The sequence below is a fragment of the Euprymna scolopes genome, chromosome 30 (genome assembly GCF_053919585.1).
Source record: "Euprymna scolopes isolate OS-2025 chromosome 30, ASM5391958v1, whole genome shotgun sequence".
NCBI lineage: Eukaryota > Metazoa > Mollusca > Cephalopoda > Sepiida > Sepiolidae > Euprymna > Euprymna scolopes.
The window spans coordinates 72,098,333-72,242,511 of NC_136511.1; positions in this window are offsets into that span (position 1 = coordinate 72,098,333).

Genomic DNA, 144,179 nt, shown 5'->3' on the forward strand with positions numbered 1-144,179 from the left:
ATAAAAGAAAAAGATTTTGTAAAATTTGAATTTAACAGGAAAATACTATTTTTAAAAATTGCGCGATAACATAAGTGCATAAGTTCCACTTTATGTACTCCTTGGGTGTTGAGTTCCATGGCGACCAGCATAATTATTTAATGGTCGCTCCCTTAGACCCCCCTAGTCAATGCGCACGTAACATTTTTTTTATTTATTGACGTTGGCTTAGTAACTAAACGATTTATTGATAATTTCGCAACCCTTAAACGCATGCCGAAAGATTTAAATTGGTTCATTATTGTTGTAAGAAAAAAAAAAAGTTTCATTCAACACAAAACCAAAAACACATATTAATGATAAAGGATTTATTATTTTATTCATTGAAATTTACTAATTTTTAAATAAAAAAAGTAAAAAAAAGTTAATAAAAAATAGTTGCTTATGTGCGCATGTAAAAATGTTTGTAATAGTGAGAAATTATTTTAATCATTTAAAAAACTTGTTTATTTTTTTTGTTTTATTTTTAGATTAGGTCCACCTTATAATCATCCCAGCCTCTTACTCTTAAGAACAGCCTCTGGAATAAACACCACTTTTAGAAAATTTGCAAAATTTAACTGATATTTGTTGTCAGCATACTCACTCGAAAATACTATTTAAAAAAAAGGGAAGGGTTCAGTATCCGTTGCAGAGAAGTAGATTTATTTATCAATAAAAGTTGCGAAGAAGTAAATTTATTTATCAATAAAAGTCGTCATTTAAAAAAGAAAATTGTGGAGGTGGACCTAAATGTAAATATTTACACAAAAAACTATCCCGAAGTTTATTACAAAAACGTTTTGTTTTCGCACTATTCAACAATTTGTTCATCCGCGCATGTAAATTAAAACATATTTGTAAAAGTGAGAAGTTATCAGTAAATGATTTAGTTTTTTTTTTAAATTTATTTATTTATCTATTATTTTTACATTAGGTCCACCTCGACAAATGTTAAGAACGGCTTTCAGAATAAACACCCTCAACCTCTCCATGTTAACAACGGATTTCGGAATAAACACCATTTGGGGGAGGGGGATTTGTTGTCAACATACCCATCCGCAAATACTATTAAAAAAAAGGCGATAAAAGTCGTCATTTAAAAAGAAATTTAAAATCAAATGTTTGTAAAAGTGAGAAATTATTAATAAATGTTTAGTAACATTTTTCGGTGCTAATACAGAGAGTGATCCGCGATATTTTTTAAATCGTATTTCCACGTTTAATTAAAGTTTTATGTTTTTTTTTATTCAATTGCCAGATTAAAGTACAGAATAGGTACAAAACATCCTCCCCTCCCCATGTTAAGAATGGCTTTTTAAATAATAACGTTATTATTTCAGCACGGATCACTCTCTGCATGAGTAACATTTTTTTTTTTTACTTATCTTGTAATTCGAGAGTAGTTGAAACGGAAGCTACCAGAAATATTATTGGGCAGTCTCGCAGAAACGACTTCGAAAAATATTTATATTTTAATTAATATTTTTATAATTCGCAATGTAAAAGTATTTTAATAACATGCAAACATTCATTGACTTTACAGATAGATTTTTTGAAAATTTCAATTAAATTGGTAATGTAGAAATATGGTTGTATAAACTTTGAACAAACCAAGAATTACATTTTTTATATATATATATATATATATATATATATATACACACACACACATATATATATATATGTGTATGTGTGTACGTGTGTGTGTGTGTGAAGAGAAAGAATAGACTGGTAATGAAATGTATGTCAATAGTCACCCAAAAGAGCCAGGATATCGCAAACGGATGACAGAGTTATGGGACATGGCAAGTGACTACCATACATCCGAACAAAGAATCGCAGACCAAGCTAAACTTATCTTTAGAAAGTTCCTTACGCCTGAAAGTATCCTGTACCTCTATAAGGCCAGCATTTGCCCATGTACGGTGTATTGTTGTCACATTTGGGTTAATGCATCATTTACTGGTGTCTCACTCCTACACAGGTTCAAAGAGAGTCACCAACTTGATAACTGTCATATAGATGTCAACCTTTGTCCCACCGACGATATGTTGCATCCCTCTTCCTTTTTTTACAAATATTTTAATGGTGGATTCCCCGACGAGCTACAAGCCCGTGCACCTCCTCGACGTAAATACCCCCGTCAAACCCAGCAAGCAGCAAAGCCCCATCCCTACACAGCACCGATCCCTAGATATAAAAAGACTTCTACTTTAATAGTTTCTTCCCCAGAATAGCTAGATTCTGGAATTCTCTTTCGGGGTCCTGCTTCCTCAACTGTACTGGCATGCAGAAGTTCAAGTGTAATGTTAACAGACATATTGCTGCTCAACTACCTTTAATAGTATCCCTGCAACTTATGTCCCTAATAGCAGCTCTCTACATAGTGCCACGGTGCCTTGTTTGGGGCGGAAATGTAATAAAAGTCATTATTAATGCATAGGTAACAGTATAAGTTTGGCCTTAGACATGTGAATACAAACCCACTATTAATAATAGAAGAAATAATATATTATAATAATATAATGTGAAAAGTCCACGTATGCTTCTAGGATAGTGATTTAAAGATTATGAGGGTTTTTGAAGCATGAAAATGATGTTACTTTTTGTATTTAATATTTTATTGTTATTTTTTTTATATTTCAAGCGGACCTCCGCTCTTGGTCACGTTTCGATACTTTTTTGTGACCAAGAGCGGAGGTCCGCTTGAACTATAAAAAAATTACAATACAATATTAAATACAAAAAGTAACATTGTTTTCATGCTTCAAAAACCCCTCATAACCTTTAAATAACAATAACATAATATTTGCTAAAAACATGCAAATACTAATTCACCATTAATACTCAATTAATACTATAATTTTTTCTTTAGGCATACAAACTCAGTATTAATACGACAGGGTTAATATTATTTCGTCTTTATACAGACAGATACCAACTCACAATTAATAATAGAAGTAACAGTGTAGTTTTGGGCCGTGGACAAATACCAAATCATTATTATTAACATAAATAATAGTATAGTTTCCGCTTCACAGAGGCAACTATAAAATCTGCATTTGTAATACAGTAATTGTTTGCGCTTTAGACGAACAGATAACCAAATCCTTGTAATATGTGACTTAAGCTTCCGTAAATGATAGCACATTTCAACGATGCCTAAGAAGCCATTGCATCTGTTAAATAATATCTACAAGTCCTTTAAATATATGTAATATTTAACGAAAGGGTGGATTATATTACAAGTTGTTCCAGCCTATATATCCGTAGCTTGGGTAACAAGTGCTACCTGTTTCCCGCTTGTTAGTGAACAGTAGCTATAGGCGGAGTTGATATTGGAGAAATAATAACAATAATAATAATAATAATAATAATAATAATAATAATAATAATAATAATAATAATAATAATAATAATAATACAGGCTCGCCTGGCGACAATGCAGTGAAACCGAAATGTTATCTACGCTGTAATCTGAGGTGTGTTAAGAGGTTCCTTGCTGTTGACGATCAAGTTGTTGCTACTCCCCATTTAAGTGGCTCTCTTCCGAACGGACACGATTCGTCTTGAATAACTTCAAGTATAAATGGGTGTGCACAGCTACCAATTCGGTAGCTTTAGTAAATTCTGGCACAAGGTCAGATTTAAGGGAGATCTTTACAATTATTTCGTTCTATAATCATATGCATTCTCTTGTTGATTTTCGCTAGTGATCATATAAAATATATAAAAAAAATGTGTACCGAAAGATCTTTCCTTGCTGTTAATATGATATTGTTGTGGATACGGTAAACGTTCTATTATATTTTGGGGTCTATTTTCAATTTTCTATAATATTTGAGGTCAACTGTCAAGTTTTATTATGTTCTATGTTTTAGTGTCAATTCTCCATAGCATTCTAAGGTCTATTATAATATGTGCTCTAATATAATTTTTTTTTTGTCTATTTTTCATTATATTATCTATTCTGAAGTTAAGTCTCTATTATATTCTAAGGTTTTCTGTCAACTTATCATTGCATTGTGTGCCTTGATATCCATTTCTATAATATTATCGAATCTAGTGTTAATTTTCAATTTTATATTCTAGTGTCTAATATCAATTTTGATTATAATCTTGGCTTCTACATTCCATTTAGTATTATAATGAGTATCCAAACGTCATTGTTTTTGTTATTTTATTTTTTAGTGTATTGTTAATTTCCCATTATTTTATGTGTTATTCTGCCATACTGTTTTATGATAATATTGTGTGTGTGTGTGTGTGTGTGTGTGTGTTTACGCAGCAAGTCATTATTCAAGCACGTCTGATTGAACCCGGCTTAGTTCTTCTTTTTGTTATTTTGTTGGATAGCATTTCAATTCGCTGAGTGTTTTTTTTTTATTTCGGCTGGCATGTTGTATATTTTGTAGGACAAAAAAAAAAAAACATTTTGCACACCATAGACGCAGTATTTACTTTTTAATCTGACGTCTATTTTTCGCAGCGTGTTTTCAAATATCTACTTATAAGAATTTATTACAATTAGTTATTTTTAAAAAGTCTTAAAAAAAAGAACGATACGTTGATGCATATGCAAACACATTTCGGTTTTCCTTTTTTCAGTTTCGATGTATATAATATATAAATAAAGACACATTAGTGTTGGGACGAACCTGAACTGGGGGATCGAAAAATCGAACTCTTTGGTTGTATTAAAATTGATATAGGAATCAGAAAATATGTGTGGCTCTTTCCGGTGCCCATAACGAGGCTTTTACTTGTTTCATAGTGTCTGTAGATATTTAATACTTATCATAGTATATATATATATATATATATATATATATATATATATATAGATAGATAGATAGATAGATAGATAGATAGATAGATAATTATTATAATTGACTATAATAGTTAAATACCTACACAAATAGCTACTTAAATTTATTATATATCATAGTATATATAGAAATACACTCGTGAGGCAAAAAAAAAAAATAATGGCCAAACAAACTTTATACATTTTATTGCACTAAAAAGCTATATTAAACAAAGAACAATTGAACATGGAACCTTTAACGAGACTAATAACACAGAACAAGATATTTACTTCAATAAATGCTTAGGATAGAATTGTATTCCCTTTTGATGTTTTAAAAGATCAACCCTTTTAGACATGCTCTCAACCAAAGTGGAACACTATGAAGAAAAGATGCTATTCCGTTCGCTTTGCACAGTTTCCACAGTTTGTCATTGTTTGAAGAAGTTCTTCCAGCCAATGCACAAGATGTTATGGACCAAATATTATCGGCTGGGTTTAAATCGGGGATTAATAAAAATTGTTTTTTTTATAGTCTTAATTTTGACTTCCTTTTTCATAAAAAACTAAAAAAAATCAAGAAGGAAAAGAAATTTAATTTTATTCTTTTTTCATTAATTTCTTTCTGTGAAAAGCAATTCTTTTAAACTTAATCTGTTTCCAAAATGTTTTTATTTTATTCCCCTCCCCCTTCATTCATTTTCCTCCGCATCCTGGCAAGTATTAAAATAAACCATTTATAATATTTATTTATGGATTTATTTACTCATCATTTCTTTTGTATCGGTAAATGAATTCCATGCACCCACCATGTTTAAGTTTGGAAGTAAAAAATGTACGATGAACAGAAGGATAGGGAAAATAATGTATATAAATACGCAATCATAGGTCATTATAAACATCATATATATTTTTACAGACAGCGTTACAAAACTTCCAAATTGGATTGAAATAAAGAACACGATGATTTATACTGAAACTCATCTAATAGTAATAATAAAAAATAATAAAAAAAACACAAGTTGTTTGTTTAAGTATTATAAGCAATTGAATATTTCGTTGTATTATAGATTTTAAAGATTAGAATGCGTTCTTTAATTACTTATAAATTACATTTTAAAAAGTGAAGGAACACGATTTGATTTGTAGTAAACTTGAAGTTTATTTAATATAATTAAATGAAAATTATGCACGTAAGAATATGAATATTTGAAGCAGAACACAAGCAAAACATTTTATATGAGTTAAGACAATAAACAAATATTAAAATTAAACAATTTTTTTAATCAAAATGATTTTTTTAAAATCAAAATTAATGTTTTTTAATCGAAATGAACAATATTTTTTTAAAATCAAAATGAATATTTTTCTAATCAAAATCAATATGTTTTAATCAAAATGAACCACAATATTTTTAAATGCAAATGAACCACAATATTTTTTCAAAATCAAAAACAATATTTTTAATGGGTTTGCATTACTGTACACATAGATTCGAAAAAGTGGCCAAAAACAAATATATAACAAATAAATGTTATCAAAGGCAAGATAAGTTACTTTTCTACCAAACTGGATATATTTTTCGTATTTTTATTCAATGTTACATGCTTATTCAGCTCGAAAACCATACAGTGTTTACCGATGTATTGGAAAATTCAAGATGGTGTCTGAGCCCCTCTTTAACACGGTAAGTTTGGGAAAAGGTGCTATAAATAAAAAACTGAATAAAATACTGTTAAAAACTCGCTCCATATATGTTACCGTGACATATATTCGGCGGGTTTTTAATAGTATTTTTCTAGTTTTTTTTATTTATAACACCTTTTCCCATACTTACCGTGTTAAAGAGGGAGTGGGGCGCCATCTTGAATTTTCCAATACATCGGTAAACACCGTATGGTTTTCGAGCTGAATAAACATGTTACATTGAATAAAAATACGAAAAATATATCCAGTTTGGTAGAAAAGTAACTTATCTTGCCTTTGATAACATTTATTTGTTATATATTTGTTTTTGGCAACTTTTTTGAATCTATGTGTACATTTATACAAACCCGTTTTTCGAGCTGAATAAATATGTTACATTGAATAAAAACACGAAAAATATATCCAGTTTGGTAGAAAAGTAACTTATCTTGCCTTTGATAACATTTATTTGTTACATATTTGTTTTTTGCCAACTTATTCGAATCTATGTGTACAGTAATACAAACCCGAAATGAATTTAAGACCACGAGTGAAATGAGAAAATGAAGAAAATCACATTTACTGTGTGTGTTTACTGTTTATGTAAGTCAGCGGGTTTGGTTGCCATAAAAACGTGACGGTAGTGAACGTGTGTGTGTGCGTGTGTGCGCGTGTGCTGGCTAGTACCTATTTACTATGCCTCCCCACGGGACAGAGTTAGACACCAGGGTCGTTTTTTAACGTGGAGAAAAGGTACAAAAATAAAAAATTGTCTCAGTCGTGAAGGACTGCCTCTCCACTGAAAGAGAACAAGAAATGGAAGTGCAGCAGTACTAATAAGTTTGTAGGAGCGTTTGATTTCGTTTAGTTTAGTTTCGTATATAAGTTTCGTATTTTTTTAATTTGTAAATAACAAGTTATGAAAAAATTAAACCCTTCCAAGATGGACAATAAATAAAGCCATAATATTTTATGGTAAAGTTAGGAGCCTACGAACCATAGATTTTAAGGAGATGTGATTATTGGATTAACCAATCAGAAATCGTCTGTGGCACACACATCTCTGTTTTTATACATATATATATATATATATATATATATATATATATGTGTATGTGTGTGGGTGTGTGTGTGTATGTGTGTGTGTGTGTGAAAAGAATAATGGAAGTAGTATACCGACGAAACACAGAGATAAAAAAAGGAATAAACCAAGTTATTTGTTCATCAACGTTTCGTTTTTATTGCGAGACTGGTTGAATGAAATTAAGAAAACAAATCACCTGTTATTTTCAAACATTTCTACTGGTGTTTTGTTTGCCTTATTTCATTCGTTGATGAACACATACCTTGTTTTTTTTATCTCTCTCCCTCTCTGTCTCTCTTATGCACACACACACACACACACACACACACACACACACACACATATATATATATATATATATATATATATATATATATATATATATATATATATATATATATATATAGTCCAAAGAAGTTTTGACTAAAAAAACATGCAACAATAAAAATAAAGAATGCAGTTTAAATTCCCGGATGGAAAAAATATATTAACTTTAACCTATCGCAGACTTAGCACCTACATAATCCGACTTTTAAAATGTTTATAATGATTAAAGAGAACCTATTTATGTAAGAAAAAAAAGAAGAAAAAAAAGAAGTCTTTACTAAAATTGTTAAATAGAAATAGACTTATAGCATTTGCATAAGCCGATTTCGCAAAAGTCTTCAATTTTAAAACAGAATCTAATAACATGAAGATAAAAATAGAAAACCTTAACTAAAATTTTGTAAATAGAAAACGGGGATCATCATTTAATCACATAAATTAATATACTAAAATATAATCTTATGCGTAAATTTTCACTATTTACTTCAACAGTGCTCAATTGCTCAATGCATAGTTAGAGCTAGGTAGTAAGTTATTAAAATATATATGACAATTAAGCTAAACAGAATACTCCGCGTTTCATTCTCGTGAGAATACGTCAGGCTTAAAAATATATAGGGCAATTAAGCTTAATAGAACATTCCGCGTTCTATTCTCATGAGAATTCGTCAGGTTTATCCATAAGTCTGACGAATCCTCACGACAATAAAACACGGAATATTTTGTGTTGCTCAATTGCCATATATAGCTTTTATAACTTACTATATATATATATATATATATATATATATATATATATATATATATACATATACACACACACACACACACACACATATATATATATATATATATATAATTTAAAGGAGATTAGAATAATAGTCTAAAGAGCTAAGTGTATTTTAATGTAATAGTGAAATTACTAGTTTAATTAAAATACAGGAAATGCTCGTTGTAATTTAGATATATAATAATAAGCTCGATAGTTAAATGTCCTAGAGCTAATTCAATATTAAGTAAAACTTTTAAATTATAAATCACATTACTTAATATATATATATATATATAGTAAGTTATAAAGCTATGTATGGCAATATATATATATATATATATATATATATATATATATATATATATATATATATATACTTAGTTATATTTTGAGGAAGAAAGAATACCAGCAGAGTAATCTATTATAAATATTTTCTTTTTCAAAACAACAGGGACATATAAGATAGATCGGCTGAAGAGAGCTTGATGTTGAGACCTAAATTGTTTCCTTTTTTCAGGTTTGGAACCAACGGTACCGGTGGTATAGCTTATCGGAAATTTATGAAACAAAATAGAGAGAGAGAAAGAGAGAGAGCGAGAGGTGGAGAGAGATAGAGAGAGAGAAAGAGAGAGAGAGGGAAAGAGAGAGAGAGATAGAGAGAGAGAGAAAAAGGGAGAGGGAAAGAGAGAGATAGAGAGAGAGAGAGAGAAAAAGGGAGAGAGATCGTGTAAGAGAGAGAATGAGACCAGAGAGTAGGGGAGAAATATAAGCTTCGATGTATAAGTCTATCTTTTATTTCCTTCGCCTCCATGAAATCAGTAGAGGGTTTAGACTGATGCGGTGAAACACACTCTGCCCGCGCCTTGTTATGTAAATATTTATCCAGATCAGCTTCAACACAAATCTAAATATATCAGGTGTATTTTCTTATTTATCTTGGTGAATATATTTTTATTAATATCTCTAGTTATTTATCTTCATATCTATATCTAAAACACATGTTTCTGTGTGTCTGTCTTGTATGATGTTCTCTTTGACAAAGCCTATCTGCATTTCTCTCTCAGCCATTTTGATATACATGTACCTACCTACACACACACACACACACACACGCACACACATACAATCTCACACACACACACATATATATATATATATAATGAATATTCAATTCTCTTTATATCATATATTCATTCAGTACATGAATAAGCTGTTTATTTTGTTTTAAAATTGACCAGAACAAAACGCGATATCACTTAACTTATATGTGGTTTTTAAATTGTTCTATTTATCGTTGATCTTTCGTTTGGTAAAGTATCTGCAGGAGTTTCATATGCGTTTTATCTATTATCCTTGATATCCAGCTTGCAGCACATATCATATAGACGAGTACATATACTAGTATATACAATGATTAGTTGCGATCAATATAAATATTAGATCAATATGAATATAAGATCAATATAAATAAATATCAGCCCATGTTACCTTGATGAACCAAGGTTAAGATTTCTTAACTGTAGGAATACATACAAATTAACATGTGACTTGGCTTCAAGAGAAAGTTTGAGTGAGAAGAGACGATACGTTAGTGAGCACACTGAAAGTGGACGTGTAAAATGATATTGGATGACAAAATCATATTAAACAATGATTTTCTTACTTTATCTCTCCCTTCCTCTCTTACTATATATATATATATATATATATATATATATATATATATATATATATATATATACACATATGATCTATATATAATATATATAAGCATATGATATATATATGTAATTCGTTAGTTTCCTGCATATACACACACACACACACACACACACACACACACACATATATATATATATATATATATATATATGTATATATACAGGAAACCACCGAATTATATATATATATATATATATATATATATATAATTCGGTGGTTTCCAGTATATATATATATATATATATATATATATATATATATATATATATATATATATATATATATATATATATATATATATATATACAGGAAACCACCGAATTATATATATATATATATTTATATATATATATATATATATATATATATATATATATATATATATATAATTCGTTGGTTTCCTTTTTGAAAGCTTCGGTAAAAAAAAGAAATCAAATAGAACACGTACATAAAATACGTTTTGAAACCATCTAACGCAAAAAAAAAATCAACAAGTCAAAAATAATATTTATCGATATATTTCGGCGACGAAACCCGTCATTGTACGGGATTTGTTTTCTTGTCATGCCTTCTATATTCCTGTTTTATTTGATTATATATATATATATATATATATATATATATATATATATATATAAGTGAAAGTGTTTGTCTGTGTGTGCGTGTCTGTCTGTCTGTGTACATTTCTCGACACAATCACTCTGTTCTAAGTCTACAGACGCGAAATTTGATATACAGGATATGGAGATTTGGGAAAATCTGTTTACTCCGCTGTCTGGCCAGACCTTTGAGAACTTTAGGTACAAACAATTAAAATTTAGATATAGGTTCCTTGGACCTTGATCTAACTTAGTAACCTGATAATAGCCCAAAACAATAAATGTTAAGGGGCCATAATAGAGGGCAAAGTTAAAATAAATTTGACCTGTGCGGTCTCTACCAAATTACTCAGACAAGTTCTGGTCTAAACATTTGAAATTTTACATAAAGGGTATTCAGAGGGAGGGCAAGCTTTTTAATCGGTTTGGGTCGTAAATTTGAGCTACCAATATATAAATGTATGTAATCTGCTTTCATGTCTGCTTAAAACTTTGGACAGAGGCGAGGGATTTTCACAAGATCATTATCCTTTTGAAGCTCGGCGCTTCAGACGACAAATACCGAAAAAACATTAATTTCTTCATTTTCAACTAGGCACATTTCTACAGGGACGGCTCGCTTTTATCACTGATATTTTCCAAAGTCATCCCTCCTTTCGATTGTTTAGCCTTTATCTTTGGCGGTGGTTGTAACAGCAAAGACGTTACATTTTTCCCCGTTCTTTTCCTCCTTCGCGGTACCGGTTCGAACCTGACTTTCTGCTACCATTTTTTTTCTTTTTACTCAACACACACCCCCAAACACCCCGGCAACGCCGGGCACTCATGCTAGTATATATATATATATATATATATATATATATATATATATATATATATATATATATATATATATATATATATATATATATATATCCCTCCTTCATCCGGAAGATCAAGTCGCATAAACCTCCTCTGTTTACTATGAGTTTTTTCTTGAGAAGATCATTTTTAAGTGTAAATGAATAACTTTGATTTTAGGAGAGAAAGCTGTCAGCCTGGAAGTACCATACAGCAGTACAAAGAGCAGATATGCACCTAGCAAACTATAAAACAATTTATGTACTTTAGATTTTACGTAAAATTACGCATGGGAAATTTCTTGCATATATAACACGAGATTGAAACGTAACATACACATACACATGCTAGCTCTACGAAGGTACTATTTTTCTTTTATAATTACAGTTGTTTTTTATCCAAAATATAATTTTCGATGAGATAATCGCAAGGAAATGTTATTCTGATAAAATTTGAACAAATTTGGTATCTATCTTTTTTGGATTCCTCGGACTACTGTTCTCATCTTGAGTGTCATTTTCACAACGTTTCAATCAATGTAACCTTCGACCGTCTTCAGACACGGGAACGTTTCCGTCGAGTTACGGAATGTGAACCCGTTCCCTAGTGGTTAGAGTACTTGAGAAAATCAATTGTAGAAGTGATATTCTGCTGAAGATTGAAGGTTCAATTCTCTGTGTGTAAAATACAATTGCGAATTATTTCGAATCTCTATCCAGTCATAGCTGAGGGAACGAGAACATGCTACCCTCGTGAAGTAAATGAAGGTTTCCGTTCGAAATTCTCTCCAGATTTAAGAGTTTGACAGAAGCATTCTCGAGTTCGACAAGTTACACCTGAAGAAGGATGGAAATTACATCGACCGAAATGTTTTGAAAATGGCACTCAAGGTGAGAACAGTAGTCCGAAGAACCTAAATAATATGAATAAGCAATCCTCATCTAAAAAATTATGAGGTTTAACTGTTTGATAAAATTACTTCCTGTTTAACATGCGTGTACGACAGATTCGAGATGTATTATTTCGTACAGAATTAAACCGGTTGCTTTTTATTCAATTTTTTTTTCAAGCTAAAAAAGTTTGTTTTTTCAAGCTTAACATTTTTTTTCAAGCTTAAAACAGTTTTTTTTTCAAGCTTAAAAAAGTTTTTTTTCAAGCTTAAAACAGTTTTTTTTCAAGCTTAAAAAAGTTTTTTGTTTCAAGCTGAAAACAGTTTTTTTTTTTCAAGCTTAAAAAAGTTTATTTTCAAGTTTAAAAAAGTTTAGAGTTTAATATTGGACAACAATATTGGAGGATTTATTGGCTGATTATTGTGACTACTTTTGTTTTGTTGTTAACCTGCCGATACGGTTCGAATATACACGCAGCGGTTGTCCAGCTACACAGGTGTCTCGAATGAAATATGTTTGTTACAAAGAATTTAATAAAGAACAAAATTGCTCTACATAAATTTGTGAGTTATATTGAGAAATACACGTTCAAAAAATTTCTGCATGTTGATGAGCGCCATTATATATCTTTTAATAAATAATTTTATCAAGAATCCTTCATAAGTTTTGGTTTCGGTTTCGATTATAGCTGATGGCACTTAAGTCATCTATTTTTTTATAAATAATTTTATCAAGAATTCTTTTCGGTTTTGATTATGGCTGAAGTATCTCAAGATCTCTCTCTCTCTCTCTCTCTCTCTCTCTCTCTATCTATATATATATATATATATATATATATATATATATATGATGTATATATATAAATATATATATGTATATATATATTTATATATATAAATATAGATATAAATATATATATATATATATATATATATATATAACTTGAGTTCCTTCAGCTATAATCAAAACCGAAACCAAAACTTATGAAGAATTCTTGATAAAATTATTTATAAAAAAAATGATTACTGGAGTGCCAACGTATATATATATATATATATATATATATATATATATATATAATTCACACATAAAATATCTTCATATATTAATTAAATGCAATTTAAAAACATTATCTTTCATCTAACAATTAATAATATAGATATAAAATTTTCAATGATTTTTTTAAAGTGCAACAGAATGTACATTACATAAAATAAATCCAAGGTTATTTTTTGATTCAATTAAAATTAAATTTTTATACCTTACTTTGTAAAATTTATAAAAGTGCACTTTGAAGATAAATAAATTTTAAATGTAATCTTGTACCTTTTTTTTAAAGCCTATAGTAAAAACATTTTGTTTAACATATTTCATGCCTTGGATGAAATTCTTTTCTAACTTGTATATATATATATATATATATATATATATATATATATATATATATATATATATATATATATATATATATAGATGGATAGAGAGAGAGACAGATAGATATATTATATATATATCGTATATATATGTATCTTATTTATATGTGCATCTTATATATATGTATCTTATATATATATATATATATATATATATATATGTATCTTATATATATATATATATGTATCTTATATATATATATATATATATATATATATATGTATGTATCTTATATGTATATATGTATAAATATATGTATGTATCTTATACAGTCCTGGTCCAAATCATAAGACCACTTAGGAAAATAAGCGTTTACGCATAATATCAAATTTTTAATCAAACAAATGGTTGAAACCATTGCCAAAAGGGAAAATATGATGCAAAAGAATGAAATCTGCTTCATTCGAAAACTTAACCCTGATCTAATAATCATTTTTTAAAAAAACAAACATTTTCACCTGGTCAAAATAATAAGACCACTTTAATAAAATCGGCTAATTTTGAAAATATGAATACAAAAAGCTTTCTATGTTACTAAAAGCAACTTGTTAGTGGATAAAAATATCTTACTAAATTATGAATGGCAAAAGGGAAACCATTATCAGAGTTTGAGAGAGGAAGGGTCTTTAAGCTTAATAGGGGTGTACTCTCCCATAGATCCATTGCAAACAAAGCGAATTGTAGCAAAACGGTCATCACAATTTTTTAAAGAAATCCAGATCAATATGAGCACAAAAAGAGTCGAGCTCAATAAAAAAAATATAATAACCCCATCACTGGATCGCCGTATCAGAAGTTTAAAAAACACTCCAGTATGAGCTCAAGTCGATTAAAAAGCCAAACAGCAGCAGAATGTAGTTCTAAAACCATCAGAAGGCATCTGAAAATGAAGGTTTTCAATAATTTAAAGCGACTGCAGAAACCACGTCTTCTTGAACAGCACAAAACTAATATATTTAAATATGCCGTCAAATACCAGACTTAGGATGAAGGGAAGTGAGAAAATGTAATTTTCTCCGATGAGAAAAAGTTTAATCTAGATGATCCAGATGGAGTTCAACACTATTGGCATGATAAAAATTTGCCCAATACTAAATACTGAGACTTTTTCAACTCGGCATAGTGGAGGAGGGTCTTAAATGATCTGGGGTGCTTTCTCCTCAGCTGGGACCCTAAAGTTGCAAGTAGTGATAGGCCGGCAAACATCATTGAAGTACATTTCAATGCGTGAAAATGCTTCTATCAAGACTAAAGGTCCACGTCTGTGTGGAAGAAATCGGATTTTCCAGCAAGAAAACGCTTCGATACACACTTCTCGACAAGCTTGAGAATACTTTTCTTCAAATAATATAGAATTGTTAGATCATCCAGCATGTCTCCTGACCTTAATCCCATTGAAAATCTTTGTGGATGGATGGCAAAAGAAGTGTCCGAGGATGGAACCCAGTATGATTCGATAAAAGAAACTTTCTGATTCAGTTTTCAGTACATGGGATAAAATTCCTTCGCAACTGATTAAAAACTTAGTCGCAAGCATGGCGAAGAGAATTCTGGAAGTAATTAGTAATAATGGAGGCTATTCTAAATACTGAGACCCTTTTTAGCAATTTATAATTGCCTTTTATTAGATAAATTACCAGTGGTCTTATCATTTTGACCAGGTGAAAATGTTTGCTTTTTAAAAAATAATTATTAGATCAGGGTTAAGGTTACGAATAAAGCAGATTTCATTTTTTTCCATCATATTTTCCTTTTTGCAATGGTGTCAACCATTTGTTTGATTAAAAATTCGATAATATGCATAAACGCTTACTTTCTTAAGTGGTCTTATGATTTGGACCAGGACTGTATATATATACATACATACATATATATATATATATATATATGTATATGTGTGTGTATATATATGTGTGTGTGTATATATATATGAGTGTGCGTGTATATATATGTATGTGTGTATATATATGCATATATGTGTGTATATATATATGTATATATACATATATATATATATATATATATATATATATATATATATATATATATATGAATGTTAAGTGTCTGATGTCGCTTAAGGGAGAAATTCAAAGTGGTTCGTAGTCAAATGAGGAAGTTCGCTCTCTACTCGTAATACATGTGTGCCCACTTTTATGACACATTTTAAACTGAAGGAGTCATTTTTTTTTTATTTTAGTAAATGAAGTTTGGGTGCGTTGTTATTTTTTATTGTAACGTACGAGTGAATATGATTTCGAAGATAAAAATCGAATAAATAATCGATAGCTCTATTACACTCACATGATTGCAAATAAAGAGAAAACACAGTCGTTTCTGACGGAACAATTGTTATAAATGTTAAATTAAATATACATTGGACTTTCTGTGAATATCAGTACGACGATCTAGCACATATGAATTAGTATTGAAGTAGATCGTAGAGATTGAAGAGTTCGACATTATGATTCCGACAAGATACAACTTGAGAAGGTTACAATTCAAAACATTGTCAGAAAATTATGTAAGAATAGAAATATAATGATACAAGTAAACAATCCAAAAAACTATATGATCCCCGATCGATGCGTTGAATTTTAGGAGAAAAATAAAAATTAGACCACAAAAAGAATTTTCTCATGGTCAAATGTTAGGTTACACGATTTATATCAATATTATATTGCTTTCGAGTAATTAGCAGCAAAATTTAACTGTTGGAAAATATTCTTTGTCCAGGAAAATGCTATTTGTGGCCATTTTGACCGCTTTTGACCCCTTGTGACACAATCAGAATTTTTATCAAAAATCCAAGAACTTTATATTTTCTTTCTTCGGTAGGTGTAACTTCATGCAAAATTTCAGTAAAATGTGATTAGTACTTATTAAATTTGGGAACGAACAGACGACGGACGAACGGACGAACGGACGTGGGTAAATTCTAAGGTCCAAATCCGACTAAATCGATATATATATATATATTGTAATTCCCTATAGCAAAACGAACCATAAAGGTTTACAGAGTACGACATGAGCAAAACAAAATAATTACAATAAACATGCACTGTAATGTGAACTCTGCCTTTGAAAATATATATAATTCATGAAAAAACGGAATGCGATGAATCCGTTAGCTTCTTCCGTACCGCCCTCCCCCTATTGGCAGACCCTGGCCATCGAAGCTTTATTCTAGACAGATATGAAGTGCCGAAAAGGCGCGAGTTGTCAACAAAACTACCACCTTTGGTGATCATTTACTCAGCTCACGAAGAAGGCAGGGTTAAACACATGGCTCGGTTCTGTGTGTGGAAAAAAATCAGCTCTCTCAAAATAGAAATTTTGTATCAAGATAAAAAAAAAATGGTAAAAGTTCTTAAAGGTATTCTGCAGTCGAAATGATGGAGTTCGAATATTCTATCATTTATTTAATTGCTGCTAATGTGTACGCAGACTTCCACTACACACCTTAGAAGCGATAGGAGTTGTAATACAGTGCATATGAGCGCGTGGGGAAATAGCAGCAGCAGTGAAAGATGGCTGGCTTACGAAGAGATTAGCAGCAGCAGCAGCAGCAGCACAGTAGCCGAAAAATGCAAATTAGAAGTATGCATGAGATGGCGCGACAAGCAAAAGAGAAAAAGCACACCACGTGCTCGGGAGAGAAGCAAAGTACGACGTCGAAGAAAATGAACGTGTAAAGTCGAGGACGAGTATGAGTGAGCTGTGGCCTGCATTTGTTAAGAGAAATGAGAATGCGGCTAAGCTAAATGGACATGTGGCAGCGTGAGACTTTTTAAGTGGTGTCGAGACGAGAGATTTACGGTAATAAAAACTTTTGTTTAGAAAAAAGATGCCGACCCGGATTTTTATTTATTTATTTATTTATTTCCTTTGTTTTTTTGTTTTTTTTTGTAACTGCAACATTACAGGGTTACCTTACCTTCCACCTGCATACAGCGCGGTGGAAGCCCCAAATGGTCACCCGTCTTTAAATATTTATGATGATGATAGAAGCTTAATCAATGTCCGACCGCGCGTTACTAAACAGACCGTTGAAAAGTTGAACGAATTGGGCTACGAAACTTCGCCTCATCCACCATACGCTACAGACCTCTCACCTGAGGAATATTGTTGGCAGGTGATATTTGGTCTTGACTCTGAATGCTCTGAAAAAGTCACGAATATCTGAACAGCGCACATATTAACCAGGGGACCTAAATAAGCTTAGTGTTGCTTAACTTCAGTGAACCGGTGTTTCCGTGGAATTATGTCGCGGGACTGCTTCTCGGATGACTACAACAAGTATAACATAAACAATTTCTTGTTGAACTGCCTCTTAAATAATCGGGAATCTACCAATCAACACTTACCAAACATTTTTTCATCGTCAATCTATCATGCATTCACCATTATCCTCGAATAAAGTTTGGGCCTTGATAATGGTTTCTTTTTAGTATTTTTTCTTTTAGAAATATTGTAATTAAGACAAAACTCGAACTAGAATCAATAAACTAGGTATGTATATACTACATCACGCAACTCAAACGCTATTTACTGACCCGTAGATATAGTGTGTATTTTAACGGCAAATAAATTTAAATTCTAATAAATTAAAGAAAAGTTGTTTTATTATAAAAGTATATGGTTTATTAGAAAAAAATAACTTCGACATTTATAATTGAAATACAATAGTGTGCATATGGCCGGCGCCGCTCGCGCGTATATAGAGTAATCTAGATATCCAATTTTCATAAACTCTACGCCAATTGGCAGATCCATTTTGTAAAATTATTCGTTGATCAAATGTTTTCTGCAGGAAATTGAGCGCATCGCGTGGTGGGTGGCATGTGGCTCGGTCTTGCTGAAACCACTTGATGAATTGCCAAACCAAGCAGAATTCTAAATAATCGATAGTTGACAAATCTCCAATGATAATAATTTCTTTTAACATGGTGATAAGTTGTCCTTTAATCACAATTGCCAGTTCAAATAAGTGCTTAACCTCTGACATCACATGACCCCAGAAAGATGTAACGCAACTTTACTTACAAAAAGAAAGGGAAGCAGACCATCGATTTGACAGGAAAGTTCTTGCGGTATTTAACTTTTAAATTCAGATGAACATAACTCGGCTCAAAACAAAAAAAATATTAATCGAAATCAGAATCAACATAGTTTTGTAAACGCGAAACAAGAATAGTTATGCCAATAACGTAAAAATCTTACGTTTAGTGGCGATGAAATCATGTTTTTGTTTTTTTTTTAATTTCTATCGCTTAGGTTTTTTAAGCATTTCTCAGGCAGAAAGTTTTCGAGATGTTCGAAAAAGTGGTATTCGACAGGTGATAGGCCTGGAGAGTATGGCGGATTAGGCAAAGTTTCGTAGCCAGATTAGTTCAACTTCTGAACGACCTGTTTAGCAACGTGGGTCGGACATTGATGGAGCATTTTCTGTTGACTAATGCCGGGTGTTGTTGTTTAAGTTATTGATGCATTTTATTCATTTGTTGATGATACTTCTCCGCCTTAATTATTTCACCTGCATAAAAATAAAAAAAAAAACTGTAATCGACATGACCGATCGCAGACCACCAAACAGTCAGCATGGCCTTCTTTTGCTGCAACTCTGGCTTGTCATGGAGCTTTGTCGGTGTGTGACCACTGAGCTGCGCCTCGCCGGTTGTCGTAAAGAGCCCAATTTTCGTCACAAGTCACAACCCGGTCGGGAAACGGGTTCTTCTTCTTGCGTAAAAGAGGAGAAGATGGCACTTTATAACGGTGTTTATTTTGGTTGTCTTTCACTTCGTGAGGCACCCATTTATCAAGTTCTTTTTGTCTTTCCAATGTGTTTTAAGTTTTGTAAATCATCGTATACGTTACGCCGAATTCAGAAACACAGTCCGGAACAGATGTGTGTGGATTTGCTTCCACTAACGCTTTTAATTGATCATTGTTAACATCCGATGGCCAACCACCCCACTCATCTTCAAGACTTTCGTCGGTGCCACTTAATTACTTAAACCATCACTGTGTTGTGCGTTCAGTAATGGTTTCTGTGTCAAACGCTACGTTGATATCGCAAACCGCTTCAGCAGCTTTTCGGCCTAGCTTGAATCGAAAAAAGCAAATACTGCGAATTTGCTTTTTTCCATCTTGATTTAAACGTTCTGAAAATAAGACATACTTAAAACGATTGTAACTTAAACGATTTGATAACGCGAGAAACGCTCTTTAAAATTATATATAAAGTAAATGTATTATAACAAAACCTTATTTGAAAATACATAATTTGAAACCAAAATTTAAAGTTCCGCAAGAATCTCCTTGTCAATTTGATACATTCTCAATATGTCGGGCTTTTTTTTCTTTTCTTTTTGTTTTTTTCGATTAGCAGATCCTCATTAAAATAAAAAAATTCAACAATAAAATTTACTACGGAAATATCTGTTTTAAATATGCTTTCTAAATATGTGTTTGAATTACATTTAGTTAGCATTGTCAAAGTCTTCCTGCCCAGAAAAATATAAAGTAATACTTTTCGACATATAAAACCAGGTATATTTGACATAATGGAAAAGGTGAAGAAAGAGAGGCAAGCGCAGAAGAGTCAATGCACTCTGACACAATGGGCATTTTTAAGTTCTCCTTCGTTATTCTGGTGAAATTAAAAAATTGAAGTATCAAATTTTAAGGAAAATCAATGGATCAGTTATGAAACAGCCAAAAATTACGAAAAACGATAAGGTAATGGTTTCTGTGTCCTTAATAGTTTTCGAAAAAAAAAAAATCAATTTCTTACTTGATATAATGCATATAATAGAGCATGGAGGATCTTGGTCAGTGTAAATTGTTTCTATTATTAATTACTAGCTGGGAGCCCGGCGTTGCCCGGTCGTACAATACGCTTAAACATGATATTTTAATTTAAGCGGATTGCGTATGAATTATTATAGAAATAATTCTTCAAAGATTATTACATAATACGAATAATAATTTTCCCAAGGACTAATTCGAAAAAAAAAAAATAAAATAAAATAAAATAATAATAATGGTGATAATAATAATAATAATAATAATAATAATAATAATAATAATAATAATAATAATAACAACAACAATAATAATAATAATAATAATAATAATAATAATAAAAATGATAATAATAATAATAATAATAATAATAATAATAATAATAATAATATTGGTTTTCTTTCCGCCTGTAAAAGCACAGACACCCCGGCAAACGTGCTCGATAAATGGAAACCTTCAACGCGTTGGATACGTGTCAGATAAGTAGAAAAATGTTTAATGCCTTTTAAACGACAAATTATATTAACATATCCCTGTTTTACTGTATTTTTGTTTTATTTTCTCAATGACAAGGAAGCCAAACCAAACGCCGCTTCTGTAAGGTTTCTCGTCTTTTGAGTTGACATGTTTGGGGAAAATATCCTCCCAAGTGATTATTTTCCCACCGGTATTTTTTTGGTGCTAAATTGTCGTTTTATTAAAATTCTTTATTTTGACTCAATCTCTGCCAAATACAATATTAATTCCAGCCAGTGGTTAAATGCAAATGTATCTAAAATATCGCTCCCCTCAAGGGGGAAAGGGAAAAAATCGGTAGTTATATCTGACGGTATTACGATGACTCCACAATACAAATACACTTGTAAATATGGGAGGGGAATCTATCTTCAAATATCTCTAATTTCGAATTACAATTACAAACTTATACTAAGTAAATATTAATAAGTCCTTTGAACCTCTTTCTTAAATTAAAAAAAAATCATTTCTCATATGTATGTGTGATAGTGCACGATACCTCCTCTACACATGGGAGCGTTACACTATCCCTGCAGCAGAACCACAGGTAAAACAACTCTGGGCCCGGTGTTGCCACACAAACCAAAATATGAAAAATGTCAATTACAAATAATCCAAACCGTTGGACCCAGAAGAAAGATCTGGGTGTTATGATCGGCAGGTGTTCCTTCGGTAGCCAGCATGGCGGACCCGGTCGTCATCCTGCGAATGTTGGCTAACTTTCTAATTTCAGAAACTCAAATAACATGGATGCTGAACAGGTAAGTATAACCTCTAATTTCAGGGAACAAAATGGTACAGAACAAAGACAGCACAGCCATGATAACCATCAAAAGGAAAAAAACTGAAGAAAGAAATGGACAACAAAACAGAATAGACTCGTAATGGAATGCTACCATAGAAGTCATCCTAAATATAGATATGGAGGTTATCGGAAACGAATGAAAGGACTATGGGACATATCCAGTGACTTCGATACGATAGAACAAAGAATTTCGGACTAAGCAAGACTGATACTCAAGAAGGTTTGGCTCTCTAATCTAGAACTAACAGAAATTCATCGAATAATAAATGATGAAACTGAACAAGAAGCATTCCCCAACGGAACTGCACGTAGAGCAACCCCACAAGTTGAAGCTTCACAATTAAAAACACCAAAGGCTGAGGACCAACAAAGAACGAAGTCCACAAATGTGGAAACCGAGACCAATGAAACAGTACTAATACAGAATGAAGCAAATGAAGTAAATAAAATAATACAGCTGATGAACGAGGAAAAAACAAAGCTCCCATCGTTAAGGAACCAAGAGCAGAAGAAACTAAAAACAGAAACATAGAACGTTAACAAGCTCCTCCCACATATCCCAACAAGTACAATAATAGACTTAAACAAACTAATTTACGCAGGCGCCAAAATGGTAAGTATGAATCTCAAATCAGAAAAACAACCGGGGACAAGCGGAATGACAAAACCTGGATGGAAAACAAGACTAGAAACCCAACTACACAAACATAAAAAAGAAGCCAAAATGATCCACAGGAAGAAAGCATGTAAAATTTTAACAGAACAACCAAATCCGACAAAAACAAAACTCAACTGGAGTAAAATATGGGAAGAGGGACGAGATCACAATAGAAATGCCGAATGGCTGAAAGACATGAAGGAAGAGCTACAACAAAGAGAAGAAGGAACAGTGAATCAAATCAACAAAGAAACTCCAAAGAAAACCAAAGGAAAAAGGGCAAACTAGAGAGAACCAGGGCACGATAGGATACATGCATACTGGTTAAAAAAATTCACAACCTTACACGAAAGGCTAGCCCAAAACCTGAGAAGATCTATACAGGAAGCAAACGTACCAGACTGGACGACAAAAAGGTAGAACAACACTGCTACACAAGGACACGGAGAAAGGTACCGTCCCTAGCAACTATAGGCTAATCACGGGCTAACCAACTATGTGGAAGATACTGGCAGCGCAACTGACGGAATAAATCTGCCACTCCTTGAATAACCGTGGACTCATCCCCGAGAAGCAGAAAGGATGCCTAAAAGGAAAAAGAGGAATACATGACCTGTTATATATAGATCAAAAAATCTTAAAGGAGGTAAAATGGAGGAGAAATAATTTAGCCCTGGCATGGATCGACTACAAAAAAGTGTACGACAGGATCCTCCTAGCATGGATAATAGAATGCCTAAAAATGTATAAAATACCAGGGGGGAATCACCACCGTAATAGAAAATGCAATGAAAACATGGAGATTGGAATTGACAGCCGATGGACAACACATAACAGAAATTAACATTCAAAGAGGCATCTTTCAAGGAGACTCACTATCACCACTACTGTCCATCAGAGCCTTGAACAGTATTCTGAGAAAGTGCCAAGCCGGATACAAGTTCTCCAATACAGAGGAATAAATGAACCACCTGATGTACATGGACGATCTGAAACTTTTTGCAAGGACCGAAAAGGAGCTAGAGACACTAACCAACACTACCAGAATCTTCAGCCAAGATACCCAAATGGAATTTGGAATGGAAAAGTGCGCACAACTAGTTATAAGAAAGGGAAAACTGGGAACGGCAGAAGGCATGGAACTACCCAACCAAACAGAAATGAGGGCACTAGGGGACCAAGACGACTATAAATACTTGGGAATTCTGGAAGCGGACACCATCAGAAAAACAGAAATGAAAGAGAAAAATGGAAAGGGATACCTCAGGAGAACAAGAAAACTCCTGGAAACGAAATTATATAGCAGAAACCTAATAAAAGGTATTAATACATGGGCAGTATCACTAGTAAGATACTCTGGACCGTTTATAGGGTGGACAAAAGAAGTACCGAGACAACTCGACCAGAAAACCAGGAAACTCATGACCATGCATAATGCACTAAACCCAAAGGACGATACTGACAGACTCTAGGTGAAAATGAAAGGCGGCGGGAGAGGACTGATCTGCATAAAAGACTGTGCGAAGGATTCGAAAAAAGAACTAGAAAATGCATAATGCAAAACACTGAAAGGATAATTATGGCAGCGAGAGACACAGGAAAAAAACAACAAAACAGAAAACAGAGAGACACATGACAAAACGAGAAAAAAGAAATGGGAAGAGAAACAACTCCAGGGAAGATTCATAAGAATGACAAAAGATGAGAATAACGAAAACCCATGGACATGGATGCAAAAGGGACATATAAACTGAGAAACTAATCTCTAATAACTGCAGCACAACATAACTCGATAAGAACTAACCTTATCAAAGCAAGGATCGATAAAACACAAGAAAACAGCAAATGCAGACTATGTGGACAGAGAGAGGAAACGATAAACCATATTGTAAGTGAATGCAGCAAACTGGTCCCCAAAAGGAATACAAATACAGGCATAACCAAGTGGGGAGGGCGGTGCACTGGGAATTATTCAAAAGACTGCATTTTGAGCGTACAGACAAATGGTACAAGCATAAACCCGCAACAGCACTCGAAAATGAGAACCACAAAATCCTATGGGACAGGGGCATACAGACGGACAAACCCATCTAAGCAAGAAGACCAAGAAGAATAATTAACAAGAAAGAAAAATCCTGTCAAATCGTAGACTTTGCTGTCCCTGCTGCCTACAGGGTGAGTATGAAACAAAAAGAGAAACGAAGCAAATATACAGAGCTAGCCAGAGAGCTCATTTGGATGATGAAGAAAATCAAAATAGTACGAATAATAGTAGGAGCACTAGGATAAATTCCGAAAAATTTCGAAAAAAGAATGTCAGAAGTTGGAATCAAAGGGATAACTGCAAAAATACATCGCCTAACGGTAAAGAAAACGGCTGGAATATTAAGGAAACCCCTAGAATGTGGGGAATAACACAAGACAATATAACAAAGAAGCATTACAGGGAATGAAGAACGCCGAAGCTGCATATCTACAAGTTCTATACCACCATCATGCATCCCCCCATTGTCTCATCACCATTCCTCCACCCCAATAGAAAAGTGACACCAAAGAGCCAGGAAGGGTCAAGGAGGATGGAAAGATCGAGAAAAGAGCGCTGGGAAGACCTCCGCTGGACAAGAGCGAAGAGAACTGGGATCGTGGGGAAGCTTAGTGCCACTCAAATTCCATTAAAACCAATGACCACTACCAGCGGGAACTCAATGGTATGGGGCGGTTGCGATGACGCAAATTTATTTGCAAATGCTATCGAAGGAGGTCGAGAGAGCTGGACGTCTGGTGAGACTTGTTGTCACTCAGCTACCAGAGAACACCACAGGTCTCAAAACCGATCGTTTGTGGACTTGTATGGAAGCTCCATGTGAGCCAATAATAATAATAATAATAATAATAATAATAATAATAATAATAATAATAATAACAATAATAATAATAAGAAGAAGAAGAACAAGAATAATGATAATGATAATCACGATAACAACAATAATAATAATGATGATAATAATTACAATAATAATGATAATAATAATAAATATAATAATAATGATAATAATAATGATAATAATAATAGTAATAATAATAATGATGATGATGATGATGATGATGATAATAATGATAAAAATAGTAATAATTATAATAATAATAATGATAATAATAATAAAAATAATAATAATGATAATGATAATGATAATAGTGGCAATAATAATTATTATGATAATATTAATAATGATGATAATAATATCATTGATAATAATAATAAGATAATAATAATTATAATAATAATGATAAGATCAATAATGATAATAATGATAATGATAACAATAATAATGATAATAATAATAAAAATAATAATAATGATAATAATTATAATGATAATAATAATGATTATAATAATAATGATTGTAATAATGGTGATAATAATAATGATAATAATAATGATAATAATAATAATAGCAATACTAATGATAATAATAATGCCGATAATAATAATTATATTAGTTATAATAATAATGATAATGATAATACTGATGATGATAATAATAATAATTATAATAATAATAATAACAGCAGTAATAATAATAACAACAGCATTAATAATAACAATAATAATAATAATAATAGTACCAATAATGATAATAACAACAACAGCAATAATAATAATAATAATGATATTAATAATAATAACAACAACAACAGCAATAGTAATAATAATAATAATAATAACAACAGTAATAATAATAATAATAATAATAATAATAATAATAACAACAGCAATAATAATAACAACAACAATAATAATTATAAAACAATTTCCCTCATCCAATTCCGTTTGTTTTTGTTTCCAACATCTCGTCAGTTGATATTTGGGCTTGACGATGATTGCCCTGAAAACATCACTAATAACTTAAGAGCGCGCATATATAGCTGTGTGTGCAACTCATTCTTGATAACTGTTATAAACTTATGTCAATGTAAACTATGAATTATTTCCCTTATGTTTGCGTCACACGTGATAAAACAAATATGGCGAAATAATTATTTTTGTTGAATCATAGAAATACCTATTTTTATGTAATATTTTCAAACTATTTAACTAAGTGTGGCACGAAAAATAGGTAGTAACATTGTTTATTGTTGAAATTGAATTTTAAAACAGTATGTAGTTATCATTGTTTTTAATGAAAGCTCATTTCTTCGGCAGTCGGCTTAGAAATAAGTTTTCTTCGTTATTGCAATGAATTGCGATAACGAAGAAGAACATATTGTTTTCCAAAGAAATTCTTGGCCTGACGATATAATCTCCCCAATAACAGGTGATTACAGAAACTGGTATGCACACATGTAGCCAACAATATTTGTATAAATAAATTTAATATACCAGCTCTGTTTACTAATTGAGCACTTTTTGGTAGACACATGTTTCATTGGATATACTTCTTGGAAGCTAAACTCTACTGCCATAATATATATGTATATATATATATATATATAATTCAAACACTGTAGTGTTTTAATACATGGTGTTTGTTTTACTCATTCAGAACTGCTTTAAAGATTCACCGCTCACTCATTTGCGACCAAATTGCAAACAATTTTTACAATTCGTAGGTCAGTTTCTCAGCTCTATTTTGAAAAAAACAAAAACAATTTTCGTTCAGTTATAACCCTTTACTTATGAAGCTGGCGAGGACCCCTGTTTAGCTGAAAATCTCCGCTCGTCTCTTCTAGTCCTTCTCTGAGGGTTGTTACATTGAATCGTGTATGCTGAAAGCGAAAATCAAAGCCGCAGGAAGGGCAGGAAGAAAAAAAACTCGTTAAACTCTAGTCTAATTAATTTCACAAACATATGTACAAATGTTTTTACAAATATCGTTCAGTTCTTAGTAAGTTTTTCAAAGTCTCATATCTCCTCACAGACAGCGTCAGGCGGGTGGATGAGGAGGTAGAGGAGTCACGTCTCTATAAGATCTGTTCTTCCCGAAATCAACAAGCAATCGCTCGAAACTCTTCTCTGCTTCTCTAACTGATTGTCGCATGACAATCGTATACATAGTGAGTTATGTGAATGGGGTGGAACTTTCCCCAGCCAATAAGATTTTGCCACGAAATCGAAACGCTCTAGAGTTTTCCGTGTTTGCAATTCCCGAATATGGGATCTGAATTCTACGGACATACTAATTCTAACGACCCGCTAAGGTCAGATGTCAGTTCTGACATCCGACTTTGAGTTCACCAAGGCCAGACAATGTTATGCTTCAAGTTTCCTGTTATCAACTTTAGCTGCAAAATAAATTTCTCTGGTTTCAAACAATATCTATTCTGACATGAAATAATATATATTATATATTCTCTATTTTAAATCCTTGGGTTATCTGTTGTCACCCGGGAACGATTAGCTATCTCAGCGTTGTTCTAAAGCTCCCCAATGAGGGATTACGTCACACAGTAAAATAACTAGTGTTCAAAAGATCTCACAATCTGTAAAGAAAGGAGAGACGATTTTTCTGATTGGCTGTTCATTACCATAGCAACCAAAACTGTCGCCCCGATTACGGCGATTAAACTACTGCCACCGCTAATAATTCACCGCTGTCCCAATCCATTTCTAAACTGTACTGTCGCTGATAATTCACCGTCGCTGTGCTCAATTGCTCATCGCCTAAAGGTGCCTGCTGATTATTGCATCTTTTATTTGATTTCTTTTTTATTTAGTCAATTTAAGAAGTTGGTAATAATTTCTTTTGGTGATTGTTGACACAGCAAGGCATGGAAAAATTTTGAATTATATATAAACATGTGAGCATGAGAAGTAGTATGGTTAAGATAAAACTTAGAAAAGTAAAAAAAAAACTAGTTGTTAAAACTGGAATAGAAAAAGACAAGATATTCTCGTAAAAATATAATTAATTTATAACTTAAAATAATGCAGTATTAAGAATTGATTATATAATGTTTAATTGAATTTTTAAAAAATCCGTAATGTTGCAGTATTTTAAGGTATAAATTTAAAGATATTTTTATTAGAATATCTTGTCTTTTTCTCTTCGAGTTTTACCAACTAGTCCTTTAACTTTTCTAAGTTTTATCTTAACCTAATTACTTTTCATGCTCACATTTCTATACATCGTACAAATTATTGACTTTTTTGTTATTCCTTCTCATGAAACAGATCTTAATTTTTAATTCTAATTTTAATTTTAAATCATCAATCACATTACTAAATATTAAAGTAGCTCTAGGATATTTGCCTATCGAGCTGATTATATATCTGAATTACAATGAGCACTGTTCTTTTCTTGTATTTTAATTAAATTAGTAATTTTACTATCACATTAAATTACACTCTGCTCTTTAGACTACTGTTGTAACCGCCTTTAAATATATATATATATATATATATATATATATATATATATAAACTACTTCATCTACTCAAATAAAATTAATATACGAAAGTATAAATTTATGCGTAAACTTTATTTTTTTATTTATTTTATTTTTTTTACATTTTCACCCCAAACAAATAACATTGCACCTTAGGTGTAGGGGGCTACTATCAGGGGCAACAACTACTGGGGCACTATGAAGGGACTTGGCCATCAAGATGTCTGTTCACGTTGCACTTGAACTCCTGCACGTCAGTACAGTTGGGGAAGCAGGGACCTGGAATGGAATTCAAAATCCTAGCGGTTCTGGGGTAGAAACTACTGGAGTAGACAGATCTTTTACATCTAGGGATCTCTACAGTGTGGGGGGATTTTGCAGCCTGTCGGGTCCGTCGAGGGTGTTCACGTCGTGGGGGCACAAGTGCTTGCAGTTCGTTAGAGCATTCACCATTAAAATACTTATAAAACAGGCAGAGGGATGCAACGTTTCGTCGATGGGACAGAGGCTGAAGCTTAGATGCCAGTTCAGGGCCTATCAGATTAGCGACTCTCTTTTGAACCTTGTCAAGGAGCGAGAGACAAGTAGCCGATGCACCAGCCCAAATATGACAGCAATACTCCATACATGGGCGAATGGTTGCCTTACTGAGGTACAGGATACTTTCGGGTGTTAGTAGTTTTCTAGCACGGTAGAGAGTCCACCTTTCTTGCAGCGGCCCTGGCAATGCCCTCGATGTAATTGTTCCAACTCATGTTTCCTGTGAACGTTAGGCCAAGGAGTTTCAAAGGCGTACTCTCAGATAAAGAGTCGTTGGCCATTGCTATAGGTAGTAGAGAAGGTTTCTTGAAATTATTGAATGAAACTAGTTTAGTTTTGGCGGCATTGAACGTGACCATCCATTTTTGTCTCCATTCCACTACAGATTGGAGGTCACCCGCTAGTGTTTCTGCCATTTCTTTAGATATGTGTTCATTTGTTTTCCTGTCGTGCCTGTTATAGAGTGTGGTGTCATCAGCATGTATACCCATCTCAGAGGCAATTTTGTCGGGGAGGTCATTTATGAATATCAGGAACAGTAGAGGTTCAAGGATAGACCCCTGGGGAACTCCCGCATTTATATCATATTGTTTAGATGTACGACCGTCGAGGATAGCCTGGATTTTTCTCTTATATAAGAAGGATCTAATTATGTTAAATATTCTATTTAAGTATTTACTTCAACAGTGCTCAATACGTAGGCAGAGCTAGGTAGTAAGTTATAAAATATATATGAGGATTAAGCTACACTGAATATTCCGTATTTCATCCACTCTAGGATTTTTCAGGCTTATCCTAGAGTGAATGAAACGCGGAATATTCAGTGTAACTTAATCGCCATATATATTTTATAACTTACTATATATATATATATATATATATATATATATATATATATATATATATATATATATATATATATACATACATATATATATATATATATATTCAATAGAGGATTGACTCTGTAATAATAAATGCAAAATGTGCATGAATTAAATATATTTAAACGTATGTTACGCCTCACCGCCACCGTACACACGCAACCTGCTAGTTAGAAATATATTGATAAAGAAATTGGAGACAGGACAACCAAAATGTAGAGCATGAGGGGCTTTTTACAGCTTGTTAATTCTTTCTGTCTATTGTTAATTTAGAATGTGATATACACACGGAACCCACACTTCATAGTATGTCGCAATGGTATATCTCAACTCAATTTTTCTTTTGTAACAAAGCTATTTATTACCGGGCACCTTCCCGAATAAAACGCTATCGTCTCTCTAATGTGCTCTCTCTCTCTCTTTCTCTCTCTCCCTCTCTCTTTGTCTTTCTTTCTCTCTCCCCCCTCTCTCTCTCTTTTTATAGTTTTTTCGCCTGTGACGTCATTTCGCATGCATCTGCATACGCGCGTCCGCGCTCCATTACAGAACTATATTATTCTCTATGAAGAACCCGTGTGGTTATCAAGATGAGATATCATGTTGTTCCTATTTACAATGTCTCCCCACGGGACAAAGTTAGACACCAGGGTCGTTTTCTAACGTGGAGAAAAGGAACAAAAATAGAAATTGTCTCAGTCGTGAAGGATTTCTCCTCCACTGACAGAGAACAAGAAATTGAAGTGCAGCATCTGAAGAACAGATACTACACTTTGATCTTGTCCCGAATATCATGTTGTTACTCTATTGTGTAATGTCAATAATATTTCGAGATATCTTGTTTTTTTTGTTTTTGTTTTTGTGTGTGTGTGTGTGTTTTTTTTTTGTAGAATAAAAAAAAATTGTAATCAAAATAGGTGATATCTTTGAAAAGTCTGGGATTTGATTAATTCTAGTGATACGAACTTGTTTAAGGTGTATACAGCCTAGGATTTGAAACCGTAATGCGTTGATAATCACCTTAAGAAAAAGCCAGCGACTCTTCGTTAACACGGCCACACACACCCCTCCTCCCGATCTATCAAATCCCACTGTATATAGATATTTCTGCAATCCAAAGTATCCACTTGAACCACTGTAAACCATATCTGCCATGATCACCGTGAGGGAAAAACGAAGCTGGTCACGATGGTAAATTTAGATTTGCGTTGTAGGTTTCTGGACATAAAGGAAAGGAAAGGATAAAAGGGGAAGAGAAAGACAGGACAGAGGGAAATAATGAACTACGAATGATGCGAAACAAGCTACTGAAACAATAAAAGAACGAAGGAAATTTGGGGCACAATTATAGAATGAAAAATAATATATGAGAAAATGAAAGGAAGAATAGAAATATCGCCCCCCCCCTAAAAAAAGAATAAATGGATAAACAGAAGATAAGACATGTTAAAAGAGAGGAAATACATATTAAAGGAAAAAAGGCAGGAATAATACAAAAAAGAAGAAATAATAGAGGTATAAAGGAATAAATAAAATCACCAAAAAAAAAAACATGGAGATAAGAGAAAAAGAATCAAATGGAGGTATTTAGTTCTTTCCCACTGTCGGAAAGGGAAGTGAGAAGTCAGGGCCCCCGAGATAAGGCATCCTAGTTGCAAAAAGTGCCTAGGCATCCCCGTCGGCATCCCCCAGTAAGGGCGGCTCAAGCGACTAGTGATAAACTAACCGCTTCTCAAAGCACAGGAATGTGGACCTCCTAGAACTGCACAGATCAAGCATTAAAGCGCAATCAATAGGAACCGATCCATTATAGGAATGGTCTAATTTCTTTTGATTTGGAGGGGGGGGGGAGATAAACATCCAGAGAATGAAAGTTGATTAAGAAACGAAGGTAGAATATTTCTCATTTTTTTTTTTTTTTTTTAGATGAGGATTGGTAATGTCTATTATTTGAGTTATTTTACTACTGCTCTCATATTCGCACAAAGGGCGTGGGAAAAGACAGCGGGAGAGAAGGAAAGGAAGAAATAAGGAATGATATGAACTAAAAAAAAAAAAGACTGGAAACACGTGACTGTAATAATGAAAGAAGGAAAGTAAAGTAGGGCAGAGGAAGAAATCAAAGAAAGGAAATGAGGAAATAAAAGCAAAGAAAGAAGAACTAATAAACCAATAAAAGAATGAACTAAGGGGAGATAAGGTACAAAAAAGAGAAGAAGAAATAATAAAGAAAATAGGGAATTAGAGAAATCACGTAAGGACGAAGAGAGGGCGGGGGAAATAATAACATAAATAAAAGAAATTAGGTATTAGGCTTCTGAATTTTTTAGATGGAGATTAATAATTATTATTATTTGGGTGATTCAGATTAATGTTCTCATTTAGGGTGTTCTCCACTCGCCATTTCGCCAGATTTAACTTTCGACCTTCTTTAGGTTCATCTTCTTAAACACGGGGATGTTCTTGTCGAATTCGAGAATCTGCACCAAATTTCGAATGGAAACCTTAATTCAATATACAGAGGATGCAGACTCTCGGACTGTCCGCCATGGCCGAGTAGAAATCAACAAATTTATTCTCGTATAACTCGCACCGGTGATTGAAACTTAAATTGCCAGAAGAGTGTCACTTACAAGAGTTTTAACGTAGTACTTTATCCATTACGCACGGGTCCTTGAGTGACGTGGCAGGACGCATGAAGTACTAGCGGGAATAATGCAAGAAGGGAAGATCCAACGAAAAAAACGTAGTCAGCCAAGAAAGAATGAATTAATAAAGCAGCAAAAGTGTTGATAGATAGAAAGTAGTGATGGAAAAATATAAAATTATACGAATATTCAAAAAAATAAACGCGGATTGATCAACGATTCGATATTTTCGTATGTAATCAAGACTCCAAGTTAATTTCGTAGCTTGAAATTTAAATAAAATAAAAATTTCCCAGAAGACTACTCGAAAATCGGAAGTAATAAAGAGAACTATATATATATATATATATATATATATATATATATATATATATATATATATATGAATATAAAGTATACTATATATATATAGTATACTATAATATATATATATGAATATAAAGTATGCTATATATATATATATATATATAGTATTACATACTACACACATATATATATAGTATACTTTATATACATATATATATATATATATTCATATATATACATATATATATATGTATTAATTTATTTTTTATTTCAGACTATTATTCTCATCTTTATTAGTTGTTTTCATCTTTATTGTTTGTTGTTTTTCGTCAGGTGGTAACCGCGACGGATAGGAACTTCGAATCTCCTAACTGCATTTTCAGCAATGACTGCCATCCGTAGTTGTTGTCTCACCACGTTTTGGCCAAGTAAATCTTTGGCACGCTTTGGGTAGGAATGAAACCGCTATCTTCAAACAATATACAGATGAAAACAACAACTAATATAGATGAGAATAATAGCCTGAAATAAAAATAAATTTATATATATAATGTTCATCTCAAAAATGAATTCCAATTAAGGAATAATATATATATATATATATATATATATATATATGTATATATATATGAATATATATATATAAAGTATGCTATATATATATATATATATATATATATATATATATATATATATATATATATATATATATATATATATATATATTAGATTTTATCCACCTCTGCCGTTGTCGTCGAAGTTCTTTCCGCTATTCGGACAGCATTCTGGGAAAACTATGAAATTTGTATTTGTATATTACAAACTTCACTTGGAGGCCTTAAGAAATCTGAAATCATTCAAATAGTGAATGATCTTAGTAAATTCCTTTAATGTTTATATAATTCTATTTATTTAAGAACTCTAGTTGAACACTTTTGTAGATATATTGGTTATTTCATGTTAACAATATACGTGAACTATATATATATATATATATATATATATATATATATATATATTATTTTCAGAATGTGAGAGATTGTATAATAAATTCCACAGCGAAACAACGTCGCAGCTCAGAAGAGCCATGACAGTCAACGAACCGGAAGTCCAAGTCTTGGACTTCCGGTTCGTTGACTGTCATGGCTCTTGTGAGTTGCGACGTTTTTTGGCTGTGGAATTTAATATATATATATATATATATATATATATATATATATATATATATATATACAGTTGTGCGCAAAAGTATTCGACCCCTATCAAAATTGTCTTATTTCTTTGAATGGATACTTCAATAATCTTTAAAACCTTCTTTAACGACTAAGTTCGAATAAACTGTATAGTTTTCAACAAAAATAATAAAAAGTAATTAGTGCTTGATAATATAAATAAATTTATTTACAAAAATAAAAATATGGATGTTGCAAAAGTATTCGACCCCTTTTCATTAATACTTGGTTGAAGCTCCTTTGACCTTGATTACTGCAAGTAAACGTTTCCTATAACATCTAACGAGACTTCTACATCTGTCCACTGGAATTTTAAGCCACTCTTCTTGATAGTACAGTTTTAATTCAATCAAATTTGATGGTTTTCTTTTTTGTACCGCAATTTTTAAATCATGCCATAAGTGCTCAATCGGATTTAGGTCTGGAGACTGGGAAGGCCATTCTAGAACTTTCATCTTATTATTCTTTAACCATGCCTTAGTGCTCTTTGAAGTGTGTTTAGGATCGTTGTCCTGTTGAAAGGTATACCTCCTTCCATGCCCCAACTGGTTCGCAGACGGAACAAGATTTTCTTTCAGTATGGACTGATATTTTACTGAATCCATTCTTCCATCGTATACTATAATATATATATATATATATATATAATCTTCCAGTTCCATTTATACTGAAACAGCCCCACACCATGATTGATCCACCTCCATGCTTAACGGTTGGAATGGTATTCTTCACATTATAAACAGTATTTTCTTTTCGCCAAACATAGCGTTGCTGGTTGCGTCCAAATAGTTCCACTTTCGTTTCGTCTGACCAAATATTATTCCAGTAATCAATAGGCATTTCTAGAAACTTTTTTTGCAAAATTTAATCAAGCCTTTTGATGAGTTTGTGAAAGTAAGGGCTTCCTTCTGGCAATACGTCCATGCAATCCGGCACGATTTAATGTCCTACGAATAATTGGCAAGTGTACATCTGAGCCAGCATTCTTCAAATCGTTCTGCACGTCCTTTAGGTTAGATTTAGAGTCTATTGAAACTTGTCTAACAATTTTCCTAGCCCCACGTGTCGTAATTTTTCTTGGACGACCTGATCTTGGAAGACTTGATACAATCCCTTTTACTTTCCATTTTTTGATAATGGACATAATAGTCGACCGTGGTATAGAAAAACGTTTGGAATTTTTTTTATAACCTTCTCCAGACTGGTAGGCATCGATTACTTTCTTTTTAATATCTTCAGAGTACTCTTTGTTCTTTGTCATAGTTGCAGATTTGTTGACCTTGAAAAATAATTTTTTTTTTACTTGAAACAATTATTCAATCATTCAATATGACATTGAAGTTCAATTTGAACTGATTTTAGATTCAGTAGAGTCATAAATATTATTTATAGGAAATAAATACAAGGTCAGTCTAAAATAATAAACTTAATGACGCTTTTATTTAAACTTTAAATTAAAGGGGTCGAATATTTTTGCAACATCCATATTTATATTTTTTGTAAATAAATTGATATATATCATTAATCTCGAATTACTTTTCCTCATTCATAGTTGAAAAATATACAATTCATTCATAATTAGCCGTTAAAAGGCGTTATGAAGATTTTTAAAGTATAGATTCAACGAAACAAGAAAATTTAGAGAGGGGTCGAATATTTTTGCGCACAACTGTATATATATATATATATATATATATATATATATATATATATATGTGTGTGTGTGTGTGTATATATATGGTGCCCCGCAAAAGTTTATAATATATACTTGAAACTGTCAGTTCTTGTATTTCTAGCTTCCAAATGGTAATGAAACTTTTTATAAACATAGAAAATGTATTGAAACTAAGATAATAACAGTGGGAAAAATTAAAAAATAATAATTTAACAGAACGCTAAAAAAGCTCAATAATTGGCAACGCAAAAGTTTACAACACATTTACAACATAATATCTGGTATTTTGTAGCATAACCATTATTGTTGATTACAGCATGCAAACGTTTGGAGTAATCTCCTACGAACTTTATACATGTGTCTTGTATTATGTTATTCCATTCTTCCACACAAATTCTCTCCAATTCTCGCAGATTTGGAGGTTCTCTTCTATAGCCCCGTAATTTCAATTCTCTCCATAAATCATCTATATGGTTGAAATCGGGAGATTGACTAGTCCACTTTAAAACATCCATTTTATTGGAATTAAACCAATTTTGTGTGAGTTTCGCAGTGTGTTTTGGATCGTTATCATGTTAAAAGATTCAGTCTGATTTAAATTTGAGCAACTTCACACTTTCTTTAAGGTTTTCCAAGATACTCCTATAAAGTGCTCCGTTTAGTTTTCCCTTTATTATTTCTACTTTCCCCACACCTCCTGCACTAAAACAACCCCAGATCGTAATGGATCCTCCTCAAAATTTTACTGTTGGAATAGTGTTTTTTACTGATATTAAGTACCTTTTTGTTTCTTTAAAATGTCGGTGTTTTTGGAGTATCAAACACGTTAATTTTGGCCTCATCTGACCAAAGGACGTTATGCCAAAACTCTAGAGGCATTCTTGCATAATCATTTGCAAAATCAAGCCTAGCACTAACATGCTTTGGCTTAAGAAGGGGAGTTTCGTTGCTGATCTAGAGCAGATATCGTTAAGGTGAAGGGTTCTACTAATTGTGTCCTTGCTAAATTTAATTTCACTGTTTTCTAAGTCCTTCTGCAGCTCTCCAAGAGTAATACTATGCGAATTCATAACCTTCCCTGTTAATAACCTTTCAGCACGTTTGGTTATTTTTCGAAGACGACCTGATCTGGCCAAAGGAAGGGTTTATTTGTGAGATTCCAGTGCCGAAATATTGTTCCAACAAAATTCAATGAAACCATCAACCGTTTGGATATTGTTATATGTCCCAATCCATTTTGATGAAAACTTACAATTCGTTTTCTGAACTCTTGACCAATCTGTTTATTCTTTCCCATGATGTGGTTGCTTACAATACGGTTATTAGATGAAGAATGATGCAATACTTTTACTAATTATTTACTTCGATGTCTATTTGTTGTGGGGTTCAGTTGGGTCGACAAGAATGACACGGGAAAACACGTAGTAGGTGGTTTACAAGTGTATTAAAGAATGGTACAAGGATATATAGAGAGATGAAGAGAATAGTAGTAGTTGCAGGTATCAGTAAGATCTTGGCCCCCGAGGTACAATATACGTTGAGATCTCGCTTCACCGTACCAGTCTTAGGAGCTGATTATATAGAATCTGAACGAGTCCAATATAGGGTGAGATCCGGTCTCACAACTCTATTGCATATTCCTGAATATTCTACAAGCTTCTAAGTATTTTACCATGATAAACCGTTATAAAATTATTGAGAAATCTAATGAATTTGATATGTGTTGTAAACTTTTGCGGTGCTAATTATTGATTTTTCTCTTCGCGTTGTGTTAAATTGTTATTTTTTTTATTTTTCCCACTGTTCCTGTCTTAGTTTCAAACCATTTTCTGTGTTTATAAAAAGTTTCAAATGTGTATTGTAAACTTTTTCGAGGCACTGTATATATAGGTGGTGGCGTACGAGTTATTTTTTTTAAACTTTTTAAAATCATTACTACATATTAAGTCCAATATAATATAAAAGTAAATATGGAATCTGCATTAATAAAAATATCATATTTAAGCGTATTTTACGACCGGGCAATGCCGAATGGACTGCTGATATATATATATATATATATATATATATATATATATATATATATATATGAAGTAGTAGCGTTCGTATGTGTGTGCTTGTGTGTGTGTGTGTGTGTGTGTGTGTGTGTGTGTGTGTGTGTGTGTGTGTGTGTGTGTGCAACTCCCCATGGACAAAAAAAATATATTAAAATCTGTATATGCTATTTCATGAGAAGGAGATCTGTATACACCTTTCCTTCTCATGAAATATATAAATCCGTTATATCATATTTCTATCAAAGGAGATAACACATTCAATTTTATGCATGATTTCTGTATATATATATATAATATTTTACAAACGAAATCTGCACTGAATGAGTGACCTCATTTGCATATTACATTAAAGAAAATCTATTTTAATAATTAGCTCGATCTTATTAATTATTTATTGTAATAGAATCGTTTTCATTGTACGATATTGAAATACTTTTTTTTTTTTTAATTTTGGTTTATTTTTAATTCAGTTTATATTTGATTTAATTTATTTCCAATTGTTAATAAAAAATTACGTTTAGAACAGGAACTCTCAACTAAATTAAACTATGAGAATTATTTTCCTTTAAGTTAATAATTTCAAGGAGGTTAACCATTAGCGGTTTTTTAGCTAGATCTGGGGATTTCATTTACAATCTTTCGGAAAAAAATTTGATTTAGCGGCTAGCGCGGGTTTTCAAGACAATCTGGAGATATTTAACAGTCACCCACCCGCAATTGTTTTTTTATTAAAAAAATGAAGAAAATGCTTGAAAATACTTTTAAGACATGAATTAAACTAATTTATGTAGGTAGAAACGTAGCACACATTGCTTTTGGTAACAAATATTTATTAACAATTCGTTTTATTTTTATCTTTTTTTTTCAGTTAACCATTAAATTCGATTTTTCCGAATCCATTTTAGAGGGGAACGCGTTCTAGCCACTGTTGCTTAACAAACGATCTAAGCACTCCCCTTAATTTAAAAGTATTTATCCACATTATAATAACTCACGCGGTAGATGGGTTACCATTTATATGCACTCTGGCCGGAAGTCACTAATTTATTAATACGTGAGATGATGTTCACTAATTCATAATGGGAGCTAATCATTTTTAAGACCTAGGTTGCAAGTGCAGAAATCTCCTGAAGTCGAAAGTAGTAGAGTATCCGCAGAACTGTTAAAGATAAATTAACGAGATCGTCGATTAATAGAAAGATCACATTCTCACATACATACAATAAAAATATGGAAATATCTCCGGAAAATAGCGACAGTTGATAAACTCAAAACCACTATATCAATACGAAATAACAGCATTTATTTACGTGTTAGGAATATTAATTCAATTCATTCTGATGTAAGTGTTTTTTTTTTTTTTTTTTTTGTAATGCGTATTCCTTATGCAGGGCTAGCTATATGAATATGTCATAAGAATGGCATGGAATCGCACTGTGTGTCAGAATGTTCTGGAGAGATTTGAAGAATGTTGCAATGTTGAAGGAGAACATTTTGAGCATCTGAGAGATTAAATCATTCGTTTCTATGTTAACAAGTATAATGAATTTTCCGCTGGTCTGGAGTCGAATTTCAAATAAATATTTAAACTATTTGAAGTTTTTCAAATAACTTCAAATATCAAATAACTGTAAACTTACTTTTGGGGCATCCTGCACGCACACGCACGCACGCACACACACGCGCGAGCACACACACACACACACACACACACACACGCACACACACACATATATAACTACTTCATTTACTCACATAAAATTAATACGCGAAAGTATAAACTTATGCGTAAACTTTAATTATTTACTTCAACAGTGTTCAATACGTAGGTAGAGCTAATTAGTAACTTATAAATATATATGGCATTTAAGCTTATGCCTGAAGAATCCTAGAGTAGATGAAACGCAGAATATTCAGTGTAGCTTAAACGCCAAATATATTTATAGCTTATATATATATATATACTAGTGATAGGGAGATTTAAAAATGTTTCCTGAATCTGATACTATTACCGGTTCTCTTTTATTTATGATCCCGATTTTTTTAATTATATTTAAATATTTAATTATAAAGTCGTTTATTTATAATATTTGGATTTTCTTAAAAAAACAAACTCGTATAATATGGGCATATATTTTCGCAAACGTAAAAATACATTTGTGGAAGTTTTTTTCTCAGTTTAAAACCTATAAATATTTATTTCTTCATTGGTAACAGAAATGAAAAATAAAAGTTTTAAACAAATAAAAACAAACAAATCCAACTAAAAATTAAAGCATTATCAAAATTGGTATCGAAATCTGACTATTTTTTGCCAGTTTTCCAATTCCGATGTTTGGTTCTTATTTTCTCTTCTAATTATTCTCCCCAATACTAATTAATGTATATATATATATATATATATATATATATATATATATATATATATATATATATATATATATATATATATATATATATATTAAATGATGATTCAATGAATTTTAAAAACCCTTATTGAAATAAAGTGTTTGAGTTTCATATAAAAACTTTTTATTATTCTAAGCAAGACAATGAATAGTTTAGAGAATTAATCTCCTTAATCTATAGGTGTTCGATGTCTACCATCTCATCAGAGGAGAGAAAATATTAACAAATATTTATAAAGGTATGAACCCTATTTGCTAAAGTCAGTGAGACATGGAAAGTCAAAGTCAAAATAATTAATCAATCAGAAGCCCTGCAGCAAGAGGAATTGAAGAAAAGGATATGAAAATTGTAAATCCAGATTGCGTGGTAAAAATTTAAAAAAAATATGTTCTATATCTTGCATATCGAGCAATTCTTATTTAGATGGGATAATACTTATAAAATATTACTACCAGTAATATTTTATAAATCTTATAATCACAGGTTTCCATACCAACTGATTGTTGAACAAAAATTATTCTGAAGTATATATATATATATATATATATATATATATATATATATATATATATATGTTTTTATTTGTTTTTGTTACTTTCTTGAATGAATTAAAATATTTATACGAAAGTGCATTGTTACCTAAATGCGTGATGGGAAATAATTTTCCCTTTGACCAATCTGGTACCCCCTATATATATATATATATATATATATATATATATATATATATATATATATATATATATATATATATATATATATAGGGGGGGGTACCAGATTGGTCAAAGGGGAAATAATCACGCATATATATATATATATATATATATATATATATATATATATATATATATATATATATATAAGCCTACTTAATGTAGGCACATCAATTAATACACGAAGATATAATTTATGCTAAAATTTTCAGTATTTTACGTCAAGCGTGCTCAATATTAGTAGAGTGGTTGTAAGTTATGAAAATATAATTGCAACTAAGCTACACAGAATATTCCGCGTTTCATTCTTATGCATAAGCCTGAAGAATTGTCATGAGAATAAAGCGCTGACTATTCAATGTAGCTTAACTGTTGACATATATTTTTTCATGGCCTACTATATATGTTTGTGCGTGTGTGTGTGTGTGTGTGTGCGAGCGTGCAGCGATAGTGTAGAGAATATTATATACATTTCACACATAAACACTCCCATATATTTTAATGACAATACAAAATACAAATGCGTGAGAGTATTGCTAAAGCTTTGAAGAGCCTGAAGTTCTAACATCTGTCGCCAAAGGTCATCAGTCGGTCAAGAGAGCCCTGCCGTCAAGATGACATCAACCAGGAAAAAGAGACACATAATGAAGCTCGTATGGGATTACATCCACACTCTAATAAAAAATTAACACGACATCAGCTCACTAGTGTCGAGAGAAGATCGCGAATAACATACTGATTTTTTGGCTAAAAGCAAAGTGTAGTATCTGTTCTGATACTCAACCACTAAAGGATAAATTTGATCAACAATATTTTTGTTTTAGTTTAGATATCCCTCTTTTGAACGGCTGAATTTGCACTCAATAAAAATATGAAGATTGTGTTTAAGTTTGCCTTCATTGCGAAACCAGTGAATATGGATTCGTGACTCCGGATTTTGGGATTCCGATACTAATACTGATTCCAATCTTTTTTAGATCCCTTAAAATTTTTAGTTTTGTTTTAATAATTAGATTTACGTAAAAAAAAAATAAATAAAAAACAAAAAACTCATGTAATATTCGCGAACAGAAAAATACATACGCGGAAGCTTATACATAAATTTCAATCTGATTCGTATTATAAAATATTTATCATTATTTTATCAGTAAACGGAAAAGTAAAGCTTAAACCACAAACAAAAATAACAAAAAATAATTGTTTTTTTTTTTGTTTTTTTTTGTTTTTTTGTTTTTCTAGATTTTGGAATTCTGTCCCGCTTAATTGCTTCCCCGACTCTATCAACATGTAGACATTTCGCTGCCCAATACCTTCTATATTATCATAATAGAAATAGTCCTTAATAGCTTCCTGAGTCGAAATATGCCTTGTTTAACGCAAATAAAAAAATTTAAAAAGCTAAAAATAACTACAGGGTAGTAATAAATGTGATAACTGCCTTAAAAGGTTAGAATGGTTAGAAAATTAGACAGCCATTTTATGCTAAATTACCAAAGTCTCCAACTGAACATTTGACCTTGAATTTTAAAGATAGTTTGTCCTATCGCTAGGTCGGAAACCATCATCGTGTCAGGTTTGGGGATGATTAGATCAGTGAGGTGGGTTGTAGGAAAATACATATATATATACATATACTATGACCCAGTGGCGTATCTATGTAAAATGGCGCCCATGGCAAAGTTTGAATGTGCGCCCCTTCTTAATAATTTATACCTTAGATATACCTAACTACTAATTTTAATTTTTGTCAAGCAATTTTTGCGCCCATGTCAGAGTGGCGCCCATGACACGGGCCATGCCTGCCATACCCTAGATACGCCACTGCTATGACCTTGACCTTTGATCTTCAATTTGAAAAATGGTCTACACCATCCCATACTTGGGGACCATCATGATGCCAGGTTTAATCATGCTAGGTGCAATAGTGTGGGCTGTAGAAGAGTATATATACATAGGCTCTGAGCTAAACATTTGATGTCAACCTTGAAAAATGGTGTGCACTAAATCTAGGTATGCACGCACACACATGAATGCTACTACTTTATATATATATCGCTAGGTCGGAGACCATCATTGTGTCATCGTGTAGCATTTTACGGTTTAAAATGGGAGATCAGTTTCGTAGATAAATTTCTCTATGTGTGTGTATATATATATATATATATATCTATATATATATACAGAGAGAGAGAGAGAGAGAGCGAGAGAGAGAGAGAGATTTATCTACGAAACTGATCTCCCATTTAAATCGTAAAATGTTACATTAAAGTAATCGCCTAAAAATCTTTTAGGCGATAGGACTATTCCCCGGAAGTGTTAATCTATAAATGGCCTAAAAGATATCAATCTCAGTACGGCCATTATTTTTTCAAGTTAATAAAAATGTATTATTTACTTATAGGATATAAAAAAATGTAAATTAACCGAAACGAAATTAGAGTAAAAGTATTGTATTCAGAACAAAGGAAGGATAAACTAAGAAAGACTAAAATGAGTTACCAATATTTTGTATAGGTTGTCTGATGAAAAGGAGTAATGCTAGTGTCCTTTAAGCTTGACAGACTATGAATACCGATTGTAAGTTTGCCTGCGCATAAAACTTTTTCTGGCAAGTGTTGGGCAATAACCAACCACAATATTTCTGAGTTGGAATTGTTAAATACCAGTGGCAAGTGGAGGTTCAAGATGACTGGAAACAATGCGGAGATAGGCGGAGAGCAGATATAGCGCCCAGAACTGTCACTATCTGTTACGATCCAGGCTCAATACAAGCCAAGAATAAACAACTGCATTGATTGACAGCGAATTCAAGTCAGTTGAATAGGTCACTTACGAAAGAATTTGGTTTGAGTCAAAACTTCTTAAGTTTCTCAAGTTCTGTCTAGGACAGCGAATTCCGGTTATCACTGAAACACCTGTTGTGCTTTCAGACACGTAACTACTGAGAGCCGCGCACGTGCCCAAAAGTTATGTCAATGAGTGGCCTCATGACTCTCATCCTTTACATTATTGAATTGCCTCATTCAAAAGTAGACTGATTTCAATATCCCAATCTTCGGTATAAGGAAAAATTGTGGTGGGAGTTCTGTCCTCGGTCACTGAACGTGAATCAAGTTCTGTGTCAACATTTTTTTGTCTCCAGTAAGAACGATTATATCAGAAAACTATTTAACCCGATATTCTATTTACTTTTCCCTTCGTTAAAAGGTAAATAAAAGGAGACTGATTTGGATATGAATAACGTGTGTTTTAGAAAAAAACGAAATACAACCTTTTATAACTGCCAGGGCATACACACACACACACACACACACATATATATATATATATATATATATATATATATATATATATATATATATATATATACATATATATGTGTGTGGGTGTGTGGGTGTGGGTGTGTGTGTGTAAACTGCGTCAATCGCTTTATTGCAGATTAGTAAAATATCAATATTTCACAAAATATATCTCACAAAAAATGAAAATTGTATCATCAAATGACTGTTTCAAGGTTAGTTATTTCCTAAAATTTTATTCAAATCCATGCGATATTCACGAAGTTATGACATTTTATTTATTATAATGTAATTTATACTGTCCATCGCTTTATTGCAGGTCTTTTAAAATGAAAAAAGGAGGGCAATTAACGGTTATGGAAAGGGAATGGATTGTTGTTGGCCTCGGAGAAAATTTAGCTATGTAGCTGGAAAGGGATTCATAAACTTTGGTTTCATTCCTGAACAACCTGAACACCAAATCCAGAAAGGATAAAGGCACCAAGAGGAACCTTTATCATCGTGATAATCGGAAAATTCGTAAGGAAGTTTACCGAAACCCAAACAGCACCAGTGCTTCCATTTTTGCAAGAGCTGAAATCGCTCAAAGATACAGGCAGACAACATATAATGTGTTGAATGAGATGGCAAGGAACATCAAACCTATCCCAAAGCCTCCACTGAGGAAACCACACAGAGAAAAACGAATGACTTGGGCACAGAATAACATGAAAATGGATTACCAACGTGTCCTATTTCAAGATGAGGCTCGTACTACTCTGGACGGTCCGGATGGATGGGCCAAAGTTTGGAACTCGAACGGAAATCCAACCCCTTACAGAGTTTATCGCCAACAAGGAGGTGGGGGCATAATGCTTTGGGCTGAAATCATAGGGGATAAGTTGGTTGGACAATTCCGAGTTTCAGAGGGTGTAAAACTTACCAGCAATGCGTACACGGCATTTTAGGATTTGTCGTCATGGCTAGATGACCCACCATTGTCACGTCGCTTTCATATGATTTTTATGCATGACAATGCACTATCCAATTCTGCTAGGGCGATTGCAGCCTTCCTTGAATCCATAGGCTTCTTTGGAGAAACCCCTATGAGCTGGCCACCGTGTTCTCCGGATCTTAATCCCATTGAATATCTCTGGTCAATATGTAAAAGAGGTGTTTATGGGGGGGGGGAGAGAAATTTACTTCCAAGGACGCCCTGTGAAGGAACGTAGTCGATGTTGCCAGAACTATAACTCCTTTTAGGATCAAAAATTAAAGTTATTTTTAAAAAATGGTGAATATGACGATAAATAATTCATTTATTTGAGGCTTAGCACCTAGGATGTGCCATTATTTATTCTTTAACAGAAAAATATAATAAAAAGTAAAGTTTTCATGATTAGACATTGTATTTTTGCCCTAATACAACATTTTAAGAGGCCTGCAATAAAACGATGGACAGTGGAAATTCCTTGACAAAGAATAAAATGCCATATCTTTGTGAATATCGCATAAATTTGAATAAAATTTTGGGAAATAACAAACCTTAAAGCAGTCATTTGATTATATAATATTTAATTTTTTGTGACATATATTTAGTGAAATATTGATATTTTACTAACCTGCAATAAAGCGGTTGACACAGTTTATATATATATATATATATATATATATATATATATGTGTGTGTGTGTGTGTGTGTGTGTGTGTGTGTGTGTGTATATATATATATATGGACAACTATTGCTGTTTCCCTTTCATTCCCTCCTTATCTATCTCTCTATCTACCTATCTATCTCTATATATGTATATATATATGTATGTATGAATGTATTTATGTATGTATGCATGCATCAGTATGTATGTATATAAATTTATATACACACACACAGACACACACTCCCGTATAATATGCAAGTGTCTATATGTGTATATGTGGCATATAGAGAGAGAGTGAGATAGAACGAGAGAGATGATTAGAGACAGAGAGAGACTGAGACAGAGACAGAGAGAGTAAGAGGGAGAAATAGAAATAGTTATCAACAGAAGTGTGTATCCTTTTTATTGCGACTCATCGCTGTGATTGGCCATGGCAGAATTCGAAATCTCAACAAAATCGAAGTTACGAAATAAGTTATATTGATTGCTGATAAATATTTTCGTCATTTCTTATTTTATTAATTTTGGAATTGATAATGTTATCAAGTTTCTACACAATAAAGGATCACGCTTGTTTTAAGGGTTAAAGTGCTTACATCTTTGCCGCTATCCCTTTGTAAGAACAACCAGGAAACACACGAACAGGCATAAAAGAGAAGAATCAAGATATAAAGAGTTTAAGTAGTATACTGGACAATACGATCTGGACATTCGACAATTGATAGATAAATAGTTAGATTTTGTAAATTTTGAGATAGATATTTATTTTAAGTAGAGTAGTGGGTTACGGGTCGTCTATGTTCTATTTTGAACGCCATTGATTTTCAGCATTGATAATGTTATAACGGATCTTTCTGCATCATTTTTTCTGACCTCTAAGCTAAACGGAGACAAATATAGAGAATGCCAACAAAATTTAATGTTGCATACACACACAGACACACATGCACACACACACACACACGCACGCACACACATATGTATAAATATAGTAAGTTAAAAAATATATATGGCAATTAAGCTACACAGAATATTCCGCTTAATTGCCATATATATTTTTATAACTTACTACCTAGCTCTATCTATGTATTGAGCACTGTTGAAGTAAATACTTAAAGTTTACGCATAAAATTATACTTTGATATATTAATTTATGATTAGTTGAAGTAGTCATATATATATAATATAAAGCTGAATGTGTGTGTGTGTCTGGTCACGAATAGGCTCCTAAATTGTTGACTATTTTAAAAAATTGATTACATATAATGATACAAGATTTATCGAGACACAGGAATGGGTATGTTTGATCTGGCTGAACAGTGGTTCATTAAAATTGTGGGGTTTGCGTTCGCGCCTGGTCCACAAAGTGTGAAAATAAAAAATTTTAAAATAAAAAAATAAAAAAATTACAACAGTTTTTGATATAGATGTACATCAGAATACTGTGATAAGTATGTTTTAACTTAGATAGGGATAGTATAATAAAATTGTGGGGTCTGCGTTCGCGCCTGGCTTCCATAGAATAGAAAATAGGCACAAACTTTAATAAATACATTTCCTATCTATCTGCGTAAGTATACAGGGTGTTCAAAAAGTCTTGGGCACATTAAGCAGATATGAGGACTTGAAATGTGCCCAAGATTTTGGAACACCCTGTACTTTGATAATTATGTTTCAGTTTGAAGAAATATCGTATAACAAAATTATGGGGTGTTCGTTCGCACCTGGCCTCCATAGAATGGAAATATATCACAAAGTTTAACAAGGTTTTTAATATAGATCCACAGAATATTGTGATAAGTGTTTCAGTGCGAACAGGTATGGCATAATAAATTATGGGGTTTATCTATTTTATTTTTACTTTCATCATATGTTTCTTTGGTTTTGATACCCCAAATTCAACCCAAAATTTACAACCCTTTCTTTTCATAAACTATCATACTTTCTTAAATCAGAGTCCATTTTCTATAAGCTGTTCTTGAACCCAGTCACCGACGGGTACTTTTGCTAGTATATATATATATATATATATATATATATATATATATATATATATATATATTTATATATATATATATATATTGTAAACATACAATACTACAGGACTAACGGTTGATATATATTATCATTTATTTATGAATTTCTAGCCTTTATTTAGTACGTTTTAATACATTTTACACACACACACACACACACACACACATATATATATATATATATATATATATATATATATATATATATATATATATATATATATATATATCTTCTTCTCTATATAAATAAAATGAACCCATTTTTTCCCGTCGGATTTTGACTTTAATAGGATTAAAAATCAAGATATTTCATGCAAATATAATATGCACAAACGGCAGAACAATATCTGAGGTGTGTTATAGGCTTATTATTTCTAAAATTCCTCGATAATCTTAGATTTCTATACTTTTTCTGCTGAGAAGTCACGGCCAAAATCGGTTAAGATCAATGGAAGTGGTAAAATATTTTCTCTCTAATAAATTTCTCCTCCCCCTGCCACCACTTAACACCGTTTGGGGATCGTTCACAAGGAACAGTTTAGAAGAGAACACCGGTTTGGCTTCGTAGTTCTTTCATTTGAAGTTATTTAAAATTACTAAACTAAGCTGCAGTGCTCTGTGGCGTAGTTGTTAGCGTGCTGGACAATGCACATTATATTTTCACGTTCGCGCCGACCTACCGTAGTAGTTTTTTGTTTTTTTTCCTAAACAACTGGAATGGACTTTCTTGGTGGCCGAACTGTTAACGTTGCAGATGTTTTTTTGTTTTTTTTTCACACTTTATTTTTCTACTTTTACTCATGACTCCGGGTTTGATCCTTCCTACTTACCTACCATAACATTTTTTTAAAACTCCCCCCCGTCCCGGAAACAAACACTCGGGCAACGCCGGGTACCCCCGCTTGCATATATATATATATATATATATATATATATATATATATATATATATATATGTATGTATATATATATATGTATATATATACACACACACATATATATATATATATATATATATATATATATATATATATATATATATATATATATATATATATATATATATTAGCCATTAAAATACGCGTAAAACTGACACAGGACGCAACATTACTAATTCAAATATTTATTGTTTTAGTTAATATCCAAGAGAATTTCCATGTCGTTGTTGTTTCTTTTTTTTTTTTTAGAAGTTTCTATCTGTGAAACACATTACCACGTGACTATTTCCCTGCGCACTACATCTCGAAATCCAATTTCGATAAATATTGTTGATAATTTATTAGCTTGCGTCCTTCTCACTCATCGTCTCACAATAATGTTCATCATGGCATTTAACATTTATATTAGCTTTTAGTTGTGTCCTTTTTATATGGTGACACCTTAGTATAAAAGCCTATCCTGTTTAGGGAAGGATAATGGCTGCTCAATGAAGCGCAACTGATTGATCTTGGCAGCTGGGCGTGGGAGAAAAAATATAAGGAGAAAGTTTTTATTATAAATATGTCAACCAATATGTCATCTAAGTGTCGGGTCACTGACGAAAAAAAAAAAGAAAAAAGGAAACAAGTGTCGCTTTGTTAGGGTACCGCTAATATTGACCTGACTTTCATTTTTACCCTAATCCTAACCCCTCGCTTAATCTCCTTTTATCACCAAGTCGTTGGACTGGGAGGGGTTCGTAGGGCTTGTACGCGAGTATTAATATAACTATAGGATTGACAGGAAGTTTTCCTTTTCCACAATCTCTTTCAGACACTTCATTAGGTTATATATATATATATATATATATATATATATATATATATATATATATATATATATATATATATATATAACCCAATAAAGTGTCTGTATATATATATATATATATATATATATATATATATATATATTATTTTCATGAGATTTTACAAGAAAGCATAAAAATAACAATAATAAAACAACAATAAGACAACAATAAAAACAACAACAAAAAAAACTCAGCACAAGACCACTCAAAAGTAGATGAGGGGATGTATGATCATCCACATCATTGTCTCTTTGCGGGTCTATGCTATTCCTAGTTAGGGTTATAAAATACCACAACTATACCTGGGAGCGTCCTACAAAAAATTCCGACAGGAAATTCAATGAATTGCCAATTAATTTTATTTATTTATTTACCTTATACTATATATATATATATATATTAATAAATATTATATAAATATATATTATAAAAATAAATATTATACAAATATACATATGATAAATTAATAAATATATTATATATGGATATATATTACACAAATATATATTATATTAATAATTATATATTATATAAATAAATATTATATAAATATATATTATATAAATAAATATATATATTATTTGAATAAATATTTATGGATATATAATATATATTATATAAATAAAAGTATATTATATAAAATATTATATAAATATATATTATGTAAGTAAATATATATTATATTAAAATATTATATACATAAATATGATATATATCTATATTATATAAATAAATATTATATAAACATATTTTATATAAATAAATATATTATATAAATATTACATAAATAAATATTATATAGATATATATTATATAAATAAATATTGTATAAACATATATTATATTAATAAATATTATATAAATATATATTATATAGCTGAATATATATTTTAAAAATAAATATATATTGTATAAATAATTATTATATAAAAACTATTATATAAATGAATCCTATATAAATAAATATTATATGAATAAATATTATATAAATAAACAGATTAATGTATATATGATCGGAAACCTTTGCATGTGCTTCTTTTTATAGCAAAGTTTAATAAATAGTTTTGTAAATGCCGCTTTGTTTTATTATTGACTGAGTTGAATGATGGAGTGTTCTAATTCTTACCAGCAGTTAAGCCTTATCTACTGTTCATAACTTTCTGCGCATATATATATATATATATATATATATATATATATATATATATATATATATATATATATATATATATATATACGAGCAAACGGTTAATAAAACATGTTAAAAACACTTTGGAATGAGTTAAAATGATATTTAATGTGAAAAGGAAACACTAGATAAGTGGATAGTCCTTAATCCGCGGAGTTTCGAAGAAATACTTTTCTTCTCATTAGAGGGTAGGAAGTAGCAAAATGCAGGATCGGATTTTGCATGCAAAATTATTTGAGTAAACAACAAGTAATTCAAAGATCTTACTTGATAACAAAAAAGTGAAGCAGAGGGAATATGGTTAAGAAAAAGGTGATTACACAGCAATGGATAGTCTGGTGGAAGATAAATAATCCAGTGACGGTAAAATCCAAATATATAACTTCAAGAAAGTTAATTGAATTTCCATTTGCACAAGTAAAATCCAAGGAAATTCCGTAAGAAGATGGTCCATAATAATTCAAAGGCAGAAATCCATGGAATAATTCACGAAAATGTGTACAAGAGAAAAAAAGAAAAAATTTCAATAATATTAATAAAAGAAAATAATTTATGCTTTTCACTCTAATGCCGAGATATGGTTTTATCGAGCTTTTACATCTGGCTGAGATAACTTTATAAATATTAATTCTTTAATATTCATAATATAATTTAATTTTGCCATCTTGTATCATTTTGGTAAATTTAATTGTAATTTTGATTTTATTATATATATATATATATATATATATATATGTGTGTGTGTGTGTGTGTGTTGATATTAAAAAGTTTGACTCATGACCAGGTAACCTACATCTAAAGTTTCAAGTGTTTAGACCCAAATTTGGCGAGGTTGTGTGGTAGTCTCTGCAAAGGTCAACTCTTTTTAACTTTTTGGCAGACAAATCTCCATCCAAAAACTGATTAAAAAGCTTACTGCATGTCTGACTCCTCTTCATGTAAAATTTCAAATCTTTAGATCAAAGATTGTATGAGAGGTAATTTTTTTAAAACTTTGACCCTAATGTTTATCTTTTAACATTTATTGTTTTGGGCTCAAATTAAGTTAAAAAGTTTGATCCATGTTCCAGTAACTTACATTTTAAATTTCAAGTGTTTTGACCTAAAATTGGCGGAGGAGTTTGATAGAGTGTTCAAAGATCAAATCGTTGAACTTAGATCTCTTGACAGCCAAATTTCTGGCCGAAAACCGATTAAAAAGATATTCCCTAATGTCAATAAGCCTTATCTCAAATCTCGAGTCTTTAGGCTGAAAATTGACAGAGTAATTTGGTAGGGAAATGTTCACACAAAGACAGACACAAAGACAATTTCACTTTTATGGCTATATAGATTATCCCGTTGAGGGAGGGTGCTTGTACTGCAGATTTCGTATTGATTATTATAGAACACAGTTCTATTGAATATTATATTGTACCTCATCTATATAAATAAAACAGTAGACGTATGTGTGTGTGTAAATATCTAACAGGTAAACTCCTAAACTACTGGTTACATAACATTGAAATTCTCAGGAAATAATATTCCTGTACCAAGGATTGTTTATAGCGAATAATATCATTGTTTACATACATGAATAACGCGTACAGATATCGGCAAATTTACATGTAAAATGTACGTTAACCACTAGCTAACATTTTTGCGCATGCGCACACTTGAAACAGCATGATGCTCGAATGCTACATATTTTGATTATGTTTTTTTTTGTATTAATAAAAAAAATGAAATACTACGTAAATTTCACTCGCAGTTTCGAATTTGTTAATGCAAAGAAACCCCTATATATCTTTTTATTATTCACTTATCGAATACATATCTCTATATCTTTTATTATTATGTGACCGATTGGATAAACAATTATTAATTACAAAGAAATATTCTGTGTTTTTACAGTCTACGATGCGTACACACTACATAGTAAAAACAGCGAATGTTACATTTCAGATAGAATTTAAAAATTAAATTAAAATTTTATGGTATCATGATAAAATTTGCGCTATGTTTGTCACAATGGTGCTCAGAGGAGATCGAACAGAAAGACCTTGTCATGACAGTAGGGTGATGGTTGAGCTGATCAATTCAGATCTCGCAGTTCTTGATGCTCTGCTGATATGCGATCTACTGCTGTGACTCAGGAAATGTCCTCTCAATTATTACATCCTTTCTCCCCGATAGACTTATAATGTTAGTAGTTGATGAACAGCAACCAGAAACATAGTATTAAGCCTAGCGTCTCTCAAAGTTCCATCATGGGCTCAAATCTCTTCCTAGTCTTCATCAATAATCTCCCATATCACACTCGTAGCTCATTCGTAGACATTTATGCAGACAACACCATAGCAATCGTTTCACAAAGTTTCTACTCGATTTGCAACAATCAATCTATACGATTTACTCCACTATCTAACTTTGCTTAAATCTAAACGCAGATTCCATGAACAAAGCATATTTTCCAGAACAGCCATCTATGCAACCCTGTCCTGCTGGGGTGTTTCCCCATTGAATACAACATGACAGCTTTCAAATCCAATCTAAACGAGTTGTTGTTGAGTCGTCCGCACGAATGATCAAATCCTACCCAACTCATACCATTAACGATTACTGCACTACCACCTTACATTCATTAACCTTTACTTTCAGTGGCCTTAAGGCGTTGATATGTGGTGACTTCCAAGTAATATATATATATATATGTATATATATATATATATATATATATATATATATATATATATATATATATATATATATATTGGCAGGAAATCATTATTCATGCATGTCTGATTGAACACGACAGAGTTATTTTTTTCCGATTTTTCAGGATATCTTTTCGATTCGTCGAGCGGTATTTTTTTATTTCAATCGGAGTCTTGTACAGAATGGCCTCTAAAAGTTGTTGTTCAGTTGAAAAAAAAAACAAGAAAAATAAAACAGATAACAACAACTACTTCTGATGATAATCGGACGCACCAATAGAAACCGCTTGAGAAGAATATGGCAGAACAAGAACTTTTGGGCGTCAGCCTATATAATATATCGATTGAAATAAAAAAGTCCGCTCAGCGAATCGAAAAGATATCCAGAAACATCGAAATAAGAATAACTCTGTCGTGTTCAACAATCAGATGTGCTTGAATATATATATATATATATATATATATATATATATATATATATATATATATATATATATATATATGTGGGGTGTATATATGTGTGTGTTTTTACGAGGTGCCTTCAATAAGTTTCCAGACGTTTTTCGTATGGGCAGTTTTATTGTTAGTACACACATGAAACTCTAGTCTCCTCTTTAGTAATCTCCTCCGGTTGCAATGCACTTTGGTAGCGTGTCAACAACGTTTCGAAGGTCCCATGGAAGTCCTCTGGTGTGAGCGTCTCAATGACCCTCGTCACAGCCTCTTTCATCTCCTCAGTTTTTTCATAAGAACAGGTTTTCTTTGAGCTTAGAGAATAACAACAAGTCACAGCGAGCAAAGTCTGTACTGTAAGAATAGTTTGGAACTGTTTGGATGCCTACCTTGGTCAAATAGTCTGTGACAAAGATGGAGTTGTAGACTGCATCCTTCGGAGAAACTGTGCGCAAATCTTCTGCATTTTCAGTTCCTGGTAAATAATTGTATGTACAGATCCTACACTGACATCAAACTGGGCATTTATTGTCTCTATAGACACGCGACGGTCCTTATCCATGAACTTCTTTATTTGACATTGCTACTCTGATGTTCTAACTTCCATGCTTTCCCCACATCTGTCATCATCCTTAACAAAATCCATTTGTTATTATTTTCCTTGAATCTGTTAGGCCACCTGAAAATTGATACTCAATTTATGCAAGATGGTCCAAAAGCAGTCTGAAACATACCATACGTTCTTGTGGCCGTTTTTCCAAGTTCGAAAGAGAATTTTATTGCATATCATTTGTTTAAAGTATCCTCACGTTCAAATTGCATTTTTGAAATTTACCGATTTCTCGCCAGCCACGATTCCACAATAATTATCACGCTTTTATTTTTTACATTTTAATAACTGCGTACTCTGTTACGGTTCACGCTACACTAACTTTACACACAGACACACAAAGACACGCGCGCGCACACACATTTTGTGGGTATACGAGTTCGTTCAGTATAGACTTCGAAACGGCTAAGCAAATATGTTTTAATTGAACACAAATGTACTTTATCCATCGGGGAGTGTTTTAGATATATTTTTATATCCGCACACTCCACTTAGTATCATAAAATCCAGCTGAAAAAGGAACATTTCGATTTTGCACCAAAGTTAACACATTTATACTTCTCAACATCGCGAGTGAATTAGTAAAGTTTCAACACTGCACAATCAGAAGGGGCTGGCGCATAAAATCAACAAAAGTTTCTTGGATATAACAGGGATGAGTTCAAAGAAAATGTTCTGTTGCGAGCAAATTGCCCCATAATACTATAATTTTGCAATTTAAACTTTAATCTATGCAACTATATAAACATAATTATACAAAACAATAGTAGGTTTAGTGCAGTGCAATATATTGCAGAGCGGATCACTCGGTGCTTCTGGAAAGTGCAAGCAAGCAATCGATTTGTTCGAAAAATCGGTAAATTTTGATAGCAATAAATGTACTGGAAGTGCGAAGCATCCTGGGCAACGTCGGGTCTCCCTACTTTTTCGATGACTATATATATATATATATATATATATATATATATATATATATATATATATATATATATATATATATATATATACGAAGTGCCTTTCATAAGTTTCCGGACTTTTGTGTACAGTCATTTAAAATTGTGGTAGACACTTGAAACATCACTATGTTATTGCTACACATGTTGCTGTAGTTGATTATCTATCCACACTGATGAGCTGTGAAACAGTGAAACACTACTGTATGTGGATAACTATATATATATATATATTCATCCACATCTCTCTATATATATATACACATATATATATATATATATATATATATATATATATATAGAGAGAGAGAGAGAGAGATAGATAGATAGATATTGCAATAATACAGTCTGATATGTACACACGTGTGTGTAATGTTTACACATACATATACACACACAAACTTACGCGCATACATATACAATGCAATGATGCATATATATATATATATATATATATATATATATATATATATATATATATATATATATATATATATACATCACATTTTGAGATGAGCCACCTTTAATATATATTACACATATTAATATGCATATGCGTGTATATATATATATATATATATATAGATATATAGATATATATATATATATATATATATATATATATATATATATATATATCACATGATCCCAAGATGTATAAACACGTACATGCAAATGACATGGCTGATTGCAAATTCTTTGAATCATATCACGGAAATAAACACCGTATTTTCCATTTCCTGAATTTGCCGCCGCAAAAGAAACACATTAAATGATTTTGGTCTTAAAGTGGCGCCAACTGGAAGGGAAGTCCCTCCTTCTGCGACGAGAATAAAAGAACGAAAGAAGGAACAAAAGAAATAAAAGGCAAAAAAGAAAAAAAAAACGGAAAGAAAGGAAGGACGAAATATAGAAAAAGGTAAAGTAATTTATAACAGAAATGCCCGTTTACGATTTTTAGAATGAAAGAAACAGAAACTCTGAAACAACGAAGGAAATACAGTTTAAAAATCAGAACGCAAACGAAAAAAAGGACAAATGAAAAATGGAATCGGAACAACGTACAAAAATTAAAAGAAGGCAAAGTAATTGCTACAGAACGAAAAGTAGAAAACCTAATAAATAACTCCGAGCTAAGATCCAAGTGTATTATCTGTTCTAATGTGTCACTTATTAATTTGTCCCTAATCAATGCACAGGGAAACCATTCTACACTGAGGTAAGTTTTATTTATTCCTACTTCGAGAGTGCCCCTTTTTTTTAGGAGTTTTCAAATAAAAACACGACTTTCTGTCAGATTTTACTTTCGTGGGAAGCAAATGAATACCTACAATTCAGTGTATTTGTCCTTAATCAATGGATGGGAACCCCTTCTATACCTAAGCAATTTTTATTTTTGCTTACTGTAATAGTGGCCTTTTTCGGGGAGTTAGTGTTCGTCCTTATTAAAACCGACCTTGTGTCACATTTTGCCTTCGTGGGGAAGCAAATAAATACCAATTATTTATAGGTATGAGTAAGGCCGGAATGAAAGAAAGAAAGGAAAACAATTTTTATACATTTTATGGAAGAAAGATAATAAAATTGAGATAAAATTTACTATTTACTATAATGATTGGTGTAAAATAAATAAATAAATAAAACATAGAAACTAAAAAGAATATAATGGCGGTTAAAAAAAAAAGAAATCATAAAAACTTCCTTGTGAATTTTTTGAGTTGAGGATGTATAATTTGTAATGATGAGATTATGTATACTGCTGTTCCCATCTTGGATGTTATTTTGCAATCTCAAACGTTTTGTGTATATCTTGTAAAACTCATGAATCAGTATGAAATTTCGAACTAACTTTTTCGTAGAAGGTTAGAGGATTCAAAGAAATCCGGAATATCATGGGTGACAATTAACTTCTAAGTATAGCTGTGATGAAATTTAATATATTATGAGAAACAATTAATTGTACACAATATATTAAAACACCATTAATATATATATATATATGTGTGTGTGTGTGTGTGTGTGTGCGTGTGTGTGGTTATGCGTGTGTGTGTGTGTGTGTGTGTGTGAAATGAAAGAATATACTTACGAAAAAAAAAACACTTAGAAACTATATTATATAGAAAAAATCTAGTAATGAAAATAAACGCTTGGCCAATATTACTAAAAATATTCTAGTGGACCATTTTTAGGCGAGATCAAAGAAAAATGTGGTCATGTGATTCAGCAGCAGATTAGTATACTCATTACCATGCCTGCTGCTATATATCCGAAGGATAATAGTGACTGAACTTGAATTTACATAAACGTAAAGGGGAAGATGGTTGCTAAGCAGAGAAACTGTGTGAAAGATATAAAAAAGAATTGAAAAAAAATATATATACAACACCCAGAACGCATGAGGATTTATACGAGAAAAAAGAGACACTGACAAAATAGACAATACAATAAGCATCGAAACCAGAAAGAGAAAGATACAATGGAAATAGTAAAAAAGAAAAGAAAACATCAAACCTGAACAATTCATAGAAATAAAAAGAGAAATAACGCATAAACTCATCTAAAAATAGGTAAGAAAATACTCTTGTACAGAGACATGAAATCGCTACTGACGTGTACAGAAAACAACGCGTTCACAACTAAGTTTAAAATGGTCGCAGATGAAACCCTGGAAAATAGAAGATGTAGATTCTGCGACAAAAAGACGAACCATTAAATCTCATTATAATTAGATAAAGCAAACTAAACACAAATAAGATTTTTTTAAAAAGGGATACGACTGTATGAGAAAAGCAAATGATTGTATTTTTAAAAGATAGACAAATAATACAGACACAAACTGGAGTCAGTATTGAGAACAAAACCATAAGTTTTCTGGGACATTGAGATAATAACAGATACACCGATATAAGAAAGAAAACTGAACATCATAATAGAGTCAAATTATAGAGTTTGTTTCCTCAGCAGATCCCTGTGTAACGTAGTACATACTTTCTACCGGTTTTCAATAATCTTCCGTACTTTTTATTTAGTGTTTCGAAAAAAATAGATGAAAAGGTCTTCGATACAAGTTTTTTTCTTATTATTTTAAAGAAAAACATTCATTACCAGTTGTTTCGACACCATCTCGCCTGACACGTATGATCCAAGCCATCTTATAACCAGCTGTTATACCTATAATTTGTTCCACCATATACGGTAGTCCAAAAATTTTGTTGAAATTTCGAGGAATAAATGAGTCCTGCATCTTGTTTAAAGTTTCTATCATCCGCCAGGTAGCTAAAAACAACTCTGCCGTGTCAACACGTGCCTAAAAGTATTTATCGCCGCAGAATACGTTTTGCCATTTCGTCCTCTCCTCTTCGCTCCGCTGAAACGTCACCTCACCTTACATCTTCGTTATTTGCATGATTCGAGATGCCGCTAATGTTATATACGTGTCCGGAAAAACGATGTAAATACGGGGAAGTTGCCAAGTTACTGAAATATTATGAATCAGGAGTGAGACATATATGTCTGGCTGGTGATCATCCAGCTATTAAAATGGGCAGTTATTTCATTTATCAATGAATACGAGAGACTTTGTTTATTAAAAAAAGACTTTGTTTATTTTACTATATATTTCAAATACACACTACAACACAATGACGGCGATGAGAGTTAGGGCAGAGGTGGGTCAAAACTGTGTCAATTTGTGCCTCTCTTCTCTCCGTCTGTTTGACTGTCTCCTGTTGCTTTGTTTCTCTCCTCTTTTTATTGATATCTCTTTGACCTGTTAACCTATTTTCTCGCCAGCTTGTTATTGCAATTTTGCTGGTTTTTGGTCGGACCCATGACCGATTGACGTCATAGATACAGGTAGCTACAAATCCCAGGATCCATATTGTTTATTTTCGTTTTTCGTATGTATCTTAGGTCACCTTTTCGTTTTTCGTATGTTGCTGAGGTCACCTTTTCCTGGGACCGATCGTTCTTTTGATCGACTAGAATTTCCATTGTTTATTTTCCTGCTTGCCTGGACACAGTTCGCCCGCATCCCTCCGTAACAGGAGAAAAGGCTACATAACGCCAATATAAACATTTCCGACTATTTTTGAAAACCTATTAGGAGTAATAAGGACCAAAAGGAAAACAGAAACTATACAACACACTGTAATAAGGAAAACAGCTAAAGTCTTCATGAAAAATTCTCGAATGGCAGGAAAAAAACATATAAAATAGGTAGCTTAACCTATCACAGACAAATTGTAACAAAAATTAAATGAAAATATGTAAGTCCCACTAGGTGGCATGCAGTGTACTGAAATCTTCTTAATTGGCCTCTTCACATATAAACAAAGCCCCAATTGATTTAATATACCACTAGGAAAGACAAGTGTGGGTTTAATGAAAGTGTTTCCGTGGAACTGGAACTTAACCACCTAACTACCGTAACCCCCAGCTCAGTTGAGACGGTCCTACATAGTTATAGAGGATCAGGGGGCGAGTGTAAAAAAAAAAGTAAAAAGATAATTAAGCAGACCTCTACTTTGGCACACAGACGGAGGGGAAGGGGGATTAAAAGAAAAAATGACGAATGACTTTTGCAATGAAGCAAAGTCATTCACCATAGTTATCGTAAAAGATGGAATTTACTTTAAAAGTTTGGACAGACTTGATGTCTTTCAAACTCCAAAGAATAAGCACTGGTTATTGGCAGTGAACAATACCTAATTATGGCCTATATGATCCCTAACGAATAAGTAATAAGGAAAACTCTTGAAGGTGGAGACTAACACACAGTAGCTACTGGCACAAGCCGAACATACAAAAATTGCTACAGAGATAAAACACAAAGAAATATTACTTTAGAATCATCAACACTAAAAATACAGAAGAATAAGTAAACTGGCTTGCGCCCTCGCTGATACCACAAAAATAAGTAAGGAGGGTCATGGAGAATGGGACTAGAACTCTTGACCTGCGAACGAAGATCAAAGTGTAGTATATGTCCTTCAGATGTTGTACTTCAATTTCTTATAAATAGGAACTAGAACTCCACTGAATGAGAGCGAAGAGGAATGGAACCTTAGGGATGATTATTGCCACCCACATACTATTAAAGATCAATGGGAATTTTTCATTTCAATCTGTATTAAACTCCTAGTTAGTAAATTTTACTACTACTACTACTACTACTACTAATAATAATAATAATAATAATAATACTTCTAATAATAATAATAATAATTATAATAACTAGCAGGACCTGGGGAAATTCCACAGCGGCATCTTTCATATGTAATATATTGCTGCTAGGCATTCGGTGTGCATTCAGCATGAATGAAGACAACACTATATTATTCTAGCCCTAAAATAACAACTTTGATATATTGCCTGGGCTGATTATTTCACTACAAACACACCACTACGTTGACTCACATTTCATCATTTTTCATAATTCTTGGATATGTTACTAATTTCAACAATCATTCTAACTAAATTTCCACCCACATTATCGACCCTTTACTAAAATAATAACCTTGGTATATTGTCTGGGCTGATTATTTCATTACAGACACACCAATCAATTAACTCACATTTCATCATTTTTCATAATTCTTGGATATATTATTAATTTCGACAAACATTTTTCATAATTTAACTAACATTATCCACCCCACTTACAATAATAATAACTTTGATATATTGACTAGGCTGATTATTTCGTTACAAACACACCAATCAATTAACTCACAATTCGTTATTTTTCATAATTCTTGAATGGGTTACTAATTATGACAATCATTTTTGATTATTTTAACCCACATTATCGCCCCCGTTACTAAAATAATAACTTTGATATATGGTCTGGTCTGATTATTCCATTACAAACACACTAATCAATTAACACACATTTCATCATATTTCATAATTCTTGGATAGGCTACTTTGCTAATTTATCGCCCTACTTTTCTAAAATATTAACTTTGATATATTGTCTGGACTGATTAGTTCAGGACAAACACACCAAGTCGTTAACTCACATTTAATTCTGTTTCATTATTCTTGGATATGTTACTAATTTCGACAATCACTTTTCATAATTTTCAACCACATTATCGCCATCCCCTTACTAAAATAATTTCTTTGATATATTCGCTGAACTGATTATTTCATTAAAAACACACCAAATACTTCAACTCACATTATTTTATCATTTTTCATAAGTCTTGGATATGTTATTAATTTCAACAATGATTTTTCTAAATTTATTCCACATTATACCCCCTTTACTATGATAATAACTTTGACATATTTCTCGGCTGATTATTAAATAACAAACACACCAATCAATCACTTCGCATTTTATCATTTTTTCATCATGCTTGTATATGTTACTAATTTCGACAATCATTTTTTTATAATTTTAACCGATATGATTGTCCTTCTTACTAAAATAATAACTTTGATATATTGCCTGCCTGAATATTTCATTGCAAACACATCAACCAATTCAGGGTATTCTTATAGTATATATGTTCCATCTATCTTATCCAATCCCGGGTGACGCCGCGTATTCTGCTAGTGTATTTGTGAGTGTAGTATCAGTCTAAGCATTCCGTTGACTTTAACCACCTCCCACTTCTTAAGAAGAGTGTTTGCAATTAATGCCATGCGGACATTACGGACCAAAATATGAACTCAGAATTACTTGATATATGTACGTGATTTTTTGAAGGTTAAAAATAAGCCCCTAGCGTGCACTGATCCATTTAGCTGATTTTTGGAATCAGCAGTACATCAATGCGACTTTTCGAATATGGCATCTCATGTCAATGTAGTAGATCATAAATATATAATATGCATCTTTTTTAACAGAAGACAATGACGTCATCACCGGAAGTAAACACATCAGACTATCATCCCCTACTCGAGAAGGAGGAGGAATCTCATTAAACACTCACCAAATCCATTAACTCACAATTAGTATAATCTATATATTAATGCGATAGCGTATATGTTCTTAAATCTCAACCAATGAAATTTGCCGGAAAGCGTGACACATAAAAGAACACACACACTATCGTATTAATATATAGATACTAGCAGTAATAATAAAAATAAAATAATAATAATAATGATAATAGTAATACAATAATAATAAAATAATAATAACAATAACAATACTACTAATAATAAATTATTTATAATAATAATTATATTTCTATTACCACTACTACTGCTACTACTACTACTAATAATAATAATAATAGTAAAATACAAATAATAATACTAATATAATAAAAATAATAATAAAATATTACTAACAACAATAACAATAATACCAATACTACTAATACTACTACTATTAATAATAGTAACAATAAAATGGGTCTACTAAAATAATTATACTAATACTGCTACTACTAGTACTATTACTACTACTAATATTACTATTAATAGTAATAATAATAATTAGCTGAGATTAAATACGTATGTGTATTCCTTTTTAATAAAATAATAACTTACATCATCAATTGGGCTGGGACTTGATGTAAACGCGTTCTTAGTTTGTAGAAATTCATTAACAAAATATACAACTAAAATTTGTAAAATCTGGTTTAGGATTCTCTGGCGCTCTATAGGAGCATGTTCTGCTTTCCTTTTTGAAACCTCCAGTAGTTAGCATCTTTACGGTTGCTGTCCCGTCGAATATCGGAATTCAAACAACAGACTCCATAGAATTTACTTAGTCTGAAGCTCACCCACCAAAATGTACTATCCTCAGTAGACTCCATTGTGCACATACCTCGTCCCCACGGGCGGCCGGATAGTCGATACTTCAGAGGATCAGATCAAGGTGCGCCGCCTTTGTTCGTCTTGAGAGGGACAGAGTTCTTTATCTAAGTGCCTTCCAATCCAAGACAACCGTATCAAGTTTTCTTTTTTAGTTTCAGTCGACATTTGTATCGAGTTTATGCGACAAAAACCCCATTTTTAGATGATTTTATTTTGCATACCTTCCTCTCTATTTAAAGGACTACTACATCCCCTTTTTGTAAACAACTTATATATATATATGTGGTTGAGTGGCAGTTTTAGTTGTTTAGAACTGCTTTAAAGCTTCAGCGCTCACTCGTTTTTCGACAAAATTTCCAAAATTATTACAGTTCATAGATCATCTTCTCACCTATATTGTGAAAAAAAAAACAATCTTCGTTCAAAAAGCAATAGAATTTACTGATGTTCAAAATCGTAAAAATACGTACGGAGGTGAGCGACGTATTTTATGACTGTTTTCCATAGCAACCACACCCTTCAGCGATAGTGTTGTTACTAATTCACTGCTGTCGCAAAGACAGAAGTAACAACTGAAACAGACAGAATGATAGAATGAAAGAGAGATACTTGGGGGGGAGTTTATTGAAGCAGACGCGAGCCTTACATTGTTACTACATATATGTTTGTTATGTTTATGGGGGCAAAAAAATAAGACTGAAATTAAACAAAGAACGTGCGAATTTCTTGGAAACCTGGAAAAATCATGGATTACAATAGAAAAATGGGAGCGTGAACAGGAATATGGTTAAGCTTGAACATGGAAAATTAAAAGACTAGTTGTTAAAAATGGAAAAGAAAAGGATAAAATATTCTAGTAAAAAATATAATAAATTAGTAACTTAAATATTACAGCATTAATTATTTTTTAAATTCAATTTAACATAATATAATCAATTCCTAATGTTGCAATATTTTAAGTTATAAATTTATTATACTTTTTACTAAAATATATTGTTCTTTCCTAACAACTTTCCTTTTAACAACTAGTCCTTTACTTTTCCATGTGTAAGATTAAACATATCACTGTTCAGGGCCGAAACGTTTTGAACTCCGTACGAGTGTACACAAGAAAAGAAGAGGAAAGACATTCAACTCGTTGTTTCAGGTTATGAGAAAATATCTTTATTCCTCCTTCTTCGAACACGCGTGACTTCTCGTCTTGGTAGTGACGTCACCCGCGTGTCGCTTACATGCTGTTCGATCTGCAAACACTTTCTCCATTTTCTAATATTTTTTCTTCTTCTTTGTGGGGATGTCAGCTCGTATACGGCTCGTAATTTGTATACTGCTGACATACTCGTGTCCGCGTTCTGTTGCATAAGAATAAGTCTACTACTACTACTACTACTACTACTACTACTACTACTACAAAAATAATAACAATAATAATAATAATAATAACAATAATAATAATAATAATAATAATAATAATGTCACTGGCACACAAATAATAATAACGTAGAATAATACAGTTAGCCCAGCCTCATTCCTTTACTTCATTCCATATATATATATATATATATATATATATATATATATATATATATATATATATTTATATATACATATACATATATATATATACATACACACACATATATATTAATATATATATATATATATATATATATGTATATATATATATATATATATATATATATATATATATATATACTAGCAAAAGTACCCGCCGTTGACTGAGTTCAAAAACAGCCAACAGAAAATGGACTCTGATTTATGAAAGTATGATAGGTTATGAAAAGGAACGGTTGTAAAGTTATGTTGAATTTGGGGGTATCAAAACCAAAGCAAAATATGATAAAAGTAAAATAAAATAGATAAACCCCATAATTTATTACACCATACCTGTTCACACTTAAACACTTATCACAATATTCTGTGGATCTATATTAAAAAACCTTGTTAAACTTTGTGACATAGTTCCATTTTATGGAGTTCAGGTGCGAACGAACACCCCATAATTTTATTATACCATATTTCTTCAAACTGAAACATAATTATCAAAGTATACTTACGCAGATAGATATGAAAAGTCTTTATTAAAGTTTGTGCATATTTCCATTCTATGGAGGTCAGGCGCGAACGCAGACCGCGCAATTTTATTATACCATCCCTATTTAAGTTAAAACATACTTATCAAAGTATTCTTATGTACATCTATATCAAAAACACTTGTAAACTTTTTTTCTAATTTTTTAATTTTTTATGTCCATACTTTGTGGACCAGGCGCGAACGCAGACCACACAATTTTAATGAACCACCGTTCTGCCAGATCAAACATATCCATTCCTGTGTCTCGATACATCTTTTATCATTATATGTAATCAGTTTTTTAAAATAGTCAAGCATATAGGAGCCTATTCGTGACCACACACACACACACACATACACGCACACACTCAGCTTTATATTATAGATATATAAATAAATAATATGTTGTTAATTTTTGTTTGCGATATTATTGAATGAATTCAATTATTTATATGGAAGCGCATTTTTACCTAAATCCGAGTTGTGAATATTTCCCTTTGACCAGTTTGATACCCTTAAATGGGGAGCGGCATATGTATTATTTTTTTTAAATATATATATCCACTGACACATGTTTCGTCATCTATAACTCACCTGAGTGGCTGAATCTTATATTTATTTATTTCTGTGGAAATATATTTTCTTACAATATATAGCAATCCTTAGTTCAGAAGTTCAATGTAATCATAGAGCACAATTCATATATATATATATATATATATATATATAAAATGAAAAATGACAGACTGCTGACCACTTAGAAGGTCCAACAGACAGAGCCTTTTATTAATAAGGGTTGTCGTATGCAGTAAAAGAAGAAAAAAAAATGAATAAAAGTAATACGAAGAAGAAGTCCAAGAATCTCTAAAACGAAATCAGACTTCTTGTACATGTCTTCAAAATAATTGGTTGTCATTCCTTGAACAAAAATAAATAAATAAATAAAAACGGGATAGGTGGTAGGATGAGACGAAGGCGAATGTTGGCAGCGGGTCGAAGTAGATGGGAATGGAGTTTATACATAGAAAAAATAAGCAACCGTTGTAGGGTTGTGTTTTTAAGAAGTTTACTACATACCACACCACGCCTATTTAGCAAACGTCCGTTTATGCTAAAGAAACTGATTACGAGAGATGTGAATAGAAAAAAAAAGAAAAGTTAATGTTGTCGTTGTATAATAATAAGATGAACAAAATATAAAGGTGAGGATGAAGATGCAGAAACATTGATGTACAAGAAATAAAGCAAAAGAAGATGTTGATCAACAATATATATTAATATGTGCATATATCTATGCCTCTCTCTTCTCTCTCTCTTTCCCCCCCTCTCTCTCTCTCTCTCTCTCTATACTAGTCTGGGTGTCCGGCGTTGCCCGGGTGTTTGGATGTGTGTGTTAAGCCAAAAAAAAAAAAAAAAAAAGAAGTGGTTGTAGGCAGGCAGTCTGGAACCCGTATCGCGAAGGCGGAAAAGAACTAAAAAGGCAACGTCTTTACTGTTTCGACAAACCGGAAGTGATGTAAGTTTAAATTAAGGCTAGTCAATCGAAAAGAGAGGATGGCTTTCGAAAACATCGGCGAAAAAGCGCCCAGTTGAGAGTGAAGTGATTAATGTTTTTAGCCAATTTTTCCGTATTTGTCGTCCAAATGTTCGGCTTCACAACGATACCGATCTCGTGAAAATCCGTCACCTGTCGAAAGTTTCAGGCAGACAAACATACACACATATATACATACATTTAAACAAACAGGTGATATTTATTGGACGCAATAAATAGTAATGATTTAAAAAGCAAAAAAAAATAAAATAAAATGCAATCTTCAGCAGCTCCCAAGCTCTGTGACACCATATGCGTAATTGCAATCCTGTAGACGTCCGGCACACTCCTCCGCAGATGGGGAACTTTCATATGCTCGTCGGTCAAAGATACCTACTCGAATGGACAGATAACCCTGCTTTGCTGCGAGCTCTGAAACCACAATGGCATACATATTCATTTTTAGGTGGATGTTTCTTGTGTTTTGTCTTCATATTTGCACGAAGGTTGTCCCTATGACAAAGGCGGTTATGTTCAAATTCTTTGGTCCCCAGGAAGCACATCTTCCTCCCTTTTCTGTGATCCCCTGCTGCACTCTCCCAGGAACTCAGAGAAATTCCACAATGTTTCAGCTTGTCTTTTTGGTTATCTTTGTAACGAAGCAGGGGACGCACTATTGGACGGCAAGAATTCGTCAGTTGCCCATAAAAAAGTTGCTTAGGAACTCTTGAGTCATCCATTCTTACAAGATGACCCGACCAAAAATGATTCAATACCAGTGATTTCACATCTCTCCAGTAATTCACTATTATGAACACAATCCAGCCATCCAACATTGCATATAAAATGCAGACATCTCATATGGAAGGAGTCAAGCTGATTTATCTGCTTGCGGTACAAGGTCCACGTTTCGACACCATACAGAAGAGTAGGCAGAACAACAGATTTGTAGACTGCCACCTTTACTTTTAGAGACACATCGTGGCTATTCCAGAGTCTGTGTCGCAACCTACCAAATGCCTCACTAGATTTATTAATTCTACATTGGATGTCCTTTTCAAATTTAGCATCATCAGACACAATAGAGCCGAGGTATGTAAAAGAATATACTGTTGAACAATTTTCACTCATATATATATATATATATATATATATATATATATATATATATATATATATACTATCATAATTAAATACCTACAGACACTAGTGTTTTATCCTTTCGGGAATCATCAGTGCAGGTTGTTACGATTAACGCCTGTCGAGGGATTCGAACCCTGGCAACAGAAGTCATGTCTGTTACTGACAATCGCGAGAGATACAATTGAAATGAAACGTTTATTATTTTTTAAATGCTTTAAACATATGCCAGAGTGATCTAGTTATTATATGACGATCTACGCATAAGAGCTAAGTTGACAGACTTTTATTTCGACTGAAAGCGCTCAACGATAAGAAACAAGTTTCTTAAAGGGGCTGATATAATTATTTACTATAATAATTAAACACCTACAGACACTAGTGTTTTATCCTTTCGGGAATCATTAGTGCAGGTTGTCACGATTAACTCTAATCGAGAGATTCGAACCCTGGAAACAGAAGGCATGTCTGACTTCATTAGCAAGGACAATCGCGAGAGGTACAGTTGAAATCAAACACTTATTCTTTTATTTTTAAATTCTTTTTAAGGTCAGTCAGAGTGATCTTGTCATTAAATGACGATCAACGCATATGAGCTAAGTTGACTGACATATATATATATATATATATATATATATATATATATATATATATATATATATATATATATATATATATGGATGATAGCCCGGCGTAGCCCGGTCGTACAATAGGCTTAAATATGGTATTTTAATTTATGCAGATTGCATATATATTATTATAGAATCAATCATCTATTGAGTATTATATATTACGGGGAATAATTTGTCCAGTGGCCCAATTCGCAAAAGAAATAAAAGAAATAAAATAATACCGTCTATGTTTGCTTAAAATATCACGTCAGCTTATATTTGAGCTTGAAGCTGAATGGCTTTGAAAGGTCACTTATGATTAATTCTTACTTTTAAAGTATGCAAGCGAAAAATGGTTTGCGGTGTTTTAAATGCACTCCTAAACAATAAAAAAATATAATATAAAATTTGAACACGGGATCATTGGAGCTATATATGAATGATATATCACTAAGATATATCTCCAGATTATCAGAACTTTGCTTTTTTAAAAAAGCAATTAATAGCTGAAATTTTATATTCCCCTGTGCCGGTGAAACGTAAAATATTTCTCCTGTAATAATTTTTCTTTTTAATCTATAAGAGAGAAAATCTATTTTTAAGATCTGATTTTTCCGAATTTCAATAATTATCGGATGAATTTCTGTACAAAATATATCTAAAATCACTGCCACAGAAATATAAATTAGCTTTGTGTGAAATTTGAAAAAAGATTGGCTCAGCGTTTCGGAACCTATGAGGAAGGACCTCCCACAAAATGACTTATATATAATAGTATATATACATACATTAATATATATATATATATATATATATATATATAATTGAAATGTTTGGTATGTTTTTTTAGAAAGACTGAAAGTCTAAAGATCCGTTTGTCTTCACATTTTGCTATAGCATGTTTAGCTAATCCAAGCGTGTTTTATATACTTAAAACAAAAAAAAATATTAAAATGTTTTTTTTTAAAATGTTGTTTTTTTTTCGAAATCGTGTGGAATCGTTTTTTATCGGCAAAGATGTGCATAATATACAGCAGAAAACACAGACATAATAAGAGCACCAATTGGTTGAATACCAAAGGGGGAAGACTCGGAATTTATTGCTTCGTTATTCATATACATGTGGACGACTGATAAGAAAAACGATTGGCGATTATTATTTTAGCAAACAAAAGTTGTTGTCTTTTTCAAATATGATTAATGGCCTGATGTACACGAGTCGACCCCCAAATGCCACATACAATGTTGAACGTGGATTTTGCCATACTCTTATTTTTATTTAAGAATTTTTGAGAACTGCATCATGTATTTCGTTTTTTTTTTTTTTACGAATTTTCGCCTTTTTTATGTCACAATTTAGCGCGTTTCCGGTTGATTTGTTTTTAACATAAGCACCTATGCTACCGTACTGAAAAATATAGTTGTTTTTATATCAGCCGAGACAAAAATGCTCGCCAGAAAGTGCGTTTTGAGTTGAAACGTATAAAAGTCGGAGAGGAAATTGGAAGTAAAAAAACAAAAACAAAAAATAACAAAACCATGTTTGTTGTAAAAAAAAAAATTAAATAAAATTTGCGGTACACATTTTTTTTTTTTTTGTAAACAATTGTTTTTATATAGGAAAATACAAACTCTTTTTCTTATTAAAACCATTAATTGTTAGTTGAAATTACAGAAAGTTTTTTTTACGGTACATATGCATTTTGGTAACGTTCTGATATAATACCGATATTATTTTTTCAGCTATTCTTACCATTGTGAGGGGAGGGTGTTTTGTAACTATTCTGTGCTTTCAACTAACAATTGGTTATAAAAAAAAAGAGATCATGAAATTTGAACTTAACTTGGACAAACAACATAGACGGTACGTTTAACATTGTAGCCGGTGCCTATTTAGCAATGGGGGTCCGATTCGTATACGTCAGTCGATTAATGTTTTGTTTTTACTTTTTTACTGTAAATTGTTAGATTAAAGATTTTTTTCAAGAAAATTTTGTTTAAAAAAATTGGAAGTACACGTTTTTTGTTTTTTTATTTATTTTTTTGTAAACAGAAGTTGTTTTTATATAAGAAAATATGTTTTATTAAAACCGTAAATTGTTAGGTGAAAGTACAGAAAATTATTATTAAAACCGTTATTTTTTCAGTCATTCTAACCATGGGGAGGGGGGTGCTTCGTAACTATTCTGTGCTTTCAACTAACAATTTATTTAAAAAAAACGTGAAATTTAAATTTAACTTGGAAAAACTATTTAAAAATGGTGCGATACCAAAATAACAGTAAAATACCCTCTTCGGGTTTGTATCATTATACATAAAGATTTGAAAAAATTGTCAATGAAAAAAAATATATATAACAAGTAAATGTTATCAAAGGTAAGATAAATAACTTTTCTACATAACTGGATAATTTTTTAGTGTTTTATTTAATGTAACGTTTAGCCGGCTCGAGAAACATATTGTTTATCGGTGTATTTGAAAAAAACAAATGGTGGTTGACACTGTTGATTACGTAAAGTTTGGGAAAATGACTCAGAACTAAAAACTATTTAAAAAATACTGTCAGAAACCCACCGAAAATATGTCAGCCTATATCATGGTAACAAATATCCGGTGGGTTTCTGACAGTATTTTTTTATAGTTTTTATTTTTAACTCATTTTACGAATCTTAATATATTCAACAGAGTGTCGGCCACCATTTTTCTTTTTCAAATACATCGATAAACACTGTATGTTTTTCGAGCCGATTAAACATTTTACATTAAATAAAAACACTACGAAATCATCCAGTTAGGTAGAAAATTAACGTGTCTTACCTTTAATTTCATTTATTTGTTTTTGAACAATTTTTTCGATTCTGTGTATAGTAACCCCCCCACACACCCAAATATTAATTAAAAACTTATATTTTTGAATGCAAAAAACAACAAAAAAAAGAAACTCTATTAAGCGTTTCAACATTTTAGCAACGTTCGGCTTCATCCAGTGGTTGCTGGTCGAGCCTAAGCCATGAGTAACAGAAACCCCGAGGACCCAGGTCAAATTCTGCAAGAGTACCATTTTTTTCGCTTTTTTTTTCAATTTTAGGAGCGGATTGCTGTGCTAAAAATATAAGAAACATGCATTTTCTCTTTTTAATTTTTTTTTCCATTACACCATTAAATAAGGAACTTTGTGTGCCTGCGAGTTTGTTTTCTATGAACTCGAAAACGGTCAGCCGATTTTTATGTGCCTGGTAGTGCACAGGTTTTGTATCGAAATGTTTTCGAGAAGCGTCGATAATAAAAAAAATCGGCAATCGAAATGATCCGATGAAAGGAGGAACAGAAGATTTGGACCGAAGTTAACACCTTACACAGCCTAACATCACAGGTTCATTTGAGAAGTTTTATGTAGACAAGCCGAAATATTCGACATATAATTTAGCAGTATGTTCTTTAATCTGACAAGAGTGCGTTCGAAATTAATGCCTTTGTTTGGAGCGCAATTGGAGTACCTGACTTTTGTGCGTTTTAAACTTATCGAAGCCATTATATATATATAAAAATATTTTTATACACTCAACAGTATGTTTTGTACTGTGTTTTCTCTATGGAGGTTGGAGGTCATCGGAATTTTACCTTTTTGCCAACCATTTAACGACTGCGCATGCACGAATTATACACATGATAGCTTCATCATCTTACAAATAAGTAGGTTTGAAAACACTTTTTAAAGATCGTGGCAAGCTGGCCTAATGATTATCATACATGACTTACTGGTTGTTAGGTTTTGTATTCGATTTCAGCTATAAAGAGTAGAGTATTAAAATATCTTTTTTTACTTAGAAGTAGGGAACTATTTTTTTAAAAATACTCGCATGCGCATGTCTCAGTTTCTTTCCATTTTTTTTATTTTTTTACGTTACGTTTAATACCGGGTATCGACGGATACATCTGTTGCTAGTAAATATATAAAAGAAAAAGGAAAATATAAAGAATGAACAAAAGGAGGTGTTAGGAAGACCCTATCCAGCCTTGACAGAGTTAAGAATAGATTTCGTAGCCTAGTGGTTCATGTCCCTTTTCTCTTCCCTGTGGCCTCTTTCTTACAGAAGAGTCTTTGCAAGCCTGTATCTGTTTTATCTTTATTTTCATGGCGAGTGCTCGTCTGATCTACAATCCATGGTCCTTCCTCTCCAAACATTCACGAGATACACTCGTTTGGCTGAAAATACTATCAATAATTTTCCCCATTCTTTATCTGTGCCTAAACTTAAACGTAGATTCCATGAACAAAGCTTCTTTCTCAGAACTGCACACCTGTAGAACTCTCTGTTATTTGACCGCTTTCCAGCTGACTACAATATGACCGTCTTCAAGTTCAATGTACACAAGTTCTTGATGAACCGTTCCCCTTAAGTAATCCAATTCACCAAATTTCCACTACTAACGATTACTATGATATTGTCTTTTTAACCAATGTACACTCTTTAACCCTCATCCTCGAGTGGCCTCTGGGCCTTGATAAGTGGTAATTCCTTTGTACAAATAATAAAAAAAAGAAACGAGGAAGAGGAGGGCGGGGAAAAAAAGGATAAAATATAAAAAGAGAGTAAACCGCAAAGCAAAGGATTTAGTAAAGTACAAGAAGAAGAAGATGAGCACAAAAAGAAGACAAAAGATTAAAAGCAGAAGGAGATTGCGAACGATGATCGTTGAGAAACAGAAGAAGCAGAGAGATAGATAAACAAAAGAAAGGCTTGGGTTAGAGAAAGAATAATATATCCATGACAAGCGTCAAAACACAAATAAACATGTTTTGTACGAGAAATGGATTTCACGAATAAAGAACATGAAGAAGAATATAGAGAACTGGACAGCTACTTTGGAGATGACATACGGAGGTCAACACATGTGAAGCAATTTGGTGTGATTTACAAAAAGAACAATATATATAATTAGAATCATGTCCAGCTTTTTGGGGAATTATAGAGACAAGGGTTTAGACACACACACATACATACACACACATACAAGAACACATCCACACACATATATATATTTATAACACACACACACACACACACACACACACACACATATATATATATATATATATATATATATATATATATATACAATTATATATTTAAATATTTATTTAAATATTTTTTACCCGCATAAAATTAAGTTATCTATAATATAAAATAGTAAAATATTTATGCACCTAGAAAATATTTACATTAATATTTAAATAATAAATTTATTACAAATAATACGCCCCAAAAATGTGGAGGCGACTATAATATAAACAAAGGGCAGATAACCTCGCCCTTTAAAGCACTAAGGAAGTAAAAAAAAACGCCACAGAATCGCTTAAAAGTATAAATAAATACACAATCAAAACATTTATATAAATATATATATATATATATATATTTATATATATACATATATATATAATACATAATATATGAAATAATATACATATATATATGTATATATATATATATACAATTATATAAATACAACGTTGTCTGTGTGTGTGAATTTGTTCCTTATAGATTTCGAAACGACTAAACAGATTTTCTTAAAAATTTACAGAACTTTAGTGTATATGTCCGGGAGTGATCTTAGTAAAGTTTGGTTTCAGAATAGCCCCGATAATTATCGATAATCGATAATTCGTGAGAAAGCGTTAGCAGTTTCGCCAATATAGTAAGCAGTGTTTAATAGGCATTCTCCTGGCAGGCAATTAAATTGATAAATAAATAAATAAATAATAATTTAAAAAAAAACAGTAAACAAGTAAAAATATTTTTTAAATATTATGGGGTGTGTATTCTCTTTTAAAAACAATATCGTCTTCAAGAACGATCATAAAATGTGTTCTCAATCGATATTTATTCAATATGGGACCAGTTTTCCTACCTAGCAGAAAGGGACGAGTTTTCCGAGTACGAGTTTTTCCGGGTACGGGTATTCCGGAGGCAAGTTTTCCGGGGACGAGTTTTCCGGGCACCAAATAAATAGATAGAAAAACAGATGGACAGAGAAGTAGATAGGTAGATAGATAGATTCATATATACATACTATTGTTGGGACAATTTATCGGAATCGGAATCGGGAATCACTAAAATCGGCAAATTTGGGGGTATCGGAATCGAAAAAATGGTGCCAATTTTCCGATACCAAAACGATTCATTTAATTGACTTGCATTATTTTATTTTGTTTAAAGCAAAATCTTGCATTGTAGATAGTAATGATTAAAATAATAAATATTTACTTTATTTTAAAATACCAGGAAAGCTAAACTCTATAGATCAATCCCCACAAGTGTAATTTTAAGTTTAGGAAAACATCTGCTTATTTAACATATATATCCTGTGGTGAGGCCTCAGCTTGCGGGCTTTGGGGTGTGTGGAGCCACCCTTTAATTACCATTGCTCCCAGGTCCACTCTAGACGGAGTGGCAGTACCTGTTAGGGTCCCAACTATGAAACCGACTTGAAAACAACAAATATATTCTATAAAAAAAAATTGTCTTCAAAATCTTTGGATTCAGCATTAAATAACCTGAAAAGGGTTGATATGCCGTAAAACAAAAACAACCAACCAAAGAATTGGAATCGGTACTTGTATCGGAATCGGGAAAAATATTGGAATCGTCACATCACTAATACATACATACATACACACATGCATCTATAAAGAGAGGTGACATTCAAATAGCTTAACAGACAAATACACAAACAGATCGATAGATATATATTATTTAATTGAATTCATTATTTAAATGAGTATTATTTATTAATTTTATTAATATTATTAATTTTATTTATTTATTTTTCTTAGTTGTTAAATGACGTTTCGGCAATAATTGCAGTGGATACAGTTAGGAGTTTCGGAGTTTCTATTCCGTCGATGTTACCACCTGAAGAAGGCCAGAGGAATAGTTGGCCGAAACGTCCTTAAACAACTAAGAATTTTTTATTTTTTTTAACTTTTCACCCCAAACAAGGCACATTGCCACTTTGTTGTAGGGAGCTTCTATCAGGGACATAAGCACCATGGGTACTGTGTAGGAAGTTGGGCAGCAAGATGTCGGTTCACATTGCAGTTGAACTTCTGCATGTCAGTACAGTAAGGGAAGCAGGGACCTGGAAGCTGTTCTGGTGAAGAAACTACTGGAGTAGAAGGCTCCCTTGCATCTAGGGATCTTTACTGTGAAGGTGTGGGATTTAGCTGCTTGTCTGGTCTGTCAGGGGTATTTACGTCGAGGGGGCACAAGTGATTGCAGTTCGTCAGAGCATTCACCGTTAAAGTACTTATGGAACAGGCAGGGATATGCAACATTTCGTCGATGTGACAGAGGTTGAAGTTTAGCTGACAGTTCAGGACCTATCAAATTGGCAACTCTTTTGAACCTTGTCTAGGAGCGAGAGACTAGTGTCAGATGCACCAGCTCAAATATGACAACAATACTCCATACATGGGCGAATGATGGCCTTATAGAGGTATAGGATAGGTTCAGGCGTTAATCGCTTTCTAGAACGGTAAAGAGAACCCACCTTCTTCGCAGTGGTCCTGGCAATGTTCTCAATGTACTTGTTCCAACTCATGTTTCCTGTGAACGTTAGGCAGAGGAGTTTAAAAGATGTACTTTCAGAAAAAGAGTCATTGGCCATTGCTATTGGCGGTAGGGAAGGATTCTTGTAATTATTGAAGGAAACAAGTTTAGTCCTGGCAGCATTGAAGGTGACCATCCATTTTTGTCCCCATTCCACTACGGATCGGAGGTCTTCCTCTAGTGTTTCTGCTATTTCTTTAGATATGTGTTCATTAGTTTTCCTGTCGTGTCTGTTATAGAGCGAGGTGTCGTAAGCATACACACCCATCTCACAAGAATAGACCCCTGAGGAACTCCCGCATTTATATCATATTGTTTAGATGTACGACCGTCAAGGACAATCTGGATTTTTCTCTTATCTAAGAAGGATCTAATTATGTTATGTATTCTTCCAGTGATGCCGTATGATCTGATTTTATTGAGAAGACCCTCATGCCATACCCTGTCCAAAGCCTTAGATATATCTATAGCTACCGCTCTATCCTCCCCCGCTTTGTCTAGTTACTGGTGTATACGTTCTGAGATCACGGTTAGGATGTCTGCTATGGAACGGGCTTGCCTAAATCTATATTGTTGGTCAGTCAGAAGTTTAGCAACTGTAAGGTGATGGACTAGACCTTTGTTAATTATTGTCTCAAATATTTTGGCGAAAAGTGGGAGGAGGCTAATGGGGTGATACTTTACTGGGTCAGTTCTTTCGCCAGAATTCTTGAAAACTGGCACTACAGAAGCAGTTTTCCAGCAGGCAGGAAAGCAAGATTCATTAAGGCATTTGTTGTAAAGTTTGGAGAGAACTGGAGCTACTTCGGCGGCGCACTTTTTTAATAGCACAACCAGGATGAGACCAGGTCCACATGCTTTTGCAGTGTCAAGCTTCCTTATGATAGCATGCACCTGAGCAGGGTTGATTTTCAGATCGTCTAGTGTGGCGTCTGTCTGCAAAGGAAAGTCAGGGAGGGAGTTGTTAGCAGAGTCCAGTGTGGAGTTGGAGGCAAACTGTCTGGCAAGCATGCTAGCCTTCTCAGTTGCTGAGCAAACAACCTCATGATTGTTGGATAGTGGGGGAATAGTTAATTGCCCATTATTTACTACACTGTTGTAGATTTTCCAGAAGTCTCGGGTTCCTAATTTCTGTGCTTCTATGCGTTTTGGGTGGTTTCAGTAAATTCTTTCTTAGCTGTCGCTATTTCTTTTTTACAGTTATTTCTGACTTCTATGTACTTCTGTCTGTTTAAACTGGACTTATGTCCGTTAAATTTTCAGTACGCATGCTGCCTTTGCGCTATGGCAGTTGCACAACTTGAAGTGAACCATTGGGGAGAGTGGAGTTCGCTATAGAATTTGCGTGTGGGAACATGTGCTTCAATTGCAGTTTTGAACCATTCAGTGGTCTAATTTTCGCAATGTTCAGCAGGAAGTGAAAATATATTTTACCATGGAGCGTCCCTGATGAGGTCTCTGATGGTTTCCCAGTCAACAATTTTTATAATATCTCGTTGTTTTGAGCAGTGGCTCTTCAGTTTTGGCTCTATAATTCATGTCGATTTCAACCATTACCACTTTATGATCGGCGTTCCCAAGAGGGCTGTGGGCATCCGTTACACAGTCATCGGGAACTGTGGTCAGAAACAAATCTAGAAGCGATGCATGTTGTTCTTGCTGGTCAGGGAAGCGGTTTGGAAACGTAACCATCTGTGATAGGGAATGAGATATAGAGAAGATACGTGTTGTGGTACCAGCTGCGTCTGTGTGAGTAGACAATCCAAGCCAGTTGCTGTGGTGGACATTGAAGTCACCAAATACATGGACTTGTGCGCTAGAGTCGCGGGAAAGTGCTGTATCTATACTGCCAGAGACTTTGTTTATTAGGGTACAGTCCTAGGTTTGGGGACAGCAGTAGAGAAAATAAAAGTAGCTAATGTTGTTTTGTATGTTAAGTCTAAAGCACATAACGGCTTGATCTTCCGATTCTAGTTTAGTTTTCCTAGTCTAGGGGAGGGTGTTTCGAATGTAGACTCCAAGCCCATGCATATGTTCGTCGAAGTCCTTACGGAAGAGTTAGAGGTATCCGGGCATATTAAAGTAGTTAGAGGGGATGGTGGAGTGTAGGTTAGTCTCACTTAGTGCTAAGATATCTGGGGTGTTTGTTAGGAGAAATGCTTCAACATCATTTAAATCAGTTATAAGCCCACGGATGTTCGTAAATGCGAGTCTCCAGGGAGAAGGCAAGGTGTTTTTGTTTGAGTTTTGGCTGGTTTTAGGGTAATTTTTGAATGCACTGTCATTGTATTTTTAATAGTTTCAGTTTAGGTAAGGGGTGCTGAACAAGAGGTTATGCAGGACACCAGAAGCAACACAGGCAGATCATCAGCTGCCCCTCCATCTACTAGGGTTGTGGTCTCAGGTTAGCCCACCGGGGACGAGTGCAGGTCCCTTTCCCTGCGCGACATGGCACTACAAACATGCCGATACTATACAACTGGTGATGGAGCAGCCGCTCTAAGCGCTACCAAAGAGTTAAGACTTCTGCACTACTAGTCGGGAACAGCAGCAAGGAACTGTCTATCCAGTACCCTCAACCCATCAGACGATGGTCAACACAATCTGCTTGCACTGGCATTACGGAATTCAAGCACTCTCGAGTGCCCAGTTTTAGGGTTGGGATGTGTCGGGAGTGAGCAATGAACGCCGTTCATTGCCCTAGTCAGGAAACAAGATCGACCACTGAGTATTTCTGTCGACTCCCAATGGTTCGACCTCTACGCCTGGCTAATAGACACAGAAGGAGTATCGAAGCCAGGCGATAGACAGTGCCTATCTACTCCTTAAGCAATTTAGGTTTGCAGACCGGTAATTTGTTTGAGTCACCAGCTCTAGGAAGGTTGTCATCCAAGACTGGAGAGGCCTTCCTCCCCTTAGGTTTAGCTTAAGAGTTTTCCTTCTCCTAGATGTATGATCTGGGAAGATCTATGGGTCCATCAGTACCAAGAGGGTTTTCCCCGCGCCTGGGTCCTAATTCAGGTATTCTGCGACCCCGCGAGAGTGGTTAGTGCTGTTACTAGGTTAGTTTATAAAGGTTATATATCTACTGAGAGATTATACTCCTCAAAGTGATTACGGGACATTGCTATTTCATTGTTTGTTACTGGAGGAGGGGGTGAGTATGAGTTCATGCCGTGAAAGCAGCTATATTTGCAAACAGATCTGTTGGAAGGAGTTAATATGGCTTAATGTTTCTTTCTCCTTTAAATTTATAATCGAGAAAATAAATGAATAAATAAAAAATAAAAGTAAAATAAAATGTTATTCCTTTTATTTTTATGTTGACTTAGGAATAGGATAATGCGTTACAGAATGGCTTGATATTACGAATTAACTAAAAAGTGTTGAACACGCTCTGGATATTTTAGATGGCAGAAGGGTTATGTGTATTCAATAGATACAAGTAATGTCATTTTTGATAAGTACAATAGAGTACAGGCGGAAGTAAATGATACGCTATGGCGTCTACATTATGCATAATACAGTAAACAGATATATGGGGAGACTTTCCGTAGATGCGTATGTATAGGGGTGTTGGGTGTTTAGTAGGTTTCCATTTCTAATAAGGATATCTTCAGCTTTCGTTTATAAATCAGGAAATTGTATTTTGCGTTACAGAGTATCGGTTCAGTTTTTGTATTTAACATTGTAAGGCTAAGGAAGAGACGGCTATTGCTATTTAATATAGATAGCTGTAAATCTAAGTACAGACCGTAGTTAGTAAGTATCTACCTGGTTAAGAACAAACTAGTGCATGCCTTAGGGGTAGAAATGAATGCATGTTTAGTGATCATGACTTCCAATCGGTCAGCATGCGAAGGTTAATGGCTGAAAGCTGAGGACCCCCATCCAAGTCGTGTGTAATGTATGCGTGTTAGTGGCAGCTTGGGGAGTAGGGCAGATTGTTAGTTTTCAGGAGAGGGTTAAACTTACAGAATGCAGTAGAATTAATTATTAGAATTTTGAGTGTCAAGTAAAGTTTAGTTAGAAGAAGAATTTTTTTTAATTTAATTTAACATGTAAATCAGGCGTAGGCAGTCATCTTGGATGTAAAGTATATATATTGGATATACATAATCCAGCACGGGTTTGTACCGTAATAAGAAAAACTATTAGTGTATGGTGCGTCGGGATTCATATTAAAATACAGTCAGTTTGGTACGACTAAGTAAAAGTCCTAACGACGTAGCTATGGTCAGTGCGTTTAAGCTACAAATATAATTGAAAGTAAAACAATGTTCAGCAATTTGATACAGCTAGAAGGGAAGCAACATTTCAATAAAAGCAAGCTTATAGTAATAGATATTAAGTATACTACTTAAATAAAGTCCTAGCTTCCTGTATAGAAAATAATTCCTTGTTTGTGGAACAATCTGGAATTTGACCTAGCCTTTTTTTATCGCTAGTTTACTTGAATATAGCATAGATGAGCGTAATAGTCCGCAATAAATAAAATTAATAGTTCGATAGATATATAAAAGATATCAATAGATAGGCAGGTAGATGTAGATATATAAAAATACAGAGAGATAAATCGATAAGTAGATAGGTAGATACGCAGACAAGAACACAGACAAAAAGAGAAAATCATAAAGACATAGATAGATAGATAGATAGATAGATAGATAGATCGATAGATAGATAGATAGATAAGGATTATATTCAATAAGCTTGTTCCGCTAATGTAATTGCAAAACCGATGGCGACGACCACGGCAAGATAAACAGTTTGGTTTGTCTGAAATAAAAAAGGCATATTTGATGATTAAGAAAACAAACACAAAATGATTTTTGGCGTCGGCGTGTGTTATCATTGCCAATGGAACGCGAAGGACGGTGGTGGTTAGGGTGGGCTTAAGGGTCATTTGTAATGGGTGGGCGGTCGGGCTAAAAGATAGGCGAGGAAGGTTTCGATGGAAGAGAGGGTCACAGCATGATAGTACCAGTTGCGGCGGGGGTATCGCCCGATTGTAGCTCGAATTGTTTGATGGAAGAGGAAAAAGGGAATGGATGCTGAATTGTTTTACGATTGATCTCATATCACACCTATGGTGGTCTAATCATGCATGTATGTATATATAAACACTCACACACACATACACACGCACACACACAGATGTATATATATATATATATATATATATATATATATGAATGAATATGTAGAAGTATATGTATGTCTATATTTGCATATGTATATATATATATATATATATATATATATATATATATATATATATATATATAAATGTAAAGTTGGTTCGTTCTAAACAAATAAAACCATGTTTATACGTTACCAATTTATTTGAAATTTTCAGACAACCCATTTTTAGAGTCGAGGTATGTTTTTATGTTATTAAAATAAATTTACCTTATTAAAATTAAAATATTAAATAAAATAAATATATTTATTTAATCGTTTCTGCGAATCTGTTCTGTTGATAAAACTGAACTTCCGGTTCGATTCATTTCACAACCACGAATTGACGAAAGGTTTCATTTTCTGTTAACTCAATAAGTAAAAAAAAAACAAAAAAAAACATATTTCATTTGTTTATCTTCCAAATTTTTTAATTTACACATCTTTTCTTTATTATATAAGGCCCCAAAAAAAGTTCGTTGCTTGCTTTTGAGGTTTTTTTTTTGTTTTTCTATATAAGATTACTCATGCAGAGAGTGATCCGTGCTGAAATAATGTTATTATTTAAAAAGTCATTCTTAACATGGGGAGGTAAGGATGTTTTGTACCTATTCTGTACTTTAACCTTACAATTGAATAAATAAAAAAAAACATCATAAAACGTTATTTAAACGTGGAAATATGATTTAAAAAATAGCGCGGATGATCGCTCTCTGCATTAGCACCATTTTTATTTATTGCGGACTATTATTCTCATCTTTATTAGTTGTTGTTTCACGAATTTTCGGCCAACTATTCCTCTGGCCTTCGTGAAAAAAAGTCCTTTTATAAATGTTCAGTAACTTTTTCCTTTTATTATTCTTAAAGAGTAAAACTTTTCTTATTCATGAAAGGAGTTAAGCCTACGTAAATAAATAAATGTTTGTACACGTGACAAATTATCAATAAATTGTTTAGTTACTTTTTAAAAAAATGTTTGTAAAAGTGCGAAAGGCGACGTTGTTGTACAGCCATTACTCCCATGCTTAATTTCTATACTTATAGGTTTTTGGATTTTTTTTTCACTGGATTATTATTGATTGGACACTAATTAAACAGATTATTAAAAAAAATGTAAAAAAGAAATCATTATTTCGACATTTGAAAGTGGTGCTCACTTTTTAGTTACAACGTTCTGATAAATCAGTCACCCATTTTGTAAGCAATAAAAACGCGGTATATCAAAACCATAGAAAGTAAAAATAATGAGTCTCTACCGCATTTGTAAGTCAGAAATATATTTGTTTCTCAAAGAGAAAAAAATAGAGAGAACAGGACTTTTTTTTTTATTGTTTTCATGAAAATAAAGTTTCGAGATTTTTAATTATTTTTTTTTTACTTATTTAGTCAGTTTGTGTTTTTTTTAAATTGTTTTTGTGAAAGGTGAGTTTTTTTCAAAACTTTTTTGTTTCTTTTTAATCTTTTTTAAAGTATTATAAATTTCACTAACATGCTCGAGAAATGTTTAATAATTTGGTATTTTTTTAGATTAGGTCCACATCCACAATTGTCCTTTCAATGACGACATTTATAGGTTTCCGAGTATGCTGAACACGCAAATTGCATTGAAATTTTTCGGAAATAAAAAGTTGTATTATGCATTGTATTCTTCGGCGGCCATCTTTTTACGTGCACACGCGCCATAAACAAATACAGACACGTAAAAATGATGGCCGCCAAAGATTACAATGCATAATACAACTTTTTATATCTTGATAACTACTTATTTCTGCAAAATTTAGATGCGATTTTCGTATTCAGCATAGTCTAAAACCATTTCAAGTCGTCATTTAAAAGAAAATTGAGGAGGGGAACCTAATCTAAAAAATTACCAATAATTTTTAATCCCGTACGCCTCCCGATACATTGCTTCGTCAACATGCGACCATTTTATATCTCCCGAAGACACTTCCGTATTTAGAAAAAAAAAATAAATAAATAAAAAGTGACCGATTTACCAGAACGTGGTAACTAAAAATTGAGTACCCCTTTCAAATGTTGAAATGATTTTTTTTTTCAATTTTTTTTCATAATCTGGTTAGTGTTCAATCAATAATAATCCAGTGAAAAAATTTCAAAAAACCTATCAGTATAGAAACTCCACCACGTAAGTAAATAAATAAAAAATTACGTGCGCATGCGTTAGCCTTGACTAGGGGGGTACTAAGGGAACGACCATTAAATAATTCTGCGGGTCGCCATGGAACTCAACGCCCATGGAGTACCAAAATAGTTTTCATGATCTGAAGAATTTTTTTTTTCCGAAAAGTGGGTGATCACTTTTCCATCTAAATTTAACTTAAAATGAGCACCCACTTTCTGGCAACCTGAGGAAGGGGCATTTATTTTCGTGTTTATTGGCTTAAAGATTTTTTTGACAAGGCAGTTTGGTACGCGAATGCATATTTAACAGTTTTCGTTTATGCTCACGCATAGCATAAACAAAGGCTACGTCTGTGAAATGAAAAATAGTCCCAGAGTTCAGGGGTTTATACCATGCAAAAGAAATCAAACACAAAGACTTTTTAGCCAAGAAACACACAGAAAGAAAAAAAAATAGCATCCATTTTTTTTTCTATCGAATTCATTTGCTGTTTTTATTGAAAACTATTTTCCCCCGGATGTTTGATATAATTTTCCATTAAGGGCTGTGCGTCTCACGTTCGTAAATAGCAAATTTTTTTTTGTAGATTTTGGTGTGCTAAAAACAAATCTGCAAACCGTTTCCGTCGCAAAAAAATAGTTTTTTATGATTTGAAGAAATTACTTTTTCGAAAAAGTGGCGATCACTTTTCCATCTAAATTTAACTTAAAATGAGCACCCACTTTCTAGCCACCTGCGAGAGGGGGGATTTTTTCCCATGTTTATTGGCTAAACAGCTTTCGTTTATGCTTACGCATAGCGTAAACGAAGGCTACGGCTGTTAAATGGAAAATAGTCCCAGAGTTCAGGGGTTATTACCATGCAAAAGAAATCAAACAAAAAACTTTTTAGCCAAGAAACAGAAAAATGCCCCTCTCTCAGGTGGCCAGAAAGTGGGTGCTCATTCTAAGTTAAATTTACATTGAAAAGTGATCACCCACTTTTCGAAAAAGTAATTTAATGAATTTCATGAAAATTTTTTTTTTGCTACGTAAACGGTTTGCAGATTCGTTTTTAGCACACCGAAATCTACAATAAAATATTTCGTTATATATGAACGTGAAACGGGCCTTAAAGTAAAATAATACCGGATTTTTTGGAGCAGATTTGCCGTTTAGTTGTACAAATATCCTCAAACCAGGTTATCACTAAAAGGGATTTTTAAAAGTCGTCACCTGTATCGAGCAAAAGTTTAAAACCACCGATTATATGTCAGCCTACATCATGGTAACATATATTGAGTGAGTTCCTAACAGTATTTTGTATAGTTTTTTAGTTTAAACTCATTTTCCCAAAATTTCCCCAAACTTAACGTGTTCGATACAGCCTGCCGCCATTTGTATTTTTCAGATATACTGATAAACATTGAATGTTTTTGAACCGATTATACATTACATAAAAACACTAAAATCTTATCCAGTTAGGATGAACACTTACTTTTCTTGCCTTTGATAACATTTATTTGTTATATATTTATTTTTTGACAACTTCTTTGTATCTGTGTTTAGTAATATAAACCCTTTTCATTTAATGTAACGTTTAGTCGGCTTGAAAAACAGTGTTTATTGGTGTATTTGAAAGCTACAAATGGTGGTGGACACTGTTGATTACTTTAAGTTAGAGAAAGTGAGTTAAAACTAAAAAAAAACTATACAAAATACTGTCAGAAACCTACCGATTATGCCAGCCTATGTCATGGTAACATATGTTCGGTGAATTTCAGACACTGTTTTGTATAGTTTTTAGTTTTCAACTTACTTTCCCAAACTTAACGTATTCAACAGAATTCGCGCCCATTTCTGTTTTTTGAGCCAATTAAACATTTTACATTACATAAAAAACACTAAACAATTATCCAATTAGGTAGAAACGTAACTTACCTTACCTTTGCTTTCATTGATTTGTTTTTGGACGACTTTTTCGAATCTGTGTATAGTAACCCCCTCCCCCCACCATCAACCAAATATTAATTACTAAATCACATTTTTTAAAACAACAAAAAAAAAGCATTTAGCGTTTCAACATTTTTGCTACGTTCGGCTTAATCCACTGATTTTTGGTCAAGTCCAAAACATGAATGATTGACGGAAACTCTCGAGGATCCAGATCAAATTCTGCAAGGGTACCATTTTTTTCAGTTTCGCCTTCTTTTTCACTTTTTGCAGTGGATTGTTGTACTAATATAAGAAACATGCATTTTCTCTTTTATTAAATTTTTCCATTACACCAAATTGAACCACTGCAACGCGTGGCAGGGTACAGCTAGTATATATATATATATATATATATATATATATATATATATGTATATATTTGTACGCACACACCCACGTATACACACACACACACACACATATATATATATATATATATATATATATATATATATATATAATGAGATTAATGGAAATAGTATTTCAGACATATATAGAACGGAAACAGCAAAGACGCAATTACGTATATTTAAAAAATAATGCATCATCAACAATGGAATTTTTCGGTATAAAGATTAATATATATATATATATATATATACATACATACATATATATGTGTGTGTGTGCGTGTGTGTGCGTGTGTGTGTGTGTGTGCACGCGGGATAATCACGTTGATACACCGAATTTATGCACCAGATTGATGACCATTTAAAAATTCTAGGCGCTGTATTAGCAGTTTCAAGAACGCAATAAAAAATGCGTGATAAAAATTTTAATAATTAGACTTACTATCTTTGGAAGTTATATTTACTTGAAATATATAATTTAATCCCTACTTTTTTTATATAAAAGGAGCAAAGACCAAATTTTTAAATAATAGCAATATTTGATTTTACACACCGGTTTCTTTAAAAAAGATTTCAAGAATATCAACGAATTTTTACTTACTTCGAATATAATAAATATATATAAATTCAAAAAAATATCTCACGTATAAACAATACTAATCAATGGGTACTTCCATTCTTCATTGTTAAGAATTCATCCATATTTATATTTTATATTCTACGTTTTTTTAATAAAATACTTTTTTAAGTAAGGATTCCAAAATACCGCGATTTCAGATGTCCACGACTGGAATAAAGGGGAAACAAACGTCTCCCTTTATTCAAGGTTAAAACTTCGGTGGCCTGTAAGCGCAAGAATAAATCTCCCTTTCTATTTCTGGCTGTAAACAAAGGTTAGTCCATATGGGGCATCGTACTTGTAAAAATGATCACATTTTACTTATCAGTTTTTGCCGTTTAAAAGAATTCAACTCGATCAATTTTCCATTTTTTTTATTCGCTATAAGAAATACATGAGTTTTTATTTAATATATTTTATTCGGCTTTATTAAGTGATTTTTTTATATATAATTCCAAAAAATCACTTACCTATAAAAAATACTAATTAATGGGTACTTCCATTCTTACTTGGGAAGAATTTATCCATATTTATATTTTATATTCCATGTCCTTTTTAAATAAAATACTTTTTTAAGCAAGGATTAAAAAATAGCGCGACATGAGATGTTTCACAACTGGAATAAAGGGAGACAAACGTCTCCTTTTCTTCGAATTGAGAACTTCGGTGGCCTTAAGCGCCAGAATTAATCTCCCTTTCTATTTCTGGCTGTAAACAAAAGTTAGTTAAAGTTAGTTGTAGGTATTCAATTTTTTTAAGGAAAACTTTTTTTAAATGTGAGATATCACTTAAGAAAAAATCAATGTGGTTCTAAAAAAAAAGGTTTTATAATTCTGACTTTACAGGTAAATTTTGCACAAAACTATTCTATTTTTGTTGTTTTCAATTAGATTCCTTTACTTACTTCAATTTGTGATATATAAATCTGAGCTGAGATAATTAATTATTTTCATTTTAATAGACATTTCAAAATGGGATGATGAATTAAAAAAAACGTTTGTCTAGAATATTGTATTCGGTTTATTGGAAAGAACATAAAATTTCACATTAAACCTGCAAATATTCTAAGAATTGAACCAATGAAAAAATGTTGATAGATTTTTAAAGTGAAAAAGTTGAAAGAAAAATAACTCGTAAATTTCAATTCATTTTATTACGTAGAGAAAATGGCTGTATGAACGCGCGCAGGCACTTAGTAAACACTATTTTTTTTTTAAATAAAAAATAATATTTATATTATTTTTCAAAAAAAGTTTAATAGTTTATTTTGGAAGTATATTACATAAAGAAATTAAACAAACCACTTAAAAAAGAGAAATTACGAGCTTTGTATATTTTATTCGCAGTTTTGTGTTAAGGGTGCCAAAAATCCCCCCAAATTCTTACACACATATGTATGTGCTTTTCTGCTCACATCGGCATTATTTCCAGTTGTGTTGAACCTCAGCTTGTCATTGGTATTTAATAATGCCAACTCAGGAGAGGTGCGGCCGAAGATTGCGCAACTCTTGACACAAAATTTTCACGCGCAGGTACCATTATGGTGGGTATTTACAGTATGTCAAGACTTAAGAAAGATTATATATATATATATATATATATATATATATATGTGTGGGTGTGTGTGTGTGTGTGTGTGCGTATGTGTGTGTGTGTGCATGTATATGTTTCTCATAAGCTAATGCCAAAGGCAAAACTTCTACAACAAAAAATAATTTACGATTATTTCAAAATCACTGCAATACAAGTGAATAATTAAATAATGCACTTTCTATTTTTTGTTTTGCAATGTATCGAAAATATAAAACATGAATGAAAATACCTCTCATAAAAAGAAGTATTCACAAAAAATGTACATTTCTTTGAACGAATATATGAATATATGATTATTGCTTTCAAAATGCCCTTTTATAATCCATTTTCCTGGTCAACATTCGATAATCTTTACTGTTAGTAATAGAAAGCGAGAGCAATTAAAAGGTACTACTACCACTACTACCACTACCACTACTACTAAAACTACTACTACTACTACTAATAATAATAATAATAGGAATCATAATAATAGTAATAATAACACTAAAAATAATAATATTGATAATAATAGTTTAAATAATAAGAGTAATAATCATAATGGCGATAATAATAGTAGTAATAATGATAATAGTTATAAAAATAATAGTAATAATCGTAGTGATAAATATAGTAATAATGATAATAATAATAACAGTAATAATAATAGTAATAATAATAGTAGTAATGATAATAATTATAATGATGATAATAATAACAGTAATATAATAATAGAAATAATAATAAGAGTAATAACAATAGTAATAATAGTAATAATAATATTAATAATTGTAATAATAATAGTGATAATAATAATAGTAAAAATAATTAGTAGTAATAATAAGAGTAACATTAATAATAATAATAATAATTATAATAATAGTAAAAATAACAGTAATAATAGTAATAATAATAGTAATAATAAAAATAAAAATAATAATAATAACATTAATAATAATATAATAATAGTAATAATAATAGTAATAATAAAAGTAAAAATAATAATAATAACATTGATAATAATAATAGTAATAATAATAGTAATAATAATAGTAATAATTAGAAGAGTAATAATAATAATAATAATAATAGTAAAAATATTCGTAATAATAATAGTAATAATAATAGTAATAATAGTGATAATAATAGTAATATTAATAACAATAGTAATAATAATTGTAATAATAATAGTAATGATAATAATTATAATGATAATATTAATAGTAATAATAAAAGTAATATAATAATAGTAGTAATAATAATAATAGTAATAATAAGAGTAATAATAATAATAGTAAAATAATAGTAATAATATTAATAATAAGAGTAATAATAATAATAGTAACTAGACCACCCGTAACCCGTTGGGTCAGTACGTTATATTAGCTATGGAATTCATGTATGAGCGTGACACTTGTGGCATAAAGAAAATAGTTTTTTTTTACATAACAGAAGCATTTCTATGAAAGTATATTAAAATGAAAAAAGAATATAGATAGATTTCTATGAGTCGTTCTGTTTATTATAATTGTTATTTTTTTTTAAATTACAGTCACTGAATTATAAGTGGTTGGTCATACTTATGCACTGAACAGGTATCATAATCCTTATTATAGTTAAATTCAAATTTTGATATATCATCTTTTAAATGAAATTGTTAGTTGAAAGTACAGAATAATAAAAAAAACACTCTCCACATTTTAATAATGGCTTTTTAAATAGAAAATGAAAATAAAATGTAACTTTTTTCATTTAATTTAAGCAAACATTCAGTACCCATTGTGTAAAGGAAAACACTATTTAATGTAATAGAAATGTGTGCATTTACCGATTCAGCTTTCCGTTTGGAAATGTAAGCAGACGACTTTAAAAAACATGGGAAGAAGAAAAAGAAATATTTTTGTAATAACGCCCTCTAGTAAAAAGGTCTGCATTAGTTAAGGGGGATAACTCTATCCAGTTTTACATCGGTTACCTTTTTCTCTCTCTCACACATACACGTAACTATTTCTCGCGTACGTAACGAAAACAGAGGGAGTAGGAGTGTTGAAATCTATGAGAGTGAAAGTGAGAGGTGTTTTCTTTGAAACTGCGACAGACTTCACGAAGTTGAATGTTTTTAGCCGTTAAAAAAAAAAAAAAACTACGGTTGATTTTATAAAATTATTTATTTATAATGACATGAATTAAAGATTTCTCGCGTACGTAACGAAAACAGAGGGAGTAGGAGTGTTGAAAAAAAACAAAAAACTATTTGATCAAATTAAATGAAATTGTTTGTATTAAAAGCGATATAAAAATTCCGGAATTGGAATAACGGATTGAAGACGTTGCTATTTACGCATGCGCAACCGGATGTTGAAAACCGGAAATCTGATTGCAAACATACAAGACCCATAGACTTTTAGTATTATATAGATAATAATAATAATATTAATAATAATAGTAATAATAATAATAGTAATAATAATAATAGTAATAATAATGGTTATAATAATAATAATAATAATAATAATAATAATAATTCTCACTAAAAATCAATGGTAGCATGAAACACTGAAACCGCATATCTATAAGTTCTGTCAAACGAGAAAGCAATGGCAAGCACCTGTTCCGATATTGCAAATTTATTTGAAAATATTATCGAAAGAGTTGGAGAGTACTGGACACCTGGGGACACTTGTTGTCACCCAGCTTCAAGGGAACACCACAGGTTGTTTTCAGGGAAAGATCTCCAAAAACTTCTACGAAAGCCCCTTGTGAGCCAATAATAATAATAATAATAATAATAATAATAATAATAATAATAATAATATTAATAATAATAACTAGCGGGACCCGTGGAAAGTCCACAGGGGACACATTAATATGTACTATATTCATGTTGGCACTATGTAGATGTTCAGTGTAAGTTGAGACGCTCTAATATTGTTGTGGCTTTTTTGTTAAAACTGCTAAAGTATTTATCAAAACTCACTCGGTAAAGCCCGGTCGCAAAGTATGCTTAAACATGATATTTTAATTCCTGCAGATTTCGTATATTATCATAGAGTTAATGTCAAATATAAAAAAAAAATATCCATATGACTTGGGTGTATCAGCTTGAATCGAAACCGAGATGAAAACTTATGGAATATATATATATATATATATATATATATATATATATATATATATAGCTTGTGTTCCTTCAGCCATAATCGAAACCGAAAACAAAATTTATGAATAATTCTTGATAAAATTATTGATAAAAAATAGATGATTTAAGTGCCATCAGCTATAACTTATGAAGAATTCTTGATAAAATTATTTACAAGAAATAGAAAATAACAATTAAATGACCCGGATGTAACCGTGACACACAAAAGAACACACACGCTATCGTATTAATATATAGATAATAATAATAATAATAATAATAATAATAATAATAATAATAATAATAATAATAGTAGTAGTATTAGAGGAAGAAGAGGAACCCGAAAAAGAACAAGTATATTAGGGATGATAATACGTTATGTTTGAGCAGGAAGAAATAAACGAAGTAGTCACAAGTAATAATCGAAGATAAATTGCTCAATGTTTAGTTGTGTATATTATTTGGAAATTATATATCACTCCCCCCCCCCAAAAAAACTTTTTTTCATGTAATATTAAGCAGCGTTATAGTGCACAAGTTTTAAATGTTTTGACCAATTGTTTTTGTTTTACTTTGACACTAGCAGACATAATAATAATAATAATAATAATAATAATAATAATAATAATAATAATAATAAACCAACCCGGACAAGAACAACCATACTAGAAATAAAAATATTAATAACGAACAAGATAAATGCAACTGTAGACACTGCACTCTTTGCCCACTTCAAAATAAATGTCTAACCAAAAGCGTAGTTTACCAGGCCACAATATTTTCGAAAGAAAACCCGAATAACAAGAAATATTACGTAGGTATGACTTCCTTAGATTTCAAAACTCGATAATATGACCACAAAAGTACATTCACCAATAAAACAAAAACACCGTATGAAACAACACTAGCAAATAAATACTGGGAACTCAAGGAAAGCGGTCGTTCGCCGGTAGTCGAATGGAAAATAATAAGACAAGCTACTACGTGTACGGATCTAGACGACCCATGTACATTATGCCTTCATGAAAAATTTGCTATTCTGTACTTTAAAGAACCCCAACATCTATTAAACTGTAGAAAAGAAATAGCAAACACCTGTGTTCACAAGATAAAATTTACTCCAGGATTGCAATACAAAATAGTTTTAAAACTAACAAAAACAATAGAAAATAAACAAATAAATAAATTAAATAAACATGAATATAGATAAACGATCACACATATATGTATATATATATATGTGTGTGTATATATATATGGTCATATATATATGTACACATATATATTTATATATAAAATAACATAAAAAAAACATTAACCTAGATTTAAATCAGATCAAGGTACTAAATATCCAGGCTAAATAGAGCACACACAAAGGAACAGGTCAACCAGAGGTCAAATAGGCCTTTGTCCGATAAGTGCATGCTCAGTGGCTGATAGAAAGGGCGCATTGGATACTAGAAAGCTGATTGGCTAACTAAAATCTCAATTGAAGATGCGTATATAAAAACGACAAACAGCCACAAAATTCGTGCATAAGCCTGAAGAGTCCTAGAGTGGATGAAGCGCGGAATATTCAGTGTAGCTTAATCGCCATATATATAATATAACTTACTAACTAGCTCTACTTACGTATTGAGCACTTGGAAGTAAATACTTAAAGTTTACGCATAAATTTATACTTTCGTATATTAATTTTGTGTGAGTAAATTAAGTAGCTATATATATAATTATTTTTTTACTATAATAATTAAATACCTACAGCCACTATTAATACCAGTCGAACGATTCGAACCCCGCATCACGAGACATCTCTGGCTCGGTTAGCGAAGATCTAATCCATTCGGCTACCATTAACCGCGTGAAATAACGTCGAATTTAAACATTTTAATTTTAAATGTTCGTTTACGTCAGTCAGAAAGTGATCTAATCGTTATACGTTGATCTATGCATATATATATATATATATATATATATATATATATATATATATATATCGAACTTGTTATCACGTGTATTAATAAAAGACGGAAGTAAATTGCAGGCTATATATTGCCAGTGTTTGTATTGCTGGCTTTTATTTATTTGTTCTGTTTTATATTCATTTAAGTGTTGTGGATTTTTTTTTCCGAAAAAACGTTCTAATGCTGGTGGTCTGAGTGGAAAGGAAACCATTATCGTAAGGACATGGTTTTGTTAAGAAATGGTCGTCGAATGTAAAAAAAAAAGAAAAGATAAAGTACGTACTGCGAGAAAAAGAACAACAGTAAAAGACACGCGCGAAACAATATACAGATAAGAAGAGCAAGACCGGATGTTCTAAAGATGCGTCCGCTCAAACTGCGCGGTTGCGGATTGAAATGATATCTTAAAACTTAAACATGATAAACTAATCAATTGATTACGATTATTCAAGATATGCTTAGAGATATCAACGACTTCTACATAATACGAGCCAAATGAGACTCACTCTTACCAAAGCACATTTCCGGATTCAGTCGGAACCAAACGAGGTATTTTTCAAAATTGATTTGTAACAGTCGACCACTAAATTAAAACTTCACGCATTGAATGTTTAAGCGTTAACCCCCGCTATTCTGTTCTCTGCGGGAGTAATTGGATTTTTTCAAGAAAAATATGATAGCAAAAGATGAATAAATGAAAAATACTAAAACCTGCTATTGAATACTGCATAGTAGAAACATATAGAAATTTTTAATTTAATCGTAAAATCTGCCAATATATAACGGAAAAATGTACAGAAACCGTTTGTTATTTTATAAACCTAAGCGCAAACTAATGCTTACATAGACCTTAATTAACTCTAACCGAAGTCAAAACTAAACCTGAAATAGGCTTTACCTGTTCTAAACGGATGTTTGTTGATGAGCGAGACATTTTCAAGCAACAACAAAAATATGAGTGGCTTTTAAAATATTCTTTTTTTAAATCCTGAGGAAGGATGGAAAAGTTTATTTATTGTTTATCTTTTACGTGTTGTTTCTCTTTTTCTTCGCCATGATATTAAGTTGAAGAGAATTGAATGAAGCGTGATGTTGAATGAAGCGTGATTTTAACTGCAGTATTTTTATAAGATCGGATAAGTAGGGCGCGATTTGAAAATCTGGGAATTTTTTATTTATTTTTTTTATTCATTAGAAGCGTTGACTGAAATTTGAACAACTAAAATATGTATTGAATACGTTTGAAGTCAAAGTTGCAACGTGAAATTACTAAAATAAACAAGTGTTTATTTTTAAGAAATATATTTCGTAGTACAACTCCCTTGTCAATCCTATATGTTGTTTTTCCTCTTTTTTCTTCACTAAATTAAATTGAGGAAAATTGAATAAAGCGTCCACGTGATATTAATTGCATTGTTTTTATAAGGTCTGAGATGTATCGCTTATCCGCGCGATTTTAAATTGTATTCAATATGTATTCTAATTTTCAAATTTCAGTCAATGCTTCTAACGGATATAAAAAAATAATACAACTACCCATATATATATATATATATATATATATATATATATATATATATATATATATATATACATATATATATATATATATATATATATATATATGCGTTTTATTTTTTATTACCGTGTCTTTCTGTTAAGTTACATTATTCTTTCAGCTACCCGGCCGTTTTTTGGCCGTCTTTATCTTCCTCAGACTTTTACTGTAAAAGTCTGAGGAAGCTACAGACGGCAGAAAAACGGCCGGGTAGCTGAAACAATAATGTAACTTGACAGAAAGATACGGTAATCAAAAATAAAACGTATATTTGATCTACAACAGTATTGAGCACTTTCTTCAGTTTTTATTAATTACCATTTCCACTATATATATATATATATATATATATATATATATATATATATATATATATATATATATATATATATATATATATATTTGAGCAAACAGTTAATAACATATGTTAAAAAACACTTTGAAATGAATTAAAAACATATTTAATCTGAAAAGGAAACACTAGATAAATGGATAGTCCTTAATCCGCGGAGTTTCGAAGAAATATCTTCCTTCTCATCAGAGAGTAGGAATTAGCAAAATGCGGATCAGATTTTGCATGCAAAATTATTTGATGAAACAACAAGTAAGTCAAAGATCTTACTTGAAAACAAAAAAAAAAATTATGCAGAGGGAATATGGTGAAGAAAAAGGTGATTAAACATGAATGGATAGTCTGGTGGAAGATAAAATCCAAATGTAAAACTTCAAGAAAGGTAAAGGAATTTCCATTTGTACAAGTAAAATCCAGGGAAATTCCGTAATTGGAGGAAGATGGTCCATAACAATCCAAAGGCAGAAATCCATGGAATAATTCACAAAAATGTGTACAAAGAAAAAAGAAAAGATACCAATAATATTAATAAAAGAAAAAAAAGATATGCTTTTCACTCTACTTCCGAAACATAAAAATATATAAGAAAGATCATTGCTGACATTTTTTTAAGTAATGACCTGTACATTTCAGTTGACCTATATTATAGGTCAACTGAAATGTACAGGTCAAAGATCATTGCTGATATTTTTTAAGTAATGACCTGTACATTTCAGTTAACCTATATTATAGGTCAACTAAAATGTACAGGTTAAAGATCATTGCTGATATTTTTTTAAGTAATGACCTGTACATTTCAGTTAACCTATATTATAGGTCAACTGAAATGTACAGGTCAAAGATCATTGCTGATATTTTTTTAAGTGATGACCTGTACATTTCAGTTGACCTATAATATAGGTCAACTGAAATGTACAGGTCATCACTTAAAAAAATGTCAGCAATAACCTGTACATTTCAGTTGACCTATATTATAGGTCAACTGAAATGTAAAGGTCATCACTTAAAAAAATGTCAGCAATGATCTTTCTTATTTATTTTTATGTTTCGGAAGGAGAGTGAAAAGTGTATCTTTTTTTTTCTTTTATTAATATTATTGGAATCATTTCTTTTTTTCTTGTACACATTTTTGTGAATTATTCCATGGATTTCTGTCTTTGGATTATTATGGACCATCTTCTTCCAATTACGGGATTTCCCTGGATTTTACTTGTACAAATGGAAATTCTTTTAACTTTCTTGAAGTTTTATATTTGAATTTTACCGTTACTGGATTTTTTATTTTCCACCAGACTATCCATTCATGTGTGATCAACCTTTTCTTCGCCATATTCCCTCTGATTCACTTTTTTTTGTTTTCAAGTAAGATCTTTGACTTACTTGTTGGTCATCAAATACTTCTGCATGCAAAATCTGATCCGCATTTTGCTAATTCCTACTCTCTGATGAGAAGGAATATATTTCTTCGAACCTCCGCGGATTAAGGACTATCCATTTATCTAGTGTTTCCTTTTCAGATTAAATATGTTTTTAATTCATTTCAAAGTGTGTTTTAACATATTTTATTAACTGTTTGCTCGTAATATAAGCTCTATTTCCTATTTGGCTTTATCGAGCTTTTACATCTGGCTGAGATAATTTTATCAATATTATTTCTTTAATATTTATAATATACTTTAATTTTACCAGCTTGGATCATTTTGGTAAATTTAGCTGTAATTTATATATATATATATATATATATATATATATATATATATATATATATATATATATATATATATATATAAGAAAGGATGACACTAGTGTCTGTAGGTATTTAATTATTATAGTTAAAAATAATTATGACATCCACTTTAAGAAATTCGTTTCTTATCGTTGAGCACTGTCAGTTTAATTAAATCTTAGCGCTTATGCATAGATCATCGTATAACGATTAGATCACTGTCTGACTGGCGTAAATGAACATTTAAAATTAAAATGTTTAAATTCAACGTTATTTCACGCGGTTAATGGTAGTCGAATCGATACGGTCTTCGCCAATCGAGCTAGGGATGTCTTCGAATAGGGGGGTTCGAATCGTTCGACTGGTGTTAATCGCCAAATTTCTGGCCAAAAACCAATCACATCGATTTTTCCAAATCTCAGTACCCTGTATATCAAATTTCGAGTCTGTAGACTAAAAATTGACAGAGTTATTGCGCAGGGAAATTTACACAGACACTTTCACTTTTATAGATATATAGATATAATATAAATATATATATATATATATATATTAATATTATTTAATTTTTTAAACAAATATTATTCGTTCCTAGATTATTGTATATATATATATATATATATATACATACATATATATATATATATATATATATATATATATATATATATATATATATATATATATAAGACAGCAATCAAGGAACAAATAATATAAATAATATTTGTTTAAATGAATAAATAAATTTTGTTTTTTTTATTTTTTACGATAAAAAATATGGGTGCGTTTTGCAAAGAAACAGTTGTCCAGATTTCCTGGTTGGAAACGCTAATAAACATATTCGGTTATCTTTTCAAAATCCACAAAAAATGACGCATATATATACAGAGTCTTACACTCGCACTCGGACATATGCATACACAAACACACAAACACACAAACACACAAACAAAGACATATATATTATATATAAATACACATGAGGAAATGAACGTGTGCAAATTAAAATGTATTAAATATTCAATATTCAAAAATAGGGACTACAAAATATTATGTATTTAATCCATGAAGTTTAAAAGTGTAGGCTTTTTGTTCTAAGCAACAAGTATATAATTGCTATTAAATGGAAATTAAATCTTTAAATGTTCAAACCGTGATTTAAATTGTAGAATCATATTGAAAATGATGATACTGAAATAGTCACGACCATTTTTACATAGGAGAAGCTAAAATTCGCAAATGTAGTCCAAAATGCGATCCGATATAATTGTTATGCTGAATAGATAAAAATCGCGTTAAAAATTTTCGTAAAATTCCAGTTTTAAAAATATCTGATTAAAAGAATTATTCCGTGTAAAAAAATGACACATGCGCGCGTACACACACACACACACACACACACACACACACACACACACACACACACACACACACACACACACACACAGGCGAAAGAGGTGGCTGGTTACTTTTGATGCATCTAAAACAAATCTTCTATCTTTACATCATAAACGTTCTGTTACTCATCTGGCATTAATTGAAATGAATTGCTCTCCTCTTGGGGAGGCTTCATGTTTTGACAAGTTTCTGAGCTTGACCTTTACTCCTGATGTGAAATGGAACACATACATCAAATTCGTTGCCAAGGTCGCTATCGATGCAGTAGATATCTCACTGCTTATGCAATTCTCTACTTATATAAAAGCCAAGTACGTCCAAGGAGGGAGTATTGTTGGCACATTTGGGCAGGAGCTGCTAGAAAGGACATCCTGCCTTGATAGAGTTCAAAATAGACTTCGTAGCCTAGTAGGTTATGCCCTTTTCCTTTCCCTGCAACCTCTTTCTCACAGAAGAGATGTTGCGAGTCTCTCTCTGCTTTATTGTTATTTTCATACCAAGTGCTCGCCTGAGCTCCGTTGTATGGTCCTCCCTGGCAAAATTTTCCCGAGAACCACTTGTTTAGCTGAAAAACACTATAAATAATTTCCCCCACTCTTTATCTGTGCCTAAACCTAAACGTAGATTTCATGAACAAAGTTTCTTTCTTAGAACTGCACGCCTGTGGAACTTCTTCCGTTTGCCTGCTTTCCAGCTGACTACAATATGGTGGTATTCAACTCCAACTTAAACAAGTTCTTGATGATCGTTCACCTTAAGTTAACAAATTTACCGAATTTCCATTACTAACGATTACTATATTGTCCAATTGACTACTGGACACTCCTTAGTCCTTATCATCATCGAGTGGCCTCTGAGCCTTGATAAGTGGTGATGCCTATGTAAAGTGTGTATATATATATATATATATATATATATATATATATATATATATATATATATATATATATTATATATGTACGTGAAGAAGCATATGTGGTAGTACGCGAGTGTATATACATTTATGTTCACGTATACGAGTGTGTTCGTGGGGTGGCGTGGAAGGACTTGGTTTTGAATAGAGGCCACACAAGTTGCTGACCATTCCAAGTCGAAAATGCTGGAAGTGTCATATTCAAATAGATCTGTACCTTAATGGCTATACCCATGCTCCTTCCCCCCGCTGCTAACCCTGCCCGCTCACTCATGTTTTCTATCATTCACACTGAGGAAGATCGAAGGATCGTTCGAAAATTATGTGCTTTTGAAGGAAACATTCTTGTTTTTTTTTCAAAAGACGTTTTTGTATTCCTACACGTCAACACACAGGAAATTAATACAGAAAAGATATAAACATTCATATATTTTTTCATGTAGAGTCTGTTTATGGTGACATTCACACAAAAAAAAAGTTGGCGCAGTTTTTTCTATTCATACAGTTTCAGTTTTCATGATTTTTTTGTGTTTTGCATCTGTAACTGTTTCTGCGTCCAATTGTGTGTAGTCTATGTGTGCGTTTAGTCTCCACATTTAAAGGTTTTATTTACTATTTCTGCAGTTTTTATTATTGAAATCCGTTGAATTATCTCGGCAATCCCTCTGATTCTAATCTCTCTATTATTATTATTATTATTATTATTATTATTATTATTATTACATAATCGTTCTCTTTGCTGTTCTTGTACATACTAACAATTACGTGAATAAATCTGAGATAATACTTTAATAAACACCGTGACAGGGCCAATATAAATTTCTTAAGGAAAGTGTATGATTTCTTTAGGTAATTATTAGACCTATTTCGATAGAATACTTTAGAAGGGAGTCACGGCTTATCAAGACTCAGAGGCCACTCGAGGGTAAGGGCTTATGAATAACACAGTAATAATCTGTAATTGTGGGAATTGTGTAGAAATTGATTATTTACGACAGTGCCTCAACAAAACTTTGTTTTCGTTTGACTTGAAAGCGACCATGTTATAACCGATCGGGGTGGGGGCAATCCCGTAGTATTGTGTTCCACAGTAGGACAACATAAAAATAGAAAGGTTGCTTATGGAACGTTCACTTTGTTTTAGGTACAAATAGAGATTAAGGGGCATTCTTGGCAGTAGTTGTAGTTAGGCAAGCTTTGGTCATTAAGGTTTTACAAGGAGGACCATAAATTGAAAGTCAGTTAAGCAAAATTTTTCAATCCGAATTCGAACTACATTAGAACCCCGGGATACGTCATTAAAAAGTAATAACCAAAATACAGTACAGTATATAATACAAAAGTATATAATCAAATAGCCCCACTGCCTTGTGGTTACCTTGGGAAAGGCAAAGGCTAAGGGAGTAACCCTCGACAAAAAAATCCGGTTTGGAGTTGCGATGGGCGGATGGTGAAGTTCTGCAACATCTTTCCGGCAATTCCTGCAACCGCGCTGACACCAACTGTATTGGCTCACCTTTCCGTTGGAGTCTGCCTGCAACGCTGAGAGGGGAACCCTGATAAACAGACAAACCAAGGTTCTCTTATTACCTGCCCAGGACTGTATCTGATTCGTCACGGCAGACTCTGTAGTAAACCAAACTAGTTGCAGAATGCTATTGTCTCAAGAGACAGACGCTTGCCAACATATAATCATATAACATTGTAAATAACACTGTAAGGCGGGGCAAATACCGTAACCAGGGGCAGAAAAATCGTAGTTCACATCGTAACCTGAAAAACGTATCTCGAGGTTCTACTGTATAATATACATATATTTATGTTATTGCATTTAATAAGGAAAAAAATTATCAAGGAATAAACGTTGATAACTTACATCTTGTATACTAATCAATTTCTTGCGTTACCACGAGGTTCGTTCTCAGATAAGCTTATCCCTAATTTTTACTCAAAAACTCAAACGTTGATGCGTTACGAACATGGGAATGGTACCATAAAACGAGTGACCTATCGTGTTTCTGTATTTATTTTTTCACGTAGTCACTACCATTCTCAGTGCACTTTTGCCTGCGATGAACGAGAGCCGGTCGTAAAAGTCAGGGGCGTCTTTGTCACTCAGATCTCTGTTGCCACTCTGAAATCGAAGAACCCATCTCCTAACTCTGCTAACATCAACTACGTCATCATCGTAAATGTTTAACAGGCACCAGTAAATGTTAATTGGTTATTTTTCTACATGGAGGAGTTAGATGATGCATCTCTGCGACTGACGCACGTCCATAATCGAGGGCACTTTCTTAGAGTCTCAAACAATCAATATCTGAAACAGAAATAGAAAACTTCTAAGCCATAAACGAATAAGTTCGATAATGATAACAATTTAAAATTCCTTTTGATCTATTAAGGCGACATAGAAAAAAATAAAAGGCATTATTTTTGAACGCCCTTCGTATATCTGCATAGTATTTATTTTACTCGTGAGCAATTAACAATATTAAGGTTACTAGGCAAACGTTTTTATAGAATTTGCTTATGAAGTTGAAATACGAACAAAGGGAAGAAGTGGTTATTAAAATAACAAAAAATGTAGGAGTTTGCCGAGCAGCCAAGCGTGAATGCCTTTAATTTCGAGGGTCTACTTGGTGAGAAAAGCTTTCCTTTGCAAAACAAAAGAAAGACGATGCCTCGACAGGGATTGTGAGTTGGCCGAGACGGGATCGTTTCTCGCCGCGGGGTGTTGTTTTGACATGTGGTAAGATTAGGCTCGTCGGTGAAGTTGATACAAAACCCAGCACATAAAAGCTCCTCTACAGAAACACACACGTGCGTACATGAACGAACAGACATTCATTACTTCACTTCTGATATATATATATATATATATATATATATATATATATATATATATATATATATATATATCAGAAGTGTATACATATCTTTATCAGAAGTGTATATATATATATATATATATCAGAAGTGTATATATATATATCAGAAGTATATATATATATATATATATATATCAGAAGTATATATATATATATATGTATGTTTTTGTGTGTGTATTGTTTATACGTGTATATATATATATGTGTGTGTGTGTGTGTGTGTGTGTGTGTGTGTGTGTGTGTGTGTGTGTGTGTGTGTGTGTATGTGTGTGTGTGTAATCAGCATAATCACGTTGACACACCGGTTCTAGTCAGATCACCGAAGTAAAGCATCGTTGAGCCTGGTTAGTATCAGATGGGTGCCCATTTGGGAATTATAGGCGCTGTATGTGCTCTCCGCTTATTTCGGCATTTGTTTCCAGTCGTCTTGTACATACACTTCACTTGCCACTGGTAATATCGACTCAGAAGATGTGTGGTTGAAGATTGCGCACCTCCTGCCGCAAGAATTTCGCGCGCAGGCACCCCTTCGTGTGTATCCATAGTTTCTTAAAGACTGAAGGAACCCTTTTTATATATATATGTGTGTATATATATTTATATGTGTATATATATATGTATATTTATATGTGTATGAATATTTATATATGTATCTATATATATATATTTATATATATACATATATAGGTATTTATATGTACATGTATTGATTAATATATGTATATATATACATACATATATATATATATATATATATATATATATATATATATATATATATATGAATGGGGCATCATCATGTTTGCACACCGGTTCTAGTTAGATCACTAAAGTTAAGCAACGGAAGACGAGGCGTTGTATGTATCGCGCCGACTTGTAGAGATTTCTAGTTTTGTGTTTGGGGGTGCTTTAATTTACTGGGAGAGAGGCACCCCAGTCTTCTCTAAGAAATACATATAGGAGAAGGAAAATGATGTGAAAACCTGCGGCCTACTGTATACTCTGTTCTGTTTCAGTCATCTGCATCGATAAAGATTAGCAGTAATACCAAAAATTGTGGTTGGTTCTATACAAATCCATTCACCACTATAAAAAAATAGTTTGTGTGAATTTCTGAGAAACTTAGTTGTTGCGGCGGAAGCTCATCCGTCGAAATCGACGGGAGAGTCTTATATACGTGTATGTATGTATGTATGTATGTATGTATGTATGTATGTATGTATATATATGCATGTATATATGTGTGTATGTATGTATGTATGTATGCGAATACATATTATTTTTTGTTAATATTTTTCTGTGGTGGACAAATCAATGATGTTTTAACGAGGTTAATAGAAGAGTGCTTAATACCGAAGTAGGGGAATATATACATTTTATTTGTTTTACATACACCTTTGTATACCGCTGCACATTCGTGAACATGTTTCGGTTTACAGTCACACGTGATTGTAGACATTTATGCTGACGACACTACCATTTATGGTACCACATCTAAGACAGTAAACGACCAAGTTCTCTCCAATTCTCTCTCCTCTGATCTTGAGCACGTAGTACAATGGGGAAAGGAGTGGCTGGTTACTTTTAATGCATCTAAAACCAAGCTTCTCTCTTTACATCATCAACATTCTAATTCACATTTGTCATCAATTGAAATGAATGGCTCTCGTCTTCAGGAGGCCTCAAGTTTTGACAAGCTTCTGGGCTTGACCATTACTCCTGATCTTAAATGGAACACATATATCAAATCTGTTGCCAAGGCCGCTGGAAAAATGGTGGGATCTTTCTATCGATCCAGTAGATATCTCACTGCTGATGCTATTCTCTACCTATATAAGAGCCAGGTACGTCCAAGGATGGAATACTGTTGCCACATCTGGGCAGGAGCTGCTAGAAAGGACTTGTCCTGCCTTGATAGAGTTCAAAATAGACTTCGTAGCCTCGTAAGAGATGTCCTTTTCTCCTCCTTGCAACCTCTATCTCACAGAAGAGATGTTGCGAGTTTGTCTCTGATGTATCGTTATTTTCATGGAAAGTGTTCAACTGAGCTTCAATCTATGGTCCCCCCTCGCCAAACTTTCACAAGATACACTCGTCTAGCTGTAAACACTATCAATAATTTCCCCCACTCTTTATCTGTGCCTAAACCTAAACGTAGATTCCATGAACAAAGCTTCTTTCTTAGAACTGCACGCCTGTGGAATTGTCTTCCGTTTTCCTGCTTTCCGGCTGACTACAATATAGTTGTGTTCAAGTCTAAAATAAATAAGTTCTTGATGAGCCGTTCCATATAAGTTATTAAATTTACCAAATTTTCATTACTAATGATTACTATATTGACCAATTTTTACTGTACACTCTTTAACCCTTATCCTTGAGTGGCCTCTGGGCCTTGATAATGTGGTGATGCCTTTGTAAAAAAAAAAAAAAAAAAAAAAAAAACCCTTTCAGAAGACTCTACTGCTGTATATGTAATATCGCATGTAAAATTATCTAATTACTTAGAATTGGCTGGCCGAAACATGTTCACGAATGTGTAACGATATACAAAGGCGTGTATAAAACAACAAAAAAATGTATATGCCTACATATACACATATGTATGCCCTTCCCCCAGAGTATTGCTACCGTCTAATTCAAAGAATTCCCAAAAGATTGCAGGCCTTAAAATTGTAGAAGGGCTATGCTACTAAATATTAACAAGTCTTGTATTTGTGTTGCATTAATGTCCTAAAGTTATGTTTAAATAACAGTTTTCCATTATACGGACTTTTCTTTTTGCCTCTGCAATTTGAAGCTATTGTTTTTTAATTGACGTGAACACTAGGGTACTTCAATTAAAAGTCAAATATTAACGTAGATTCCATGAACAAAGCTTCTTTCTTAGAACTGCACGCCTGTGGAATTGTCTTCTGTTTCCCTGCTTACCGGCTGACTACAATATGGTTGTGTTAAAGTCTAACGTAAATAAGTTCTTGATGAGCCATTCCATATAAGTTATCAAGTTTACCGAATTTTAATTACTAATGATTACCATATTTTCCAATTTCTACTGTACACTCTTTAACTCTTATCCTTGAGTGGCCCCTTGGCCCTGATAATGTGGTGATGCCTGTGTAAAAAAAAAATTAACAGGTATAATTATAGAGGAATAAAAGGTGAACCAAATAAGGTATAGGTTGTTTAAACAGTTACATTGAATTAGCTTAAATTTTCAGGTTTTGACAAAAATTACAAGTGCGGACTTTCTGCCGGCCTTGTATATACATGTAGGAATATATGTGTATATATGTATATGTATGAATAGAATCATAAAAGTTAATATGAATATCTAAAAATCCAAACCTATGAATATAAACACATATTTAAATGGCCCAAATACTAGATATAATGGTAAAAGAAATAGGAGAAGTAAGGGTGATACAATTTCGGTGAGATATCGTATGATATATGTGGGATATCTACATCTATCTATCTATCAATATATATCTATATCTATATATGCATATATATAGATGTTGTTTGTTTGTTATATTTTAAAAATTATATTTTAAAAATAATGCATGTATACATATGTGTGTGTGTGTGTGTGTGTGTGTGCTTCGCATTGAGGTTTTTCATATAAAATACTTACTATTTCCGGCCCTTTAAGAAACCTGTTTACTAAGTGTTGAGCACGGTCTATGAATGAAAAGTCGGTCAGTTGGGTTACGTACGATATCGTGATCTCCAGTCTCTCAATCACTGTAGATCGACATTTAAGAACGTGTATGCCTTTATCAATGTTTAAATAAACTTTAATATCGTTGCGATTGACGATAGCTCGGTGGTTATGTCTCTTGTAAATGATCCCATGGTAAACATACACTTCATACACTTATTGAACATCCCCTAACAGTTACGCTTAAAACCACCCAACTCGAACCCGACTTTCCATATCCTGAAATAGGCCGAAATCATCATCATTGTTTTTCAACCTCAACTATCTGATTATATATATATGCTTATGCGCAACTATCTGATTATATATATACATATATATATATATATATATATATATATATATATATATATATATATATATATATATGCTTATGCGCATAAGTCTCCTAAGAGTCCTAGAGTGGATGAAACGCGGAATATTCAGTGTAGCTTAATCGCAATATATATTTTATAAATTACTAACTAGCTCTACCTACGTATTGAGCACTTTTGAAGTAAATACTTAAAGTTTACGCATAAATCTATACTTTCGTATATTAATTTTATTTGAGTAAATTAAGTATATATATATATATATATATATATATATATATATGGGGGGGATGTATGTTTGTGTGAATATCTTTTTTAAGAGTACAGAACTTTAAAATATCTAAATATAGATCAATATTTAAGATAATGAATTTAAAAAATAAAAAGGAAAAGAGCTAGCTCACTGGTTTCGTACAGCAACAGGTCTAAGTCCAGGTATAATTACGAATGATCAACTTCGAGTTCAGAATATATCTCCTCTCGTTAAGGGGAAATGGGAGGATAGCATAACCCCAAACCATGAGAAAGAATACTGAGTTCAAGTTTGGACAACTGCGTAGAAGTGATATTAAAGACGTTATAACCTTATAACCAAGGTTATATCTTCTGAGAGGTCAAAATTGAAACTTCTAAACTTAGGAGGAATGAGCTTACTAAAACTGTAACATCTCCTCATGCGCAAGTAAGCATTTTTGTTTCTATCAAGTCGTTTAACTTTAAACGTTTTCAAAGTCATCTGTCGCTTGATTAAATGGTATTGACTAAGTCTTGAGCGTGAAATATTTCAGTTTCTATTCTAATTGATGACACCCAAGTAATTTGTTTTTTAAACTTTTCAAATCATTGGCTACAATAAAATATTTTAACGAAAATGTATTTTAATAATATGAAATCTGCATGAATTAAAACATCATAGTCAACCGTAATTTACAATTGAACCACACCGGAAAAGGGCATTGCGTTGATATTGTTGATGAGATGATTCTTGCGGGATTTTCGAACAAGTTTTCGATATAATAGCCTGATTTTATATCATTTTAAATAGGGGTTTTCGCTTGAATTACGATCATTTTAAAACAATTATGTCTGATTTTAAGAGCGTTGAATACAAGATGGAAAAAAAAGTAAATTCGCACAATTTTCTTATTTCAATTCAAGCTCGGTCGAAAAGCTGTTGAAACAGCTCGTGATAACAACGAAGCGTTTGTCCCAAGAACCACTACTGAACGCACAGCACAATGGTGTTTTAAGAAATTTCGTGGCAGCGACACGAGTCTTGCAGATGATGAGAATAGTGGTCGGCCATCGGATGTTGACAACGATCAATTAAGAACCTTAGTTTAAGTCAATCAAACTGTTCGAGAACTTGCTTCTACTTAGACGTAACGATGATTTACAACCACTCGAGAGAGATTGGAAAGACCAAAATCTTGATAAATGGCTGCCTCGCGAATTGAACGAAAACAAAGCAAAAAAAAAAAAAAAACAGTCATGAAATGTCATCTTCCCTTTTTTATGCAACAACAGCAATCCGTTTCTCGCCTGGATTATGACTTGCGATTAAAAATAGATTCTTTACGATAATCAACGAAGCTCAGCTTAGTGGTAAGACGCCAAGGAAGCTCCACGACGTTTCCCGAAGACAGAGTTGAACCAAAAGAATGTCATGCTTACTGTTAGATGGTCTCCAGCCCGTCTCATCCATTACAGTTTTTTTAAAAATGTAGGCGATACTACCGTGCAATGTAGACTACAATGTATTATGGCGGAGAAGTACTGCCAACTAATGGATGAAATGAATCAGAAACTTCAACAACAACACTCAGTATTATTCCACAGAAAACACCTAATTCTTGTCCATGACAACGCCCGATCGCAGATTGCTAAATCGTTAATCGACCCTGTAGAAGTTGAACGAATTGGGCTACGAAACTCTGTCTTATCCGCCATACTCTCCAGCCCTCTCATCTACTGACTACCAATTTTCAAGCATCTTAACAACTTTCTCCGTTTCATAAACCTAAACAATATCAAAAACGCCTAAACTGACTTCCTCGCCACCAGAACAAAATATTTGTACGTTACTTGCATAAATACACTTGTTTTGCATTGGCGAAAGTGTGTTACATGTGATGTTGCTTTTTTTCTATGAATACTTGTTTCTTTGAGCCGAGGTATAATAATCTAAATTTAAAAGTTAAAAACTGCAAGAACTTTTTTGTCAAAGTGATATATAGTGGGTACAATATAATAATTAATAGAATTTTTTGTTTTAAAATAATAATAATAATAATAATAATAATAATAATAATAATAATAAATACAAAATCTCTAAAAAGTAAACATTAAAAATAAGACTTACTTTACCACCGGGCAACTTTGTGCGACCTGCTAATATATATATATATATATATATAATGAATCAAAAGAGATGCAGCGTTTACATGATATAAGCAATCATAAACTTCAATCTTCTATTATATAAATCTCTCCTGTCTGTTAAAATGTATGCATGTATGTATGTATGTGTGTATGTATGTATGTATGCTTTAAACTTTTGACAGAAGCGACAGATTTTCACTAGATCGGAATCATTTTGAAGCATGACCCTCCCCCGGACGACAAATATCGAAAGATTGGCCGAAAACATTAATTCCTTCACCTTTTCTACAGGTGTCGTTTTTTCCCCCGATATTTTCGAAAGTGACCGCTTCTTTTTGATTGTCTAGTCTTAATTTCAATCTACGTCAATTCTGTTTTGGCGATGGGTGCAGCAGCTAACGCGTCAAGTTTTTTTGCTTTGTTTTTTTTTTACACTTTCTTTTCCTCCTCCGCGGTACCGGTGCGAGCCTGCCTGCCTGCTACCATTTTTTTTTTTTTTTTTTTGCGCTCACAATTTTCCTTTTGTCTTTTTTGCTCAACCAACACCCTTAGACACACCTTCACTTTCTTTTTCGCCTTCGCGTCACGGGTTCGAGAGTCCTGCTTCCTACATTTTTTTTTTTTTTGCGCAACACTCACTTACAAATATCAAGACAACGCCGGGCACAAGGCTAGTCTAATATAAATATCAGTAGATATTTTAATCCCAACCGAATAAATAAAAAAAAGCTCAATACATACACAATAAAAAGTGGAGTTTTTTCTCTTACACCCCCCATATATATATATATATATATATATATATATATATATATATATATATATATATATAAATATATATATATATATATATATATATGTATATATATATACTAACGGGGATAACCGACGTTGCTGGGGATTGACTGACGATCATCTAATGTTTTACACGCCCATATTTTTATTGTCATCGGAATCTGTGAAATCGACCATTTTTAAATCAAATCGATTGTCTGCTCTAATTAAGACCCATGGCAGTGCATCGGAAGGAAGCTTTATATTCCTCCCCGCATTGACTTCGTTCACAATACATTGCATTGAAATCTACATTGCACTGTAGAGAACCAAGCCTCGATTTTATTTTATATATATATAATGGTTGGAATTAAACTTTAAAATGTAAAAGTCAAGTATCATGTTTGAATTCTATTAATTTATTTTTATTTCGGACTATTAGTCTCATCTTTATTTATGTTTGAATTCTGTTCTAAACATAAACATTCATTTCAAACTCACATTATACATAGGAATCCACGGGAAACATAAGCACAGAGGGGCACACATATAAAGTTCCTTATATATATATATATATATATATATATATAATTCATCAAATACTTTTGCAAGCAAAATCCGATCCCGAATTTTGCTAAATCCTACCATCTGGTGAGAAGGAAAGTATTTCTTCGAAACTCCGCGGATTAAGGACTATCAGTTTATTTTGTGCTTTCTTTTTTAAAATTAAATATGTTTTACCTCTTTTTCAAAGTGTTTTTTAACCTATTTTATTAACTACTTGTTCTTACACACACACACACACACACATATATATATATATATATATATATATGTGTGTGTGTGTGTGTGTGTGTGTGTGTGTGTGTGTGTGTGTGTGGCATTTGTCATTTTTCAAAAACTTGAGAATTTAAGCTAAATTGAGTGTAACTGTTTAAACAATCTATACCTCATTTGATTCGCCTTTTATTCCTCCATAATTTTACGCGTATATATTTGAATTTTTATTGAAGTATCCTACTGTTCACATCAATTTTAAAAATTAACTTCCAAGCGAGAAGGCAAATAGAAACTCCGCACGAAGATCTTATTTTATATGTATTTTTTATACTACACAAATACAACAGGAATACAGTGAACTAGTTTATATTTTATAGCATAGCCCTTCTGCTATTTAACATCCATCAAGCTTTTCTGCATTCTTTGAATAAGTCTGTGGCAATGCTCCGCTGAAATAGCATCCCACTTCTTTTTAATTATTGTCCAAATATCTTCCAGATTTGAAAGTTTCTCATTGCGTAGTGCCATACGTTTTCGAAAGGATTGAGGTCTGGAGATAGCGCAGACCAATTTAAACACGGAATATAATGCTCTTCGAGGAACCTCTGGACATAGCCAGATATGTAAATGGGAGATTTATCCTGCATGATGATGAGAGTATGATCCGAATTCCGGCTGAAGTCAACGTATTAATGCCAAGTCAACATATTAATGTACTTGGTCGAATTATTTCGACCTTACAAGCAATCTATAGGACCTGAACCATTGGCAATAATAACACCCCCCACCAAAACTGAACATCCATCACCTCGCAGCATTGAAACTGTGCACAGGTTTAAATTTTTCGTCCCTCCTTAGACGTACGTACTACCTACAATCATTGCCCGGCCTAATGAACTTGCTTTCGTCGCTAAAAATCATTTTCGCTAATATGAAGATTAATGATCCTCATTGCATCTGACGAAGTCCAGACGGGGCTTTTTCTTTCTTTTCAGAAAGCAGTGGCTTGCATTTTGCATCATAGCCCCGGAAATTTAATTCCTTCAATCTGTTCTTAATTGTAAAAAGATGGCACTTTTAAGAAGATTACACTCTTATTGGATTTGGGGAGTCGGGTAAATCTGTTTCTTATGCTGCGGATCTTGATAGCATTGTCTTCTTGTAACTCATGGCCAATTAGATTTAGGGCCATCACGAAGACTGCCGATGTTTTATTCTTTTGCAGTCATACATACCGTTTTATTAGCACATTTCAATCTGCGGCCGATTTCTCCATTGGATAAATTAGAAAGGTGGAGATTAATGAGCGCATGATGGTCACTAAGCGACAATCGACCCCGTGTTACGTTGTATAACCTAGAACAACAATTAGAGATGCTGTGTTTCCTAAGAGGTGGATATTTTAATCTGGTTCTAAGGTCATTTGTTGCTGTGTAGTTTCTTTTTGCCTTCTCGATTTGAACTTAATTTTGTTAATTGACGTGAACATTAGGATACTTCAATTAAAAGTCAAATACGAACAGGAAAATTTAGAGAGGAATAAAAATGAATCAAATGAGCTACAGGTTGTTTAAACAGTTACATTCTGTTTAGTTTAAAAGTGCGGTTTTTGAAAAAAATGACAAGTTCGAACTTTCTTTTAGCGCCGCAATTATTATTATTATTATTATTATTATTATTATTATTAATATTATTATTATTATTATTATTATTATTATTATTAATAATAATAATAATAATAATAATAATAATAATAATAATAATAATAATAATAATAATGGACATCTGAGATTTTTCTCTTAAACTGAAACCATGAAGTAATTCAATATCTGAAACAAACTGTTATTGCTTAATTCAGTTTTCTATACGAATTTTGATTAATGCCTTATCTTTCGCTGTTTTTCTCCAATATTCTTTTATAGTTCTGCTATGATGCAGTCCTCCCAGGCATTAACTACTCCTTTTATGTGCAATAGTGTAAACTCTTTTCTGGGGTCATAATAGCGTCTTACCGGTAGTTATTTTTTTCCTTTTCTTCTAGTAATTAATGTATTAACTATTGTCCCTGTTGCATTGTTCGCGTCATTTTTTTAAATATATATATTACATTTTCACCCCAAACAAGGCACATTGCCACTTTGATTTAGAGGACGACCATAAGGGACCTAAGTTGCAGGGGTACCATGTAGGGAGTTTAGCAGCAAGATGTCTGGTCACATTGCACTTTAATTTCTGCATGTCAGTACAGTTGGGGAAGCAGGTAATTGGAAGAGAATTCCAAAGTCCTGCAGTTCTGGGGAAGAAGCTATTAGAGTAGAAGGCTTTCTTACATATAGGGATCTCAACTGTGTAGGGTGGGATTTCGCTGCTTGTCGGGTTTGTCGGGGGTATTTTCCTCGAGGGGATACAAGGGCGTGTAGTTCGTCAGAGCATCCATTATTGAAATACTTGTAAAACAGGCAGAAGGAGGCAAAATTGTCGATGAGACAGGAGATGACAATGTTTTATATTATGTGTACTATTTTTATAAACAACCATCCCAGGCATTACGTACTCTCCAAAGAGGCTAGTCTAGTTTCTCTTTTCTTTATTGTTATTGTGACATCGCCATATCATATATTTCCGTCTGGTTTGATGATGAGTAATGTACTATGTGTTTACTCATCATAATATTGTTATGTAGTAGGTCAACACAAGACAGTATTTGTAAGTTATTTATCTGTCTGTAGATATATCTATTTATCTATGAGTATTATCGATATATATCTCTAGTCAGATAGACAGATACATCGAGCTGGATAGATACAGAAATAGACATATGACTAGATCGATAGATTTATCGATAATACACATAGATAAATAGATAGATCCACAGACAGGTAAATAGCTTAAAAAAATATATATATAGCCTGAGTTCGTTCAGCAATAGGCCCTGTCGGTGGGGCATTAGAATACGCCGACTATCCTCCTGCAGAGGGTAAAAGTCCCTCAATGGGGTCCTGGATATGACCTTAAACTATATCCAGTGGTGAGGCCCCAGCTTGCGGGGTTTGGGGAGTGTGGAGCCACCCTTTAATTACCATTGCTCCCAGGTCCACTCTGACCCGGAGTGGTAGTAACTGTTAAGGTCCCAACTATCGGTTAAATAGAAACCGATGTGAAAACAACAAATATATTCTATTAAAAAAAATTTCTTCAAAATCTTTGGATTCGCCATTAAATAACCCGAAAAGGGTTGATATGCCGTAAAACAAAAACAACCAACCAACCTTCAGCAATAATCGAAAGCGAGACTAAAACACATGGAGACTTCTTGGTAAAATTATTTAGAAGAAAAATATACCTCAAGTGCCATCAGCTATAATCTAAAATGAAGACAAAACTTATAAGGAATTATTGGTAAAATTGTGTATTACAAGAAATGGAAGGCTGTAACAATTAGACGACGGCCACTCGGAAGAATAAGGATGTAAGTGTGGCACAGAAAATAAGACACACGCGCTATCGCATTAATATATAGATAGTCTTAAGTCATTCTTTAAAATGTCCCTTTAACAAATCGGCAAAAATGTTTTATAAGTTGTAATAATCACTAATTCTAAACATTTAAACAACATTCATAATTAATGTTTCACATTGATTAGAAGACAGAAAAACGTTGCTTCAATATCAGTTATGTGATAGTCGATAGCTTAATCCTGATTACGGGCGATAATAGCTGAAATCAGCAAAAAATGTAGCCTGTCTACGCAGTCTTGACTGACAAAAAGCGCAATACTATCCTAGGGTATGTGTCTGAATTTCGTATAGATCCTCGAGTTCTATAGAAAGATTCAACTAGACCTGGGTGAAAAATTACATCAATCAAGAATGTGAAAAAAAAATTCAATATGAAAATAGTAGTCCAAATGTCGCATTATTTCTCAGTGCCACTATTTCTAACACACTCTGCAGCATGGCCGAGTGGTGATTTGGCCATGTGCGTAGAGATACAAAGAAACGCCTTTCCATACTTCCCTTCTCTAGAGCTCTCCCTCTTTCTGTGCAGGCCATCATGAGGTGAGTACCATAATTTTTGTCTTTCCATGAACGAGGGAGTAGCACCCTCTCCCTCCAAACTAGTTCGGGTCGATGAGTTAATTTTGAAAAGCCTATTGTCCAGTTTTAAATTGTATTTTTTTTAATATATTGTATCTATAATGTAAAAAAAAATAGTTATTTTCCATATATATTACAATTGTGTCGCGTGTCGTCTTTCTTGTGTCTGCCGTAAAGGTCCTCATAAATACCTTGAAGAAAGAAAATTCCAGTCAGACCGCCATCTTAAGAGAAGGAGCCACAAAACACATCCAACATCTCAGATATGCTTTTCTTCTTATAGACCCTAATGATGGTCACCTTCATATCTTCGCGAGACCACTTTAAGACATTTAATGTAACACGTGAAGCCAGTAAAACCTAAGTGACCGGTTGATCGTGTTATACAAAGATCAAACTAATGCACATTATCAAAGTTAAACTGAAAATTCTTAATTTCCATAGATTAAAAAGTTATAACTTATATTTATCTTTATCTGTATTTTTCTATTTTTTTATTTTTTACATTTTTATCTCAAACAAGACAGAGTACCACTTTGATGTAGGGGCTATTATCAGGGAAATAATTTGCAATCAGACTTTGTAGGGAGTTGAACAGTAAGATTACTGTTTACGTTACACTTGAACTTCTTCATGTCAGTACATTTGGAGAAGAATGGACCCAGAAGGGAATTCCAAAGTCTAGCAGTTCTGAGGAAGAATGTATTAGAGCAGAGGGTTTTCTTACGTCTAGGGATCTCAACTATTCAGGGGGGGGGGACTTTGCTGCTTGTCGGGTTTGTCAGAGTTATTAAAGGTTTTGTAGTTCGTGAGAACATTCGCCATAAAAATACTTGTAAAACAGGCAGAGTGATGCAACATTTCGTCAATGGGGCAGAGGTTGAAGCTTATTTGAGAGTTCAAGATCTATCAGGTTGCCGACTATATTTGGAACCCTGTGTCTATTTCTCCCTTTATGCACTCCCTTTTTCTCATAAACAATTGGGCCGATCTGGCAAATATTTTGAATGTACTGTTAATAGATGAATCGAACAGAATATGATGGTATCTTTTCAATCCATAGTTGAAGATTAAAAGAGATTAATAAGGATTAATCACCACATTACCACATGTAATCTAAAAGTTTTCTCGGAAACTATTAGACAAGCCTGTCTGAAATTTTCAGCGGACCTTTGTCATGTTAAGATGAAGCGTATATCTGTTTAATTCACAGTAGTGGACAGATAGGGATTAGTCAGCACAATACTAGATTTACTCAAAGAATTTGGCACAAAACATGAATTCTTTATCAACGAATTATAAATTTCTAGTGATATTTCTTATTTACTAACAGTTCAGACCAGCTTTGCTCGGGCCCTATGTACTGTTCATAACTTCATGTGCATATATATATATATATATATATATATATATATATATATATATATATATATATATATATATATATACATGAAAAAGTTTGACTCATGTCCAGGTAACCTACATCTAAAATTTCAAGTGGCTAGACCCAAAATTGGCGGAGGAGTTTGGTTGAGTCTGCAAATGTCAGCTCTTTCAACTTTGGCTTACTGCGTGTCTGAATACTCTTTATATAAAATCTACAAATTTTTAGACCCAAAATTGGCTGAATAGTTTGCTAGAAAGCGCAAAGGTCAAATCTTTTGAACTTTGACTCCTTGGAAGCGAAAAAATCGTCCGAAAACCGATTAAAGTGTTTTTCCTATGTCTGAATACACTTTATGTAAAATTTCAAATGTTAAAACCAAAAAATTGGCTGAGTAATTTGTTAGATACCGCAAAGGGCAATATTTTCTTTTGCATAAAACTTTGACCCTCTAGCGTTTATTGTTTTGGGCTCAAATCGAATTAAAATGTACAAGTAACCTACATTTAAAATTTCCCAAAATTGGCGCAAAAGTTTTCAAAGGTCTAATCGTTGAACTTTGACCACTTGACAGCCAAATTTCTGGGCGAAAACCAAGTAAAAAGATTTCCAAAATCTACATACCTCTTCTGTCAAATCTCATGTCTATAGACTGAAAATTGACAGAGTAGTTTGGTAGGGAAATGTACACACACAGACACACACAGACAATTTCAAGTTTATAAATATATATATATACATAGGATAGTGAAGTATAGTAAACAAAATATTTGGTCTAACTCTCGCACAACGAACAAAGTTTTCGATCCGAGGACAAATTCAAGAACCAAGATTAGTAAAGAAAAAATGAGAATTCGATTAATTCTTAGCTGTTACATAATAAATATTGCATTGTGGCTTTAAACTTGTGCAGATCCTTGGATTCCAACGTCCACTCATTCAAAGATACAGCATGCACACCGTTCATTCCCCATTCGAACCTCGAGGAAATGGACGTCGTATTTCGTCGTGGGGGAGGGTGATAAGAGCATAAAGAAAGCGAAGTATGACAGGTATATAAACCTGACAACAGGTCAGCAAATTATACAAAGGGCGGCAGAAAAGTAGCCCGTTTAGAGAGTCAAAAACGCTGGCAGGAACGTACGGACACAAGTGTTGAATGCTGGAGGGGTGAATGTGGTGGTGGCCAAAGCAGGAGGTGAATGTTCCCTTCCGCAGATTCGGCTGGACGCGAAAACATTGCCGGCCGCGGTGTGTTCAAGAATCTTAACACACAAGGAGACGATGACGGTTGTCGTTATGGCCTTAACCCGAATGACCACAGAGCCCGGTTTTGTAAGGAAAGCATTAACGATTTGAGAAGCGGGAATAATTGTCCACTACACAATGAATGAATCTTTATAAGTTTCAAAAATATTCGATTATCTCCCTCCCCCTCTCTCTTTCTCTCCTTCTTTTTCTCTCCCCCCTCTCTCCCTCTCTCTCTCTCTCTCTCTCTCTCTCTCTATATATATATATATATATATATATATATATATATATTGGCTGAAAAATGCGACGCTCACTGTTTGTTTATAAACAAGCGATTAGAGCACTGTAAAAGTGGTGGATAAATGTTTGTTTAAATAGACATTTGCCGAAGTAATTTATGGGCGCCGCTCCCGTGGGTGGATCGGTAGAACTGCTGACTGTCAACGCGGTGGGTCTAGGTTCAATTCGCGCCTTGGTCTAGCGGCACTGAGTAGTTGTGATACAACGACACAGGACTGTATGTCGATGACTATATATATAAAATTTTATATATTTTTCTTGTATTTACATAGAAAAGTATAAAGAATGTAGTACTGTATATAGGGGAATGTCCATTTAAAATTCAGTCTAATTTTAACTAAAGAATTTGAAAAGCTACGGAGTTAGAAATGGTATAAGAAAAACGGGCGACATTTTGTTGGCAGAATTTATATTTCTACATAGCCACAATCATCCTCAATGCAATTTGCCAGCAATTCAATGAGGAGGTTCTGCTTCTGACACATATCCATCTTGAAATTTTCACGACATCAATGCATAAGTTTCATAAGTTTAGTCATCATAACCATACAATCGGCAATCTCTTTTGATCCATTTATACGGAATAAAAATTGGAGGCATTCTTTGGAACGCTCCCCGTATATGCATATATATATATATATATATATATATATATATATATATATATATATATATATATATATATATAACAAATTAATGACAAAAGTCTACGTTTCAAATTTCAAGACGTTAACCATCTTACCGTTTACTGCTTAACATAAGTTTACGTGCACAATTCTACAATTAATAAACGGTAAAATGATAAGTATCTTGTAATTTTAAATAAAGACTTTGTCACTTATTCAATCATTTCCTCTCTCTCTCTCTCTCTCTCTCTCTCTCTTAGCACATATATATATATATCATATATATATATATCATATATATATATATATATAACTATGACTTGTGATGAATAACATATATATATATATATATATATATATATATATATATATATATACATACATATAACTACTTAATTTACTCACAAGAAATTAATATAAGAAAGTATAGATTTATGCGTAAACTTTAAATATTTAGTTCAAAAGTGCTCAATACGTAGGTAGATCTTGTTAGTAAGCTGTAAAATATATAAGCCTGAAGAGTCCTAGAGTGGATGAAACGCGAAATATTCAGTGTAGTTTAATCGCCATATACATTTTATAACTTACTATACATACACACACACACACGTATATATATATATATATATATATATATATATAAATATATATACATATATATATATCAGTGTTGGGACAATTAATCGAAATTGGAATCGAGAATCGGAAAAATCGGAGCTTTTCGGGGTATCTGAATCAGTATCCCAATCGGAAAAAATTTCAGCCTATTTTCCGATGCCGATATCGATTCCTTAAATTATCTTTTTAATTTGATTTTAGGTTAATAAACATCGTCCACTGTTGATATTAATAATAAAATGATAAATATTTATTGATTCAAACTTCCGGTAAGACTTAAATCGCTGGATAACCTTATCACAAGTGTGTGTGTTACGTTTGAGAAAGTTATAGCCACATTTAAGATGTGTTTTTTACGGTAATCGGGATAAAATAAATCTTTATGGTAAAATATTTAGAGATTCATAAAAATCAGAACCGAATCGGGAATTTAGTACGGAATCAGTAATTGTATCGGAATCGGGAAAAATATTGGAATCGTCCCATCACTAACATATATATATATATATATATATATATATATATATATATATATATATATATATATATATATACACTTGTGCCCGATATTATTCATACCCCCCTTTGAAAATTGAGTTTATTAGGTGTAACTTTGTAAGAATTTATTGTTTCCGTCCATATTGATACATATTCTTAATAAACCTCTTCTGATCATTTTCGTCATTTTAAAATCTCAGGATACTTGTCATAAAAGAAATACACAGCTATTTATAAAATCTGCAATGTTCAAAAATAATCATACCCCCTTATTTTTTCAGTATTAATCGAGTTTCTGACTGTTTGTTTCCTGTTTGATTCTTATTTTGAATGCTTTTATACAACCTTTGATTAATTTCATTTCGTTTTTTGCATTTTTCAGAAATTAAAATGATATCAACTGAAAACCAATAAAAGAATAAAAATTATTAGACCGGGGAAGAAAAAAGAGCTTAGTAATGATCTTAGGCCTAAAATTGTGAATTCACATAAGGATGGTTTAGGTTACAAGTCAATTTCCAAAAAATTTGAGGTCCCTACAGAAACAGTACAGAGCATCATCAAAAAATTCCAGAGCCACCACACAACAAAAAACTTGATTGGTAGAGGAAGGAAAAGGAAACTGTCTGCTAGAGCCACCAGGAATATTGTAAGAAGTGTTAATGCAAATCCAACCACCACTACTAAGGACATTTTAGAAAATCTGGAGTCTTCTGGCATAAAAATATCAAGGCAAACATTGCAAAGGACTCTGCATGAAAATGGTCTGAAAGGAAGAAGACCAAGAAGGACTCCATTGCACACCGGAAAACACCTTGCAGCACTTCTAAAGTTTGCTAGGACCCATGTGAATTCTCCAGAGTCCGTTTACTCAAGTATTTTGTGGACTGACGAAAAAAAATTGAATTGTTTGGCCATATGGATGCTTCTTACGTTTGGAGGAAGAAAGGAGAAGCTTACAACCCAAAGAACACCATACCCACGGTGAAACATGGTGGTGGTAGCCTAATGTTTTGGGGCTCCTTTTCGGCTAGTGGTCCAGGTAGTTTGGTCAAGATAGATGGAACCATGAAGAAGGAGCAATATTTGGAGATACTCCAGAAAAACATTAGACAGGATGCGGAGAAGCTCCATTTAGGACCAAACTGGGTCCTTCAACAGGATAATGATCCAAAGCATACTGCCAAAATGGTCAAGAAATAGTTTGAGGATAATCAAATTAATGTTTTGGAATGGCCTAGCCAGAGTCCCGACCTGAACCCTATCGAAAACCTCTGGCACATATTGAAAACTGAGGTTAAAAAGCGGAAACCTAGAAATTTTAGGGATTTGGAGAACTACTGCATTGAAGAATGGTAAAAAATCAGTGTTGATGCTTGTAAAAACCTTGTTGATAAATATCCAAAACGGTTATAGGCAGTTATTAAGAATAAAGGGCATGCTATTGACTATTAGTAAGAGAGGTATGAATAATTTTGAACTAGTGCCATTATTGTTTTTCTTTGTATAATGTTTCAAACTTGCATAATTTATTTATTTGTTAAGTTTCAATTAAATGCTTATGCTTGATTTATTGTTTGAAATCCCTTTAATATTGTCTACCTTCTGGTTTGAGCAATATTCTTATAGAAATCTCAAAGATCTGAGGGGTATGAATAATATCGGGCACAAGTGTATATATATATGTCTTGTGGTGAATAATATATAATGATTATTTGGGACGACAGTTTTGTCGTTCTACCATGTATTTAACTTTTTTATTTTCAAAATCTTATTCAAGCTCTGCTTATTGATCGTGTGTAGGTTTGTTTCGAAAAGCAACATGTTCACATGCACATAGGAACAGCAGTTTTTCGAAGATCAAATCTATCATTCTTTCTCTCTCTCTCTCTCTCTCTCTCTCTCTTATGCATGTATATATATATATATATATCATACCATCAATCTGTCCCCTGATCTCCAAAATCCACTTGCAAAGGATTCTTACATATAACAAGATACGCAATAAAGTATACTTATGTTTGAAGAGCACTTGCCGTAATGTCTACTAAGGAAGAAAATTAGTGTATATGAGAATTGCGTCCTTACATATTACCGTAGGTCATACAAGTCGTAGTGCTTCTTAACTAATTTGTCTCTATCTCTCAAAGAAAACTAGTATCTATAAATGCAATACATACTTCTTTTCCTGACTGGGATTATGCCGATGTGCAAATGACTAGTAAGACGAGGAAATACATGTCCGTTCATATATATATATATATATATATATATATATATATATATATATATATATATATATATATATAAACAGAGATGCGTGTGCCACAGACGATTTCTGATTGGTTAATCCAATAATCACATCTCCTAAAAAACTATGGTTCCTAAGCTCTTAACTTTACCATAAAATATTATGGCTTTATTTATTGTCCATCTTGGAAGGGTTTAATTTTTTCCTAACTTGCCATTTACAAATACAAAAATACGAAACTTACACAATCTAACAATCCAACCTCCGACACCACATCCGCCATTCTGGCGCTAGCCGCATACACGTACACACAACACGAAAACAACGCTGTCCTACCCAGCACACGGGCACACACGCACACACACACACACGTTCACTACCGTCTTCTTTAAAACATGTTCTTTTGAAGAGACGATTTTTTTAAGCTGTTGACACACATGTTTTGAAAATCTAGCAAAAATTAATTTTCCTGAAATTTTTCAATATTTAAAAATAAATTATGCCGGCTGATAAAATTTTAAAACTTTTTTTTAAAGCTAGAAAGATAAAATTTAAAAATACTTATATATATATATATATATATATATATATATATATATATATATATATGAAACTAAACTAAAAAAAACGCGCGTTCACTCGTGGTCTTAAATTCATTTCGGGTTTGTATTACTGTACACATAGATTCGAAAAAGTTGTCAAAAAACAAATATATAACAAATAAATGTTATCAAAGGTAAGTTACTTTTCTACCATACTGGATATATTTTTCGTGTTTTTATTCAATGTAACATGTTTATTCAGCTCGAAAACCATACAGTGTTTACCGATGTATTGGAAAATTCAAGATGGCGCCTCACTCCCTCTTTAACACGGTAAGTATGGGAAAAAGTGTTATAAAAAAAAACTAGAAAAAATACTATTAAAAATCCGCCGAATATATGTCAAGCTATGTCACGGTAACATATATTGTGCGAGTTTTTAACAGTTTTTTATCCAGTTTTTTATTTATAACACCTTTTCCCAAACTTACCGTGTTAAAGAGGAAGTCAGACGCCATCTTAAATTTTCCAATACATCGGTAAACACTGTATGGTTTTCGAGCTTAATAAACATGTTACATTGAATAAAAATAAGAAAAATATATCCAGTTTGATAGAAAAGTAACTTATCTTGCCTTTGATAACATTTATTTGTTATATATTTGTTTTTTGACAACTTTTTCGAATCTATGTGTACAGTAATACAAACCCACATTCATTTTGATTTTTAAAAAAATCATTTTGATTAAAAAAATAGTTTAATTTTAATATTTGTTTATTGTCTTAACTCATATCAAATGTTTTGCTTATGTTCTGCTTCAAATATTCATAATCTTACATGCATAATTTTCATTTAATTATATTAAATAAACTTCAAGTTTACTACAAATCAAATCGTGTTCCTTCACTTTTTTAAAATGTAATTAATAAGTAATTAAAGAACGCATTCTAATCTTTAAAATCTATAATACAACGAAATATTCAATTGCTTATAATACTTAAACAAACAACTTGTGTTTTTTTTAATTATTTTTTTATTATTAATATTAGATGAGTTTCAGTATAAATCATCGTGTTCTTTATTTCAATCCAATTTTGAAGTTTTGTAACGCTGTCTGTAAAAATTACTGTTGATTATTGACAGTCTAAGAGTTCCACATATCTTGCTTGTTGGGAACTCGGCGATGACGTCATTTTTTCGGCTGGCCGGCCATCTTTATAACGAAGGCCACGCCACCATCCCCCCACCAAAAGGGGAAGCCTGGCATTTTCTCACCCGAAAGGGGGGGAGATTGGCAGTTTCTCCCCCCAAAGGAGGGAGCCGGTGCCCCCCCAAGGGTGGGTGAGGCGAAGAGGCCAGGAGGAGGTGACTTTTTTCCTTGGAGGGGGAGAAGCCTCCAGGCACCCTCCTCCCTGAAGGTGGGGTTGGGGATTATCTCTCCCTGAAGGGGGGAGGCCGGCACCAAGCATGTAAATCCAGAGGGGTGAGTTTTTTTGTTACCCCTCGAAGTGGGAAGGGGGCCGATCACCCAGGCAACGCCGGGTAACCCCTGCTAGTATATATATATATATATATATATATATATATGTGTGTGTGTGTGTGAGTGTATATATGTATATATATACATATATATATATACATATATATCATTGCTTAACTTCGGCCATCTGACGGAAACAGTCTAACAAATGTTTTTATCCGTATATATATATAAATTATATAATATATATATATATATATATATATATATATATATATATATTTATATATATATGTATATATATATATATAAATATATATATACCTATATATATATGTATATATATATATATATATATTATATATAATTCATATATATATATATACGGATAAAAACATTTGTTAGACTGTTTCCGTCGGATGGCCGAAGTTAAGCAATCTCGAGACTAGCCAGTACCAGATGGGTGACCATTTGAAAATTTCAGGTGCTGTAAGTGCTCTACACTAATCTCGGCGTAGTTTCCAGTCGTCTTAGATTTCTCCTTGCGCACTGGACTATATATGTCTCCCTTTCGTGGGCACGATTAACATATATATGAGTGTGCATATAATTCCCAGTGTTTTATAAAATTTACAAATAATTATAAGTACATTTTCTATATAATTTTTCTCTATCTCTCTCTTTCGTGGGCACGATCTCTTACCAAATTACATATTTTCTCTTTACGCTGCACGTTTATTTTTCGTTCATCTTGTAGATACGCCATCTCTCCCGCCCTTGAATTATATTTCTCCCTGACCATATTACCTACCTGATCCACCTTTCTTTCCTCATTATTCCGTAGTATCCATCTATCTTTTCACATACCAACCTCTCTTACCCCTCCCCTCCATTGAACCATCGAGTCCACAGATAAAGACAACCACCAAGGCAAAATAATCTGCGCACGTCCAAGCCGACCGATAGTGTGACGAATATAAGGCTCTTTTCGTTGGAACGAGTAGAAAGACGACATATAATTCTGACTGGTCAACTCTGGTGTTTCCGCATGTCGGCCCGCGGCGAGGACTGCAACGGCCGAACTGGACGTAGACAAGATTGCTATGTCAATAAGTCGAGTCTCGTTGAAAGTGAACAAGATATAAATATATATATATATATATATATATATATATATATATATATATATATATATACGGATAAAAACATTTGTTAGACTGTTTCCGTCAGATGACCGAAGTTAAGCAATGATGAGACTAGCCAGTACAAGATGGGTGATCATTTGAAAATACCAGGTGCTGTATGTGCTCTACACTAATCTCGGCGTAGTTTCCAGTCGTCTTAGATTTTTCCTTGCGCACTGTACTCAAACAGTGGCGATTCAGAAGAGGTGTGGTTAGGAATTGCACAACCCATGCTACACAATTTCCCGCGCAGCTTCCCCTACAGGGGGTATCCTTTGTCTTTTGAGACTGAACAGAGGCATCGTTATTGTACGGATGCTTCTAGGAATATATATATATATATATATATATATGTGTGTGTGTGTGTGTGTGTGTGTGTATATATATATATATATATAGTCTTAAAAGCCTATATATACATACATATATGTATATATGTATATATATATGTGTGTGTATATATACATGTATATATATATGTATATATATATATTCTTAAAAGCCTGTATATACATATATATATATATGTATATATATGCATATATATATTCTTAAAAGACTATATATATATATATATATATATATGTGTGTATATATTCTTAAAAGACTCTCTCTCTCTCTCTCTATATATATATATATATATATATATATATATATATATACCCTCTTTTCGATTGACTAGCCTTAATTTAAACATTCCCCACTTCCAGTTTGACGATGGGCGCAACAACAAAAACGTCACGTTTTTTTGTTTGTATTTTTTTACGTTCTTTTCCTCCTACACTGTACGGGTTCAAGCCTGCCTGCCTGCCTTCTGCTACTTTTTTTTTTTTTGCTGAACACCCCCCCCCCAACACGCGGGAAACGTCGGGCACCCAGGCTAGTCTATTATATAAAAAGAACTTTTGTGTGTGTCGCTAAGTTCTTTCTCTATGGATTCGAAAACGTCTGAGCTGATGTTTCTGAAATTTGATACGAATCCTCTTCATGTGCAGGGCAGTGTTCTTAGATAGCTTATTTGGTGCTAGTGCACTTACTGATCCGCGCTATTTTTTAAATCGTATTTCCAAGTTTAATAAAAGTTTTATATGTTTTCATTCAATTGTAAGGTTAAAGTACAGAATAGGTACAAAGCACCCTCCCCTCCCCATGTTAAGAATGGCATTTTGAATAATAACGTTATGATTTCAGCACAGATCAATAAGTGCACTAGTATCTCTTATTTAATGGGATATATTCGATTAGTATCGACAATGAATAATCGAAAAAAAATCTGACAGAAGAAGGAACATGCGATTTTAATCAGGGTTAACACCTTTTACAGTCCAACATCGCAAGTGCATTTGAAAAGTTTTATTATCACAAAAGTGAAAAGGCCACATATCTTAAGACAACAGTAGGCTCTTTAATATGATGTAGGCGCGTTTGAAATGAACGTTTCTGTTTAAAGCATAATTCGATCATAATATTTGATTTGGCATTTAAATTTTAATTCAAGCCATTATATTATAAAAAAAAAATAAAATCTACAGTAAAATTTTGTACAATGAATTTCGATTACAATGATTTGTGGATTATGCAACTGTTGGTAGACATGCAGAGATTCCCAGGGTGCATTGCGGTGCATTAATAGTAGGAAATTTGATCGCATTTGTTTGCCTGCCTGTCTGAGAAACGGTCTCTAACAAACTACTCTTTTAATTGTCGGTCTTCTGATATTAAGCTATATTTATAAGGATTTTGGATCTATGTAAGTAATTCAATTTATTTTCTAGCCTGTAAAAAATAGCTGCTCAGGGGTCAAAATGGGAAGAAAATGGAACATGGCGGGCGTAATAATAATGCTATTTTACGCATGTGCACATATTCATTTCATTTCATTGTTTACACTTCTTACAACCTTACTGTTTTTAGTTTTCATATAGGTTAGGATATAGTGCAGATGGCACCAAATAAGGCTGGAGAGCTCTATGTTATTTTTCGATTATAGCTAATGAAACGAAAGTCTTACTTTTTTCTTCTTAACATCATTGCCATATATAAGGTACAATATAATAATTTATACAGAATTGGCGTGATAATAATAGATGAGAAATATCTTTATGCATTAAAATATGTTAACATATTTGACGATTGATCAACACTGAGTGGATGCTAATATATATGGGTACAATATAATAATCAATAGAGAATTGGCTCTATCATAATCAATCGATGCCTCCGTTAAGTCTCAAGAGAGACTGGACAAAACTTTAAGGGTAGCTGTGCGTGTCATTGCAAGGCAAAGGTTTCGCAGTCCACAACCACGAAAGGCAAAGGTTTCGCAGTCCACAACAACACCTCTCCTAAATCGGCACTGCTTGGGTCCAGTGAAAAGTCGGGGCTCAACGTTGCTTAACTTCGATCATCTGACGGAAACCGTTGGGTCCACATGAGTGAGCATTAATAATAATAATAATAATAATAATAATAATAATAATAATAATAATAATAATAATAATAATAATAATTACGAAATCTACACCAATTTAAATATCATATTTCAGCGTATTATACAACACATACACACACACCCACCCACACACATATATATATATATATATATATATATATATATATATATATGTGTGTGTGTGTGTGTATATATATATATATATATATATATATATATATATATATCCCTATTAATGCTTATTATTTCTGCCTTTGACAGATACCACACCACTTAGTTCATTGCGCCCTATCATAACGCAGGTTAATGCATTTCTGTTATACGGATTGAATGGTGTCCGAGTAAATGTGGAACGGACAGACAGCTAAAAAGAAATATAACATAGATATGAGTGTGTATATAATTCCCAGTGTTTTATAAAATTTACAAATAATTATGAGTACATTTTCTATATAATTTTTCTCTATGTCTCTCTTTCGTGGGCACGATCTCTTACCAAATTACATATTTTCTCTTTACTCTTCACGTTTATTTTTCGTCCATCTTGTAGATACATCATCTCTCCCGCCCTTGAATTATATTTCTCCCTGACCATATTACCTACCTGATCCACCTTTCTTCCCTCATTATTCCGTAGTATCCATCTATCTTTTCACATACCAACCTTTCTTACCCCTCCCTTCCATTGAACCATCGCCTCCACAGAAAAAGGCAACGACCAAGGCAAAATAATCTGCGCATGTCCAAGCCGACCGACAGTGTGACGAATATAAGGCTCTTTTCGTTGGAACGAGTAGAAAGACGACATATAATTCTGACTGGTCAACTCTGGTGTTTCCGCATGTCGGCCCGCGGCGAGGACTGCAACGGCCGAACTGGACGTAGACAAGATTGCTGTGTCAATAAGTCGAGTCTCGTTGAAAGTGAACAAGAGATTTTGCTTGTTAGGGGAGCCCGGAAGACCACCTTGGCCGATTTTGCAACCTTCTCTTGGCGTACGGTAGGATAAGTACTTGTGCAGATTAACTACCTGCAGTGTCATCGATCTGGATTAAGGGGTGTTGGCAGACAAGAGAAGGGGCTTTCATATTAATTCCCGATATGGATATTTGAAATAAGAAATGGCCAAGATAGTCAATGCGTTACATATTATATATATAATATGTCATATATATATATATATATATATATATATAAATATATATACACACACACACACATATATATATATATATATATATATATATATATATATATATATATATATATAGTGCTGCAAAAAGAAAGCCAGCACTTGTAATTTTCTCAAAAACTGCAAATTTAAGCTAAATTTAATGAAACTGTTTAAACAACCTATACCTCATTTGAGTGACCTTTTATTCCTCTATAATTTTACTTGTGCATATTTGACTTTTAATTGAAATACTCTAGTGTTCACGTCAATTTAAACTTCAAATAACTTCAAATTGAGGAGGCAAAAAGAAAGTCCACAGCAAAAAATTCGATTAAAACCAGCTTGGATTATCGCCCCTAAATCAGTTTAAAATATCCACCAAAAGGCAACAAAGCATCTCTAATCGTAATTGTTGCTGTTCCAGGTTATACAATGTAACATTTAGTCCATATGCCACGACCTTCTCTCAGTGATCGTCAGGAGCTCATTAATCTCCACCTTTCTGGTTTATCCAATCGAGTAATCGGATGCAGATTGAAATGTGATAAGAAAACGGTACGAAAGACTGTGCAAAAGCACCAAAACACCGGCCGTGTTCGTGATGTCCCTGCATCTGTCCGTATTAGACTTACTTCTAACAGAGAAGGCAATGCTATCAAGATCCGCAACCTGAGAAATAGATTTCAAACGACTCACCAAATCCAATAACAGTGCAATCTTGTTAAAAGTGTTATCTTTCTACTGTCAAGGACAGATTAAAGGAATTTAATTTGCTAGGATATGTTGCAAGACGCAAGCCAATGATTTCTCTTTAGAACAAAAAGTGCCGTCTGGATCACGTCAGATGCAATGAAGATCATGAACCTTCATATTGGCCAAAAGTACTTTTTAGCGACGAAAGCAAGTTCAATAGGCTAGGCAGTGATGGTAGGCAGTACGTCCGTCGGAAAAAAGACGAAGAATGTTATGCTCAGTTTCAACGCTGCAAGGTGGTAGAGGTTCAGTTTTCGTGTGGGCTATTATTAGTAACAATGGTCCAGGGCCTATAGTTCGCTTGCAAGGTCGAATTAATTCGAACAAGTAAACTAATATGTTGACTGAACATTTTCTACCCTATTTTGGTCGGAGTTTGCATGATAATCACATCTTCATGCAGGATAATGCTCCGATTCGCACAGCTGGCAATTTTAAGAGGTTCCTGGAAGAGCATGATATTCCGTATTTGTATTGGTCTGCCCAATCTCCAGACCTCAATCCTATCGAAAACGTAAAGCATTAAATCACGCAACATCTACACAATGATAAATTTTCAAATTTGGAAGAACTTTGGGCAAAAATTAAAGAAAGTGGGATGCCCTTTGCCCGAGGTATTGCTGCAGTCGAATTCAAGGAATTCCCAAAATATTGCAGAGTGTCACATTGCAGAAGAGCTATGATACTAAATATTAACTAGTTAATTGTGTGCCTGTTGTATTTGTGTTGCATTCATGTCCTGAAGTTACATTTAAATAACAATTTTCAATTTTGCGGATTTTCTTTTTCCTCCTCAATTTGAAGTTATTTTTTTTAAATTGACGTGAACACTAAAATATTTCAATTAAACGTTCAATATGAACATGTAGAATTATAGAAGAATAAAAGGCCAATCAACTGAGGTATGGTATATTTAAAGAGTGTCATTGAATTTAGCTTAAATTTGCAGTTTTTGAAAAAATACAAGTGCAGCCTTTCTTTTTGCCGCCCGTGTATATATACGGTAAAATCGCGTTGACACATCGGTTCCCGTCATATCACAGAAGTTAAGCAACGCTGAGTCTAGTTAGTACCAGATGGGTGACCATTTGGAAATTCTAGGCGCTGTATATGATATGCGCTTATCTTGGCATTTGTTTTCAGTGGTCCTGTACATACACTTCACTTGCCACGTATATTAAACAATGTCGAATTAAGGGAGGTGTAGTTAGAGATTGCGCAACTGCTGCCCCCTCTGTGGTTATTCATATTCTGTCAAAGACTGAAAGAGCCAGTGATATATATATATATATATATATATATATATAAATTTAAAGGAGATTAGAACAATAGTCTACAGAGCTAAGTGTATTTTAATGTAATAGTGAAATTACTAGTTTAATTAAAATACAGGAAAGAAAAAGTGCTCGTTGTAATTTAGATATATAATAAGCTCGATAGGTAAATATCCTAGAGCTAATTTAATATTTAGTAATGTGATTGATGATTTAAAATTTAAAAATCAAATTATAATTAAATTAAAAATCCGTTTCATAAGAAGGAACAACAACAAAATCAATTATTTGTACGATCGTTTCGGAAAACAGTGTTTTTATTGTGGTAGACATCAAGTTACGGACAATAATTATTACATATAGTTCTTTAATATACAAGGTTTTCTCGTCAGCAAATTGTGAAGGGTTTTTATTAAATTTAAAAGACACCATGAATAAACCTAGCATTAAAATAAGGCAGATGTATCTGGAAAAAATTGAAATATTGGTCTGGATTAAAATTGATAAGAGAATTAATATGGGTTCGAGATAGAAAAGAAATAGAGTAAAATATAAATTGGACTTTAAATTATAAATTTGGTTTAAGTACAATATTATACATACACACATACACAAATATATACATGCATATATATGAAAAAATAGACACATATATACATATACATAGATATACAGGTATATACATAAAAATATAGGTACAAACATTTACCTTTTAATTTTTCGCATTTTGAAATCAGAAACTATGGTTAAAGTACTCATATTGATTTTTGCTATAGTTTTTCACCTTATCGAATGATGAATTTTCAAAAGGGACGCCCGTGCAATAAATTATTTCCGTTAGCATACTTTTGATTTAAATACGCCATGGATTATAATTCGAATGTTGTTGTTATAATTACATAATGCAAGAGGGATAATTAGTCATATTTTCTTTAATTAATGGGTGCAAGGGGGATAATTAGCTTAACTTAATTAACTACAAAAAAAATGTAATCTATTTTTACTACTAAGTAACTTTTAATGATTTAAGCTGATTTATGTTTATTAAATTTAAACCAACGTTTATGACTGCATGTGAATATTAGTTCCTGTCTTGAATTAAATAGGGTGGTTGCATTTTTTATATCTTCATATTTTAAAACTTTTAGGGTCTATTTTGTACATAGTGCACAGAATTTATCTCCTGGTTTTTATGGTTTGCAAGGTTCAATTACTCGCCATTTCAAGTTGAAAGAAATATTGCTATTTTTTAGTTGCCAAATATAGTTGGATAGAGTAGTTTGGTTTGACAGAGAGTTATTTTTCAAAGAATATTTGTGCGTTGAAATTCTATGTTTTATTAGGCCAGATGTGGAACCAAAATATATTGCCTCTTGCTTATTGTGATTATATTCCGTTAGGTCTGGTGCTGGATTATTATATGGTGGGTTGGTTTGTAATTGATCGGTAGATTGGTTTAAGTTGGTGTCCTTATTTAATCTGGTAGTTGAGTTATGGCTGTTAATAGATTCATGTAGATTTGGGGTTTTTGATACTGTGCAGCTATAGATAACATTTTTAATTTTACATGAGCCTTGTGGGGGACATTTATATTTTCTTCTACAGTTACAGTCTGATATATTTTGTATAGTTGTATTTTGTAGCTTATTAATTTTCTTACTATTAGAGCTAATTATTTTTTGATGAATGCTAGGCATAGTAGAGTAAGAGACTTTGATTGTGTTCTTATTGAAAATTTTATTATATCTAGGGGGGGTTTAAAGTTCTTATCTAATATTTAAAAAAAATTCTCTGGCTATGTTTCTCTCTAGGTTTTTGGAATATGGAGGGTTGAACTATAGGGTCTCCTTATGTCTATTCTTACGTTTACTGGTTTTGGTTTGTTGTTTATTTGTATTATTATCTAATATTTGTGGTTTGGTTTTATCTTTTTTTGTCTCTTGGTCATTTTTCTTAACTCGCATACGAGAAGACATTGCCATATTATATGTTATTACGCTCTTAATAGGTGTATTTTCAATGCAGTTTATGTTTCTATAATTTTTATTTATGAATTTTATTTGCGAATTGTTTCCCGAGTTTTTAAGGGCTTCATTGTAATATTTTTCATTTTTGATAAATATGGATTAAGTAGAAGACAGTCTAGAAATTCTTAAAGCGATATTGGGAACTATTGATTTTAATATTGATTTAGGGTGGTTTGATTCATTGTGGACATATAGTAGAGATTGGTTAGGTTTATGATAGGGTTTAAAGGTAGAATTCTCAAGATTTAAGGTTATTTTCCAGATACATCTGCCTTACTTTTAATGCTAGGTTTATTCATGGTGTCTTTTAAATTTAATAAAAACACTTCACAATTTGCTGACAAGGAAACCTTGTTTATTAAAGAACTATATGTAATAATTATTGTCCGTAACTTGATGTCTACCACAATAAAAAAACTGTTTTCCGAAACGATCGTACAAATAATTGATTTTGCTGTTGTTCCTTCTCATGAAACGGATTTTTAATTTAATTATAATTTGATTTTTAAATTTTAAATTATCAATCGCATTACTATATATATATATATATATATATATATATATATATATATACATATAGTAAGTTATATATTGCGCATAAGCCTGAAGAATCCTAGTGTAGATGAAACGCAGAATATTCAGTGTAGCTTAATTGCAATATACATTTTATAACTTACTAACTAGCTCTACCTACGTATTGAGCACTTTTGAAGTAAATACTTAAAGTTTACGCATAAATCTATACTTTCGTATATTAATTTTATGTGAGTAAATTAAGTAGTTATATATATATATATATATATATATATATATATATATATATATATATACAGGTCTCTAGTTAGTATTAATTAGCTGATCGTAACATGATCATATTATTGCTTACTTACATGCAAATATATATATATATATATATATATATATATATATATATATATATATCTGTGTGTATAATAAGAATTGCAGTTAAGTTTACCAAAATGATCCAAGATGGCAAAATTACAGTGAATTATATATATTAAAGAATTAATATTTATAAAGTAATCTAAACCAGATGTAAAAGCTCAATAAAACCAAATAGGAGATAGAGTTATAATAAGAACAAGCAGTTCATAAAACATGTTAAAAACACTTTGAAAAAGAGTTAAAAACATATTTACTTTTAAAAAGGAAACACTAAATAAGTGGATAGTCCTTAATCTGCAGAATTTCAAAGAAATACTTTCCTTCTCATCAGAGGGTAGGATTTAGCAAAATGTGGGATCAGATTTTGCTTGCAAAAGTATTAAATGAAAAAAAACTACAAGTAAGTCATAGATCTTACTTGGTAACAAAAAGTGAAACAGAGGGAATAGGGTGAAAAAAAGTTATTTCACGTGAATGGATATTCTGGTAACGGGTAAAATATCCAATGGCGGTAAAATCCAATGATGCAGAATGCAAGAAAGTTAGTTAAATTTCTATTCGCAGAAGTAAAATCCAGGGAATCGCGTAATTGGAAAGTGATCCAAAGTAATCCAAAAGGCAGAAATCCGTGGAATAATTCACAAATAGGTACAAGGAAAAGGGAAAAAATTCCAATATATTATTAAAAGAAAGATAAAATGTGTGTAAAAAAGGAATGGAAAAAATATACAGCTCGACTGTCAAGGCAAGGCTGAATTAATGAAAATGAGTGAAAAAAACGAAGAAGAGGAAGAAGAAGAAAAAGAAGAAGAAGAGAGGAAAAAAATTGAATGGTGATTGGAATAAATTTAAAATAGAAAACCCAATGCCAAAATGACTCGGACAACATGACGTTAAAGGCACCAAAATTTTCAGTAAAAAAAGAGGTCAAGTGAAATGTACAAGTTATCATTTCAGAATAAAATTATCAGCCGGAGCTTTTGAAGGAAACCAAATGAAATAAGAAGAAATATAAAATAAATACATACACTTATTTAGTGTTACCTTTGTAAAATTCTCTCTCTCTCTCTCTCTCTCTCTCTATATATATATATATATATATATATATATATATATATATATATATACTTATATATATATATATATATAATACTTGTTTATTGTTATATAAACATGGTCACATCCTGCTGCTACAAATAGCCACTTGTTTCAATCAAACAACAGATATCATCAGGCAGCGACTTGACTATTCAAAAGTTCAATGAATAATCAGCTCTTTTATTGAGCACTATCTAACAACCTCGTTGAATCGATTAGTCCATTACTTTTGAATAAAAAACCCGAGTATATATATATATATATATATATATATATATATATATATATATATATATATATATATATATATATATATATATATATATATATATGAAATTTTAGTCATTAAATAAATTTTAAAATTTCTGACGTGAAACGGTTAAATTTCAAATAAAAATATTTTGGCTATTTTAAGTTAGACAAAGAATACCTTTTAAATATTATAACTCTTTATCCTATAGGATTTAGATGTCTACCATCTCTTCAGAGGAGAAAATATTAGCAAATAATTATAATAGTTTACAGCTTATTTGCTCTATCTGGTATATCGAGCAATTGTTATTTAGATGGGATAGAACTTATAGAATATTACTGTCAATACTATTTAGCAAGACTTATAATCACATGTTCCCATACCAGGTGACTGTTCGATAAATCTATATATATATATATATATATATATATATATATATATATATATATATATATATATATATATATATATATATATGCGCATGACCGCCAGCGTATGGAAATAAAATAAAAAAATTAGAAGGGTTTTTTTTATATATGGATACGTATAATACTTTGATATGTTTCAGCTTGGACAGAGATGGTATAATAAAATTGTCGGGTCTCCGTTCGTGCCTTGCTTCCATGTATCTGTGAATCGGTACTAACCCTATTCGGGTTTTAACAGCTTCATTCAAAGGGAGTATGAAATTCACAAGCGCTTCCCGGTCGCATGTATATCCCCGTTAGTTTAGGTTACGACTGTAGGTTTTTGCAACTCTTGCAGGGAAGTGCCGACGTTCTCTTACCTTCAACGCCTGGAATTACCAAATTGGTCAAGCACTTTACTAATGACCAGGTTCAACGTTGCTTAACGTCAGTGATCTGACGGAAATCGGTGTGTGGACGGGATAATGCCGTATTCTGGCCTTAATAGAATCGAAATATGTCACAAACTTTAACAAAAACAGTTTATATCCATCTGCGTTTATAATTAAGCTTCAGTTTGATGAAGTATGGTAAAATAAAAGTATATCATCTGCGTTCGAACCTGCACTCTATAGCATGCAAATATGTAACAAAGGTTAACAAGATTTTTTTTAGTATAGTTCACATGAAAATATTGTTCTAAGCTTCAGTTTGAACAGGTGTCGTATAATAAAATTTCGGCATCTGTCTTTCATAGATTGGTATTTAATTTGTTTTACTAAAATATAGTTTAAGAAAAATAAGTTGTTTGTGAGTAATGCCGAAACTTATTTAGGTGACTCAAATAAGGTTTTACCAACATTAAAATAATTTATGATAAAAATCGAAGGTGAAACTATTAAGTATTATTTTCGGTCAGTTTTTGTCCCATTTAAGTAACTGTTTTTTTTTTTTATATCAAAGTTACTTAAAGGCGTTTATTAATTAATTTTACTGCGGACTTATTCTTATCTTTTTAGATATTGTTGTTTCACGACGTTTCGGCCAACTATTCCTCTGGCCATCGTCAGGTGGTAACCGCGACGGATAGAAACTTCGAATCTCTTAATTGCATTCTCAGCAATTACTGCCATCCGTAGTTGTTGTTTCACGACTTTTTGGCCAAGCAAGCCGGTGATCAGCTTTTGGGAAGGATTGAACCCGCTACCTTCAGACAATACTCACCTGAAACCCTAGAGATTCAACGTCTCTATCCAATACGCCACGGACTCCGAGGGGCGATCAAGTTTTTGGTCATAAAAATCGATGTTTATTTATTATCTGATAATCTATGGTCGAGTCCGTACCAAATGTTATATATATTATTTAATTGGAATTCATTGAGATGAATATAATTTATTAATTATTTTATTGCGGACTATTATCCTAATCTGAATGTCTAATTATTTATTCGAAAATAAAGTTAAAATTATTTTTTCCATGATAGATACTACACTTGGAATTATTCACAAAGAAAACAAATTTTATTTACAAATATTTTGTACTAACTTTTTTTTAAAAATTGAAATACAGCAGAATTGAATTTTTTAAATATTTCTCAGATATTTTACTGTTTGATTGATCGTATTTAAATTTATTTTTTATCTAAAAATAAATAAAAATAGAAAAATATAGTTATAGCCCTTTATCACATCTCACTTGACCAAAAATAAGTTTGGAAATGCCACGAAACATTTTTCATATATGGATTACGCGTACCATTTTATGATCAGAGATAATTCATTCAATCATCTTCACAGAAGTCAAAATCTCTTCCATCAATTTGTTGTTTATATGTTTGCAAAAGTTGAAGCAGAAATCCTTTTATATATTAAAACTCATTAAAACAAGCTAAAAGTAGATTCCTACATGCATCTCAAAGATCATATAAATAACTACATAGGTCAGATATGCATATTACCTTCAAGCTTCATAGGTAGTTAACGATATATGCATGAAAGGACCCTAAATGTAATGACTTATGTTAGAAATTATGGAAAACTAGACCTTTTATCATATTCACTTAAAATCCAAAATGGTAGGAAATTCAAGACGAACCACTCCCTGGACAAGCATACATCAATCGAAAAAGGTGTTTTTCCTGAAGATAATCAAGGTGATGACTATGATAAAGAAATCAAAACATCTTTGGCCCACTACAATGCTTCATGTACATAATTGAGTGGCAAAAAAGAAACTTGCTTCATGCGTATATATTTTTGTGACTTACCAGAAAAATCAACTCCAATCAAATTGATTCCATTATATTAGTTGAGTTACCTGATATACAAACTAATTCAACTTTATTTTAAATTGTAAAAAGTCACATGATGCATGGGTCTTGTGGTAATATCAATAGAAATTCACCTTGCATGGTTGATGGCTAATGTACAAAAAGATATCCTAAAAACGTTCCACTCGAAATCAGTTTAATAAGGAGGATTATCCGTCTTATAGGAGAAGATCGCCTAAAGATGATGGCTTTAAAACAAAGGTTGGTAGTCATGACGGCGACAATAGGTGGATTGTTTTTATTTTACCTTAGCGTCGAAGACACACAATGCTCACATGAATGTTGAATTTTAAAATTCTTTGAAATCTATCAAATATGTTTGCAAATACATAAATAAGGCATCTAATGTAGCCATGTTTTTTCCCACGAAAACATTAGTGATGAAGTTACTCCATCTTTACATGGTAGATATGTGGGCACTAATTGGAAGCATTTTGGCGTATTTTAGGGGTTTTCCATTCATGAAAGACATCCTACAATCCAACATTTTGCAGTTCATCTTGAAACTGGTCAGAGAGTTTATTTCACAAACGAAAATGCTGCGAAAGGCCCGCTAAATCCAAATGACACAACTTTTACTGCACTTTTAAATTATGTAAACAAGATAATCTTGCAAAAACTCTTATTTATAATCAGGTTCCATTTTATTACACATGGTGTAACAACGTATGCAGAGGAGAAAACAGGGAGATATTGTTGAGGAGTTTCCATAAAATTTGACACTACAATTGGAAGATACTACTCTGTGCACCCACGCTACCATGAATGTTTCTTTTTTGAGACTCCTTCGCCATGAAATAAGAGGACCGACTTCATTTTCATTTCCAAGAGCTATTAACGAGAAAAACTGTTGGAAAATATTATATTGTTTTACATGGTTTTACAATCTCTTGGAAATTGAGAAATTGAAATGGGTCAACTGGTGCGGATAATAGAATTTCCATTTTTTTCTGCTTTGCTAAAAGCATGCGTCTTATTGGTCACTCTTAGTTACGAAGGAAAAGAGAGTTGATATAAAAATATATATATATATGCCATATTTTCTCTTTCATCACGATCATTTGATTCCGCTACACCCAAAAGCTGCAGTTTTTTCTTTACACGCATGCCTCCTTTTCAGAACCTTCCATACTATCATACACCAGAGTCCAATGAACAGCTGGAGAACAATCCCATAAGACAAGACGTTATGGGCCTTCGGTGTAGTATCTGTTCTTGAGATGCTGCACGTCACTTTCTTGTTCTCCCACAGTGGAGGAGAAATCCTTCTCGACTAGAACAATTTTTTTTTTATTTTTGTTTCTTTTCCACGTTAAAAAAGCGACACTGGTGTCTAACTAAAAGTAAACAGTAACAGTAATTTTTCTCGATTTTATTGAACTGAGATGAAGCGTGAAACAAATCTGCTTTTGGTATGAGTTATTTTTGAAAGACGATTGGAATATGCTCTCTGACTTATTTTTACCGATTCTTTAGTATATTTGGCACCTTGTTAGAATCTTGATGATGTCTTTCACAGTCTTCAGCTAAGTTTTGTAACGTTTATTTTGGTTTGCCTTCTTACTTAATTAACATTTTCGGAAATGTTTATAATTTCGATAGTGATACGCTATTTTTCTTTCTTTTTAGATAAATATTCTCCTGTTAAAAGTTTATAATATGAAATACCTGACCTCCTCTTCGAGAGAAAAAGAAAGGAAATTCACTTCATCTAAAAAAAAAAGAATCCAACAACAGATTCTTTAAACTTCACAAGTAAAACCTGTTTATAGCAGCTGGAGTTGTTAGCAACTTCCGGCATTATCTCGAAGAGTTGATCTTTTTAATGATCTCAAATAAAAGTTCTGTAAGTATCGTTGTCGCCCGTGTTGTGGCATCCTTTTTAAGCTGCTCAAGAATGTTACGTCACCAGCGTTTCTGCGTCCTTTTCAAGGTTCTTTGAAAAAATCCGTTTGGAATTCTCTGTCAATAGTGTGGTGGGTAACATAATTTCGAATTATGTAATATTCCTCGTCGCCAGATTGCTTGGTGATTAACATGCAAGATTCTTAATTTTCCTCGTCGCCAGTGTTCGTTACATAAGAATAGATTATTGTCGATCTCAGAAATCATGATGCCGAATTAAGTATTATCTATTAAACTCCGAACATATTAAGCAAATTAAAATACATAAAGTTATACAGATTTAGCCTTTTAATTAGTAATATATATATATATATATATATATATATATTTCTGTAGAAATATATTTTCTTATAATATATATCAATCCTTATATCCTTATTTAAGAAGCTCAATGTAATTACAGAGCAATATAGAGAATACATGATAAAAAGTTATATTCCAAAATTTCTGATGTTGACCATCTTATGATATATTCCTTTAATTCAGTTGACTTATATAATTCTTGACAGTATCTGTTTCGTAGCGCAAAATCTATCACTTAATAATTTTATAAATCAGTGAATCTATGATGTCCTTAACTCATCAGACGAAATAGCAACAATCAATCCGTCAAAAGGAATTGAAGTGTGAATTGACATGATTAAATCACACTCCAATTCCTTTTGACGGATTGATTGTTGCTATTTCTCCTGATAAGTTTAGGACATAATAGATTCACTGATAATTTAGTGATTGGTTTTGCGGTATGAAACACATACTGTCAAGAATTGTATGAGGCAACTGAATTAAAGGAATAAATTATAAGATGGTCAACATTATGAATTTTGGAATATAACTTTTTGTCATTTATTATTTATATATATATATATATATATATATATATATATATATATATGCACGCGCGTGTGTGTAGATACAGCGAAATTCAGAATTCCAAGTCTTTATAAGGTATTACCATGGCCTAAAAAAGTGTTTTCAACCTCATTACTTTCCTTATTGACCTGGTGTTATAATAAAGTTATGTCATCTTTATTCCAGATATTTAAGTATATATATATATATATATATATATATATATATATATATATATATATATATATATATATATATATTATATATATATATATATATCTGTGTGTGTGTTTCTAAAAGTCTCCATTCAATCTCGAAAGACGATGGATACACCCTGTGGGGGCAGCTGCGCGTGAAATTGTGGTGCAATGGTTTCGCAATTCCTAACCACACCTCTCCTGAATTGCCACTGCTTGAGTCCAGTTGCAGGGAGAAGTCCCAGACGACTGGAAACTATGCCGAGATAAGCGGAGAGCATATACAGCACCTAGAAGGGGCGTTCAAAAAGTAATGCCTCCAATGTTTATTTCGCCCGAACATTATTATGATGACTGAACGTATGCATTCATGACCTGACAATTCACTTTCTGTTGGAGATACTGCTGGTGTGAGGTTGTCAATAAGCAACTCTTTCTTTAACGTCCGTTAGAAGCAGCAATTTGTCATTGAATTCATGGTAAAAGTGCGCTGGGAATGACTATGTAGAAATTAAATTCTGAAGCCCAAAAGGTCACCTGTTTAAATGGTACCACCTTCGTCCTGTTAGCTATTTAACATTTTTTGGTTAAAAAAGGATTGTTGTACTCTTGGAACGGCCTTCGTATGACTAAGCGTCCTCTGAACGCCCATGCACAGCCATCGTTTTTTTTAGTGTCTTATTACCTTATATTCTTAGTTGCGTAAGTGTGGTCAAATGTAAGTTCCAAACATTCATATATTTGAACATATTTTGTCAGTCTCTCTGCCTCAAAAAATAAAAGAAAATAATAAAGAAATAAAAACTTTTTTAAAAATAAATAATAGAAAATAAAAATAAGCATTAATATAATTTTTTACAGTTTATATATAATATATATATATATATTATGTATATATAGTTTATATATATATACGTTATATATATAAAATGTAAAAAAATTATATTAATGCTTATTTTTATTTTATTATTTATTTTTTTAAAGTTTTCTATTTTATTATAACATTATAAGTATAAATTATAATTATATAAAATTATAATTTATTATATATATATATATATATATATTTATATATATATACATACATCTTGTACAGTATATGTCCTATAATTTGAACATCCGTTTCGTTCAAATTAGAGGGTGCTGTTCAAGTTTCGTGATAAAAAATGTGCTGTATAACTTTAATTTTCTAAGCATTCAGAAATAGTAAATGAAATCCATTGCTATATGATACTTTAAGTTGAGTTTACGATATATTGCAAGAAAGAATTGTTAAATATTCTTACCAGGAACAAAAACATTAAAAATAAATTAAATCTACTCTTACTTGTTAGGTATTTATTACCTCAGTTATCATTTACAGAAATCATACATTTATGTAAAATACAGTTTATTTTTAGTTATTCATCGAATGAGTCTCATTGCAGTTTCTTTTTTCATCGATTAAGCTCTCGGGCCCTGCCATTGTATTCCGTAAGCGATCACGAAAATCTACAACTTTTTGGTTCTGTAGCTTCTTTATGATTATATCTCTTCGGAGTGACATTGCTTGCAAAACATAGGTGTCACTAGAGTAAAGACTTTTTTCTAGAAATTTTATAACCCTCTCCATAGAATTTTCTGCATCATCCCATGATATTGCTTCATCAGAGTGTTCTTGGTTACTTTATTAGGGTCAAGAGAATGGGAGCTGTCGCTATTTTCATCACCATTACTGCCTTCAGGATATTGATCAGTAGTTTCCTCATCTTGTTGCACCCACATTTCAGCATCATTCGCATTAGGTGATTTAAGAACTGCGTGGTTGGTCGGTAACCGTTTGGTTTCAAGAATTTGTTCTAGACCAGATGTATTCTCTGATTCTTTCAGTTCAGGAGCCTTTGGCGCTGGGCATAATTTACCCCATGCTTTTGTTAATGTGCTTGCTCGAACTTGATTCTATGCACTTGCGATAGAAAATATAGCATCTTTTATAGTAAAATGGCGCTGAAAACCGCTTAGACTCACGGTACTATTTATCATATTCATCATGAAATCATTTCTGTAGAAAGATTTTAAGTTCCAAATAATCACTTGATACATAGGTTGGATGAGAGAAGTCACATTAGGTGGTAAGTAGCACACAAAAATATTCCCGCTAGATGACACTAGTTCTGACTTATGAGGATGTGCTCTACAATTGTCCAACAGAAGCAAGCACTTTGAATCAGGTTTACCTAATTCAAGAAAACGCATCTGGATAACTGGCACAAGTTCTTGCAAAAAACAACTGTTGATTCATCCATCCATTTCGTGAAGAATAGTAGGATACTGGCAAAGGTGAAACTCCTTTCAATGCTCGGGGACACTTTGATTTGCTGATGACAAGAAGCTTAAGGTTATGAGTTCCAGAAGCATTTTACGAATTCCACTCGTATTTTTCATTGCAAGTTGAAATCGTAATTAATCAGTTAAAAGAAAAAATAAGCAAAGTTTATAACATTACGTAAAATTGCTTCAGAGGACTAACTAAAGACTTGCCTTTTAAAACTTGATTTTTAAATGGTATTCCACTTTTACGTAATGTTATAAACTTTTATTGCAAGTTAAAATCGTTTATAAATAATTAATTTTTATTTAAATGAAACAATAATTCGAATCCAATCCGAGATTCTTAAAGAAATGCCACAAAAGTTTAGTACGATTCTTTTAATTAAAAAAAAAACGAAACTTTCTTTTATTTTCATGTTTTACAGTTTTTTTTTAAATTCAATTTCCATGCAAAACTTTGAGACACTGAAACAAACGCAAAACATTTAACATTCCAAAAATACAGCCGTTGATTTGTGATATGTGCTTTCGCTAAGAGTCGCACTTCAAAAGTAATAATAAAATTACTGGTGTTCTAAAGTTCTCAGAGTATGTGAGAAACGGAGAGACGTTTTATTTTCTGATTGGCTGTTGGTTACCATAGCAACCAAATGTGTTTGCTCTCCTTGCAGTGTTTTCATTCGTTTGGTAATAATTCACCGCTGTCCTGCTCTCTCGATCAGCTGCACTGTAGCTGATAATTCACTGTCGCTTTGCTCAATCGTTAACCCTCACCGACCCAAACTGACTGAGCACTATTTGTTTAATTATGTACGTCTTTTATTTGATTTTTTGTTTAGTCCATTTAAGAAGTTGTTAATATTTTTTATGGATTTTTGACCAAGCAAACCCTGGAAAAATCATGGATTGCATAGAAAAATGCGAGCATGAAAAGTAAAATGGTTAAGATTAAACTTAGCAACGTAAAAGGACTAGTTGTACAAAACTTAAAAAAGAAAAAGACAAGAG